Raw genomic sequence first — 135690 nt, 5'->3', positions numbered from 1 at the left:
CGCTTTGGGTCTCGGAACGGCAAGACCAGCAAGAAAATCACCATTGCTGACTGTGGACAAATCTAATAAATTTGACTCGTGTTTTATCTTAACTACCAGACCATTCCTTCTGTAGCTCGGGAGAGCGCCCTTCTGCCCCCATCTGCTCGAAATCTAGAGTCCCTGTGTTCCTGCTGCAGTTCCACGGGTCCTGTGTCCTCCTTACTCCCCTCCAAGTTTAGCTGGATTGCAGAGTGAAGTTTATGATCATGAAATAAAAGCTAAACAACACTTGTCTGTCCTTGTGTGGCGTGGGGGTCCTGCAGCTCGCATTTTTGGCAACACTGCAGTTTGCTGGATTCCACAGCTGCCATTTCTGCTTCCCTGGCCCAAAGGTCCTGGGGTGGGGGGTGTTGAAGATGTGGGTGGGGGCAAGGAAGGAAAGAGCCAGGATTTTGGGAGAGAGGTGGTGACCACGGGCAGGCGGGACAGGTGCTCCTTTAAGGGGAGCGGGGACAAATTTGCACTTGGCACGTGGACTGGCACCACAGTAAGTGGAGAATCCCTCTAACACTGGAGAATGAGTGTGCCACTCGCTCTTCTAAGACCCCATTATTTCTTGGTTTTGATGAAGTTTGAAAAGGGTGTTAGAAGATGCTAATTGTGCTGTTTATCAGCAGGGAAAACTGTTGGGCCTCAGGCTCTGGGGAAGGGTCTTCGGATCGGGTTTAGTCTGGGGGTATAGAATCGGGGCAAAAGGTGTGCAGTAAAGTCCAATTCTGGAATTGTTGACAAAGTCTGGTAGACCCTGGCCTGTGGGGGTGCCTGGTACTGTGACCCACGGTCCTTGCTCTCCCTGAACAGTGATCCCCTCCTGGCCTCCTCAAGGTCCCACAGTCAGTCACACAGATCTAACGGTCACAAGCTGTAAGATTTGGCAAAGGAGAGGCCCTTCCCCCTTTAACTGGGCTGCAAACTGGTGACCTGTCTGCCCTAGAGCCCGGGACACCCTCCTCTCCCTGCAGGGCCCCTCCCCACCGGGGCTCTTGACCCAGAGCCATTTCTGTCCTGATGGTGTGAGAATGTTTGCAATTTGTTATTTGTCGGGCTGCTGGCTGCTTCCTTCACCAAATGCTTGTGCCTCTGGGTGTGTCCCGTTTCCCCTGCTCCCTGGGTGACTGCAGTGACCTTTAATGTCCATGGATGGCTTGTGTCCAGGTGGTGATAGGCTTTCATCAACCCAACCTCACTTAGAGTTGTCCTCGAGCACGCGATCACACCTGCCTAGTCACTGATTGTGTGTATTCCGCCGCCGAGTGTCTGACACCGATGCGCTGCGCTGGGTACTGGAAAAAAAGGTAACCAAAGTAGAGTGGTGCCCGACTTAGCTTTCCAAGGGGCAGGCAGGCCAGCTGCCAAGAGTTGGTAACGTGGTGTTAGCATGTGTAATGAGACCTCATCGGTCCCAAGTGGCTTTCCTGGAGAGTTTACCAAGTGAGGGAAAGAAAGGCCCAAGCCAAGAACTTGCAAGTGCAAAGGCTGCGCTTCCCCTGCTCTGTGCATCGGTTTCCGGCTGTTTCAGGCTGTCGCCAGGCAGGAGAGAGCCATCAGGCGACCTTCGCACTGTCACTTCTATTATTAACATAACTATGGAGGGGCACCTGGGTGGCTCAGATAAGCATCCAACTCTTGATCTTGGCTCAGGTCATGATCTCACTGTTCCTGAGGTCGAGCCCCATGTGGAGCTCTGTGCTGGCAGCATGGAGCCTGCTTGGCATTCTGTCTCTGTCTCTCTCTGCCCCTCCCCTGCTCTCAGGAGCATGCATGCACCCACTCTTTTTCAATAAGTAAACATTAAAAAAATAATTGTATGGAGATTATAATTATACACCATAAATGTACTTTTTTTTTTTTTTTTTAAACTCTTTAGGGACACCTGGGCGGCTCAGTAAGTTGAACGTTTGACTTCGCCTCAGGGCATGATCTTGTGGTTCATGGGTTCAAGCCCGGCATTGGGCTCGCTGCTGTCAGCACAGAGCCTGCTTTGGATCCTCTGTCCCCCTCTCTCTGCCCCTCCCCTGCTTGTGCTCTCTCAAAAATAAATACTAAAAATATGTAAGATCTTTGGCCTCCACTTTTTTCTATGTCATTGGCTCCTCAAGTGGTTCAGGACGTTGACTTCAAGGAACGTGCTTGATTCTGGAGCTGCCCACTGCCACCCGTTCCTGTCCCCTGCTTGTTTAGCTCCTGGATTCTCTGTAAACTGGAAGCTAGGCCGAGAATCTCAATTTAGACACAAGCTCCACGTTTGTAGCAGGAAGACTTTGTGGGTGACTGTGTACGCGATCCTGCCTCCTGGGGGGTGCACGCGACCTCAGGCCGACTCACCAGACAGCCCCCTGGGAGGCATTTTGTCCTCTTCCCAGCGAGGAGGCAATCTGTGGGCGATACTTTGCCTCGGTCTGAACCCCGTTCCCAGACCTTTCGCCTGATGGCTCTGCCTTCACACCCGTGAACGATCTTTGCCTCGATCAATGATTATTCTGTAGTTGTAAAAACAATTTCAAATCTCTCCCTCTTCCAGTTACTAAGGGCTCACGAATTTTTACTGAACCTGTTACAAACAATACAATTTTTGACACTCAAACCACCCCCTGTCTGACCAGCAGGAGCCCCTCTGAGCTGCCCTGTGTTGCTTGGACCTGGTGGTCCCAGGGGTCTGTGAGCCCTTCCTTGTGAGCTGCAGTTATAAGAGGGTCTGGGGACAGCAGAGGTCGACACGTCCATGCAATTGGCCACCTAACTCGGGGGGAACAGTCTTCGTTTTCACAACCGTACAGTTCACCTGTGAACCTGTGAGCTCCCAGCTTGTACTCGTTTATTAACTATTTGACTTGGCGCATGTCACATGCAGGCACTTGAGGACACCTGTGTCTGCATGTATATTTTTGCTGCCTGAGACCCAACCTTGTTTCGTGTCCTCCCCTCCTCCTCCCTGTTCTCTGACTGGATTGTTTCGAAGCAAATTCCAGACGTATCATAGGCACAAATATTCTAGTAAATAGTTTGTCTCTAAAAGATACGAATTTGCATTTTTAACATAACCAAAATACCACTATTTGCATCTAAAATAATGATTCCTGGGCGCCTGGGTAGTACAGTCGGTTGAGCATCCAACTCTTGATTTTGGCTCAGGTCATGATCCCAGGGTTTATGAGATCGAGCCCTGTGTCTGGCTCTACATTGACAGCTCAGACCCTGCTTCATGCCCCCCCACATCTCCCCCACTCACGTTCTCTCTCTCTCTCTCTAATAGATAAAGAGCATAAAACATCAGGCAAATAAGGGCCATTGATGAATACTTATGTGATAAAATATGGTGTGATAAAATAATTATGTGATAAATATGGTAAAATATTTTTTTAAATTTATTTATTTGGAGACAAAAAGTGTGAGCAGGAGAGAGGCAAGAGAAAGAGAGAGAGAATCCTAAGCAGGCTCTGTGATGTCAGCTCAGCACCTGGAGCCTGCTTCAGATTCTGTCTCCTCTGCCCCTCCCCTGCTCCCAAGGGCACGTGCGCGCACACACACTCTTTCTCTCTCAAAAAAAAAAAAAAAAAAAAACAAAAAAACTTTTCTGTTGGAGACACCTGTTAAGGCACCACAGAGGGAACACAAAGTCTGGGAGGGGACGGACTTCAACACAGGCCCAGGCCCGTGAGCGGGGTGGGGGACAGGTACATGCAGGGCAACAAGGACCACCCATGGGGGTGGAGGGCGGGGCCCAGCTGTTTGACTTCGTCTCCATTAGAAAACAAAACAAGGGGCACCTGGGTGGCCAGCTCAGGTCATGATCTTCGGGCTTGTGAGTTTGAGCCCACGTTGGGCTCTGTGCTGACAGCGCGGAGCCTGCTTAGAATTCTCCCTCTCTCTGTCCCTTCCCTACTCACTCTCTCTCAAAATAATCTTAAAAAAAAAATTCCTCTTTAAAAAACTGAAAACAATTCTAGGAACACCACAAGCAACTGCCAAAGGGAGGCCGGTATCTGAAGCAATTACCTAGAAAACTCTAGTAAAAGTCACTCTTCTCTATTTTGCCTTCTTTGCTATTGTTACTTTGGCTTCCGGAAACTACTAAAATTTCACAGGATAATCGCGGGCCCACTCAACACAGAAACCTCAAAATACGTGCTAACTGAATCCAAAATTGAAATGTTCTTTCTTATTCCTTCCTTGTAAATCAAAGAGCAGTTCGGCAGGAATTCTGGATGCATAAGGATGGCAAGCGTGTCCCCCATCGGCGCCCCCCGTGGAATGCTGGGACAGGCCCCTTCCAGGAGAGTGGCTGGCACAGCCCAACCGGCAGTTTTCACATGGCAGGTGCCAGGTGCCCCCCGACGAGGTACCGCAGGGAGTACAGTGTCACCTGGGAATTATTTTTGTGAAAAAGCAAAACGCAACAAAAGCCAACCCCTCAAGATCTGTCGGCTTACGGGAAATTTAGGGGAAAGACATCTCAAATACCAGCAGGATGCATTCAGTAAAACTGAGAAAATTCCACAAACAACCCCGTTTCTTTAAAAATTGTAAGGAAAAGGGAGGAGAAACCCATGGATTAAAAAGAAACAAGGTGGGGGGAGGTGCCTGCAGGACTCGGTTGAGCGTCCGACTTCGGCTCAGGTCATGATCTCGCAGTTTGTGGGTTCGAGCCCCGCATTGGGCTCTGCACTGACAGCTCGGAGCCTGGAGCCTGCTTCGGATTCTGTGTCTCCCTCTCTCTCTGCCCTCCCCCACTCATGCTCTGTCTCTGTCTCAAAAATGAATATAAACATTTAAAAAAATTAAAAAAAAAAAAGAAAAGAAACAAGAGGGATCAACAAAATCTAGGATATAGAACAAGCTAGGGCACCTGGCCGGCTCAGTCGGTAGAGCATGCAACTCGTTCTTGGGGTTGTGAGTTCGAGCCCCATGCTGGCTGCAGAGATTATTAAACAAACTTAAAGAAAAAAAAAAGGGGCGCCCGGGTGGCTCACTTGGTTCAGTGTCCAACTTTGGCTCAGGTCACGATCTCACAGTTTGTGAGTTCGAGCCCCATGTTGGCTCTGTGCTGCTGACAGCTTGGAGCCTGTTTCGGATCCTGTCTCCCTCTCTCAAAAACAAAAAAAAGATCCAGAACACGTCTGGATCTTGATTCAAACCAACCATAAACAAATTGATAGGAAAGTGTGAACACCAAATAGGTCAGATACTATAAAATGCTGTCAGGGCACCTGGGTGGCTCAGTTGGTTAAGTGTCTGACTTCAGCTCAGGTCGTGATCTCACAGTTTGTAAGTTTGCGCCCCACATCAGGCTCTTCACGGACAGCTTGTAACCTGCTTGGGTTCTATCTCCCTCTTTCTCTGTGTCCCTCCCCTGCCAAATAAAGTTTAAAAAAAATCTTAAAAAATAAAACATTAAATGCTGTTTTAAGATTGCGATTATGCCCCATCTTTAGAGACTCACACTTAAGTATAGATATAAGGCAGGAAGTCATGCCTGAAACAGGATTCAAACCAACCCACCAGGGAGCCAACAGGTGAAACAACACTGACCGCAGGAGGGTTGTTGGAAGGTGGAGGGTAAGTACACGGGGGTTCATTATACTCTTCTCTTTATTGTTCTGTATTTTTGAAAATTTCCATAATAAAATAATTTTTTTTTTAAATGAGAGCTTTGTTTTGATAGAGCTAGATTATAAAACATTGAAAGATCTTTTTTTAATGAAGACTTCCAAGCGGAAAAAGAGAGTTTGTGACGGACTATTAGTTGGTACATTAAACCTTACAAGTTACTTAAAAGCTGACAAAGTAAAATATTTTTTTAAATAGGGCACCAACTGCTGGATGTTACTATGTCAACAGAAGACCACTAAAAGCTGGAGGTTTAAGTAAAAGCAGAAAACTTATAGACTGAACTTTGATCCAGGTAAGAGTGTGGGCTCCGGAGTTCGCCGAATCGAGGCCTGTCTCCCAGCCCTGCGAGTCCTACCTACTAGATAAATATCTTCCAGCAAGTAACTTCTGGGCACCTCGGTTTCTGCATCTTTAAAAGCGGGGGGGAGGAAAGTCTGGATCACTAAGGCACTCAGTTCAGGGCCTGCCATGGTAAGTACTCAGTGGACGAGTCCACTACCCTAGGTCATCAATCCTAAACGCATGCGTTTTCCTATTCCGGCATCTCTGGATCGGGGAGTGTCCCACAGCTGATGGTGCCCCACGGTTTACTTGGCCGTTTTTCCTTCTTTTGGGGTATGTAACACGATGGTTTGTACCGCAAATGGATGGCACCTACTATATGGTAGCACACGGTGATATGGTATCAATCCTGGTAAATCTAGATTCCCAATTTGTTCTCAGATTATCCTGAATATAGAATAACCGATTTGAAATCTAAAAAATTTCAAAGTATGAGCAAAATACTTCCAACACGTCACGAAAAGAACAGTTTTGAGACCAATTCTTTTTGTAAAAAATGGTTTATCAATTCCGTTTTTGTATAAAACACAACGGGAGAAACCTAGCCAATCACCACACAAGCGCTGCTGCGTGGAAAGGTACTTTATCAAACTTTGAGCCTAAGAACGTACAAATGTCTCTTATGTGTCTACAGTAATTGTCTAAGCTTTTCCATCTGCCTCTTTTAAAAACCCCCCATGTCCCCATTATTTCTTCTGTCCCGGTTACAGTACAATGACGGGAGGAAGGGGCTGGTTAAAACAATGCTCTACGCGGTTTTCTGCTGTCCCTTCTTTCCGATCAGAGACTTGTGGATGTGCGGGATCACACCTGGAAGGGAACGGAAACATATGAACAACTCTCCACGGGCGCTCTCTCCACTTCGGGGCCTCCCTGGAGAGCAACTCCCCAGACATGAAGTCTGCCGATGGCCCTCTTCACACACCCACCCACGCCAAGGCCTCCCTCTCTTGAGGTCTGGGAACCCCCCTAAAACTACATAAAACACTGCTTTTATGGACTTTGGGGAAGAGGAAGCATAACTTTCAAGAGCTTCTCCGAAGGTGACCCGGAAGGGATTCAGGTGTTCATCTCACCTTCACTGACCCTGACTCACTCAATCACCTCAGCCCTGACTTTCAAGGGCATCACACAGAGCAGGTTCTCAGGATCATCTTTAAGACACCGCTACAAGGGTATGGGAAATATTTAAAACCCCAGGTTTTAAGAATCATTTATGAGATTTAGACAAGGAATGTGCCAAACTAAAGCAGTGCTGTATCTGGCCATAGCATTTATTGGGATCAGAATATAAAGGAGCCTTTACTGTAACGTAACAGACTCAACACTCCTGGAGTCCTGGAATCCTGGAGTCGAGGTCTGTATGAGTTCTAGGGTCACTGATCGAATGATGTCAGAATGGCCAACAGCCACGTGGGCGGGAGTGGGGATCCTACGTACCACCCCCGGCGATGGTTGCCTTGATGAGGGAGTCCAACTCTTCATCGCCGCGGATTGCGAGCTGCAGGTGGCGCGGGGTGATCCGCTTTACCTTGAGGTCCTTGGAGGCGTTACCCGCCAGCTCCAGCACCTGCAAAGCACCGTGAGACGGTGCATCAGAGGCTCAAGCGCGTGAGGCTCAGCACAGACCTGCAGTTATAGCTACACAGACCTGTACGGTATCTGCACAGAACACACGCAATGCATATGAGCCGGTAATGCGGGTTTCTTTTTCACATTTCTGATGCTTTCATAGGAATCTTGTTACTTTGCTAGGGTCTCTTATATTCATTTTCTGCAGGAGAGCTAGACCCCTGAGGAAGAACCCACTTCTCCAGAAAGAAGGGCAAGGGATAACACTATTTCCCTAGCCAAGATTCCAAATGCGAACATCGAGGAAAATCGTGATTTCAGTATGGCCCCGTAGTCTATTTTTGTCCAGCCCTTAATGGACGGAACTTATTTCTTAGTACTTGTAGAAAAGTTTAAAAAATAATTTCTTATTCAGAGTTTTTAACATCACTGGGTCCTCTAATCTAGAGGCAATATACTAGAAGCCCTTTATTCTAGAATGGGAATTTTCAACTAAAACAATTCCAAAGTCCCAGCTGGCCATAAAAACTGCATTTCTAATTTGTTTTGTTTTGCCTCTACAGACTATACTGGCATTATAAAACCTTTGATGGAAGTCCTACAAAAAAAAAACTCCACAGAGCCTCACTTAAACAGAGCGGTGGGAAGTCCCCGTGTATGTCAGAAGCAGCGGGGACCCCTGCTTCTTCCTCCCAAGACTCTGACCCATCTGGGCACCAGTATCTTTTGGAAGCTCCAAGTGCTAGTGTGAAGCTACTGACTTTAGATTTCAGTATTTTCTTTGCATCCTACTATGACTAACACCCCAAACACAAATACCTGAAAATATGTTGACTGCTTACATAAATGCTCATGGTCTAATCTTAACCTAAAAACTTGTACTCAAAGTTCCCGGGAATAAAGAAAATGGGAGTCTGGATGAGACCTGGAACATTCTGAGTCAGAAGAATATGCCTCCACGTGATGAATGAAACGTGTACCTTCCTGAAAAGTCTGCCGCTCACCAAACACACTGGTGTAAGGCTGAAGGAGAAGGTGGGGTGGGGGGAGGCCCCGTGTCCCTGTCTCAGGACCTAACACCGTAGAAACCGCCTGGAGTGCAGGACCAGATGAAGTTAATGAGATGACGGCATTAACAATTCACACACACCCCAAACTCCCACCTTTCAGTCCGGGTCCCCACCACACGATTGCGGGGAAGAACTTCCCTCTGTTTCTAACCGCCTGACCTGCTTGCTACTCATCCTGCCCTGACTGGGGCGGATAGTGCAGGGATGGGGGGCGGTCGCAGTCTTCAGGGGGTTCTCCTTTCAAGGGGCTGGTCCATCACCCAGGTGTTAAGAATTTCACCCAATCAGCCCATCTTCCTGCAATGTCACACTGGCCAAGACTACGCAGTCTTGGCAGGCAGTCTACGCAGGCAACCACGCAGAGAAGAGGGTTCGTCTGCTCTTCCACCAGATTCCACCATCAGAATGGACGTGTAATGTACATCACCCTGGCAAACTCTGCCCCCCCCACACCATCTTCACGAAGAGATCATGATTTCAGTTCACAAACCTCCCGATGAGGGTTCGTTTCCTTAGTAGCGGAGTACCGCAGGCACCTGACACCCATCACCTCCCACAGACGTGGGGCTACGGACCCTGCCTTAACTCAGCATGAGCGCATCAAGGTCCTTCCCACACGGGGCTGGGTGCCACCGGGCTGGGTGCCGAGGAGGCGCCCCCTCCCCCGTGGGCTCTGCCACTCCGCACCCGGCGCACCTGCCGGGACCGCGCACGACTGACCTCGGCCGTGAGGTACTCCAGGATCGCGGCGCTGTACACCGCGGCCGTGGCGCCGACCCTCCCGTGGCTCGTGGTGCGGGTCTTCAAGTGTCTGTGGATGCGGCCCACGGGAAACTGAAAGACAGGGCATCCAGGTGGGAGGCACCGCGGCCTTACCAGCGCGCTACCGAGCGAGACCAAAGGCGGAGCGGACCGTGAACTCGCACGGATCAGAGAAGTCAGACCCACTTAACAAGGAACGGTTGCTAGCACCTGTGTGTCGCAGTAAGGGCCTAGAGGTCCCACCTCTGCCCTCCTGAGGAGAGACCCGGTGGGGGGGGGGGCGGGGTCTGAGGAACTAGCTTCTGAAGACGGGCAGCCGGCACAGCACAGCCCAAGGAGGGGCCAGGTGTGTGCTGGTGCCAGACTTGACCCTTGACCCCTCCGCTGCAGCCTGGCAGCCTGGGGGTGGGGTGGGGGTGGGAGTGGGGGGGGTGGGGTGGCCAGCTCCCGGCTCCCTCCCTGCGGCTGACAGTTATGCTAACTCTCCTGGGGACTCTCCAAGGACAGAACTTTCTCCAATGTGTCCTCAGGCATGTCGCCCCCATGGCCCCCTTCTCACGCACTTTCTGTGACCCTTCGCCACGCCAGCACCACAACAGCTCAACCCCCACCCCCAAGCCTTCCCCCCTGCACCTGTCCTCTGAGCCTCACAGCAAACAACCCCACTCCAGCCCGTTCCCCGCTCTCCTTTCCAAAGGCAAAACTTAAAAGCAAATCCCGGACACCTAACTGTCCTGTCACCTGTTTCTTTTTTTTTCAATTTTTTTGTAATGTTTATTTTTGAGAGAGAGAGAGAGAGACAGAGCACGAGTGGGGGAGGGGCAGAGAGAGAGGGAGACACAGAATCCCAAGCAGGCTCCAGGCTGTCAGCACAGAGCCTCATGCGGGGGCTCAAACTCGCAAACTGTGAGATCATGACCTGAGCTGAAATCAGATGCTCAACCGATTGAGCCACCCAGGCACCCCAAGTCCTGTCACCTGTTCTATTCTAACCCAACCTTGGCTTTTGCCATTGCTCTTAAAGGTAGGTGGTGGCACTTTAACTGCCAAATCCAGTAGCCATTTCTAGATCCAATTCTCAAGGACTCGAGCCTCTCTGTGCCCTCGGGCCGGTCCCCAGCCTTCCCGGGACTCCCAGGCTGCATGTGGGGTCCGCCCAAGGCCCCCCGTTCCCCTCTCGTCCTCTGTGACCAGACTCACTGCGGCACGAGCTCCCTAATTTACACATGTGATCTCAACTTTGTAATTCTTTTCATCACTCCTCTTGGAAAGGGGACTCAAATCTACAACTTGGAGACATCTTCCTGAGAATGTTTTGGTGGAACTTCAAATGACTCACCTTCAACTTCTCTCCTGACACGTTCTTGCTACAACATAAACTCCTCTGATGCTGTGCTTCTAAGCCTTATAGAACCCCCATGCCTCCCTGTCCATTCTCGGGAGGCACATGTGCCTTCTATTCCTTCTGCTGCATGGGGTTTAGGTGTGCCTACCTCACTCCTAAAGCGCGGCACAGCCTCCGTCACCTGCCCTCATCACCTGCCCTCTCTCAGACAAGGGTCACTGTCGGTCACTGACGCCCCTGCCCCTGGCAATGCTCAGGAAGAGCCCAGCTAGTCACCCTCTAGGGTGAGTTCCCTCCCCCTCCCCTCGGTGCCCCTGGCTCACGTCACTCTCCCGCTCCACAAAGTTCAGTGGCTCCCCCCCACCGCCAAGAAGAAAACCCAAACCTTACAGTCTGGCCTGCAAACCGTCCTGTTTCAAAGTCTCCTCCTCTAGGTAGGAGCGGTTCTCACTCATTCAGAAACACTGGAGTTTGTGGATCAAAGTTGCAACAACTCAAATGCGTGAAGTTTGAAAGTAGTGTTTCAAGCGTATCACTCTGGCTCAAACTGAAGGAAGCTCAAGGGGAGACATCCAGGGGACGGGTGCACTGCCCGGTCCTCCCCCAAGCTCTGTGTCTGCCTCAGGGTGAACACACATGGCGCGGACCGTCCCCGGAAGACAAATCACGGCATACTTACTTTCATGGGGGCCAATTTATAACAAAAACAGGAACATAATTATAATCTAGAAATAACAGATTTTAAGAGCTCATTTAACACCGCTTCATAACTTGTTCTCATTTGGAAGAATCCAAATTAAAAGACTGTTGCATTGGGATTTTAATTTTTGACCACTCACTCTCATTAAAAGGTCAGTGGTACAAGTATAATTTTGCAAGTAATGAAACATTTATGGGTCCTAAATTACAACAATGAAGAAAATAACCCAGTCGTGAATTATGACAGCATCAATTACCTGGAGCCCAGCTCTCTGCGAGCGAGACACTGCCTTAGCCTTGGCTTTCCCGCTGTCCTTTCCGGCTTTCCCTCCAGCCTAAATGAAAGAGAAAAGAAAAAAAAAAAACAACCTCCAGATGAAGACTCGAAAATGCTATTTCAAAAACATTTGGGAAACAATTTTCTCCACTTTTACTTCAGGTAGTTAAAAAATATACATTTGTAAGTGATCCCTTTCTTCAATTTCAGGTATACATGTGTTATATCATTATTTACTAACTTATATAAATATGATGTCAAACCTTAAATTCTTATTTAAATTGAGTTTTCTATAAGTTTGCCTATTTTTCTTGAATTTCACACCGAAGAATCTTCATCAAGTAAACATAACTTTCATGCTGGAAATATTTCATAACGTAGTGATTTTTAAAAATGTTAACATATCGGGGAGCCCGGGTAAGCTCAGTCGATTAAGCTTCTGACTTCAGTTCAGGTCCTGATCTCATGGTTCGTGAGTTCGAGCCCCATGGAGGGCTCTCTGCTGTCAGTGTGGAGCCTGCTTGGGATCCTGTCCCTCTTTCCTTCCCTCTCCCACCACACTTTCTCTCTCTCAAAAATAAATAAGCATTAAAAAAACTGTAGAAACTTAAGAAAAAAAAAGAAGTTAGCTCTTTTGGGAGAGAAAAAAGCACCTTAGAAGAAACCCAAAAATTAAACGCAGAATTAACATCCGGCCCACCAACTGCACTTTGGGGTCTCTACCCAAAGAACTGAAACCGGCAGAGGACTCAATGCAGCAACACACAGGCAAGTCCACAACAGCCTCAGGACAGAAAGGGCTCCAGGGCCTAGTGAGGAACTAATGATCAACAAAAGGGGGTGTACACACAGCATGGAACAGCATTCGGCTATATAAAGGAAATTGTGGTACGCCCTATGCCAGATAAACTGAAGATGTGATGCTAAGTGAAATAAACCAGTCCCAAAAGGACACATGTTGTAGGATTCCTCTTATATGAGGTACCTAGTCAAAAATCAGAAGTGGGGGGGCAGCTGGGGGGCTCAGTCGTTAAGCGGCGACTTCGGCCCAGGTCATGATCTCCCAGCTGGGGAGTTGCAGCCCCACATTGGGCTCTGTCTGTGCTGACAACTCAGAGCCTGGAACCTGCTTTGAATTCTGTGTCCCTCTCTCACTTTGCCCTTTTCCCGCTCACGCTCTGTCTCACTCTCTCAAGAATAGACAAACATTAAAAAATTAAAAAAAAAAAATCAGAGGGGGAGAAAGTACAATGGTAGTTGCAGGAGACTGGAGACAGGGCTGGAATGGAGAGTTACTCACTTTGGGAAGAAGTTTTGGAGGTGACTGGCAGTGACGGCTGCATAACAGTGTTAAATGTCCTTAACATCAGTAATTGCACATTAAAGATGGCTAAAATGGCAAGTTTTAGTATGTATATTTTAAAAAAAGAACCACTTACACTAAAAGGGTTAAACAAATCCTACTATCAATAGATAGTAAAAAAAAAAACAAAAACAAACCTCAGGCACCTGAGTGGGTCAGTCAGTTGAGGGAGCAACTTTTTTTTCTCTTAATTTTTAAAAATGTTTATTTTTGAGAGGGAGTACGTAAGCAAGGGATGGGCAGGGGGAAGGGGCCAACTCTTGATTTCAGCTCCCAGGGTCATGGGATCAAGCCCCAAGTGGGGGGCTCTGCTCTGAGCATGAAGCTTACTTGGGTCTCTATCTCTCTCTCTCTCTCCCCCTCCCTCAACTGTACTCACTCTGTCTCAAATAACTAATTAAATAGGAGCACCTGGGTGACTCAGTCAATTAAACGTCCTGCTCTTGATTTTTGGCTCAGGTCATGATCTCAGTTTGTGAGACTGAGCCTCATGCTGGGCTCTGCACTGACCGTGCAGAGCCCGCTTAGGATTCTCTCTGCCCTTCCCCCACCCCACCCCCTCGTGTGTGTGTGTGTGTGTGTGTGTGTGTGTGTGTGTGTGTGTGTGTGTGTGTGTGTTAGTATTCTCTCATATTGATTGATAGATAGATAAATACTTGGCTGGTTGAGGTTTAAAACAAGAAAAACAAAAAGTAATCCTGCCAGGACTTGCCTATGGTTTTGCTCACAGCTTGTTTTTCCCACATTGCAATTCTCTTTTATTCCTGAATAAAATCATTTTTTGTTGGTAAGGTCAATCAATGAATGAAAAGTAAACCAAACCTGCTGGATGCCTGGGTGGTTCCGCTGGACATCCAACTTTTGATTTTGGCTCATGGTTCATGGGTTCAAGCCCCATGAACCTGTGCTGAGCACGGAGCATGCCTGGGATTCTCTCTCTTTCAAAATAAATAAATAAACATTAAAAAAAAAAAATACTCAACGGGCGCCTGGGTGGCTTAGTCAGTTAAGCGTCTGACTTCCGCTCAGGTCATGATCTCGGGGTTTGTGGGTTCAAGCCCCGCGTTGGACACTGTGCTGACAGCTCAGAGCCTGGAGCCTGCTTTGGATTCTGTGTCTCCCTCTCTCTCTGCCCCTCCTCCACACACACTGTCTCTCAAAAATAAAAATAAAATGTTAAAAAAAATAAAAAATTAAAAAAATAAACATTAAAAATTCTTTCACATAAAAAAAGGAAAATATTATGCAGCCATTTCAACAAATGAGACAAAGATATGTGTCATAAACACCCACAAAACTCTTAAGTGGAAAAGGCAAAGTATGTACCAGTGCAGGGAGCTTTTCCTTACATAAACATGGGGTCTTCTATGTAGAGTATGTGTGCACACAGATTTCCAGAAGAACACACAATACGTTAGAAAAGCTATTTGCCTCTGGCGGGGGAGCGGGGGAATACCAAGAATCTGACTTGAGAGAGAAACTACTGTTTTCTTTGGACTGTTTAATTTTACCATTTAAGTCTATTATGGCTTCCCTGTTTAAAAAAAAAAAAAAAACTGGTTTACAAGACAGGCAAGCTGCTCAAGGATCTACATTTTTGAAACAGAGGATAAGCAATGAAATGGCATATCCCCTTTATAATGTTTTTCTTAAAATTTTTAAGCTAAAAAAAAATCAACTGCACATAGTCCCCCCCAACTGCACGCCTCAGGTGATTTAATGTTTATTTCCCGGAACGACATTAAAAAAAAAAAAAAATACAGGTCTTGGCACGTATTAGAAGCAGGAAAAAAGTTTAAGAACAAATTCCTATGTTTTTCACATTTAGCACTTTAGCAGGAGACAGTGATTTAAGTTTAACAGAGGGGACTGAGAAGCTCTAGGTTTCTACAGGATGCCTTGTATGTTTTAATAATTTCTGATCACACTGATATACGATAAAAAGGTTTTTGTAGAATTTTTTGATTTCTGAATTTGGCTTACATAACACATTCCCACTTCTTCCTCAAGTACAGAAATTGTTTCAGCTCTATCTGTCCCGGAATAAAATGTAAAAACCTTTCAACAGGCGCAGGAATCTAAAATCACAATCACCGTGCCTCCAGGGCCGAATCAGGAAATAAGAACTAGTTACCAATCCAAAGCCACCAAACCGCAAAAGCCCGAATTGACTCTTCATAGGCAACTTCAGCCTGTGTCCAATCCATCCTGTTTACTGTCTGATTTGCTTTTTAAGGAGGCAGGCGTGAAATCACGGTTTTAAGAACAACAGACATCATGACTCTGCCAGGTGTGGGGGCCGCGGTCATCTTCCGGACGCCAGCCACCAAGTTGCCCCGCGCTCCGCCCGGGTCAGCTCGCACTCGAGAAGCCAGCGGACGATTCGGCCCCGAATTGGGCATGTCCACCCCCCGCAGCTGCCGCGGGTCCGCATCCCGGGGGCGGAGGGGTCACCGGCCGGGGTCCGCATCCCGGGAAGGGAGGGGGCACATGTCGGGGGTCCGCGTCCCGGGGGCATAAGGGACACCTGTCGGGGGTCCGCGTCTCGGGGAGGAAGGGGCCCGGCCGGTGGTCCGCGTCCCGGGGGCCGAGGGAGCATCGGCTTGGGGTCCGCGCCCCGGAGAACGAGGGAGCGCCGGACGGGGGTCCCTCCCTGCCGGACACCGGGTCTCCTTCCAGCAGGGCACCTGCTCCCGGAGCCCCGACGTCAGCATCCCAACAACTAGCTGACAAGTCTCCGCCGCCGCTATTTTTAGATCCCGCGGCCAACCCGTAATTTTAGCGGCTTGGTGGAGGGACGCAAGTCTGAGGCACCGCGCCGGGGGACACGGGGAGCGCCCACCCGCCCGGGACGCAGGCCGGCCGCAGGGCCCTCTCCCCGCGCTCCACGCCGGCGCCACAGCGGGCGAGGCGGCACCGCGCAGCCTCAACAGGTAGCGCCACTCGCCGCCGCCCGGCCGGTCGCTGCCCTCACCATGGTCTCGGCCGCTCCCGCCCTCGCTCCCGCCGAGCCGCCGCCGAGCCGCCGCCCCGCAGCACCGACCGCCGCCGCCGCCGCCGCCGCCGCCGCCGCCGCCGCCGGAGCCCGGACAATAACGGGGACCCGCTTCGCACCGCCCCGACCAATCCCCGCTCTCCTTGCTAATTTGAACCCCGGCGGCCGCCCAATCGCACGCCCCCTTCTAGTCCGGCCCCGCCCCCAGCACCACCTCCCTAACGGCTGTTTGTTTTTGCACACGGCCCACGGGGGCGGGGCCTCCAGCCCCGACAAGGACCGCCCTTCGTGCGAGCGAGGGCGGGGCCACGCGCTGCTCTCCGCCTGTCTCCAAGGCTCGGACCGGATGAATGGAGGGGCGGACCAATGAGGACGGGCGGCTGGCAGAACTCAGCCAATGAGAACCTTGCCCGCGAGCAGGGGAGGCGGGTTGCCGGGAACGACAGCGGGGTTAGCCAATGTGTGGGGTGACTGGAGGTGGTGGCCGCTTTCCCGCGCGTTCTCTGCGGGGAGTAGTCTCTGAGTTGCGTTCTGGGAGGAAGTGGCGGTGGGCGTCGCCCGCGCGCGCGCCTTCTCGCGATCCTGTGGCTCTCAGGGGCGTCCAAGCGCCGAGACTAGGGGAAGCGGTCGACCTTCTCAGGACGGGTCCCGCAGGGATGTTCCTGTCTTTTCCTTCTCCCGCGTCCGGCATCAGCCTTTGTCCCCTCGCCGCCCTCTCCGAAGCCGCAGGCGCCCTCTTCCCGGCGCTCCCGCCCGGGGTTCGTGCGTGCGCGCAGGGCAGGGACGTGGGGCAAGCGGAGGGGAGGGGGAGCGCCCGCACCGCCGGTCGGGACCCCACAGATTCCCGTGGGGGCTTCCTCATGAAGTCCGGGTGGTCCCGGTGCGGGCGGGGGTGGCGGAGAGGAGGGCACCCTGCAACCCCGAGTCCGGCTCCAGAGCAGGTTCCCGCCGCGCCCGGGCGCCCTCCCCGCGCCCCCGGCCCACCCCCAGCGCTCACCTGCAGACCCCGGTTCTCCCTGCGCCCTCGGTGACTCCCTTGCTCTCCGAGCTCAACTGAGATCTTGGCCGTTCCCCACCCCCACCCCCAGCGCTCACCTGCAGACCCTGGCCTTCCAACACGCCGGGGGGAACGGGGGGAACGCAAACTCGCGCAGCTCTGAGCGCTGGCTCGGGCGGTGCGGCCCGTGGGGACGCCTGACCCCGAGCCCTCGCTCCCTGGCTGCGTGGTCCTCACAGGGCACCGCGTATGCCCACGCCTGTGTGGTCATTAAATCTGCCCGCAAGAGTGCCCACCGCGCAGCGTTGGGGTGAGCGCTCATTCAGCAACCTAGGAGGAGGCGTCCTGTTCCTAGCACGGGGTCATGTCCGATACACGGTCACTTGGGTCACTTCTTTCCTTAACCGCCAGTTCATTCCGTCGCCCCTCGGCTCTCAAGTCCTTGATTCAGAGTGGAGGACAGTGCAGTTAGGGTGACAGACACTGGCGCTCATCACAAACAGTAGTGTTCCGCCTCCCCATCTCTGCATCCTGTTTAGAGCTGGGAGAACTAGATGGAGATTGAGGCCCACAGACAGAAGAAAATCAGGTGGGAACTTTACCGCATTTGTAAAAAGAAAACCTGCCTATTACCAATTTTATAAAGGACGTGTGTCAGCGAATCAAGTCTGGTTTCCAGTGAACCAGGGCTGCAGAGTGGGTGGCATGGGCTCACAAAGACCAGCCTAACCAGGGAACTGTAGGAATTAGCATCTACAAGTGATAAACTACCACACATGTCGGGTTATTCAACCTGCAGGATTTAACCTGGTCAGATAACAGTATATGGTTCTCAAAGTGTGGTCCCTACACAGCAGCATTGGGGTCCCCTGGAATTGTTGCAAGTGCAGGTTCTGATGCCCAACCCACACCCACTGAGTGGGAAACTGTGGGTGGGCCCATCAGGCCCCCCAGGGGATCTGTGTGCCCTACAATTTGAGAATAAGCTTCACGCATAGTCACAGAGGCACCTTTGCATCAGCAGCTGAGTGTTGACTGGTCGCTGCTCAGCAGTCTTCTAGGGAATTGTGCTTGGCCAGAGGGAACAGCATGGCCCAGGGATCAGTGCTGTCAGGGCAGCCAATCACCAGCCACCAGTGGGTGTGGGGTAATGGTGCCCGGCTCTTTTGCCTTACTCTGACTCGACTCTGAAGAGCCTTTCCATTTCAGAGTCTGCTGTGTGATTGACACCGACCCGCTTGAACTGCGTTGCTGTTCAACATCGCCATTCTATTTAATGCTGCTTTCTTCATTTTCTCATACTAATGTCACCAGGAGCCACCCACAGTGAACCCCATGAAGGCAAATCCTCACGTCCCAGTCTGTTTCCTGGGACACCTGACTCCACACAATGGCTCTTCTTCGCAAAATTGTAATTTTTTGAGTCAACAATACATTTACACGGACAGGGTCCTCCTATACCAGACATCCATTTCCCCAATGTTGCCAGGGAAATGACCGTGTTTTAGCCTCTCGAGTAGAAAGCCTTCATGATTACATGATTACTACACAGATTCTAGGAGTTTTACCCATGTGTTCAATCTTAAATTCACTTTAACATGGAGATACTCTCCAAAATATTATCAAGAAATCTTCTTTTGGCCACTCTTGGAAAGGACAGCCAAATTCTCCTGGGAAGGCCTGGGGTGTGGCCTTGGCGGGTGCTTGGCAAGGTCCACTGTGGGCTTAATGACCGTAAGAATGACTGTGCCCACAGCCCTGCTCTAGAATGTGCCCTCGATTCGATGTCAGGCCCTGGCCCTTGGCGGGTGGGTAAGAACAGCTTTTACGGGAAGCAAGAGCTGGCTCCCGCCAAGTGTAGCCTCCAAAGGCTCACTGGCAGTTGCAGTGCAGAAACACAGCAGTGAGTTCCCCACAGACTTGTTTCATCCTGGGTTCCATCCACAAGAGAACACCTGAGCTGCCAGAGGGTTTGGCAGAGTGAAGCACGTACATCCAAAGCAAATTTGTAGCACCCCCACCCCCAAAAGGTGTGGTGTCAGCTGGGCAGACAAATGAGACCCCTCCTGCCCTGATGAGTCACTAGCCTGAGTGATATCCCCAGCTGGGTTTTCATAGCCAGGGAATAGCAGCTGCCGCACTAGAACATTCCACATTGCTGACAGCAGCTCTCCTGGCCTTGGAGGACTGCCGTCTGCCTGTCTTCCTGAGAACCTAACAGTGCGTTCTTCTTGCATTATTTATTCTTGAGGGTGGGGAGCCTGCCTTTGTATTCTGAACTGTGTGTGCATTCTAGGGACACAATGTATATATTCATCAAGGCTGGCTCTGAGCTCCAAGCCAAAGCTTAAAGGTAGGAAGCAACTACCTTTGCTTCCTGTTGTTACGGTCGGGGAAACACTGTATGTCACAGAATCAAACACACACACAAACAAACAAACACACACACAAACAAACAAAAAAAAACAACAAAAAATTTTCATGTTCCTAAACTGTACAAGAGTCTCATAACACGAAATCAAAATCGAAGGGCAACTAGATCCCCCAGGGTGAGCATTCCTTCATTTAATGACTTACTTGGAAAGGCAAGTTGTTTGCCTGAAAGGAAATATGAAATGGATCAGAAATGCAGCAAACAATCTCTCCATTTATCAGAGTTCACGAAATAGAGACACTTTTCTCTCAACTTCAGAGGCTCAAAAGGTTTTGTTTTACCACCAGGGAGGATGCATTTGCCTGAGTCTGAATCAAGCCTAAAGTAATGAAACATTAGTTTTCAATTCCATTTCTGATGGGGGCTGTTGGCTTGGTGGCACAACGTAATAATAACGTGTTAATTTAAATCCCAGTTAGTTGACATGTAGTGTAATAACGATTGCAGGAATAGAATGCAGTGATTCATCACTTACACAACACCCAGTGCTCATCCCAACAGGTGCACCTCACCCATCTAGCCTATCCCCCCGACCTCCCCCCAGCAACAGTTCTCTGTATTTAAGAGTCTCTTACTGTTTGTCTCCCTATCTGTTTTTATCTTATTTTTCCTTCCCTTCCCCTATGTTCATCTGTTTTGTATCTCAAATTCCACATACCTAACATGGATTTTTTTTTATCATTGAACACTTTTTTCAATATATACATAAATGTGTAGGCACTTAACTGCTGAGATTTAAAAAAAATTAGGGCGCCTGGGAGGCTCAGTTGAGTGTCCAACGTCAGCTCAGGTCATGATCTCATGGTTCAGGAGTTGGAGCCCCGCATTGGGCTCTGTGCTGACAGTGCAAAGCCTGCTTGGGATTCTCTCCCTTGCTCTCTGCCCCTCCCCTGCTTGCATGTGCTCTCTCTCCCCCTCTCTCTTTCTCTCTTTCAAAATAAATAAACTTTCAAAAAAGTTTTTAAATTATCAAGTTTTTTCAAAAGGTACTATATTCTTTAACAGTAGTGACCTTTAAGAAGTGGGTTTGGAGAAAGAGAGAACATTTCATTTCTGTTTCTTTACAGTGATTCTCCACTGTTCACATGTGTCAAACAGTATGAATTAATGTTTATAATAAAACAAAGTGTAAGAAAGTGTAGAGGTTATAACCGCTAAAAAGATGCCCACAGATTAAGAGGCGCTTAGTAAATGGGCAAATGGCAGGGCAATTTTGAGGGTGGGACCGTCCAGGGGGCTTCCTGGCAGTCTGGGGAGTAGGAAGGTAGGGAAGCCGGGAAAAGGCCCCAGTGGGGGCCAAGCCCTCTCCTACAACTTCAGTCCATCCTCCCCAGCTTCTGGCTTGTGGAGCAGCCCCGGGAATCCTGATGGACACCCAAGTAACAGACCACTGCCCTTTCTTACTTAACTTGGCTATTTCTTAGTTTGACACCTAGGATGCAAAAACCATAAAATAGCATAAACGGGCTATTTTCAAGTCCACTAGCTCGTCTCACTGGGTTGGTAGGAAGTACCTGTCTGGCCCCAGTCCACTCCTGCAGTGTGACTCTGGGCCCATTTGTGTCCCCGCCAGGGAAACCCGATTTTCACACAGGGTGCTGCGGATGCTCCTGGTTGAGTGGGGCTCAGCCTGATCCAAGACCACAGCATTTTATTTCTTGGCCACTGATACAAATGAACCAAATCGGCACCTTTCTCTTTTTAACTTTAGGGAAATATTTTAATTTTGTTCTGAGATACCATACCCTGAAGGCATTGGTGAGTGTGACCCGGCCCTTCTACGTCCGCCTGCCTTTCTGCAGGAGCCCTACGAAGTTGTGGAAGGCTCAGTGGAGCACGCGCGGGCTCCTGGCATGGGAGTGGGGCCGCAGCGAAGAGAACCGGTGTAGATGTGGACTCATTCCCGCCGCGGACTAGCCTAGAGGTACCTGGGCCCGCTGAGGTGTACACCGATCACCGGCGAGGTCTACGCGAACTTTCCTCCTGCGTGGGGAATACGGCCTCCTGCGAGGAGTGAAGGCTGCTTTGGCTGATGTCTGGTTCCTAGCTGCGGAGACTGGGGCGCTCGGCCCCCAGGGGCGCCCCTCCATAGCCTCCGAAGCGGGAAGCGCGGGCGAGGAGCCTCGGCACCCGGTCCACCTGCCGGAGGCCCGGAGCAGGTGCGCTCGCGCCCTCCCGGAACCCAGGGCGCGAAGAGCGGCGCGGGAGGACGGGCGGAGTGGGTTCCCAGCGGCTCCCCGCCTCTGCCGCCCCCGCTGGGCTCTGGGGACGGGCGCCTGGGGATCTGAGGTAGAGCGGTTGGTCCCCGAGGAGGGAGGTGCTCCTGCGCCCCCGCGCGGCCTCGCGGCCTGGCCTCCGGAGAGCGGGGCGCGGGACTTGGCTCCCCCACGTCTCCCGAAGCCCCCCAGTCTTCTGGCTGCCCGTCCGGGGGCGCCGCGGACCTTGTGCTCCGCAGCCGGTGCGCTAGCTTAGCGCGTGGGGCTCGCTGTCGGTCGAGCGCTAAGATTCCGGCTGCGGCCGCCAGGGGGCTTCTCTGGACACCAGACTGTCGCGGGGCCTCGAGTTTGTGTCCGATACTTGCCCAGGGCCACACTGTTAGTGTGTGACACAGGCAGGGACAGAAGCCAGCTCAGGGTTCCCGAAAAGCAGCTCGCGGGGCGGCGGCGGCACCTGCGCGCCCGCGGAGGCGCCCCCGAGGGGTCAGAGTGCGGCCTTGCACCTGCGGCAGCTCCTGGGAAGTGGCCTGGGACCCTGGGCAAAGGCGGGGGACCCGGCCTCCCCGGGAAGGGCTGCCGACGCTGCGAGCGGGTGTGGGTGGAGCTGCGGGCAGTCGAGGCACAGGGTCACAGGGTAAAGCCAGTCTGGGACCTCCTCCGCCATCCTGGGTGTCTTTTGTTTTCCTGCAGCGGACATTCCCGGCCCTTCACCCACCTTCTCTCTGTGCCCCGCGATACCGCAGGCCACTGGTTCCCATCCCCGACTCAGGAGGGTCCCTTGGGGCACTTACAGAGGTAGAGCAAAGCTCACAGAACACCACGTGCGTGTCCCCGAGACTCTGATGCAGGGGTCCCGGTTGGTGCCTGGGCATTAGTGCTCTGCTCCCCCAGCGGTTCTGTGGCTCGCGGGGCACGGCCAGGGACTCCAGTCCCAGGGACACTGTGTGGGTGGGTGCAGGGGCCATCTCGTGGCCGGGGCCTCTAACTCATCCGGACGAACCCGGGGCGCTGGGGGATGACACACCCTGCTAGTCCCTTGACCCCATCCCTCACATCCAACAAGACGGCCATCCGGGTCAAGACCACTTCCCTGCCACACTGGTGCTCACCCGCCTCACCTTGTCACCCGCTGGCCTTTTCTCGAGGCGCCGCTGCTGGCAGCCGGTGGGATGTGTACTTTTACTTTTGCTTGGACAAGAATCCAACTTCTAATACCATGGGTATCAGCTGACCCAGGCCTTCCAGATAAAAGCTCCTGGGGGGGCCTCTGGTAAGTGTACAGGGGCTTCCTCAGACCAAAGGTTTAGGAAGCATGACTGGGATCTAGGGACTGAGCATTGGTCTTTTTCCTTTAAGGTGGGGTAAGGCTGCTCCCCGCCCCCCCTACCTTCAGCTACGATGGACAGTGAGGTACACCTGGGAGCGGCTTCTGGCCACCACTGGAAGGGACAGGGCCCAGCAGCCGGTGGACTGGGAATCTGGTGGGGAAGCAAGTAGTAGCCTGTCTGGAATACGAACCAAAGCGGAAACTAATCTGCAGCCTTGGCTTGCCACAGACTGCTGACCGAGGAGGGGGCCCCGCCGCCAACCCAGGGGCTCGGGCCTCCCCAGCCGCCTCCGGGATGCAAGCTGCACTGGCTTTTAGGTCATTTCGGGTGGCAACGCACCCGGTTCCAGACCCACTTACGAGCCCAAGGACGGTCAGTGGTCTTTCCCTCCCGGTCCCCACCTGATTCCTTAAATCAGACACCAGCACAAGACTGTCATTCACTTTTCTGCATACTTTATTTGTTACAAACATACAATTTTTAAATATAGACTGTAAAACTCCATTTGCAAAATCCGCTATTGTAAGGAGTGCACACCAGCAGTAAGGATTCTTACACTTTTTTTTCCTCTCTGCTTTTCTGTCAGTTTTGCTAGTTAGTGGTAAATACGGGACCCGCCTGTCACAGGCCTGCCGGAAGCTTCTGGCTGTGCTCTCGCTGCGCCTTTGTAGCAGCCCTGCTTGTCTGGAGACCGACTGGCACCGGAGTCGCCCGTCTCCAGGCAGTGAGCTCAGCAGCCCGTCTACTCTCTGCTTTTGAACGGTTTCCAGGAAGTGTGATTTCTGAACCGCACTGCGCTCCACGGGTTTGTCAGAATCGCCCGTGCAGCTGTTTGTTAAAGTGCATTCTTCTTTTGAAAAATAAGAGGAATAATCTTTACTCTTTAACCAAGGTACTTAAAAAAATGAACTTTTTGGTCTCTCAGCAGATATTCCCAAATTGATCCTAACGCTACAGATTTTAGTGTTCTATTTACAAATATTTATAGGGTTACAGGTGGAGGGGACCTTATAAAATTAAAGGTGCGGCTTCTCTTGAAGCAGAAATCAGTTCTACAAATCCATACACAGGAACACACACTTGGTGCACAACGCACAAGCATGTGGGTATTTACTCAGAGACCGGAGCCATCCCCCCAATAAAATACCTAGATGTCCGTCTAGATCAGGGAAGCTCCGTCTCTTGCTGTCAAGATTTGGTTTTAACTCATTTCAACAACTTCTGCAGATTCTCTACCGGTAGGACATCAGTCCCAACTTTGGAGTGGAGACTCGGGTCTAAGGAAGCCCCTGGTGATCATGACTGGCAGTGAAGGTGCCTACAGAACGGACAGTGTGTTACCTGGAGACCTATCAGAAGACAAATGGACTTATAGAAGTGATCCTAGAAAAACACTTGCATGAAGGAGCAAAAGGAAGAGTAAATCCCCACTAACTGTTCAAATGCACCGATATTCTTAGTTATTATTCAAATATTGATAATCACTGAAAAACAACCAAATAGACTCACCTGCGACCACAACGTGTAAAATACAGACTCTACAAGTAAGCTCTGTACTGACTTAACTTCAGTTTTTGGACTTTTGCTGCACCTATTAATTTCTAGAAATCCAGAGAGTTTTGGGATGTGAAGACAGGTGGGCTGGGAGGAAAGGGTGCGTGCCCCACATCTGAGCTGTTTACAATGAAATTGTAACCAATCCCTACAACACAAGTGTGCTTAATGATACAGTCCTCTTTTTCAATTCTCTTGGGACCCTCCCTGCTGCTGTTATGTCCACTACTTGCCATTCTGTTTCCAAACAGAGTTCTCTTGACCTCGCCTGATGTTACAACACACTGTGAGGCTGGGGATGGACAGCTGCCTATAGGAGAGGTCTAGTCTAACTCACTTTTCTTGAGTTAGCTGTTGAAGTTACTGAAGGCAGGAAAAAAAAGACAGGCTCGTGTCGCCTACAGTATACTTATGCACAAGGAGCACGGATAGATCTACCACTCTCTCGGGATACGGTGGCCCCACAATTCATCACCCCTAAACACAGAACCAACCCTCCCCCTCATCCACATCAGCGGACATGTTACATGTAGGGAATGACATCTGCTCCTAGACTCAAACCTTCATGCTAATCACAAGTACAGTCAGACCGTTTCAAAAAACCATTTGTCAGAATCACCTCGGGGGGGGGGGGAGAAAAAAAATTTTTTTTTTTGCTTCAAATAAAGCTCTGCCCTCCTGTTATCAGAAGCCCCACCGAGCAGTGAAACTACCAATATGGTGTCTGCTGCCGTCTGAACCCAGCTTTCCCAGTCCCAGTCGGAATGTCTAATCTGAGGAAGGAGGAGGCAGATTTTCAAATGAAACCTAAGAGATGGGGGTTGAGCAAGGGTGATCACACTGATGGCACATTCCCTGTTTCATCAGGAAATACAGAATACATTCATAAAAGTCTTACTTGGATCAGAGAAACAAGTGTTAACTGGAAACCTCCAGAGTAGTAAGTCTTCACGGTACAAGTGGATTGTTTTTTTTGTTTTCCCCAAGTCCAATTTCCATACTGACAACTGGACCACAGTTAGCAAAATAACAGTAATGAAATCGTTTTAAGCCCAAGAGCTGGGAACAGTGACTTGAGTGAACTGAGATACAGGAAGGGAGCCCACCGTTCCCCGTTCCCGAGCTTGAGTTCTGGAAACTTCTGGGCACAGACTTGAAAATCAAGGAGTTTGCTTTTCTGGATTAACAACCGGGGACATGACGCATGTCTGGAATTTCACACAGGGCCCTGACATGCACGATTTTAACTTTGTGTCTGTATTTTTCTTAAGGTAAACATGGTTCTTTTTTTCTTTTCTTTTTTCTACAAACGATCTCCCTAGCCCACCCACACGCCCACCATCCAGTTTACTGAAGGGGGATGGTAACTGTTTAGGAAGATAACTAGCTGATTTACAGTACTCTAAAAGCAACCCTGGAAACTGATCATCTCATTCACTTACTAGAACTTCAGTGCTGTTGTTGACAGGAAAAAAAACAAAAAGTTACCTTAAGGCTTAAGGGAAAGTAACGTATTACCTCGTGAACGCAGCATTGTCTACTCTCCCGCGCATTGGAAGCTAGCAAACTAGCAAAACGCATTCTGGATCAAGAATACAAACTTTCTAACATCAGCTAAGATTTTCACTCTTCTTACACAGAACAATATTCATAAGCAGATTATCTAAGGGAGCCTGAGAAACCGTGACCCACATCACACAAAGATCCCATGTATCTCATTATCAAAAAGTGCTTTAGCTTTGAGAAATATGTCGGGGTTCCAATGGAAATATACAATGTAAATCATCGACACTTTCTCAAGTGAAGTACAAAGTGGAAAAGGAGCGAAACGGGTGAGGTCTTACTCTCTGAGCAGGCCTCGTGCGTGGGACTCTTAGGGTGTATTAAATTAAAATTGTTTTAAGAGTTAACAGTGGGGTTTTCACACCACTATATATATTCTAAAACCTGAGATTGGACACCAAAGCAGTCAACTTTGTTACTTATCAGCGCAATTCTGATACTTCCTAAAAATAGAAGACAACTCAATTGAATTCATACCTCCAGGGTCAAAACCATGAACTTTCCCCAGTCAGAAAGGAGACGAACCGCAAGCGCATTCGCCACTAAGCGTGTTGCAGGCGGCCCCCTGGTAAAGGGACCACCTGCCCGCACGCAGAGTCACTTCTCCCCTTCCCTCTCACTGATCAAGGCCACGCTATTTGCAAATGAATATCTACTGAGAGATCAGTTGTGCATTGGACAAAGTACCGTCAACTGGGTTAAAAATGAAAACACAATTTACAGTGAAGAATACTCATGTGCACGGCTTACACACTCAAGCTTCTCCTCCAGCTCATCCACCTCAGAGCAAGGCAGACGCCAACGATTGGTTACCTTGCCACACCTTGCGTGGGTCACTACCCTCCAGTAGAGCCAGTCAAGGTCATGCGTAACAAAGCGTCCTCGGCAACCACGGTGCCTGCAGTGTGCAGCCGTTTTCACACCACTCAATATGAGGGCATTATTATAACCAGCCTCTTTTGCCCACAACCCTGCATTTTCGGATAAGACAGGATAATTGTTTTGTTTTGAGAAAACTGAAGCTCGCATCTCTTAAAAGACCTGCGACTACCACAGAACGATGGAGGGAACAGAGGCGGCGGGAGGCGACGGGCTGCCCGCACCCGAAGCTTCTCCATCGTTTTGCAGTAAAGTTATGGAAAGTGACTTGACAGGTGGCCGCGTGTGCGCCGCGGCCACAGTCCCTTATACCATCTACATGCCTCCCGCAGCAACATAGGGTGTCTGGGTTTTCCGTTTGGTTTCCACTTGGATTTGGGGTGCTGTGCCGATGGACATTGCACCCTGGGCAGAGCGTGTGCACGGGGCCCTTTCTGTGCTGCCGAGGATGGCCGTCCTGCTTGAACGACAGCAGGGACGATAGAAATCAAAAGGGAGTCGTAGGATCTCATCATAGACTTTTGCTCTTTTGATCCTGTGCCTAAAATTTGACTTCTCGCGTTTCTAACAGCAGTAGTTTGAGAAACGATTTAGCAATTGTCTGAAAGGGGATTTTAGTTCCCTGCTTCTCAGAAACAGGACTATTTGGAACATGTGATTCGCTGGGATGTTTGCCAAAGTTAAAAAAAATGAGCCCTAAAAATCACTGTTCGTAGGAGACGACGAAACACAAGATAAAAAAAAGTGGGTGTCTCCCCATCTGTAAGGCCATGTGGTGGCCAGAATCAACCAAGATTTTCCTTAATGAGCACGGTTTATGAACGAGTTCCAAAACAGCCTTTTCGGACCCACCGCACATCAAAGGAACGGCCTCCGTGCTTCTAGGCTTTCTACTGCCCCAGATCAGTGAGCGGAATGAGGGTCGGTGAAACGCCACAGCTAATCAACGCCCTCCCTCCCGTAACCTTCCTGCAGGGAGGAGGGAGGCCCCGAGCCACCCCTGCAGGAGGAACCAACCTCTGAGATCGGCTAAGACTTAAAAACCCACCACTATGACATTTACCACTTAATCTTACATAGGCAGGTCAAAATTTTAATATAAATTACTTTTTCCAACACATAGCTTATGCATTCTTTGCTCCTGTTTTTGGAGGATTCTCAAATTGATATCTAAAGATTTACATATGATATATTACTGTTACATGGTCTAATGACTAAGAAAATTTCTCTGGTAACCAAAGCTGATGCCGTATATGGTAGTGCTCCTGGCATATAGTCTATATGCCTCAGACCACTTCCACATTCTTTCTATTCAGCTAATTATAGCTTAGTAGCCACTGGTGAAGGACCGCGAAGACCCTGTCGTTTCTACAGAATAGAAAGGCAAGGCTAGGACTGCAATTCAGCCGAACGAAAAGAAAAGAAAAGACAACCCGCCCCTTAGAAAGGAGAGGCGCTGCACCCTTGCAGAACTGAACTGGCTCACTGCAGCTGGGCGACGGGAACCCTCGCGGAAGTGAGCAGACGCGTTGGTCTGCATGGGAATCGTACATGGTTTGAAAAGGAAAAAGTCACAGCAATGAACTGAGAGCTGCAACCTTACTTTCCATCGCTGCCTTGAAGTCTGAAACCAAAACAGTTTCTGCAAACCTCATGCCAGCTTCTCGGCGCCCTTACCAAAACTATGCAGGGATTTGTTCTCCGCAGCAAAGAAATAAACACTCAAAACACATAGGTAAATACAGCAGGACATTATTGAAAACAGCTGCCTTATAGTACAAAATACAGTACAAGTATACGGATGTCATTAAAACATCAAAAATACTATTGCTCCCATACAATTTAGGAAACATTCTTTGCAACGGAGAAAGTTTTTTTTAAAAAAAGGAAAAGCTTTAAAAAAAAATCTGTTTAAAAAGTCTACTGTGGATGATAAGAGTAGAGAAATAGTCTGAAAAGGGCACCATTGTTTGTGGCTCTTCCACTTTAAAAAAAAAAATCTAAGATCGACAGTATTCTGAATCAGTCTCATTTTTAAAAAAGCCTAATTTTATGTACAGTTCTTGCTCTCCCTCTCGGCCACAATGCGTGAAAACGACCTTTCTGTAGATCACTTATTTCCCAATAAATACAAAAAGATTGTATAGATTGAATAATACCAAAATAAGATAATAAAAAGGGTACGCAATAAATTAAAAGGCAGCTCAAATAAAGGGCAGGCATGCAGTTAAAAAAAAATACTAAGATCGTGGAGGTGGGGGTTACCTGCCTCCCGGTTGAGAAGGTGTCGCACAGGAAGACCTACAAACTTTGGAAAGAACGTTAGCTCCCGTTCAATTCAAAGTCACCTAGATCTGTGACACTTCTAGAAATACCTTTTGATGGGGTGGGATTAACTTGATTAGTAAAAATCATTTTTACTGAAAATCCATTTAAAATATAGAAGAGGCGATCCTTGAAAACCCCAACTTTTATTCTTGGAAAACAGCTGGGTCAACTGGCCAAGGGCCAGTTTGTGGAAATTTCAAGATGGTATAAAAATGCTTCCAGGACATAGCGTTTTCACGTTCTTCATCCCCATGCAGATGGATTTCAGCTTCCGAAGGGCACACGGCTCGAATCACTCATCCATCATTTGCCAACTTCGATTGTGAGGTACTGAAACAATGGATCAAGTTCTTACAAATCTACTTTAAAAGAATAGATGATGCTGGAATTCTGGACCTGAGGATCTTTAGTGTTTGAGCAAATCCACAGATTCAACTGAAGGTAGATGAAGACTTCAGTTTTGGTTATCCCCAACTTTCCCGGGAGGACGTACATTCCATTAAAGCTCAGGCTCGTAGCCACACGGTTCCTTTTGCAGGGATCTTCAAGTTTTACGGTTTAAAATCCAGCCAACCAGTGGCCCAAACAGCCGAAGTAGCCATAATTCGCTGGCCTCGCACGGTGCAGCCACGGGCACCTGGCTCTCATTCACCCCTAAACCATCTCTGGGTAAGGACCTCGGTGTCTGCAGACCTGGAGTGGACTAAAGTGAGCGGCAGCCCATCCACTCCGTCCTCCTTGTGCTTGATGCCAGATTTCTTCCTGCGTCTGCCTCAGCAATCCCCAGTGTAAAACTGCTCTGATCTTCGGAGAAATTCTGCCAACTTTTAAAATCCTTTAGTAACAGATTCTAGTTGAAGGACTGACGTCTGACTCCATCTGCATCCAGAAAAACAATTCCGCAAAGAGACAGCCACTGGTCCAGGTTCCACGCAAAGCCATTTTAGACAGAACCCAATGGGTTTCTACGTTCCCTGGTGGCTTCCTGATTTGCTCTTTTGCCCTGTCCATGATTATTTGGAGCCACATTCCTTTGCGTGAAACCTGTACTCTCAGAATCGGATAAAGATAAAGGCCTCTCCCTTCTCAAGAATTCCATGAAGACCCAGATCCAATATGCTGATTTCAGTGAATGTGAAGGGATCGACACCATGACAGTGAGGTCTGGAGAGATGGTCAGGCCAGGACACCCAGGCGTGACACCAATTCAGCTGTCATCAACAGCCTGGGCATGTGAAGCTCTGACCCCTCCAGGGCTACCCTGGTAAGTTCAGAAACCTCAGCTGGAAACAACAGAAGCCGAAACGATTTTGCTCAGGTCGTCCTCTTTTTGCAGATTGCTGTCAGCTCCTTGGAACTTTGCTGCTTTTAATTGTTCGCGACTGTTCTTTTGTGGTTATTTCTCTTAATTAACTGTATTATTTTTCATTGTGTGTTCTCCCAATGGGGCCCCCCCTGGCTCCGCCTCCACTGGCTCCCTGGGGATGAGCGGGAAAGGGGCTCTCCGGCCAAGGGGACGGTGGTGGGGCGGGGGGCCCATCGGGGAGGAAGTGCGCTTCGCGTCAGTCCTCGTCCACCTCCTCGCCCTCGGACTCGTCCCCGCCGCGTCGCTCATACAGCTTGTCCCGCTGCCGCTCCTGGATCTCCTTCATCTCGTCCGCATACCGGCAAAAGGCGCCCCCGAACTTGCCCCAAGCCTTGAAGGGGACGGTGATGGCGTTGCGGTAGGACGGCTTCACCTCGCTCACACGCAGGAACACGCCGTACTTGTTGCAGCCCACGTCGAAGAAGAAGCGCTTGGAGTCCACCGTGATGGAGGTGCCCTCCGGGAGCTCGCCGTACAGGCCGCCGCCCGGACCCCCCGCGCCGCCGCCCGCGCCGCCCGCCAGCTCGTCGTCGTCGCCGCCGTAGTCGTCGATGAGCTTGGCCAGCGCGTCCCGGAACTCGATGAGGCCCTGCGCGGGCAGCGCTATGGTCTGGCCGCTCTGCAGGCCGCCAGGCCCGGGGCCGCCGCCGCCGCGGTTGACCGTCTGGCGGATGCGCAGGAAGCGGCCGCGCTGGTTCTCCTTGAGGTCCAGGTAGTACTTGCGGTTCTCGCGCACCAGGAACTCGCTCTTGAGCGCGCGCCGCGGTCCGCCGCCCTCCTCGGCGCCCGCCGCCGCCGCCGCCACCTGCTCGGGGCTGCTGGGGCCCAGCTGCGCGTAGTGCTCGATGAAGTCGCCCAGGTAGTCGCGGAACTCGGCGGCCACCGCCATAGACAGCGTGAGGCGGCTCTTGGAGCCTCCCGCGCCCACCTCGGCGATCTTGAGGAAGCGGCCCTTGGCGTTCTGCTTCACGTCCAAGTAGAAGCGCTTGTTCTGGATGTCCAGCCGCTTTGAGGCCAGCTCCTGCGTCTCCTGCTCGCCGCCGCGGGCCGCAGGCTGGAAGCCGCCGGGCCCGCCGCCGCGTTCGCTGCCGCTGTCGCCGTCCGCCATCTTCTCGGCCGCCGCCGCCGCCGCGCCTCGGCCGCCGCCGCCGCCCGCCGCGCTCGCGCCCGCCCTCCGCCCTGCGGCTCGCTCTCCCGGGCCCCCAGCCTCGCCCGCCGGCCGCTCACGCGCTCCCGCCGCTCATCGCCGGCCGCCGCCGCCGCCCCCCATCGCCCCGCGCTCCGCCCAGCCACTTCCGCCCGGCTCCCGCCAGCTTCCGGCGCGCGCCCCCTGACGCCACCCGCCCCCGCCCACACGTCCTCGCGGCCGGAAGCGTCGCGCCCGCAGCGGCGGGGCGCGAGGCAGTGACGTAGCGGCGCACGGCGCACTGGGAAGGGGAGGGCATCCTGGGTTGGGGAGGGCGCGGGAGGCCGCGGGCGGAGGTGTTGTGCACCCCTTTTGCGGTCGCGTGTCTCAGGGGTGCTTCAGTGCCGCGGTTTTGATTGTTATTACTTTTAAAGGTAGAGGAAGTAAAGAACATGGCGGGGGGGCGGGGTGCGGGAATGCCCGGGCCATCCGTACTCAGAACAAAGCCCACCTGGTGGTGTTGCTGGGCAACGGCCAGGGAGTGGCAGGCGCTCGCATCACGTGGGCGCGCGGTGTTGTCATCCCGCCGCTGCGAGGGCGGAAGGGGAGCGGAATTGAGGATCGGTCCCTGCCGGCCCCCGGGCTCGTTGCCTGGGGCGCGGGTGTCCCCGGGCTGCGGCGGGCCGGGCGCGGGAGCTCCTTGGGGAAATGAGCGTCGCCACGGTGATGGGTTCCTCCGCGTGCTAAGCGGGAGCGATAAGCACGTGATATAACGCGTGCAAAGCACCAAACCGCGCGCTGCGTAGTAATCAGCCCTTCTCCGTTCGTGAAAAAGACCCAATCAAAAATAAAATCAGGGTGATCGCTATCAAACAAACACGGGAGAGCCCAAAAACATCAGGTTTGGGGCTCGGAAAGGTTCAGGCTTGGAGAGGACACGACGCCCAAGAGCTAGGGAAGGAATGAAAGGCCAGACCTCACCCGGCCCTCGTGCAAGACCCTTGTCGAAGACGTGCGCGTGGTTCCTTGTCTGAGTTCCTGCTGACCGAGCCACCGAGTTCCCGCGCTGCCTGGGCCCATTCGGTTGGCGGCGCGGAGGGCGCGCTGCTCTCTGCCCACTTACGTCAGCTTGCCGCTGATGACTGAGGTTCTGTCCCCGGAATTACATCTATTTCCTGTTTACTCTGGAATTTCATTAAGCTTATGCTGTTCCCTTTCATGTGTTTGATAACCTCATGTTTTTCAGACGTTTTACAGTTTGGTTGTGTAATACATGTGATTACATTCTATATATTTTATGTTTAATTCTAGTTTGTAATAAATGTTGGCGTATACTCTGAAGCAGAGAATCTAAAAAATGTCCTTTCAATGGCCAATTGTCCCAGTGCTATTTATTGAACAAGAACAGATCTTGACAGGTGGAGATGGATGGAGATTATTTGGGGCAGAGGGAACATATGTTCCCAGATGGCGAGAAGTCTGGTTTGACTGAAGCCCGGCCCGGTCTGTGAGGAGGGGGTGGTGCACACCGCAGTGGGAGCGCCTTGACCTGTAGGCAAAGGCTTGGGCTTCGGTTAAAGGGGAGCCCCAGAGCTGTGTGAACAGGAGTGTGACATGTCTGCTCTGTATGTCTAGGAGGTGACCCATGGCACAGGACAGCAAGACGGCTCGAATGGGAGGCAACGACTGTTGCAGACCCAAGGGAGCAGAGATGGGACGTGCCTTTGGGGCAAGAGAAGAGTCAGGATTAAAAACCAGATATGGGGACATGTAACAAGAGTAAAGTTGAGTTTAGAGTGCCCAGGGCTGCTGGGAAGGGCCAGCTCGGGGGCTGATGGGGAGAACCGAACAGAGACCTCGGGGTCCTGCCCCATGCAAGTCACAGTGACTGGTACACTAGATGGGCCACTTTGATGCATCTTTGGAATGTCAAATTCTTTCCCCAGAAGTTTGTTTCTTCTTAGTGGCCTTAAGCACCTGCTGCGACTGCCTTTTGGCAAATCCGGCACAAATGAGAGTGGGCCCAAGTGTCGGTCGGCATGTTAAATTTGAGGAGCTGGCTGGCTGCCCGAAGGGAGACCTCTAGGCAGCTGTGGGACCCAGACGAGCTAAGTCGAGCAGAGGGGCACAGGTTGGGGAGCCACAGGCAGACAGGGTGGGTCTGACTTGAGCCCCCAGGAGGCTGTGGGGGGGGGGCAGGGCAGGCAGACCAGATGGGGGTTGAAAGGCTGAGGAGTCAATGTCACATTTCATACTTGAGCCTGTATGTTGGCTTCCCAAGAGCCCTGGCCGAGGGCGGCGAGAGTGCTATGGCTTTAAGAGGTGGAGCAGAGATGGCTCGTGGCAGTTCTAAATCCTGTCTCTCATGCCCCATCTGGGGGGAGTGGAAGCCAGACGTCACTGAGCTAAGGAGGAGTGCAGGTGGAGAAGGAGGCAAGTCAAGGGAGGCATCAGGCTGCTTCCAGAGGCCCGAGCCGGCTCTGAGGCTGGGGGGCGTGGGGCGGTTATGAAGTGAGGGCCTGCAGCTGCCAGGAGCTGGGCATAGAGGGAATGGCTCAGCCCTGGTGGGTGAGGACGCGTCCTTTTTCTTCTGCGACCAGGGAGAGCGGGTGAGAGACACAGGAGCTTCTGGGAGAGGAGATGGGGCATTGGGCCAAAGGTTGCACCTGCTCCAGGGCTCGAGTGGGGGCCGCCTGCTGGGCGGGAGGCTTGGGCTCGACTAGAGTCCCCCCTGAGCAGCTGGTCTGGCTGAGGCTGGGGCCAAAGCACGCTGCTTCCTGCAGCCACTGTGAGCAGCTGGCGCTGGGTGGGAGGCGCAGATGGCAGTGGGCCTTGCCAGGGCTGAGGACACACGCGAGGAACTGGGGACCAGCGTCTGTGGCCTCAGATGGCCGGCCCTTCTCCTGGTTCCTTCCCCGCCCACCCCCACTCCCCGTTGTTTTTCCTATTAAGCTTAAAGTTGGAACAGAACCACTCAGGAATAATACTTTTGATGCAGATCCCCCAAATGTCAATATTTTCCCACTTTTCCTTCATCTCTCTCTGTTCTTTCTCACCCCCGAACCATTTGAGAGTAAGGTGCAGGCACGATGCCCCGGCGTTGGGGGTGCCATTCCTGTGGGCGCCAAGATTTCGGCCGGCACCTCATGTGCACCTGCATCTCGGCTTGATGCTCTGGTCACGGCATCCAGCCGGCTTGCGTCGTAGCCTCCAGTGACATCTTCCTGCACCAGCCATGGAGATTGCCTCATGCTGCTGGGCAGAGGCCCGCACCTGCTGTCATTCTGGGGACACCTGTCTTCTGTGATTCCCCGCCCTGGTGTTGAGTTCCAGGCACAGTTTCTAGCCTTGGGGTGTATCAGTCAATACAGTAGCTCTCCAGGGTTTGTAGCTCCTCTTGGCCTGGAAAATGCAGCTCTCAGGGCGCTCCTGGAGGCCGGCACAGCTTGGAGCGCACTCGCCAAGCCCTGCTGATCCCGTGCTCACCGGGCCCTGCCATGCAGCCTGGGGAGCCTAGGCTCCTCCTCAGAGCACCCCAGCCTCCACTGCCTGGCACTCGGAGGAGCTGGAGGGATGAGCGGCCTCACTCCTGCTTCCTGGACCTGAGTGCGCCACCCTGGGCAGGGAGGAGGCCTCGTGCACCGGCCCGTGAGCTCCAGAATGGCCTTGCCCCTGCTGGTGCTCTTCCTGGTTGTGCGCAGACCCGTTCTGTAGGCTCCCCGTTCTGTTGGGGCCAGTGTTGAGGCGAGAGCATGCGCGCATCAACCCCAGAAGTACTTTTGCCTGTGGGGGGGAACTATGTTTGTGGGACAAGACAGATGAAACCCCCAACAGAAGAAACTTGAGAGGAACAGGACCCCGCAGCACCCGAGTGGCTCAGTCGGTAGGGCATGTGACTCTTCATCTCAGGGTGGTGAGTTGTAGCCCCACATTGAGCCTGGAGCCTACTTAAACAAAATAAAATTAAATAAATCCTTAAAAAAAAAAGGAAAAGGAGCAAGATCCCCAGAAATAGGACACCTGGAGATTGTAATCGCTGGTTATGAATAAGCAGGTGGGGGGGGGGCATAAGCAGGGTCACTCGTGTTTGAACCCAGTCACTCATGCCCTCAAGGGAGGGTGGCCTCTCCTGGGGGACAGCAGGGTGTGAGGAGCCCCGTCCCAGCTGCTTGGGGACCCATCTGCCCTTTCCCAGCGACCCTTCGCCCCCTGTGGTCTTTCCACAGAGCTGGACAGCAGCCGTCTGTTCTGGTTTCTCATCTCATCCAGAAAATCCTAGGGTTTTGCCCTCGCCCCAGAGCTTCCTGGGGATTTTGCTTCTGCCTCCCTGGCACCTTCCAGAAGGCCGTCTGGCTCAGCACCAGGCCCCTGCCTGGTGACTCCATCTGTCCTTTGTTCAGCCAGATGAGGGCCTCCTGCAGGCTGGTGATGCCGAAGCCTGAGCACCACGCAAGGTGGCCCGATCAGGAGAGGATGGTTTCTGGCCCCGCGGTAACGCTGACAGCCCGAAGCAAGCTACAAACATGGGCAGGAGGAGATTCAGATCTGAGGTAGCAGTATGAGCTCGTGCTTTCATCACACAAGTGTGTGCACGTGCACACACATACAAGCACACACAGATGCAGACACAGACGGATGCGGAAATCTACGCACGCAGACACGTAGGTGTGGGCAAATGTACTTACACGTGTTTCCTAAAATCAAGGACATCCCAGCGGCAGTGAGCACACCCAGCACACAGATCTTGGTTTCTTTCTTCCTTCCTTCCTTCCTTCCTTCCTTCCTTCCTTCCTTCCTTCCTTCCTTCCTTCCTTTCTTTCTTTCTTTCTTTCTTTCTTTCTTTTGATGTTTATTTATTTTGAGAGAGTGTGAGCAGGGGAGGGGCAGAGAGAGAGGGGGAGAGAGAGAATCCCAAGCAGGCTCCATGCTCAGCACAGAGCTGGACGCCGGGCTCAAACTCATGAACCGTGAGACCTGAGCTGAGATCAAGAGTCAGATGCTTAACCGACTGAGCCGCCCAGGTGCCCCCTGATCTTGGTTTCTTAATTCCATTCTCTACTGAGAGGAACCAGAGCTGTTCAGAGAGATGTCTGGCCCCAGGGCTAGAGGAGAGAAAGCGCAGGCTGAGCCTGGAGTATCTTGTGCCAGGCAGCACTTGTTCAGAGTACGAGGGGTGGGGGTGGGGGGAACATGTCAAAAGGACACTCCTGCCGGCTCCATCTGGGGCAACGTAAGCACCACCTAAGTAATGACAGCTACAGATGATAAGCTGCTGGGTGAGACAAGAATGTGTGTATACCTCCTGAGACAAACACACAAGAGAAAGGAAAGCCCAGTGATAAAGCAGAGAAGACGGACTCTGAAAAGTGCCATTAAGCCACCAGCATCGTGATGATTGAGTCACACATCGCCAGTGGAGGAAGGCTCACTGAGTGAAGTGAATGCATGCCTGGTCCCAGAGTAGCGTGACAAGGGGCCACGGGTAGCATCCCGGGGAACAGGGCCCCTCGACTTCGGGGCCAACTGTTGTGGTCACTGAGAGGACGTGTCCCTGTGGGGTCCCCACCAAGAATGCAGACCCTGTGTCTGGGCTTGAGGGAACAGCAGATGAGCCCACACTGCAGGAGGAGCCGCGAGGTTCAAGTGAACCCCACAACGTGCTGCAAGCTAACCACATGGACACAGGGTGTGCATGGCTGACACAGAGCTGCTTCAGAGAAAAGGAGACGGGATGTGAAAACCTGTGGTTTGGGTGCTTCTTCACTGTAAATTACTGGGGGGTCTGAATAGGCCCGTAGATCAGATAACAGTATTGTGTTAATTTCCTGACTTTGATCGCTGTGCCATAGCTATATAAGGGAATATCCTTGTGTTTAGAAAATACACCTGCAACATTTATACGTAAAAGGGGCATTGTGGATGCAGTTTATGCTCAGACGATTCAGAAAGAGACACGTACATGCACAGTGACAGAGCCGACGTAGGACGATGGTAGCAGGCAGTTAGATGATGAGTGGGACACATGCTTGCCTGCCAGCTTTCCTACAGGTCTAAAATTATATCAAGATAAAAAGTAAAAAAAAAAAAAATTCTAGTTGTCAAAATTTTAAGTGATCAAAAATTTTAAGTGATCCAAAATGGGGGCGCCTGGGTGGCTCAGTCAGTTAAGCATCTGCCTTTTGATTTTGGCTCAGGTCATGATCCCAGAGTCTTGGGATCGAGTCTGGCGTCGGGCTCTGCACTGAGCGTGAAGCTTGCTTAGGATTCTCTCTTCCTCTCTCTCTGCCCCTCATTTGCATGTGTACATGCTCTCTCTCAAAAATAAACATTCGAAAATTTATGTTTGTACTGGACTGCAGTCTGTTAAGTGTGCAGTAGCGTTATGCATGAGAAGGACATACACGGCCTAATTAAAACATACTTTATTATTATTACTTTTACTGTTTATTTAAATTTGAGAGAGAAGAGCATGCATGTGCAAGCAGGGGAGAGGCTGAGAGAGAGGGAGACACAGAATCTGAAGCAGGCTCCAGGCTCTGAGCTGTCAGCACAGAGCCTGACACGGGGCTTGAACTCACAAACGGTGAGATCATGACCTGAATTGAAGTCAGATGCTTAACTGACTGAGCCACCCAGGCACCCCTATAACATACTTTATTACTAAAGTATGCTGATTGTTATTTGAGTTTTCAGTGAGTTACAGTCACTGATCACATTTCACCATAATAGATAAAAATAGTAAATAAAAAAGCTTGAAATCTTATGAAAATTATCAAAATGCAATGTAGACATGAAATGAGCAGATGCTGTAATGGTGCTGATAGACTTCTTCAGTGCAGGCTTGCTCTAGACCTAAGATTTGTAAAAACAAAACAAAAAAAACACAACATCTGTGAAATGCAACAAAGCAAAGTGCATTTAAATGAGGTGTGCCTGTGTTGCGAGAGAGGGAGAGAGTAGGACAGATTATTTTAAGGAATCGCTCATACTATTGTGGGTGTTGATAAGTCCAGTCTGCAGGACAGGGGGCAGCTGGAGACCCAGGTTGCATCCCAAGTCTAGAGGCTCCCTGAAGGCAGAATTCCCTTCCTCCTTGGGTGATCTCAGTCCTTTTCTCTTAAGGCCTTCCACTGATTGGATGAGGCCCACCCATGTTATGGAGGGTGATCTGCTTTACTCAAAGTCCTCTGATGTAAATGTTAATCTCATCTAAACGACACTTTCACCATGACATCTAGACTGGCATTTGACCAAATATCTTGGCACCGTGGCCTGGCCAAGATGACACATAAAATTAGCCATCACATAAGTGGTCTCCTGGACTTGAATTTTTTCACTCCCCATTATGGTGTGAAGATTCACACACCATCTTTCATCTAGTTAGAGTCAACTCACATTCACTGCTGTATAATACTCCATTGTAGGAAAATGCCACCATGACGTGGCATCAGGGCCATGGTTGCTGTCACAAACAGGCTGGGTGCTCCGGGGTTTGTTTTTCTGGAGTACATGCTGGGGCTGGGGCTTAGGTAAACACCCAGGAGTGGTTTCCTGAGCTGTTGGGCCCATGAGAGGCTGAGTGATCTTCTCAGCCTCTGATCTGATTTTGCCCCTCGCCATGTCTGCACCCCTGGCCCTCAGCCTCTCCAGCCCTTGGTGTTGCCAGATGCTTCAGGTCTGCCCTGGAATGGATGAAACACACTTCCTCTTTGCTGCCTTGGTTGGCGTTTCCCTGATGTACAAGGGGCAGATGTCTGTCTTCATGTGTGCCGGCCCTAGGTATCTCCTTGCAGGGAAACTGCCTGTTCATGGCTCTTGCCCATGTTTCTGTCAGGCAGGGAACTCTGTGCGTGTCCTCAGTGCAACTGTGCTCTCTTTTCCTGTTTGTGGTTCATCTTTCCTTTTCCTTGGGTGCTCTTAGCGATGGCCTGTGTGCTGATGTACGAGTGTGTGGCAAATGCTGTAGTGTCCCTTGGCCCATGGCCATCAGCCTGGCTGCACACTGGAGTCCAGGATCCATGTGTCCTGATGGAATTAGTCTGGGATGAGACCCACCCCAATTCTAACTGAGTGGGGCAGAGAACCTCCTGTCACTCCCCAGTATCTAGAGGCTGCTGGATCTGAATGGGGAATAAAGAGAGTGAGTTTATGAAGACAGCACAGGGCCATCCCAGCAGGAAGGAGCAGGAGTAGAGGATGGGCTGGGGGAGCTTCTGGGCTTCCACACACACTACGTTTGGATCTGAGGGTCACTGGTGAGGGAAGTGGGCCCTGGGCCCCCTCTGTGTGCTCAGTGCCTCAGGGTCTAGGTGGAGGTCGGCCAGCTCCTTGGCAGCAGTCACCGCACACCTGTGTTTGCCCACACGTCCCCCAGACGCCGAGGGGCAATGAGTGTCTTTTCAGTTAAGTGAGCAGTAAATGGATCCCTTCTCACTGGGGAGGTCACTCTCGGAGGGCGCCCAATGCTGCCTGCACCCCACTCACACTGCCACCCCTGCCCTGGGCCTCAGGGGCAGCTTGTGGACCTTGTGGTGGACGGTGGCCTGGGCTTTCGCTGCCTGGATTCCCACAAAGCTGTCCCCACACCCCAGCCCTGCATCTCTTCTCCACCCTGGGCACCTCTCCCTGCCTCCCCCCTGGGATCCCAAGAGCCCAGCCATCAGCCATCACCCCCCCCCCCGGCCTCCCGCCCCACTCCCTGCTGCCCCCTGGGGATCCTGGAACCTGGTCACCTCCCCTTGCCCCACCCCCCCGGGGATCCTTACAGCCCCTCACATCTTCCTTGGGGGCAACGATGGCTCTCTGAGCTCTAACCGCTTTGCCCCAGGCTGACCCTTCCGGTCGCTGTCAGGTGCCTTCAAGTGCTGTGTGGCTCTAGCTGGCCGTCCTGCCTCCACCTCAGACTCCATGTGACTGAGACCCACCCCCCAGGTCCCCTCAGGCCTGGCCCTGCTGTCCCCACTGCTGGAGGCTCGGCTACGCCATCTGCTCCTGAGGCATGTGCTGTGGCTGAACTTACCCCAAAATGGAGCCCGACACCGCGGGTCAGAGTCACAGCCCAGAGCCTTGAAAATGCCTTCATTTCCAAAGCCCGGACACTCTCCTGTCTTCACAGGACAAAAGGGCAAACTCCTCCGGGTCCAGGGGATCACACTTTCCCTCTCTTTCCAATCACTTTAGTGTTTTCCTGCCTGCCCGCTGGGGTACCAGCCAGATGCCACCCCATGTCCTCCAGATGACTGCTTCCAGGCTTAAGTCAACTTACAATCCAGGAGATAGAAATGAAGTCTTTTTAAAGTAGCATTTATTAAAGCCTCACTAAAATATTACAGGAAATTTAAAAATGAAAAAAATTGGGGCACCTGGGTGGTTCAGTCTGTTAAGTGTCTGACCTCCTGGTTCGTGGGGTTGGGCCCCTAGTTGGGCTCCATGCTGTGAGTGGAGTGTGGAGCCTGATTGGGATTCTCTCTTCTTCTCCCTCCCCCACCCCCTTTCTCGCTTGTGTGTGTGCTTTCTCTCTAAAATAAAAAAAAATAGGGGGCCTGGGTGGCTGAGTCTGTTAAGTGTCTGACTCTTGATTTCAACTCAGGTCATGATCTCGTGTCACAGCTCATGAGATAGAGCCCCGCGTCAGGCTCTGTGCTGAAAGTTCGGAGCCTGGAGCCTGCTTGAGATTCTCTCTCTCTCTCTGCCCCCACCCCGCTCATGTTCTCCCCCACCCCCTCCCAAAATAAATAAAAAAAAAAAGGAAAATGTATAATTTTATTTCACTGGATTCAGGCATGGTAAAATTGTGGGTGATTTTTCCTTTTATTTTAAATTCTCAGGGGCTCCTGGTTAGCTCAGTCAGTGGAATATATGCCTCTTGATTTTGGGGTTGTGAGTTCGAGTCCAACATTGGGTTTAGAGGTTATTTTTAAAAAATCTCGGGGCACCTGGGTGGCTCAGTTGGTTGGGCATCCGGCCTCAGCTCAGGTCATGATCTCATGGTTCGTGGGTTTGAGCCCCGTGTCGAGCTCGGTGCTGACAGCTTGGAGCATGGAGCCTGCTTCGGATTCTGTGTCTCCCTCTCTCTGCCCCTCCCCTGTTCACAGTGTGTCTCTTTCTCTAGAAAATAAACACTAAAAAATTGTAACAAAAAGAGGACACGCAAATGGCCGTTATGCACCTGGAAAGATGATCAGCATCACTGATCATCTGGGAAATGCAAATCAAACCTGTCACACCCGGCAGGATGGCTGTTACAAAAAGAAGGAAACGGGGTGCGGGCTGCTGGGGACGGGAAGAGCGTGGCACTTCCTCAAAGAAGCAAACATAGAGTGACCATGTGGCGCAGCAAGTCCACTCTGAGCTACATGCCCCAAAGCACTGAAAGCACGAAGAGGCATTTGCACACCCACTGTGTTCACAATAGCATTATGCTAGCCTGCAGGCGGGAGCACCATGGTGCCGTGCTGGGCCAGGGATGCGTGGCTCGTCACTGGTCGTCCACACAACGGACGTGATCTGGCCTTTACAAGGGGAGCCTGCCATTCGCTAAGGAGGGCACTATGCCAGCTGAAATAAGCCAGTTGTGAAAGAACAGAGATTGAAACGGTGAGTCCCGGAGGCTGGAGAGGGGCGGGGAGTTAGCGCTTCAAGGGCACAGTATCACTGCAAGAGGATGAGAAGGTTCAGTGGCTGGACGGCGGTGGCTGCACCACAGTTGAATGTGGTCGGTGCCACAAGGCTGCACGCTTCACAGTTACGATGGTGATTTTATATTATGTGTATTTTACCATAATTTAAAAAAGAGAAGAAGCAGGGGCGCCTGTGGGGCTCAGTTGGTTGTGTGTCTGACTCTGGGTTTTGGCTCAGGTTGTGATCTTATGGTTCGTGGGATTGAACCCCACGTCAGGCTCCAAGCTCAGCATGTAGCTTGCTCGAGATTCGCTTGCTCTCTCTCTCTGCCCCTCTCCTGCTCTCTTTCTTTCTCTCTCTCTCTCTAAAATATTTTTAAAAATTTACAAAAAAGAAAGAAGAAAGGCAAAGCCCAAGTGCCGTGCTGCTCAGAACGCAGGGACACGTTGGGTGACCAGAGCCCTGAGGCCATGTTCGAGGCCACGTTCGAGGAGTTTGATGAGGCTGGAAGAGGGCCTGGAACTTTAAAGGAACTCAGGCATTTTTGCCAGAATTTGGGGCTGGGTGGGGTGGGAGGCTGGGGAAGGATGGCAGACCGAGGTAGTCCCAGACACGGAAGGACGCTCATGTGGAAGGGGCTTCCGTGGTGGGTGACGTGTGGGCCTTAGCTGCCACAAAGTCTGATTTCAGCTCAGCAAGAAAGAAAACTTTCTATGCATTTGGGCTCTGACCCATGTGGCACAGCAGGTCTCCTGACGTGGCCTGAGTAGGACCGGGTGCCCCACTGCAGGGCCCACCCACCACACTGGGAGAAGCCCCTGCCCGCCACCAGAACCTTCCCCCAGATGAGAAGGCCTGTGGCCCCTTCCAGGTCTGGCGTCAGCTGTGCCGGATTCCTTTGGTGACCACAGGGCCTTGGCATCTCCCTGTGGGGAACTACAATCTGAGAGTGGCCTCAGGGAAGAGGCTCATCGCCCTTCCTGTCTCCCTAGGGTCTTTGGCGGAAAGAGGCTGTTTCCCCCAGATGAGAAATGAGAGTCACCTTGGGGTGTGTTGAAGACAGCAGGCCCCCGACAGAGCCACCTGTGCTGAGGCCCACGCCAGCACTCTTGGACCCAATACCTTGACCTGCCCACACTCCCAGCCCCCCCAGAAATGTGACCTCTCACTAGCCGACCTGGGATTTCTTGTCAGCACCAGGCGCTAATCTGCCGATACACCCCTTCCCTTCCCCTGAGGAGTGCCACCTTGCCGGAAGTGACGCCTTCCTTGCTAATAATTTCCTTCTTTCTGACCCCGCTCTGCCTTTAGATACCGATGTCCTGTGCAGCTCCCTCCTTGGGACTCCTTTGTATTTGCTGGATGGGTTGCTGCCTGATTCATGAATCATTGAATAAAGCCAATTAGGTCTTCAAATGTCCTTGAAGGAATTTTTGTTAATTTAATATCTGAAATAATGTCCTTTTTTTTAGTTTTTAAAGTTTATTAACTTTGAGAGAGAGTGAGAACCAGCAGGGGAGGGCAGAGAGAGAGGGAGACAGAGCACCTGGAGTGGGCTCTGCACTGACAGCGGACAGCCTGATGTGGGGCTTGAACTCGGAAACAGTGAGATGACCTGAGCCAAGGTCAAGGGTTGGATGCTTAACCGACTGAGCCACTCAGGTGCCTCTGAAATAACTTGTAAACCTACACTTGGGGTCAAATACTCAGATTGGGCCTGATGTGTCAGATGTGGAAGGAGTGGGCACAGGATCCTTCATTCCTCCCAGGGGGCCTGTGGCCTCCCCGCAAGTGTGGCATTATTAGGTCACACCGTCTACTGACAACCTGCTAAGGGGGGTCCAGGAGAGGCCTGTGACCTTTAGGAGGGCCAGGGCTGTAGGTGAGTCCAGCAGCTGGGTACAGGTTGAGGAGGAGACCGAGAAACCGGGCGCTTCAGCAGGGCCTCCTGCCCGCCCCCTGGCGGCCTCGCGCCGTCCCAGAGGGGATCCAGCCCCCCCACCCAGCCCCACCTCTCCCCCTCCCACCCCTGCTGCTCTGGTTCTCCTGAATGATCTGCTGGGTGTCTGTGGCCCAGAGCTCTGCGGCCATGCTCTCCTCCACCAGCCATGCGGCTCTGGGAGTCCAAACTGAGATGCGCATCCAGTGGAAACACACGGTGGGTGTTGGATAGTACCAAAAAGGGTAAAAACTTTAATCATGTTTATACTGGTTACCTGTTGAAATTATAATGTTTTCGATAGATTGTGTTAAATAAAACATGATTAAAATCCACTTCACCTGCTCATTTTCTCTCTCTCTCTTTTTAAATATTTATTTTTGAGAGAGAGACAGAGCACGAACAGGGGAGAGGCAGAGAGAGAAGGAGACACAGAATCCGAAGCAGGCTCCAGGCTCTGAGCTGTCAGCACAGAGCCCGATGGGGGGCTTGAACTCATGAACCGTGAGATCATGACCTGAGCCGAAGTCGGACACTTAACGGACTGAGCCCCCCAGGCGCCTCTCATTTTCTCTCCTCTAAAGTGGCTACTGGAAGACTGAACATGCCATCTGTGTCTTGACCCCTCTTGCCGTTGGACTGTGCTGTTCTGCACTGTTAGCTCCCAGGCTTTGGGGTTTCCAGGGCAAGCCAAGTCCCCCGGGTCTGACCACTGGCTTTCTGCTTTGCTATGTAAGCACTGCTGGCAGAAGACAGGCATCCTGCCTGCCGAGAGGCGTAAGCGTGGTCAGAGTAGAAAATGCGAGGGGCGCCTGGGGAGCTCAGTCAGCTGTGTTAGACTTCGGTTCAGGTCATGATCTCATGGTTCACGAGTTCAAGCTCAGCATCAGGCTCTCAGCTGTCGGTGTAGAGCATGCTTTGGATCCTCTGTCCCCCTCCCCCCCGCCCCCACTGGGTCTCTCTCTCTCTTTCAAAATAAATAAATAAACAAACAAAAAGAGTAGAGAACAGTGAGCCACTCTCCACTGCCACTGATGCACTTTCTTGCTTCCCTGTGGACGCTGGTCTCTCTTCTCGGTGCCCACAGAGTGTGCAGGTGCCCTGCGAGCAGCCGTGGCCCCAGGTGGCGATCGTTGGGCTGTGGGTGTCCAGTACCCGTTAGAGCCGTGTGAGGCAGGTGTGGACACAGTGGATGCCCAGGTGGCTGGAATCCATGCCCGGCAGGACAGGCTCAGTCGGGAGACCTGGGTCCTGAGCGGCGCAGTCCCGGCATTGACCGTGACCCCCACAGCCCATGTGTTTCCAGACCCACAGCACAGGCTGCCGCCGAGCATAGTCAGGGCTGTGGTTTGGGCTCACAAGATTCGCCCTAAGACGCACAGCCCACGCTCAGACATGAGCTCCGGGGCAGGGGTGAGTAACAGGAAATGGACACAGTGCACCACGGGGAGGTCCCCCTCCTGGCTCCCCAAAACTGTAAGGAAGCTACAACTGCTCTGTATGACTCCTCTCGTTTGTGCAGGTGACCCTCCTTCCTTAGCATTACGTTTCTGAGGGTGGCCTGGTGCTCCCTGCGTGGTGGCCTGCCGCATGCAGCTCACATCCCTGCGCCTGCGCATTGCCCGGCTCTGGGCCATCTGTGCTGGCCAGTTGTGGGGCGCGTGTGGCTCCCCGAGGTGCTGTCAGAGCCGCTGGCCCGCAGCCGGTCTGCCCCCGCCGCCGTCCTCCCGCACTTCACTCCCCTCTGGGAGCCTGCGTGGACTGCTTCAGCACCTCAGAGCCTGCCTGCCTGCCTGCCACCATGAGGACGCGGCTGCCAAAGCACCACGTGTGACACAGGTACGCCGCCCTCCCCCGGCTGGCTCAGCGGAAGGAGCCTGCGACTCGATTTCAGGGTCGCGAGTTCGAGCCCCATGTAGAGCTTGTTTGAAAAATAAATTAAAAAAAAAAAACACCAAAAAACCCTTCCCCTGTATGCTACGATTTCCCATTCATCAGTTGCCATGTTATTTCACGTATGGGTTTTTTTTTCTTTTTTATGAGAGCATTTTGCTTTTCACATAGCTCGGTAGAGACATACGACACACATATATGCATACATGTACATTTTTCTGTCACATTCTATGCCTTGCTCTCATGCTTACAAAGATTTCCCGTTGGGGGACCTGGGGGGCTCAGTCGGTTAAGTGTCGGACTCCAGCTCAGGTTGTGATCTCACAGTTCGTGAGTTTGAGACCCAGGTTGGGATATGTGCTGGCAGCTCAGAGCCCGCTTCAGATCCTCTACTCTACCTTCTCTGCCCCTCCTGAGAGCTCTCTCTTTCAAAAACAAACAAACATTAAAAAACAAAGATTTCCCATCGCTAAGGTAATATAACTATTTAGATGTATATTAATCAAGTTTTCTTCTACATTTGATACTTTTATCAACCTAGATTAATTTTAGTAACATCTCCCAGATACCTAGTAATTTACCCCAAGAACACTTATTGGGAGGGCAGCAGTTTTTGTTGCTGTTCTTACCATATTTCATAACCTTAGAATAGAATTGTGCTGTGGGCTCCCTGTCTTGCATTGGTCTGTTCTTCCTGTCTGTGGGTATCAAGGGGCCTCGAAGGTAGGAGGGCGTGTCCTCCTGATTGTGTGGTAACTGTGCGCCTCTCTGGCTATTTCCATGTGTTATTTGTTCTGGATGATTTTAAAACATGATAATATAATGCTTGTATTTAATGTAATTTATATGCTATGTGACAAGCCTCTTCATGACCCTAGAGAGAGAGCTGATAAAAGTCAAGTGCATTTACAATTAAAAACTCAATAAGAAATGTGTCTAGGGGCGCCTGGGTGGCTCAGTTGGTTAAGCACCCAACTTCGGCTCAGGTCATGATCTCACAGTTCATGGGTTCGAGCCCCGCCTCGGGCTCTGTGCGGACAGCTCGGAGCCTGGAGCCTGCTTCAGATTCTGTGCCTCCCTCTCTCTCTACTCCCTCCCCTGCTCCTGCTCTATGTCTCTGCCTCTCAAAAATACATATTAAAAAAAAAGCATAAAAAAAGAAATGCATCTATTTCCTGAATAATCTCAGGTTGAAAGCCAAAATCCCCCACGTGGGAGCACGATCCAGGCATCCCCTCAATCAAGAAGGCGATAGTGACTTTCACTACCCTGCGTATTATTTAAGTTTTTTTTTTTTTCCCTGCAGGAACTATTCTAGAAGTCTTGAGAATAAAAATGCAGGAGATAAATGAAATCCAGGTATTAAAATCACAAAGAAGAGGACGAAGAGAGTTCCGTTCTCACAAGATAAGGCTTTGCAGTAGGAAAACACAGGAGGGTGGGGATCACAGGAACGTGGCACGTCAATGCAGGGGGCCTGTGACGGGTCACATAGGCACACGGTAATACTCAGAGCCACCTCTAAACACACAGACACACGGAGAGGTGGACTCAAAAACACCATTGGTAAATGAAAGTAGGACTCAGGTCTACGGGAGGGAAGATACTGTCACCGAATGGTGCTGGATACTGAATGTCCATGTGGGAAAACGAATGAACATGTACATTTACTTTACACCAGACGCAAAAACTAATTCCAGACAGATCACAGACCCAGACATATAAGTGAAAATCGTAGCGCTGGGGCACCTGGGAGGCTCAGTCGGTTAAGCATCTGACTTCGGCTCAGGTCATGATCTCATGGTTCAGGAGTTTGAGCCCCGCATTGGGCTCTGTGCTGACAGCTCAGGCACAGCACCAGGTCTGGCCTTGGCTGGGGGTGTCTGGGGGAGGTCTTCTCCCATAAAAGGCTCCTGCCTCCTTTTGGTGACCCTCCCTTGGGCTGGCCGCGCCCTGGGGGGCCCTTTCCTCCTGCCGCAAGTGCATCCTGAGGGCCCACCTGGTGTGGCCCCATGAGGAGGTCCGACGACTCCCCTCAGCCAGGAGGTTTGTGCCCATCCGATGGGCAGCTGGTGAGCCAGGAGCTCTCGTTGTTTCAGGTCTTTCCAAGACCATGGGCAGACCACCCTCTCCTGTGAACACCCTTTCCAGACAAGCCCCAAGCTGCTTGGCCTCCCCAGGCCCCCACACCACTCCCCTCTTTTCCCCTCAGGAGCCAGCAGGGGCATTCCGTGGGCACATTTTGGGGCCCTTCTGCAGGAGTGTGTATGCTTTAGGCACGGACACCCTCTACGTGAGCAATTCCCACCCTCAGTGGGACGGCTCGGTGGGTCAGGACCCAAGACTGCACAGCTGGCCCCTTCTGTGGGAGGAGGGGTCTTCACCCAGCTCCTGGGCCCCTCCTGACAACCCCTCTCCATGGCCAAGCCCCTCGTCTATAAACTTGGGGTCCACAATGCTGAGCACACAAGTGGATTCTGAGAACTTCACAGGACAAAGAGGCTTACCATGTGGGACCTTTGCTTGGATAAGGATTGAGACAAATATGTGGATTTTATTTTGATAACAGTTCTTACAAACCAACTGTAAAAGGACATTTGGCGAAAACAGCGTTGACCAAGTGTTCAGCGACATAAGGGAATTACTACACGTTTTGTTAGTTTTGATCCCAGCTTTTGGTCATGTAAGATAACATGCTTTATTTTGAGAGGTGCGTATTGATATATTTAGGGATGAAATGGTGTGGTACCTACAATTAACCTGAAAATATTTCAGGAAAAATTGAACCAAATGTGGCAAAATGTTCACGGTTCACTCTTAGTATTGGATATATAGTTATTGTATTATTCTTTTATTTTTTATTATATTTTTCTAATTTTATTTTTGAGAGAGACAGAGCACGAGTGGGGGGGTGGGGAGGGGGGGCAGAGAGAAAGGGAGACAGAATCTGAAGCAGCTCCAGGCTCTGAGCTGTCCGCACAGAGCTGGACATAGACCTTGAACTCATGAACCGTGAGATCACAACCTAAGCCGAAGTTGGACGCTTAAACGACTGAGCCACCCAGGTGCCCCTATTATTCTTTATAAATAACATTTTTTAAAAAGTTAACAAAAAAAAATAAAAATAAAAAGTTATCATTTACGACAGCACCCAAATCCAGTGGTCCCACGAATTCATGTGATAAAGATGTGCAAGACTATTGCAGAGAAGCTCAGACAACTTATGACAGCTCATTGGCTAGACTTGGGGACACGGAAAGATATGCAGACATGGGTCAGAAAGCTTAATCTTTGTTTCCATTACCTATCACAGTGCAAAAAACATCACCACTGGATGTAGTGGCTTAAAACCACCACTGCTCAAAACTGCTGGTCTGGCCGCCTCCGCCCCACCTCTGTCTCTCTCTGTGTCTCGTGCTCTTCCCGACGTGGCCCCTTGTGACGTGGCCCCTTGCCACGTGTCTCTGGCTTCTCAAGGCCTGGGCCCGGAGACGCCCCCACCTCTTCTCAGGGCCAGCCTGGAGTCTGGGGGATCCTGCTTGGGCGCGAACATCCACCCGAGGCCAGAGGGCACCGAGGCCCTGCCCCGTGAGGGGCAGCAAAGGCTGAGTCTCGTGACTCAGCAAAGCCAGTGCCTCGGCTGGTGTGCTGTGGGGCGTGTGTGCCTGGATCTGCCCCACTCAGCACATGATGGCTGGTCACAGAACCTGTCCCCTCCCCCCGTCACAGAGCAAGATAAAGCTCACACTGACCTCTGACCTCGGCAGGTACGGGGCTGAGTGTCATTTGCAAAGCACTCCTTATGTGACAAATTGGAGGATTTGTAGACTGATGTGAGGTTGAATACAGGGGTCCAGACCTTCCTCTTCCTGGCCTGTCTCCTGACCCCTCTGCTGGTATCCAGACCCTGCAGCCCGGGGAACCTGCCCGGCAGCCATGACGCTCCTGTCTGGAGGCTGGAGAAACCACTTTTGGCTCTGGGCCTGCAGCATGGAGCACCCCCGGCAGGGCTGGACCCCCAAATGTGGCCAGGAAGTGTTTTCTCCCTCACAAAGCCGCAGAGAACCCGGAAAGGAAGCAGGCTGTCCTGCTGGCCTTGGCCAGGACCACCCGCTGTGCAGAGCAGCTGACTCTCTGGATCCCAGGGTATCTGAGCACCCTTCACCGTCAGCTTGCTCTTCAGAGAAGGGCTGGCTTGTCCCAAGGCCACCAGAGCTGGGGACAGACGTGGGAGCGGGCTATGTGGGACTCTCCATGGGCCTCCCGGCTGGGCTCCCAGGGCAGGAACAGCCTAACACAGCCACCCACCCAGCAGGTGGCGACCTGCCGCACCCCCTGGGGAGGCCTCAGAAGTTGTGAGCCCTTCCAGGTGGCTGTGGTGGACACATGCCACGTCCTTCCATATCAACTGGGAACAACAACGCAAGGATGCTACCCAAATTTAGTGAGTCCCAGGAGGAAGGGGCCACCTACGGACAGAGATTTCTGGGGGTGGGGATGGCAGGGCTGGGACACTGAGGGACAGAGGGGCTGGGGACCCACCCACTCTACTGGCCAGAGAGAGGGAGGCGTATCCATCTTCCTCTGGGTGGTTTCTGAACAGCCCCGGACTCAAGGTCCTTTGTGTCCCAGAGGGAGGGTTCCTGGGGCCTGGAATGCCCGCACTCAGCAGAGACACAGCAGCTGGGACAGTGTCTGCTGCGCTTAGCCACAGCCCTGCCCTGAGGTGGCCCTGGGAGCCCCGAGCTTCCCCATGGCTCAGTAGGGATAAGGCGAGGAGCCTTATGGGAGGGGAACAGGAAAAGAGACCCTGGCCCTGGAACATAAAGGGCACTTTTCCTCCTGGACTGTGGGCAGCACATCCAGCGGGTCCAGTCTGGGGTCCCTGGAAGAACCGGGTCTTGCTGCCCCACCGAACTGGGCCCCCAGGCCTCTTCCTCCCCTTCCCATGACCTCACGGGGTCAGCGGAGGATGCTGGGGTGACGTTTCCCAAGTTGTTGGCAGTTGTGCGGACGTCCACCCACAGATGCAAGTCTGGAAGGGCAGAGACACGCTTCCTTTATTGTGCGTTGCAGGGCTGGCGTTGGGGGGGGGGGGGGTGCGGGGCACGGCCGGCGGGTCAGCGGCTCGGCCAGAGGAGGGTGTAGGCCCCGCGGCTGCAGCGGAAATCTGGCTCCGGCTGCTCGGGCTTCGGCTCCACTGACACGAGGCGCCGGGCCCCGCGCTGGCTCAGCGGGATGCAGTCGGAGACACGGACCTCCAGGGCGCACCCCTCCCTGAATCCGGGCAGGAGGGCCGTCAGGGGCGGGGCGGGATCCGAGGCGCAGCACCCTCCCTTGTGCGCTCCGAGACTCACCCCTGGCAGTGCGCCCCCTGTCCCCGTGCCCCAGGACTCACCCCTGGCAGTGCCCAGCCCCCCGCGCCCCAGGACTCACCCCTGGCAGTGCCCCCCACCCCCGCGCGCCCCGGATTCATACCTGCCAGTGCACCCCCCCCACCCCCGCGCCCTGGACTCACCCCTGGAAGAGCCCCCCCCCACCCCCGCGCGCCCCTGACTCACCCCTGGCAGTGCGCCGCCAGCACCCCCACCAGCTCCCCGACGCGGTTGTCCAGCGGCGGCTGGGAGCGGTGCAGACACACGACTAGGTCGTCCTGGCCCCGCGCGTGCAGCACCACCAGCTGGTCCCGCCCACTGGTCACGCTCAGCCCGGTCACCTGCTCAGCGAGGGCTAGCTAGGTTCAGCCGCCCACCCCCTCCCCACCCGGCTGTCCCTGCGGCCCCCTGCGAGCTCCCCCCCCCACCCCCCCCCCCCCCCCCGGGCTCCCGCCCCGGGTCCGCCCCAAAGGGGAGGACTGGCCCAAGCGCTGCTCCCGAGAACTTGCTCCAGGACAGGGTGGAATGTTCTCGAAGGGCGCCTCTAACCCGGTGCCACCACTGCCCTGCGGCTCTCACCCTGAGTGTGCTGGCGTGGCGGGACGCTGAACCTTCTGCCCTCCACCCATTAATGTCTAACCGGCGCCAGCGGCATGGCCAACGCACCAGGTGGGCCCCCACGCGGTTACAGCACCCCCTCCCCCACAGGGGCAAGAGCATGGTGGGGCAGGAGACAGGGGTGTGGGGAAGAGGGCCCCGCGGCTCGGTCCCTGCCTTTCCCGCCACACCGAGCTGATGCTGAGTTCTAGAAAGCTCAAGTCTTCCCAGGTAGGCTCGAGGGGCAGGGCCCCGCAGAAGCCACCACCTCACCCCCACGGGGCTCACCAAAGCCAGGGGCACAGTCCGCATCACCCGGTACTGACGGCCCGGGTCCAGCTTGTAAAGGTGCCGGTCAGTGAGCAGGAGAGCCCGGTCCTGTCTCTTGTTGAAGCGATTCACCTGCGGGACAGGTGCTTTGGGGGTCCTGTCGCGCCCCAGGGCCTCCTCTCCCTGGGCCCAGGTTTTCACGGACCGGGGTGGAGCTGACAGCTCCCGAAACCTCCACCCTGGGCTGGGCTGGGCTGCGGCTCTCCGGCCCCACTTCTCACCTTACGGACGTGGCTGGAGAAGAGCACAGTCCCAAAGCCGTCCTTCTCGCGGAGAGCGTTCAGTCGCTGGGCGAACAGGCCAGAGGCTGTGGGGTTGTCGGTGGCCTGAGGACAGATGGGGCCTGCCTGAGGGAGGTCCTTGCTTGACCAGCAGCAAGTCTGGTGAATCCACATGGCTACCCTTCGCTTTGGAAGCCAAGCTGAGTGAGGCCTTGTGCAGCCTCCCCTGGGTTCTCTGGGGGCCCCCCTGCACGGACCGGTGCAGCCCCAGGTTCTACAGGCCTGTGCCCTCCACTGCTGCCCACCAGCCCAGAAGCTGGGATGGCAGGGGCCAGACAGGACCAGGGAAAACTTTGAGCCCCTGGCCTTCATCCCCTGTAGAATGGGGCCAGGGGCACAGCTCCCGGTGCCTGTGTGAGGGCCAAGGGGAGCCATGGCATAGGGGTGCATGAGCCCAAGAAGGGGGTGGGTGGGGGACAGAGGGTGGAGGAGACCATGTTCAGTAAAGCCCAGGCCAGCTGGTTCTGGGTGGAAAGCTGAAACTTCAGAGGCAAGGGGCTGGCAGAGGGGCATGGCCTCCAAGCCGGCTGGACAGCCAAGCCCTGGGAGAGGACACTGGGGGTGGACACCGGCAAGGTCTAGCCTTGAGCCTTTCCTTGGTGCCCAGCCTTCACTGCCCCAGCACTCACAGAGGACAAGTAGTCCCGGGCCCAGGCCCGCCGGCAGCCCCAGTCCTGCCGCAGCTCTTGCAGGATCCCCATGGCAGCCACCTTGGCCTTGATCTGGGCCATGTCTGAAGGTGGGATGTTCTTCACCAGCTGCCGGGCCCGCCACCTGAAGGGAACCTGGTGGTCAGATGGACCCCATCCCAGGTTCTGCCCCCCAGAACTCACATGCATGGCCTCTACTCCCTTCCCCCATGGGACAAGGCCCAGCCTCTCAGCCTGGCCCTGGCCGCCGTGTGTTTCAGCCTCCCTGGTCTGAGCACAGCAGTTGCTGGGGCTCCCTCCCGGAGAACTCCTGCCCAACCTTCAGAGCTCTACTCAGATGCTGTTTCCCCCACTGCCTGGCCCCAGCCAGCCACCGTCCTCTGCAGGCTTCCAGCAAGGAGACCTCGGGGCTCTGCTGATGACCGTGGGGGTGTGGGGACCCAGCTAATGTGCACGGCCTCCTGTTTTCCCGCTTATGAAACGGGGCTTGCGAGGTGCAGGTGACTGGCACCGGGGGTTCAGTGGGCGCTAGCTGCGTGGGGGAGAGCGCAGGGGTGGGGCTGAGGGCTCGCACCTGCAGAACAGCAACCGGCAGGTGTCCTGGAAGGGCTGCAGCACAGCAGGGGGCGTCGGCCAGACCAGGTCCCGGCCGTACAAGGGGGGCTGCCTCGCGGCCTGGAAGCGCCTGTGCAGCTCCGCCAGGTGAGTGCGCACTTTGTGCTTCCGGAACCAGCGCATGATGGTGTAGACGGCCCGGAGACGCCGGCAGCGCCACCTGGCCAACGTGCCGCGCCATGCCTGGGGGGCCAGCCAGGCTCTCATCAGGCCCGGCCAGGCCCCCACCCCCTCCACCCACAGCCTGCTGCTGGGCAAGGCTGACCTGTCTGTGTCGCCCAGGGGCCACCTCCACCTGGCGGCAGGCTGCTTCCCAGGTGGGCACACGGCCCTGACCCCTGGGAGAGCTCCCGCTGCACACCCTTAGACGGAAGATCCGACACCCGCAGGTGTGGGTGCTTCCCCCCCACGAGGGGCTGAGCTGAGCTGGCCCAGGTCTGACCTCCAACCCCAGGAGGCCCCAAGATGGGGGGCACCCCAAGAATACAACCATGAAAACCCAGACTAGAGCCCCACAGCAGGCAGCCCAGACTCAAACAGATGGAGGACAGGATGGATGGCACTGTGGACAGCCCTGGAAACATGGGGCCACAAGGACCCAGTGTGAGCCTCCTGAGTCCTGTTTCTGTGACAGAGGTATTGTGTCCTGTTCCTAAAAACCTCCTATGTGTTAGGAGAGAGAGCAAAGCTAACAATTATTAAATGCAGTGTGTTGTCACTGGCTGGGTTTGTAAAGATGTGAGAAGTAATAGTGGGACATTTGTGGAAACCTGAACACAGGCTGCGTGTGATTCAGATATACGGATGATGTTTTATCAGCATTAGGTTTCTTGTCTGCTAAGGTCAGCATGGTTTGACATCCTTGTTCTTAGGATATGTGTGCTGAGATATTTGGGGGTGTCATTACTTTATAGAATTCAGGAAAACAGAAATACACGTGTATGAGTGTCTGAATGTGGGTGTGGGGACAGACGCACAGAGGTGGGGTAGGGGGCACAGGATGTAGCAGTCCAGGTGGACAGTAAGTAATCAGAGAAATCTGTTGACTTTTCAGTAGGTTTAAAATGTTAAACAGGGAGAGACACGGCGGCATCCCCATCCTTTAGAAACACATCCTGAAACGACTCTAAACAAAATGATTTGCTTGAACAGAACTGAGGTGGGGTGCAGGTGTCTGCAGAAAACCACACTGGTCACAGGGTGACACAACTGATTGCGGGGAGTAGGTGGGGGAGTTTGGAGCACCAGCATGCATGGTTTTGTCCAGGTCCCAAGACTTTTAGAAAAAAGAAAAAAAAAGTAAAAAAAAAAAAAAAAAAAAAAAAAAAGGAAGGTAAAAAGATGGCAGCCAGATTCCTAAAAATCTTGTTCTGAGCACGTGGATCCACCCCAGCCTGGAACCGACAGCCTCAAGGACTGAGGTGAACTGAACCACAGCCATACTTTTTGATTAAGTCAGTTTTAGTCCTGGTCTGTCTCTGGCTAAAGGGGATTCCTGTGGTGCCTGGAGGTGTGCCTGTGGGCCCGTCGGTGCACGCACACCCCCAACTCCAGGTGGTGCACACCCACCCCTCCCCCCTCCAGGTGCACACCCCTCCCCCCTCCCCCCAAGGTGCACACCCATTCCCGCCTCCCCCCAAGGTGAACACCCTTCTCCCCACACTCTCCATGGTGGGCACCCAGCCGGGCACACCTTCTGCAGCAGCAGCACGATGATGGGAATGAGGCGCGCGCGGCTCTGCTCCAGTGTGACCAAAGTCTGGGGTGAGCGGATGAAGAGCTTGGTGTGGCCAAAGGCCACATCGCCCTGCAGCCCGTGCTGCTCCAGGAGGGCACTCGTGGCTGCCCTGTCGGAGCCCAGGAGGTGGTTGGGCCACGTATACTCACAGGTCATCTTGTACCTGTGATGCAGGACGGGGCGGTGGGCGCCATGCTCTAGGGACAGGTGTGGAGCCGCCCCACGCTGGCCTGTCACACCTGGCCCATGCCACCGCCCCACATGCCACTCACTCCAGCCCACGGCCACCCTGTCCTGTCCTGCAAGGGTCCTTGCTGCCAGTGTCCTGCGTGTCTGCGTCTGAGGGGCCCTGGCTGCGTCTGGGACCCTCTGCCTACCCCTCAGACTCCTCACTGGAGCCCGTGGGGGACAGACACTGGGGGGATGGGGCTCCTAGTCACAGGGAGTGGTACCTGAGCAGGAACCGAGGGTAGGGCTGGCGGGAAGCAAAGCCGGCCCTCCGGACACGCACATTCTCCAGCAACCCCAGGTACTCGACCTGGTGGCGACAGTGGCCCTCGTCCAGCTTTGCGGCCACCTTGTCCTCATTGGGCTTGATGCAGCGGACGTAGAAAGGCTCCTGCCACGACAGAGGACACTCAGGGAGACCAGCGTCAGCCCCCCCACCCGGCCACCTGGCAGGTGTGCCCCTTGCCCCACTCCCTCACTGTGTGTATGGGAAGGGGCTCTTGCAGGGGAAAGGGGAGGCTGAGGGGCTGTGCCGGCCTCCCTCTTGCCTCCGCAGAGGCCAGGCTGAATGTCCACATGTTCTGTGGCTAAGCGGGCTCTGGGGTCTTCCTGAGGTCCCTTTTGACTTTGAGCTCCCCAAGAAGCTGCTTTCCTGTCCCTGTGAGTCCCGCCCATGCACTAGGCGGTGGGGACAGGAAAGAGGCTTCAAACCATGAATTTACTCAGGCTTCAGCCCAGCCCAGGACATGTCATTGGCACTGTGGCGGGTTCCTGCTGGCTGGTGGAGGTGGGCGTGGGGGTGGGGTGCAGCTCACTGCAGGAGGTGAACACCACCTTTCCCAAGATGTGCAGAAGTTGGCGCGGGGGGGGGGGGGGTGCAGTTTGATGCACAGGCACAGACAGAAGGACCTGGAAAGATCCAAGGCGGGGGCAGGGGCAGGAGGCAGTACCTTGGAGGCCAGGTTTTCCACCAGGGCCACCATGGAGTTCTTGAAGAGGGTGCCGGCTGTCAGGGGGCGCTTGGTCACCTCTGTGATGTCCTGCTGCCCGTCTGGCCACATGGCCCGCAGGGTGGGGTCTGAGCTGCAAACACAGGCCACATCCCCAGCCGCCCTCTGGAGGGCAGCCCCGCCCCAGCTCTGCCACTGGTAAGCTTTGTGGCCTCCGTGTTAAACCTCAGGCTGTCAGCCCATGAGGCGGGTGTCAGACCTGGGCGTCTGAAAGCATGTCGTGCTTGAAGCCCTGGGGCTCGGCCTGCACCTCTGGCCCACACACCTGTTGTACAGCAGCCGCTTGAAGTCCTGGAACAGGTGGTCCCTGTTCTTGTCGATGAAGCCCTCCACTGAGTACCTGCAGAGGCAGGGCTGGTGAGGGGCCTCTGACAGCCCCAGAAGTCCCCACCAGCCTCCCCCCTTCCCCCCTCCAACACCCACATAAGACTCCCCTCTCTGAGAGCCTCCCTCCAAGAATATGAGTCGGTGGTTGTGCCCACGGCACTGAACCCTGGCTCTAGTGCATACGTGCTGTGTGGCCTGGGACCAGTGACAACCCGTCTGTGCCCTGATACACATCACATGCTCAGAACAGCGCCTACTGAGTTTCTATAAGTATCAGTGGCAGCAATTAAATGAGGAACTCCTGACTCATTGGTCTGTTTTGACTGTGGCACCAAGAACCTCAGATTCCTTGTCTTGCCCTTTGATGACAAAGGCTAGAAATCGCTCAGGGCCAAACTCTTGGCTCCACCTGGGGCTCCGGCAAAGGCTGCGGGCATGGGGTCTGACCTCTGGCTGCACTGTCTTCTCCGCTTCTTGTCCTTGTGAGGGACAAGTAGACACTTGTGCCTCTCCCTGTGGGCCACCTCAAGTCCCAGTCAGGATGAGGTGAGCAACAGGTAAATTTGTAAAAATAGCACGGAGATTTCTGAAGGACTCCGCGGGCATTGGTACTGAGCTTGTTGGAAACACTGACTTTGGCCCCTTTGCGCCCCACCCCCAGCTCCCAACCTGCACCTCCAGGGAGGACGCCTCCATAATAGAGTGTCCCTCCCCCAGCACCAGCATGGGGTGGGGCCTAGATGAGAGCATCTTTTAAAGCTTCCAGAGGATTCTATAGTGCAGGCAGGACTGAGAGCTCTGATCTTAAAACCTCCATTTCATGCGTTTCACTTGTGTACCTGCTGACAGGCACGTCTCAAGCGTGCAAGAAGGGGAGATGGGGTGCCTGGGTGGCTCAGTCGGTTAGGTGTCCGACTCTCAATCTCAGCTCAGGCCATGATCTCAAGGTTCATGAGTTCAAGCTCCACACTTGGCTCTGTGCTGACAGCCTGCTTGGGAATGTGTCTCTCCTTCTCTCTGCCCCTCCCCTGCTGTACTCTCTCTCGCAAACTAAATAAATAAACTAAGAAAAAGTAAAAAAAAAAAAAAAAATGGTGAGAGGGCCTTACGTGACATCCCCTGCATAGTGCTTGATCCGGAAGTCTCGGCCAAACTCCATGGTCTTGTCTGTGGGGCAGAGCTGGGGAGGGGGTGGGCCAGGGTCAAGGCACAGGGCAGGGGTTGGCACAGAAGACCGTCCTTGAGGGGAGGCCTGGCCACCAAGGTCCCACCAAGACAGGCAGCACGGTGCCTGTGGGGCTCAGACAGGGACCAGCTGGGGACAAGTGGGGCGGGGGCGGCCGCAGGGGGCAGAGGAGCACCTGGCGGCTGGTGTAGTGTGCATGGTGGCGGTGGTGCGTGTCCAGGCTCTGCAGGAAGATCCGGTCAGTGATGGTGCCCGCGGCACTGCAGGCCTCATCCAGCATGGCCAGCACGCCACGGTGGGGCCGCTCCACCAGGTCCACGATGGTGGCGTTGTTGAAGTAGTCCACCTGCAGAGCGGCTGGCGTCTCCAAGTGTGCCCGTGAGCCCGGGCCACTCCGTGCCCCAGGGCCCCCGTGCGCACCGCCCCCCGTGGCCCCGCACACCCTTGCCGGCACTCACGCTCTGCCAGGCAATGCCCTCCCGCTCATACTCTTCCTGCTCCTGCTTCAGGATAAGCTGGATGAACAGTTGCTGCAGCTTCTCGTTGCAATAGTTGATGCAGAACTGCTCGAAGCTGCGGGCAGCGGAGGGGCCTGCGGTTACACCCTGCACTCGCCCTGCCGGCCCGTCTGGGGCTGTTTGCTCTGTGTAGAGCCCATGCACCCACAGCGGCCCCTCCCGGAATAGCTCCCCTGAAGTTCCCCCGAGGCGCCCCACTGTGGGGGAGCATCTCCCGCTCCAGACCACCCCCCCCACCCCCGCCAATACTCCAGAGTGGATTTGGGAGTCATGGCCAGGGGAAGTGAGCCCCAAATCTTGCCTTCTTGGGCACCACTGGATGGGAAGCACAGTTGAGGCACACTCGGGGGCATGAGCCTGGGGCTAGGGACCAGCTGAGACAGACAGACGCTGCACATCCTGCTCCCTAGCCCTGCGGAGCTCCATGGGACTAAGGCGGCCCTAGAGGTTGGGGTCAGAGTGTGGGATGCGGTGGTTGGGCCGCCCACCTGTTCACAGGGAACACTTCGAAGCCATAGATGTCCAGCACGCCGATAACTGTGTCCTTGCCGTCACGCCGGGGGTCCCGGCCGCGGGGTTCCATGACACAGTTGATCCGGTTCACCACCCACTCAAACAGCCGCTGGTACACTGCCTGGGGGGAGGCCAGGAGCCAGCTGCTTTGAGCTGCGTCTGTCCTTGCCTCCTCTGGGAAGGCCTCCTGGGTGTCCCCGCCTCCCTCCCCACAGCCTGCCCCCAGAGTACCTTGGCACAAGCGTCCCGGGCATAGCTGGCCTCTGCAGCCGTGTGCCCCTTCTCAATGAGCTCCCTGCCTCCTGAGGCCACAGTGCGAGACAAGAGGCAGCGCATCACCGACTCCCGGGGCGTTGCCGTCAGCTCGGCCACGTGGTCCACCAACACCTCCTCAGCCACGGCCACATGCCCCTGCTCCAGCCCGCCCTCCTCCATCTCCACAAACTCGATGTTTCCCTGGTGATAGCGAGCCATGACAGTCAGGCTCCCCGTCTCAGATCCCAGAGGAGCCTGCCTGCACACCTCTACCCAGGGAGAAGAAAGGATAGGCAGGGATAGGGGTGTGGGGGGGGGGCCTGGCTTCTGCCAGGGGAGTGGCCCCAGATGAGGGAGTGGCCCACAGCGCACGGTAGAGCCTTCTCCAAGGCTTCCCACCCAGAACATTACATCCGTGGTCCTGCTGCATCCTCCTGCACCCTCTATGTGCCTCCTGCTCTTCAAGCCACCTCACAGAGAGGCTCAGAGGGGTGGAGCAACTGCCTAAAGCCACACAGACCTCAAATGACAGGTGCAAGAGGCATCCACAGGATGCTCAGCTTTGTTGAGCCTGCTGAGTGCAGGCTCACCTGCCAGACACGGACGTGGCATGTTGCAGGCCTGACCCGTACGTGGGCACACAAAACCCCCAGCTCGGGGCGGCCTCCAGGAGAGGGCTGGCTATGGGGCTGGACTGCCAGAGGCCAGTCTCCTCCTCCAGGGGTGGCCCTAGGACACCACGGCCCCTCAGCCCCTAGCCGGGCTCACCAGGTGCAGAATGGCGGCCAGGATCCGGCACACGGAGTCCACCTCCTCGGGACTGAAGCCGATCACCCGCATGGCTTCCATCACTGCCTGGTGGTGGCTCCTCTCGTCACTGTCCAAGGGCTGCAGACGGAGGGGCTCAGCCTCCCGGTGCCACGCTGAGCCCGTGATGCCTCTGACCTGTCCTGCCTGCTCACCTGCTGCACCCCTCCCCACGCAAAGCCCCCAATTCCTCCCCGTGGATCCCCGTCAAATCGGGGCCTCTGTGGTCCTGCCGCCTGCCTATACCCAGTGCCCTGGCACCTGGCGCCATGGAGCCTGGGCACCCTGGTGCTCCTGCGGAGCCCCACCCCCACTCACATTGAGCCCTGCTCCCTGCCGGGTGAAGCTGTACAGGGCGGGGTTCCTCTGCAGGTGCAAGTCTTCCAGCTGTGAGTCCTCACAGCCCCGCAGGACCTGGAGGTCAGGCACACCCCTTCGTCAGGCCCTCCGAACTCCAAGGACTCCCCCCGCAAACGTGCAGGAGGACAAAACCGAGGGAGTTCATTGACAGTGTGGACACTGCCTGAGTCCAGCGGTCAGACATGCTGTAGACACCACGGGAGTACAGAAATATCCCGCTTCAGCAGTCAGGCATGATATAAACACCACCAGAGTCCAGGAAGATCCTATCCAGGGGGCCTCACCCAGTGTAGACACCGTCCCGATGGTGTCCAGGGAGCTCCCCAGCCGCAGGGTGGGTAGGGAACTGGCGGTATCACAGCAGAGGGGAGACCGGGAGGGAAATGGGCTGTGGGTGGGGCAGTCGGAAGGCCTTCCTGGGCGCCACCACACCCCTGCTTTGGCTCACCTGGTAGAAGGCATGGAAGTTCCGTTCGCCCACGTGCTGCTTGAGGACCCGAGACTGAGGAGAGAAGGGCAGCTGGGCCCTGGCCCCACGCAGGGGACCCCTCCCAGAGCCCCCAGGGTGGTGCGGGCAGAGTGGGTGAGGCAGGCCTGGTGCAGAGGGGGCCCCCTCAGAGCCTGGCACCTCCCAGAAAGTGCATCCTGCCCCCGGACCCCAGGCAGCAGGGCCCACCTTCTCCAGCAGGTAGCTGTGGATGTGCCCCCCGACAGGATCTCCTTTGAAGTCGAAGTTGATGTCCATGTACTTGCCAAAGCGGCTGGAGTTGTTGTTTCGGTTGGTGCGTGCGTTCCCGAAGGCCTCCAGCACGCACGTGGACTTGAGCAGCACATCCTTGACCCTGGCGGGACAGGGGGGCCAGGCTGGAGGCCGCAGACCCGGCACCCCTGTCTGCCGCCTCCCATCTTGCGGGCTGGGAAGGCCACCTGCCAGGTGCTCTTGGAAGTGCACCTCCTTGCCTCCCAGGCACCTGCAGCCTGCAGGGAGGACAGCACACCCTGCCCTGCACCTCCATGCACCTCCAGTCCCGGGGTGGCCCAGAATTTCCAGCACTGGGCCCCAGCCCCCGGAACTCCACCTTGGCCCTCTCGACAGGAAGGGCCCAGGAAGAACTGGGGCTCTCACACAGGAAGCTGCTCCCACGTGGCCCCACCAGTCACAGCCGGTAAGCAGCGGGCAAGGAGGTGGACAGGCGGGCCCTCATCTGGGCCAGGACCTTCCTGACTGTCCAGGCAACTACTCCCTTCTGTGGGGTCAGCCTGAGGGCCCAGCGCCTGTCTGTCGGCCCTGTGCACCTTGCCTCTTCATGTTCCTGGCGGTGGATCCCCCTGGCACTGGGCCTGCCTCCCCCGGGGTTGAGAGGGCCTGCAAGGGTCACCTGGAGCCCTCCTGACAGATGAGCCCACTGAACTCTTATGGGTCTTCCCCTCTAGGCATTATACCCAGAGCCACCCCTTGGCCAGCTCTCCCTGCTCTCACCTCTCCACTTCTGCCCTCTGGCTGGGGTTGGTGACGGCAGCGATGTACTGCATGATATGCTTGCTGGCCTCTGTCTTCCCTGCCCCACTCTCCCCTGCCGGGCAGACGGACAGTCAGACAGAATTAGCGGCTGCTCCCCTTGACCGGTTCCCTGTGCACCCCCCTCCACCGGGTCCGGGGACGCTGGGCTACCTGGGCCCTGGCGACGGGGCACGTACCTGAGATAACAATGCAGGTGTCCCTGGACCGCCGCTTCATTGCCCTGTAGGCGGCGTTGGCCACAGCGTAGAGGTGGGGCGGCCGCTCATAGAGCTCACGGCCCTGGTACTTGGCGATGGCCTCAGGCCCGTACAGGGGCAGCTCCTGGTAGGGGTTCACGGACACCAGCACCTCGCCGATGTAGGTGTAGATGCGGCCCTTCTCGAACCTGGCACAGGAGGGGCCGGGCCTCAGCGCTCAGGACTGGGGTTGTACACCCAGGTGTTGGGGCCGTGGGCCGCTGTGGGGAGCCTTGGAGGGGCCCTAGACCACCCAGGGCTGAGAGTGGGAAGCGGGTGCGGGGTGATCTGAGACTTCCCGGTGCCATCCTGCTGGAACCCCACCCCTGCTGCAGGGTCACGTTGGGGTCCACGCTGCTCTCCACGGGGGTACCAGGAATCAGGACCACCCACTTCACGAAAGGCCGATTTGCCAAGGCCACACTGGGAAAGGTGGAGCCAGGTGGTCGAGGTCGGAGAGGAGAAAGAGGCTGGGAGGCAGTGGGAGGAGACTCGGGCTGCTTCCGTCCTGAGGCCCCCACCCAGCCCCACCCAGATGGCTGGGACTGGGGAGGAGTGCAGGGAGGGGGCCTAGGGCTGCGGCCCCTCCCCCTGCACGTCCTCAGACCTCTCAGCCCTTCCTTTCGGGACCCCCCACCAAGACCTACATCCCTCCCCCTCTTGACCTTTCTGCCCTGGGAGGCACCCGGGGCTGCCTGCTCCCCAGCGGTCTGGGACCCGCCCTGCCCCAGCAGCTTGTGGCCCTTCCCTGTCAGGGGTTCCTCTTCCTCTGCTGCCGCCTCAGTAGAGGGAGTCCCCCAGCTCAGCTCCCTCCACACACCCTCTTGTCGCCCGATCTGCCCCCTGCGAACCATGTGGCCGGGTTCAGTGCTCCATCGTGAAAATGGAGCTGGGGATGCCCTCCCGTCTCATGGGCTAGGTTGTCAGAATGAAGTGAGGTTATGCTTAGCCCTGGACAAAATAGCTCTTCTCCTGTCCTCCTCCTTCAACAACGTGTGCCGGGCGGGTGGTGCCCCCCAGCTCCACAGCCGCCTTCTGTTCCCCCTGGCCGTCCAGCTGTCCAGGTCCTGGCGGCCACCCCATCTCCCTATCCCCTGGCTCCTGCAGGGCAAATCAGACCCCATGTCACTTCTAGCAGCCACGCCCTGCAGCACCCCATGCGCCCCTCTGAGCATCATCTCAGCTACACCCCGGGACAGGGCCTGCTCGCTTCCCTCGGCAGTGGGGCGGCAGGGCAGGGCCCAGCACGAGACTGTGTGCCCTGTCGGGGCTGGCACCTGCCGGTCCCTCCCGGTCCCTGCCGGGCAGGAGGGGGCAGAAGGCAGCCAGACTGTGTGGAAGGCAGGGGTCTGGGAAGCCGGCCCATCACTGGCTGGCCACCCTTGCCCTGGGAGGACTGTCCTTCGTGCCCGGCCAGGTCCCCCTGTAGTCACCCAGACAGTGGTCCGTGTGTGTGTGTGTGTGTGTGTGTGTGTGTGTGTGTAAGCACCACCCCCCCAACCTGGGCTGACAGGGACCAGGGAGCTTGGGGGTGGGGGAGGGGGCCCGGTGCCCTGCGTTCACCTGAGCTTTAGGTTTTCCATGAAGTCCTCCATGGTCACTTGGTCCAAAAGCACAAAGTCGGCTTTGCCGCAGTCAGGGCCTTCCTCATCCATCCTGCTGGCGGGAGGCACCCGGGCCAGGTGGCCCCGACCTTCCTGTGCAGAGGGACAGAGGGGAGGGTGCTGGGAGCAGGCCCAGCCCTCTGGGCCTGTCTCCCTGGGCGCGTGTGGTAAAGGAGGAAGTGGGTTCTGGCCCTGGGGAGGGGCTGCCCTCTCCCCTTGCCACTCCCTCCCGAGAGGGGCTTTCACCCTTGCTTCCTGGTTCCCCCACCCAGAGGGCGGTCTCCCGACGGTGGAGGCACTGGGGGCTCTGGAAGGTTTCTGCTGACTGCCTCAGTAAGCTTGGACCCTCTGTGGTCTCTATGCCCACGCCTTGGCCCAAGCAGGGGGTAGGGTCACTCGTGTGGCTTGACGTGGTCATGGCTGCCAACCCCATGTGTGTGAACTCTCAGAGCTCAACACTAGGTGCGTTTTAGGGTGGGTACCTTGTATCTTGATTAAGAGTGGGGAATGCTGAGGCCCAGAGCTTGGGGCCGGGGTCTAGAATAACATTCTTGTAATTGTGCAAGGCCACACCAGGATGTAATTGTGCAAGGCCACACCTGCTCCAGGTCAGACTGCACCACACCACAGGGCTGGTGGCCTGGGATCCTCACGCTGAGGCTGAGGCGCCACAGGAAGCCTGTCCCCCCCTCCCCCGGCCTATCCCTTCAGTAGTAAGTATCAGGAATAGTAGAGAGCTCTCTACAATGGGCAGACCGGCTGGCTCAGATTTGTCTCCAGCCTCCTTGACCCCATGGCATCCGCCAGGCGGACAGTTCTGTCTCCACCCGCTGGGTCATGCGGAGGCCAGAGTTTCGGCCAAAATTGAGTCATCCGTGGGATGCTTTCGGGGGCCTGTACTCAAAAACTAGTCTGTTTAATAACTGCCTTTCAATGAACCCACTTTTTGAACTTTGCAGTAACCGACATGCCAGTTAAGGGATTTTTTTTTGCCCCTCAAATTCATTAAGATGAATACAACCTAGTAAGACTGGGAAATGCTTATTCAAATCCTGATTAAACTGGGCGGGCACCCTTGCACACCCTCTTCTCTTGGGAGCTGTTGGCCTGGCCCTTCCATCAAGACAGGCCTGGTGCTTTTGAAGGGCTTTTCCACACCAGTGCTCAGGAGAATCTTGACCCAGGATGTCACTTCCCCAATCTCCAACCCATGGGGTCCCCCGTCCCCCGAGGAACTCAGGTGAGGTCTGAAATTCCAGGGACACAAAAACCTGAACGGAATCAATTTTCACATCACTGGATAGTTCTCTTTGGATTTTTCCTGGTAGAAATGTCAAGACCATCCTGAGCTTGGGGATTTGGCCCCTGGGCGGAGCTTGCTATGGGCTTTATGGGCTGTCAGTGTGACCTCGGGCCTAACCAGTCTTATCTGGAGATGGGGATGACATCACACCAAGTCCTTTCCCTTCCTGGTTGCCTCCCCATCTTGGGGGGCACGACAAACCCCTTGTGGGATTTCAGCTGGGGCACTGAGCAGGAGCACAGGGGGTGCTTCACTCTTCTGACCTCATGGGGTCAGCGGAAGTTCCAAGATGCCTCCCTCAGCCAGGTCCCTCTCCTTCCCGGCCCCACCCTGGCCCCTGCTGATGCCCTTGATCTTTTTGGTTTCTCCCTGGCAGGTTCCCGGATCACTCAAGATTTACGTCCATCTGGGGTGTCTGGGTGGCTCAGTCAGTTAGGTGTCCGACTTCTGGCTCAGGTCATGATCTCGTGGTTTGCGAGCTTGAGCCCCGTGTCAGGCTCTGTGCTGACAGCTCGGAGCCTGAAGCCTGCTTCAGATTCCCAGTTTCCTCTCTGTGACCCTCCCATACTCATGCTCTGTCTCTCAATAATGAATAAACGTTAAAAAAAAAAAAAAAAAAGATTTACACCCACCTGACTGGGGAGGGCGTACCGAACCGCAGGCTGCTGCAGGGAAGGCCCCACCAGGGAGGGCACCTTGTCAGCCACCGCCCACTCTTCCCCCTCCACCCCGGGGGTTTCCTCCCAGAAAGTACGCTTCTGGTGTGGCCTGGAGTTACACCTGTGGGCACTGTGCATTCACACTATCAGTTAACAGACTGACCGCATGCATGACCGCACATGTTTTCTGATGCAAGCCGGGCCTGCTGACATTCCTTGCCAATAGCCTCACCAACGTGAGCTAAATAAACCCCTAAACCTGGGAGTGGGCAGGTGTAGTCCACCAGAGGGCCGGCGTCAGTTTTCCAACAAGTCAACTGCGTGTGCATTGCTCACACTGAGTGTCAGCCCACACATGGGCCTGGCCACCTGCATGTGTGTGCAGGTGTGAAGATGTGCCCCACACCCAGGTCTCACCGCGCTGGTGAGGACTAGAGGGAAGGAAGTCCATCAAGGCAGCAGAGGCTGCTCTGAGGCTCCAGGTAAAGCTCCTGATGGTAGGGGGCTGGCGCCCCATCACCTACACAGCCATTTGCAAAGACAGGAGTGACAAGAAAGGAGACCCCTCCGGGCTGAACCACACACTGAAAAGATTTTATTAACTATCCCCATCTCCCCACACAGGAGCTGTTAGAGGGGCCGGGGTCACAATGACAGCGACGAGCCTTGTTTTGGAAGCAGACAGCGCAGCGGCATCCAAACCTGAGATCAGAGAACGCCAGTTAGAGTCGCACACCAGGCCCCAGGCCACCCTGACCCCAGCCTGGGCAGAAAACAAAAAATTCCAGCTGCCTCCATGAAGGGGAGCATGCCAGGATTCGCACCTGCTTTGAGAATGGGAGCAGCACAAGGGCATGTCTGTGGTGAGGCCACACCTTCAGGCAGGAGGAGGAGGGACTTGGAGGCCTGCTGTGAAAAATTAACTTGAGCACAGCCAGGGACTCCCAAATGTCAGTTGCCATAGAGGCAGGGAGAGAACTGGACCAGGATCCACACCCCTGGCCACACCGTGAGCTAACCAGCCCTGTGACGGGACTCAGCAGCAGCCTGGCCTTCCCAGGCCAGCACACCACCAACCCCGGAGGTTCCTGGGGAAAAGGCTGCAGGTCGAATCCAAAACCACCAAGGCAATCAACACCGTGCCAAAGAATCAGGGCCTGAGGAGTCCAGGTATTAGACCACTATTGTCCAAAAATAGTCTCGTGAGCTTGAAAGCAATTAATCTTTCTGGGACTCCATCATCTGATTTTCAATATGGGAAGATCAGAATAAGTTGATGGTTTTGAACTTCTCGGGCAGGGGACTCAGGGAAATTAGTAGAGGTGAAGTGAAGACAGACCTCTCCAGCACACTCACCACTGCAGATGCCAGGAATGGCTTGGCAGCCACCGAGGCCATCTCTCAGGGCTCTTGCGTCTTGGGATTGCGGTGGCTGACACACTGGGGGACCGCAGACAGTACTGTCATGTGCTGGGCAGGGTGACAAAGTGGCCCGCCAGTTTCAAGCATGCTGATAGGACACACAAGGCCCTTTGATTACAGAGCTGACCCTTCTCAGCAGCAGCAGTCAGGGCGTCGGCATCTTCCCCCAGTCCCAATTCCCACCAGGGGAGCCGGAAGACACCCACACACAGGGAGGGCTGCGTGTTACAGGAAAGCCAAGCCTTTTACCTGCTCTCTGCCCCAGAGGGAGGCACTCCCTTGTATGTCCCAAAGCTGGCTGCTATTTGAACATCTGAAGATGGGCCAGAGTTCAGTCAACGCCTTGCTCACAGGACCGCAGAAACATGAGACTGAGTGTGTCCTCGAGGCCGGTGTGGTCAGCGTCTGCACGTGGACTGAAGAGGCAGATCCCAAGTCTGCTGAAAGCCTCAACCTTCAGAGGAGACGTGGTGTGACCCGGCCACCCAGAGGAGCTATGCTGCCCTGCCATGACCACACTGGCCCATCCCTGACAGCACCCAACAGCCCTCCACCAAGGCCAGGACACCCCGGGCATTCCCTTCCCACCTAAGCTTCCCACCCGCTTCCAGATTCCACTCCTCCCTCTGGGTCTGGCATCTGGAAAAGGGCAGACAGTAAGTAGGGTGGGAGAGGCCTGCTGTGCAATCGCGATCTGCCAGTTTCTGGCTGGGCAACCCTGGACGTGGGCCCCTGTTCCATATTGGACCCAAGACCACCTCTCGGGGGTCCCCAAGGATTTGAACTGGGGGAAGAACAAAGACCAACAGGGGTGCCCTCCTTTAAGATGAGCACACGCTGGCTTCACCCTCCAGCAGCCCCACTGCAGAATTTCACCGTTTTTTTCCTACAACTTGTGATATCCCATCCATCCATCCATCCCACCGGACTCGTCTGGCACTGTTTTCCACTCATCATTCCCGGAGGCTCCCCCTTTACCACTCCCCCTAAACTTCATTTCCAACTTTTGCAAGGCTTTTAAGGACAATAAAATAAAATCTGCAGTGAGCGTGAACACAGCAAACAACCCCCAAATCCACAATAACTTCTGTAGATGTGAACGTTCTGTGAGCTGCATGGTCTCCAACGGTAGCCACTTGCCAAAGGTGTGTCTCCTGAGCACCTGCCAGGTGAGCAGTGAATAAAAACCCGGATTTGAAACTTTACTTCCTCTAAACTCACGTGGCAACTGCAGATGTTTACAACGTGCAGCACATCAGAAATGGAAAAAACGCGGTCATCTGTTCGAAATGTCTATAACCTTGCTCTGGATGGAGCAGGGCAAGGCCTCAAACCGTTTCCCAATGTTCTTGCAAGCACTGAAGGAATGCACGGGGCCACCCCAGACCCAGGCACGCTGGAGGCTTGCCACTCACCTGCCCGAAAGCCCCTAGGCCTGGGGCACCGGCCCGGCCTGCACACCAGACGGGAGGGGCTACCTTCAACGCTGTCCCCCACGACCCTGGAGCTCCTGAGCGGAACTCCCTCAACTTCCAAGAACAGAGAAACAGCCGTACGATCGGTCATTACCCAGAGCTGCCCTCCTGCCAGTCTTCCCGGCAAGTACTCCCCAGCTGCGATCAGTCTCCGGAACGGCGGGCCGAGACCCCCGGGCACACTCGACGGATTCCGCAAGGGCTTCCGGTGAAAGCGGGGTGGCGGGCGCCGTCGGCCGGGGAGCAGCGGCGTGAGCGGCGTCACTTCCCCGAGGCAGCGCCGCGAGGAGGACACGCGGTCAGCCGGCGCCGGGACGCCGCCCCCGGCCGCGACCCCATCCCCGCGGCGCTGCCCCCACGGCCGATCCTCCTCTGGCCTTAGCAGGGCGCGAGCGCCGCCGGGTACCCGCGATGGACTCGGATGCCCAGGGCCCCCGGCAGCCTCCTGTCGCCAGCGACACATGGCAGCGCCGAACACAAGTCAGCGCGCCGGAAGCCGGCCGCAATGACGTCACGCAGCGCGCCGGAAGTCGGCCACCGGGAGGACGCGTGCGGAAGTCGGGTAACGGCTGTCCGGGGCCGCGGGGGCGTGGAGTGGGGGGCCCGCGTCCGGTCCGCTCCCATCGGGGTGCGCACCCCTTTTCCGCCTCACGGCCCTCTCCGCTCGAGTGGTGTCCCTGACGGCTCAGGGATCCGGGGTCCCGGCGCGGGGAGGGCGCACGGCCGGCGCACAGGGCCGGTCCCGCTGAGCTGAGCGCGAGAGCGCTTTCTTTGTCGTCGCCTCCCATGAGCGGTTTGCCCGTGGTGCGCAGCCCGTCCCGGTCTATTCTTTCGCTGAAATAAAAGTATTTCCTTCTCTTCTGCTTTTGTGGAGCGCTTGACTGGGTTGGGAGGGCCGCGCCGGGGAAGGTACTGAAGCCGGAAAGGGTGCGGCTGGTCGGAGATTGTAGGGCCTTCTCCGAGGGGACCGGGGGCACGAACTGCACGTTCGGGGGTCTGGGATCAGGGATCAGGCTCGCAAGGCGAGAACGGAGTTCTGTAAGTAAAGAATTTTACATTTTACTTACGGCACCTGCTAATTCCATTCAAGCACTTCAGCGTATACGAATCCCATTATGTATTTTATTAAATCTCATGAGACGGGGCAGGAGTTTTACTTCCAGATTGCTCACATGGAAAATAACATTTACCGAAAGAGGTTAGGAGGCTTGCTCATGATCTCCTGGAAGGCTAGGTTTTTCTAGCTCAAGAGTTTGGTGCTGTTTGCCTTCCGTGAGTCTGCCACGAGATAGAGAAACGGTGTAAGGGTGTGGGTGTATATGTGTGACCAAAAAAGGTGGGCTCTCCCCAGGACGGAAAGAGAAGAGCTTCTTTCTAAAATCATAACAAAATTCACTAGAGAGGAGACGATGCTCTATGGAAACTGTTTTCCAAAGAATAAGAAAGTGCCAGTGGCTTCTGGGTGGCTCAGTCAGTTAAGCATCTGACTTCGGTTCAGGTCATGACCTCCCAGTTAGTGAGTTTGAGACCCATATTGGGCTCTGCACGGATGGCTCTAAGCCTACTTGGGATTCTTTCTATCTCTGCCCCCCGCCAAATAAATAAATACACCTAAAACAAAAAGGGTGCCGAAACATTAAATACCATAGAACCAAAGCTCACTTGAGTTGTACAGGGAGGGTCATGAGACAGGCACAAAGGGAGACAGACCTCTCAGCATCATTTTAACGACTTAACAGACTATCGAAAAGAACTTTCTTCAAATCCACATCTCCAAAGAATAACTCCACTATTCTTCCAAGCCAACTGGGATATATGCCTGGAAAAGAATATTACCAATTTGGCTTTGGAAGAATACATAAGGAGTTACAGCCAAGGAAATGTCAACGGGGAGCTGGCGGGGTCTCTTCCACAGGAGGCCACGCAGGGTAGCTGTACTCCACAGGGACTGTCACAATCTAGAGTTGGTTTGGTCCTTTATCATTTACAGGCCTGGAAACTTGAAATTACAAAGAGAATTCACTCGAAGTGAGTTGAAATTCTTTTCTTTGCTGAGTAAATCAACCCACTGGATTTGTCATGGGCACAGCATGGTATGAGGTGCATGTGTCCAAGGACAACTTGGAGACCTCTCGTTAGTTATGTGCTCTTTAGTCTCATGAGGGAGATCCTGGATGGGGGAGAGGGACAAGAAAGAAAACACTGAAGTCAGCCTTCGGAACAGTGAAAAGATTCACTTAAAAAAAGGGGGGGGCACCTGGGTGGCTCTCTCTGTTGAGCATCTGACTCTCGGTTTTGGCTCAGGTCACAATCTCCCAGTTCGTGAGTTTGAGCCCCCAGTCGGGCTCTGCACTGACAGTGCAGAGCCTGCTTGGGATTATCGCTCTCCCTCTCTCTCTCTGCTTCTCCCCTGCTCAAGTGCCGTGTGTGCATGTGTGTGCATGTGTGTGCGTGTGTGTGTGTGCACACGCTCTTTCTCTTTGTCAAAATAAATAAACTTCAAACAAACAAAACCCACACCAATTAGCTGGAATCTAGCCAAGACATGAGTCCATAGAAAACTGTCTTTGAGAGGGTCAGTTGAAGATAAATCTTCACTTGTTCAGGGCTTTCTTGAACACTCGAGAGCTTAGCCAGGGGAGACTGTGTCCATCTTTGTCTGGCCAGGTGCACATCATTTGTCTCATTAGAACTCGGACACAAAGAGGAATCCCACACAGTCTCTAAAGGGCCTTACAGTCTAGTAGAGGAAATGTCCTAACATTAACTCTAGCTAATTAACTGTAGCACCAGGGCACACAAAGTATTCTGGGGCTGGAGGAGGGAAAAACTGCATCCAAAGATTGAGTGGAGGAGAAGATACTTGAGATGGGTGAAAATGCCCAACAGTCAAGTCCACTAGGGATAAACCTAATAGACCAGGTCTGGTTTATTAACCTGTTGCAAAGAGAGAACCCTAGAGATTTCTCCATTGTGTCTCATGAGGAGACTGGAGAGGGAATTTTGTAAGGTTTGGGGTTGCACTGAATAATTCTGAGGAGGGGAGAGGGGAAGTGAGGGCCATCTTCAGATGGTTGCTGTCACAAAGTGTGGACCACTTAGTAACTGGGTCTTAGGTATTTTTGTTCATGAGGTGGGGCCACAGAGCAGGCTATGGAGGTTACTGGTAAGAAGGAAGAGGCTGTCAGGACACTTCACAGCTGAGTTGTGACCTTGGGAGAAATGTTTTCTGTTAACACTGCACTGGCTCATCAGTGCCTATTATGAGAAACTGAATATACAAGTGGCCAGTGGCCAGACCATTTGTGAAAATAGGCCCACGGCCTGCAGCAGCCCGCCCAAAACCAATGCCTCCTCTGCAGAAGCCCGCCCAGGAAGCCGGCTGCTCGAAGTCAGACTTGGGGCAATTCGGACTGCTGGCTCTGGTGACAACCCAGAAAGCCATACAATACCCTCTGACAGTCCAAATAAGCCAGATGGCCAGGACTCGGTCAATAACTGACATCTTACCTAATTTTTGTTTCCGGGTCTAACTCAGGACCAACCAGAGAAAATCGAACACAGGAGATGCCCCACTTCTCTAGAGTTCATCTCTGGCTCCCTCAGGCCCACAGCCCCCATCAGGGCACCCCTGAGTCCCCCTTTTCCACCATGAAGCTCTCCCCCTCCCTTGCTGCCTCTGGGCCTCTACCAGGCCAGGTGATGGAGTGACTCCCTCACTATCGCAGGCTCTGAACAAATAGCCTTTTCTTGCTCTCATTTGGTGGGTCCTCATTATTTCCCTGGGTTCAAAGAGCTCCTGGGTTGGTGAGCACATGGTGGTGCTGGTGGATTGGTGACCTGGAGAGACATGGAACCCCCGTGTGTCCGTCCCTATACCTTGGTCCAGACATCTCTTTCATCTGGAGGCTTACCTGTAGCTTTTGTCATATCCTTTTATAATAAGTTGGTAAACAGTCTTTGAACTCTTTCTCTGAGTTCTGTGAGCCGCTCTAACAAGTTAATTGCACCTGAGGGAGGGTCATGGGAACCCCAATTCATATTCATAGCCAATTGGTCAGAAGCACAGATACCACTTTGGACTCGCGGTTGGCGTCTGAAGTGTAGGGGGTCTTGCAGGATGAAGCCCTCCACCTGTGGATCTGATGCCGTCTCCAGGTGGATAGTGCCAGAGTGAGTTACAGTGGGATACCCAGCCGATGTCACAGAATTGCTGGGTGTCAGGATCTGGTGTCACACAGCTGGTGTCAGAATCGCTGCAGGAGCAGTAGCTGTTAAGAGTAAAGGAAACACAGGAGGAGAGTGGTTTTTCCTAAAACATGGGCTACCGCAAGCTGTAGTAGTGTTATGGGCTGCACCACCCACTGAGAGTATAGAAAAAGGTACGTTAGTGGGAGACCCAGAAGACCAGACCTCCGTGCTGGGGTGGGAGCCCTGGGCTGCACTGCTCATGTTTGCGGGGGTGGGTGCCAAACGACGCAGATGAAGACTGAAAGATCATTTCCCCCACCTCTGCTCTATATGCCAAAAGGCCTGGAATACCTTTGGGAGTGCTAGGGACCAGCTATTTATTTGGTATCTGTCTCAAATAGGGTCCAAGGGATAGGCCAGTAAAAGTAAAGAGAGCTCTGAAGAATGGGAGAATAGTAGAGGTAAGAAGGAGCCGCTATTCTGAGGGCTGGGATAAAGCCCCCGGGGGAAGGGACCTCCTTACCCCCAGGGCTGAGGTCCAACTTGCTTGGAGATAGCCTAGCTACAGCTCACCAAATGGCGGAGAAGCGCTGGCAGGACGTCTGGCAGTCCCTCCGGAGTGCCAGGAAAGCTGTTCAGGGGCGCGCCTTTGCGGCTATAGGGCAGGAGCTGGAGCAGCGTGCTGGCAGCCTGTACCGCGGAGTCGGGTGCTCGCGGAACCTGGAGCTAGAAGAAGCCGTCCTTGGTGCGGGGAGGTGGGCTCCGGGGAGGCCTCTCGTTCTGCAGCTGTCAAGGGAACTCACTGGAGCCGGGCAGCAAAGCCCCTTCCTCCCGCACTGCCTCCCAGGGGGTTTCTTCCCCTGCACACCTCTGCAATGGCCCACCTGGCAGGGGAAGAGCGCTCGGAGGGCCCAGCTCCATCCTGCAGTGCATGGAATGAGAGTGAACGCGGAGCTAGAGATAACACACTGACAACCGGCGCAGCAAACAACATTGTAAAACATCAGTGGAGACAAGTAATGGTTTGTTTGGTATCAGTTTACATTCTAGCTGTGCTGCAAGGTTCTGAAAACATTTTTTTAACTTTTTTTTTTTTTTTTAATTTTTGAGCGAGGGCGTGAGCTCGGAGGGACAGAGAGGATCCAAAGAGGCTCTACGCTGGCAGCACACAGCCAGATCCGGAGCTGTAACCCACGAGCCACCCACGAGCTGTGAGATCATGACCTGAGCCTAAGCTGGGCGCTTTACTGACAGAGCCACCCAGAAACCCCTGTGCTGCAAGGCTCTTTCTTGCTAGCAGCTTGGCTTAGTGGCAAAATAGTGTCCTCCTGTTGCTGGCTCCCACTTGCAGTGTGGCGGGCAAACCACCAGACTCTCCAGACTCGTCTATAAAAGGCGGCAGTTACCCTGGTGACCCTTAAGGTCATTGACTGTTACGGTGACTGTTCTGATAGGACCCAGGCGTTGCTAGTTACTGCATCCCCACCTTCCTGAGGGCTTGTCTGAGCAACACAGGCACTGCAGCAGAGGAAGTCGCGGAAAAGGGCATGGCTGAAGCAGACGGAATTTAGGCGCAGATTGACAAAGATAAAGGAAGCGGCTTCGCCCCGCTGGCCCCGCCCAAGCCTTCCGATGGCCCCGCCCCCAGCCCCCAATCTCCCTTCCCGCCAGCCACGCCTTCCTATTCCCGTTGGCCCCGCCCACCCATCCGGCAGGCCCAGTCCTGGGTATCCTACCAGCCCTGCCCCCTTCCCCTTCCTGTCCTCACCTTCCGGCCGGCCTCGCCCCTTCCTGCCAGCCACGCCCTCCCTCCCTGCTAGCCCCGCCCCACCCGGCGGCTTGCACTCAACTCACTTGGCTCGCCCCCGCCTTCCTGCCAGCCACGCCCACCCTTCCCGCTAGCCCCACACCACCCCTCCGGCCTCGCTGCCATCTCATAGGCCCCACCCTTCTCTTCGTGCCAGCCCCGCCTCCTTCCCATTCCCCCCTCTCCACTTTCTTGCCTCGTCCCTTCCCTACAGGTCCCGCTCTCACCTTCCTGCAAGCCACGCCCCTTCCAGCTAGCCCCTCCTATCCCCGGCTGTCTCGCCTTCATCTCACAGGCCACGCCCTCCCCGTCCTGCTAGCTCCACCTCCTTTGCCTTCTCGTCCCGACTTTCCTACCGGCTACGCACCTTCCCTACAGCCCCGCTCCTCCCACCAGGCCAGCCTCTTCTCCACACCTGGCCTTTACGTTGCTACCGGCCCGCCCTCCTCCTGGTAGCCCGCCCCTTCTCGCAGGCCCGACCCCTCCCCCAGCCTCGCCCTGCCCTTATGGCTAGCCCCTCCCCTTTCCCCGGCCCCGCCCCCTGTTTCCATTGGGCCGGAGCGCGGCTTTCCCGAGCGCGAGGCAGGCCGGGAAATTGGCTGCCCTAAAGATGGCGGCAGAATTGAAAAGTTGGAACCACTCCTGCGGCCCTGAGGGGCGGGGCCCGGGCTGGGGGCGGGGTAGGCGCGCTCTCAGCCCCCCCGAAGGGCAATGGGGCGGGAGAGGGGCGCGGCAGGCGCGCTCCCGCGGCCGCGAAGGGGCGGGGCGCGCCGGGAGCGTCCCCGGCAGCCCCGAGGGGTGGGGGCGGGGCGGGGCGCGGGGCGGGGCCGCGCCTCGGCCCGGAAGTGCGGGGTGCGGGGTGCGGGGCGCGGACGTCCCCTGGCGGCCGCGGCCGGAAACTGCGGCCGCGCGGGCGGGAGGCGCAGGAGCGGCGGCGGCGGCCGCGGGGCCGGGCGAGCATGTAGCGGCCACGGGCGGCGCGGGGCTCCCGGGGCGGGCCGGGCCGCGGGGGCCGCTCGCGGCGACATGGACGAGGAGAGCAAGAAGGGCAAAAAGGTGAGCGTGCGCGGGCGCGCGCCCTCCGGGGGCCGGGCGGGGGGCGAGCTGGACCCCGGGGCCGGGCGGAAGGGCCGGCGCCGGGGGTGGACCGGGAAAGTCCCCCGGGGTCGCGCTTCGGCCGGCCGGCGCGGGGTTCGGGAGGTCTGGTTGGAGGTCAGGCGTGGAGAGGTCGGGGGGAGCGCGGTCGGCGGGCGGGCAGGCGGGAGCTGGAGCGCGCGCGGCCGGGCCCGGGACAGGGCCGCGGGGGTCGGTGCGCGCGGCCGGGGGTGGGCGGCGCGCCCCCGGACAATGCGGTTAGGTGGTCCTGGGCCCGGCCCGCGCGGCGGGGGAGGAAGGAGCCACGCCTTTCCTCCCCTTCCGGGCAGTGCACCCCCCCGCCTCGCCCCCAAACCGGGCTCTGCACATGGCCATCCCCGCGGGTCAGCGACCGGGGGCTGCCGCGGAGCCGGTCCCAAAGTTTTCCGGGGCCGCAGCCCTGGGGACAATGGGGGTTCGGCCAGCCCCAACAAGGGCTGCTCAGCGGACCCGGGTGGGAGCAGAGGCTGCACCCCACGGGGCAGCCGCTCGCCGGCCGAGGTTTGCTCTGCCCGAGTGTAGCCGAACGATTTCAGTGACGCTACATTTGGCAGTTGTGTCTCGGACATAGTTCAGGAGGCGCCGTACTTAGTTCCTGCAGTTTTAAAAGTGTGGCTTTAATTATAGGCTGGAGTCGTTGGTACGCTCAGCGGGGTAAGCTGGAAAATGGGTCTTAGTGCTAAAGGATTTGTCTTCTGCAGAGTTTCGCTAGTGTGCACTCCGTGCGCGAGCTTAACACAGACCTTGGTGGGTCTTCCGAGCTTCGCAGCGGGAGCTGGCCCCGGCCATGACCTTCCATGACCCCTCTGCAGCACTGTGCTTTACCAGGCGCCCCGTTTTAAAAAGGCTGTATTTGAGGTCCAGTAGCGGGGGTCTTCGGGGGGTCGTGCCCAGCTTGTCCTCACTTTCTCTCCGGCTGTGTTGTGAGCACTCTCGCTTCTAGTTTTGCAGTTCCCTACAGAGATGGTTAAGTCTGGAAAACAGCCCAAGAAAGTGATTCAGCCTGCGAGCGCCAGACTGCAGAGGGAGGTTGCCCACCTGGGGGGAAAGCTCCAGAAGAGTCAGTGCACTCCATTCTGCTGTGCTGCAGGCAGGCAGCAGGTGGGCCGGGATGCCCAGGACAGGGCCTGTCCCCAGTGCATGGCTGCCAGAGGAGCTGTGTCCCAGCACAGCACCAGTCTTGGCCTCCAGGTATATTTCACACCCAGGCCAGATGGTGCTGGCTAAGGAGAGTCACTCCCTTTGAATGGATGCTAACCTGTCTGTGATGGGGAAGCATAGGGTAGGCTGAATTCTTTCTAGAGCCTTCCTTCTAGCAGGTTTGGTAGAAACAGAATATTCAGCAGTGTTGAGAGACACGGGAAATCAGTGAGGCATTCCTGAGCTTTTGAAATAGAAGTGACAAGGCAGCAAAACTCAAGAGTTTTGGAGTTGGGGCGGTGTTGAGATTCAGGCTAGAGAGAAGGTTAAAGATGAATTTCATTGTCTCTGTTAGAGAAGATAATCTCTTGTTACATAGTTGTCCAAGTCAGGCTTCAGTGTTTCTCTGTATCCTGCCACTGCCCTACCTCTTTTTCCCACGGGGGGGGGGGTGGGGAGGGGGGTGGGGAGGGGGGGGGCGTGGTGCCGGTCCCAGTCCCAGCCGGCGTCGGCTCTGGGACGCGAGTTCCCATCCAGGCCACCACTTAGCACACATTCTCTGTTGCTGTCTGCCAGGCATAACTGCTCTGCTCCTCCATTCAGTGTGAGGTCACTTCCAACTCATGAGATTTGGTGCTTATGTTGTTCTCGTTGGGGTAAACTAACCAGATTAATATATTTTAAAACTGATACACAAAGTGGGGCACCTGGGTGGCTCAGCCGGTTAAGAGTCTGACTTCAGCTCAGGTCCTGATCTCACGGTTTGTGAGTTCAAGCCCCGCATCGGGTTCTGTACTGACAGCTCGGAGCCAGGAGCCTGCTTTGAATTCTGTGTCTGCCTCGGTTAAGAGTCTGACTTCAGCTCAGGTCCTGATCTCACGGTTTGTGAGTTCAAGCCCCGCATCGGGTTCTGTGCTGACAGCTCGGAGCCAGGAGCCTGCTTTGAATTCTGTGTCTGCCTCTCTGTCCCTCCCCCACTCGCACTCTGTCTCTCTTTCTCTCTTAAAAATAAATAAACATTAAATTAAAACCTGATACACAGAACTCAATAGCTAAAATAGCAGAAGTAATGACTTCATAATTTTATGAAAGTACAATTTGGGCATGTAAATTCTCTCTTCAGGGGCGCCTGGGTGGCTCTGTCGGCTAAGCATCCAACTTCGGCTCAGATCATGATCACACGGTTTGTGAGTTCGAGCCCTGCATCGGGCTCTGTGCTGACAGCTCAGAGCCTGGAGCCTGCTTCCGATTCTGTGACTCCCTCTCTCTCTGCCCCTCCCCTGCTCATGCTCTGTCTCTCTCTCTGTCTCAAAAATAAGTAAAACATTAAAAAAAAAATTAAAAAAAAAAGAAAAAAAGTAAATGTTTAAGAAATTTAACATAAATTCTATCTTCAAGTTAGCTCCCTCAAAAAATGCAGATTTGACCTTTATTTTTAATTTTTATTTAAAGGTTTTTCAGGTAACCCTTAGGCCCATCGTGGGGCTTGAACTCATGACCCTGAGATCACGAGATGCATGCTCTACTGGCCAAGCCAGCCAGGCACCCCCGATTTAACCTTTAAAAACATGGATTGATAGGCTTTTTCAGGTCTTCAGACCCCAGTCAAGCAGTTATTCAGGCTTGTTCTAACGTGGCCTATTTATTTCCTCGGGATGGGAATCTGTGAGCTGCCAGAGAATAAATAGAACAGAGTGGGTTTCATACAGAGTGGCCCCAGGTACAGCCCTGTCCTTTCTTTTTTTTTAATTAAAAAAAATTTTTTTTTATGTTTACTCTTTTGGGAGAGAGAGAGAGAGAGAGACAGAGAATCTGAAACAGGCTCCAGGCTCTGAGCTGTCAGCACAGAGCCCGACGCAGGGCTCAAACTTGTGAACTGTGAGATCGTGACCTGAGCTGAAATCAAGAGTTGGACACTTAACTGACTGAGCTGCCCACGTGCCCCTGGACCAATGCCTTTATATGTTCGTCTCTCCAGCCGTCAGAGAGCCTTCTCCACGGGCGTGTGTGTGTGTGTGCAAATATTTGTATACCTGAAATGAAACTTTAAAGAAATGGTGCTTAATATAAGCAATACACTCTGATTTTTTTATTCTGTTCTCCCCTCCTTCCCATTAAAAAACTGCCAGTCACGCCTTGTCGCAGCCGGAACTGCTGAGGTGAATTAGCCAAAGGCACTTGGGGTGAATGCCTTGTTTCATCTTTCCTCTCGGGTGGTTTTCACGGTGATTCTTGTGTGACCATGTGGCGCCCTGAGCAAGGAGGCGGGAAGAGCAGTGCACGACGTGCCTGGCAGAGACTGTAGGTCAAGCAGCCAGTAGGTGAGTCCAGGGAGACCAGCAACTGTGAGGCTCATTCCTCTCTGAATCGGAGAGTGTTACAAACGCTCCGCGCCCAGCGCGGAGCCTGTCGCGGGGCTTGAACTCACAACCGACCATGAGATCAGGACCTGAGCTGAGGGTCAAGAGTCCAGCCCTCAACCCACCGAGCTACCCAGGTGCCCTGAGATAGTATCCTGTATTTATTAATTTTCAACATGAGGAACGTGGAATCCCTGCCACCTTCAGTCAGATTCCGTGATCCACTGGCCACCGTGCTTTAGAGTCCGAAGGTGCCAGAACCTTGCAGGGCTTGGCTGTTACTGCTCTGAGCGTCATTCGGGAGGAATGTCGTGTGGAGGAAAACATCTCTTTCAGCAACGGTACCGTGATGGGCGCGGCTCTGAGGTGAGAATGCCGTCAGCCCTCTGCCCGTGAGGTCAGGGACGAGTGCCTTTTGTTCCAGTGCGCTTGGTCACTGCAGTGACTGCTGGTCTCACGTTTCTTCATTTCTGTCGGCAGCCCGGCTCTGTGGTGGGAGTCAGACTGTAGGTTTAACACACAGCATCTTCCAGTTTATTCATTCCAGCGCCTTTGACCTGCCACGTGGTGAGGAGAAGGGCTAAGGACACTGCACTTGTTGGGGCCATCACCTCTCACATGTCATTGGAGAAGGAGGGGGCCAGTGCCACTGCGTCGGGAGAGACACGGTGGGCAGCAGCCTGTCTCACGTGGGCACCAGTTCATGACGCTCAGCAGCGGGGGAGGTGCAGGGACAGCCTGGGCCCAGTGGGGCAGGGGGATTTGGGTCCCAGCTGCAGCAGAAGACCCCGGAGGTTTTTGTACGCCTTTAAGAACTGTTTGTTGGCACTGACCATGTGCTGGACTGGACGCTAGGGGACACATGAGCTCTGTGGCCACTGAGCTGGAGATGCGGCTCAGAGGGCAGATGAGAGTGAAGTCGGAGGAAGCTTTGATGAGTGTGCGCAAGACCCCTGTTGTTATGAAGACATCAGGTGCAGGCATGGAGACAATCTTGTACTAGAGTTCCTGTGCCCTGAGTGCAAACATCATTGGTCTTCTCCTCACCCAGCCTGTTCCCCAGCTGTGATGGGCTGGACCAGGGCCCCCCAGTCCTCATGGGGAAGCCTGGACCCCCGGCACCCCAGAGCTGGTGTGTAGGTGCAGACGGGTCTTTGAGGAGGTGATGGAGGTAAAACAAGGTCACGAATGTGGGTTCTACTCCAATGTGACTGATGTCCCTATAGAAAGACAGCTGGGACACAGACATGCACGGAGGGACAACCACGTGAGGATACGGAGATGACACGGCCATCTGCACCCCCTGGAGAGGCCTCGGGAGGGACCAGCCCAGCTGCGCCTGGATCTGGGACGAGCAGGATTGGGAAAGAATAACTGTGCTGTCTGAGCCACCTGGTCTGGTGCTTTGTCAAGGCCATTCGAGACGTCAGGGTGATGTGGCCAGAGTCTGTGCTCGAACTCTCTTGGGGGGAGTGGTCTCAGTGTAGCCCAGGGGTTCTGATTGTCCCCACTGACCCCTCAGACACGGATGAGCCACTCAGTGGTAGGATGATGCATCGCACACTCGGGATGTGTAGCCCATGACAGGCTCGGTGCCTGGAGGTCTGCAGCGGGGGGCAGGCTGAGGGTGTTCGTCCTGCCCCATGGTCTGCACAGGTACATGTCTCTGCCCTTCCCCATCTCTCAGCCCAGGAACGGCAGCTTGGTTTTAATGGTTCCGCAGGGAGCTCCGCTTTGGATTTGTCAGTGGACAAATAAAAAGGAAATCTCCCCCCTCCCGCCCCAGCCAGTGCCAGAAATGTTACACTGTTTCCTCTTGGCACTGTAAAAGTAGCAGTTTCTGGCCAGGCTGCCAAGAACTGGGGCACCTGATTGTGGGCATTGGATCCGAGCAGTGGAAACCATCCCCTTCGCCAGGTGCAGCAGGCAGTCGGAACTGGGGCTTTTGTCTGAGGCTTAGGGTGCTGGGTGTCCTGTAACTCGGGAGGCGGGAAGAACAGTGGACTTCTCAAAGAGTGGCTGGTGTGGACGGGTGTGGCGCCATGCACTCGTGCGTGGTGGACTGCTCGACCTGCTGTCCCATGTGACTCTGAGAAGGAGACTTCTGTCTTTGAGTCTTTACGGTCCGTCCTACGGTTAGAGTTGCACGCGGTGTCTTTCCCCAAATCCACTCTGCCTCCTGGGTATTGTTACAGCCTCCCTGCGCTCAGGCGTGGTTCAGATCCCTCGCTGTAGACCTGGCGGGGACACAGTTCACTGATTTCATGCCTATGTGTCAGGTCTGTCATCCTGTGTGTCACAGGTCATGAAACGTCCCAGGTCTAAGTGCCAGTAGACACGTCACCATACGTGGCTCTAACCAGTTCACGTTTGGCGGGGGAGCAGTGGCCGGAGCCGACCTGCCCTTGTGTGCCCTGATGTCAGACCCATTTCTGGCCCTGTTACGAGGCTCCTTTCCCCCAGCACTGAATCTTCAGCCCCCTCCGTGGAGGGAGAGTGTACAGTCCGCCCCCCAGTATTTTATTATGAACGTTTTTGAATACACTGAAGTTGAAAGATTTTACAGTAAATACCTGTCCGCCCACCCCTAGATTCTACCGTGAACGTTTGCTGTGCTTGTCTTGTCCCGTACCTACTCCTCTGCTTCTGTCTGGACCCCCATCAACTCACTTTGTCCTCCTGATGCACTTGAGACATCATTCGCTTCGATCTGAGTATGGCAACGTGCACATCATTAGCTAGAGTTCAGTGCTGTTTACAGTTTTTTTTTTGCAGTTCTCTGTGCAACCGATATAGAGCGAAGTGTGCGTGTCAGCTAAATTTTGACAGTTGTGCATACATACAGCCCAAACCCCTGCCAAGATGTAGGCCGTTTCCCTCACTCAGAAAGGTCCCTTGTGCCATCCCTGAGGCGGGTACCGTGCCAATCATGTCCACTCTGGAAGAGTTCTGTGGGGTTACTTTCTGTTCTCAAACCTCACGCGTGGGTTTACGCAGAACACGTTCTTGTGTGCTTGGACCCTGTTACTCAGCATCACGCGGCTCTGAGACTCATCCATTGTGTCGAGTGGCTCTCTGTTGTGCGCAGAGAGCACAGCATGTTGATGCGTTCGTCTGCCGCCGGCCCTTCGGGTCCGTTCCAGCTTCAGGCTCTTAGGAGGAGCTCAGAACGTTTGCGAGCAAGTCAGTGCGTGGATGTATCTTGTCGTTTCTTTTGGGCAAATACCAAATGCTGGCATTGCCAAGTATATGGTAACCACGTTTTAACTTTGAGACACCGCCCCACGGCTTCCCAGTATCTTTGTCACCTAATTGTGGCAGCTACTGCGAGACTGGGCGCTCAGATCTCGGGCGATCATCCTGGGTTTGTTTTCTGTAGTTCCGTTCATTTTGGCTTCAATCTTTTTTCTAAAGGACGTACACATTCAGGATCATTGTGTCATGGAAATGACTCTTTTTCATTGTGAAACAACCATCTTTATTTCTGGTATTATTTCTCGTTTCAAAATCTACTTTGCCTGATGTTAATATAGGCACACCAGCTTGTTTTTTTTTTTTTTTTTTTGCGTTTCTGAAAATCTCTTTATTGTCTAGGTAAATAGAAGGGTGCTAGATTCTCATATCTGCTTCTGCATTCAGTTGTTGCTATATGTGGTTTTGGTTGAAAAGTATGAAGAAAATCTGGCCTCACACGGATATGTAGCTGGAAAAGGAAGAAATATTTTAATAGCCTTTTCAGATAATGGTGGATTCTTTTTTTTTAAATTTTTTTGATTGTTTTTTAAAAAATCATTGCTTTATTAGTTTTTTAAAGGGCTCCACACCCAGGGTTGGGCTCGAACTCCAGCTCCTAGGATCAAGAGTCATATGCTCTACTGAGTGAGCCAGCCAGGTGCCCCAGTGGTGGTTTTTCCTTTTTTTTTTTTTTTTTTTTAATAAATATGTTTACTTATTTTTGAGAGACAGCAAGTGGGAGAGGGGCAGAGAGAGGGAGAGAGAGAATTCCAAGCAGACTCTGAGCTGTCAGCACAGAGCCCCAGGTGGGGCTCAAACTCATGAACTGTGAGATCATGACCTGAGCTGAAATCAAGAGTCGGACACATAACCGACTGAGCCCCCCAGGTGCCCCGGCTTGTTATCGATACTATACCAAAACTCAACAAATGGTGGTCTCCTAATGGCTAGTCACAATGTGCAGTTGGAAAGCACTGTCATAAACTTTTCATGTTCTGTGCTGTTGAACCACACCAGCTTTCTTCGACTGCACGTGGGCATACTGTGTCCCCCAGCGTGTCTATAGCTTTGTATCTAAACTGCATCTGTTATAATCCACGTACTGCTTGTGTGGTTGTTACGCCTTTTTAATCTAGTCTAACAACTTGTGCCTTTTAATTTTGCCTTCACAGGTAATGTAATTATTGATAGCCATTTCACTGTTCATTTCCTGTTTCTCTTCTGTGCTTTGATCCTCCCTTCTAGTCTTTTTTGGGATCGAGTATTTTTAGGGTTCTGTTGTATTGCTAACCACTCTAGTTTGGCCTGCTGTGGGGGCTGTAGGGTGCACAGACAGCCACAAATCACTGCCATGCCCCCCCCCCCCCTTTTTAAGTGGGCTTCTTGCCTGGCGTGAAGCCCAACACAGGACTTGAACTCATGACTCTGAGGTTGAGACCTGAGCTGAGATCAAGCAGCAGATGCTTGACCGACCAAGCCCCCAGGCGCCCTGCCATGTTCTTTCTTGTCCTGCTGCGGGAGACTGTCAACAGTCTAGCTCCTGATTTATTCCTGTACGTGTTGTAAAGCCAGCATTATCATTTTTGCTTTAAACAATTGATTTTTTCAGGGTGCCTGGGTGGCTCAGTCGGTTGAGCATCCAACTCTTGATTTTGGCTCAGGTCATGGTGTCGCGATTTGTGGGATAGAGCCCCGCGTCGGGCTCTGCGCTGACAGCTCGGAGCCTGGAGCCTACTTTGGATTCTGTGTCTCCCTCTTTCTCTGCCCCTCCTCCATTCATGCTCTGTCTCTCTTTGTCGCTCAAAAATAAATAAATGTTAAAAAAATTAAAAACAAAACAATTGATTTTTGCTTTTTTATATTGAAATAATTTTAATTGTGTGTGAAATTGCATAACTAGCACACAGAGTCCCTGTATACCTTCCCCCCAAACTCCCCGGCTGTTAACATTTCTAAATCGTTTAAGAATTGATTGCCGACGTGATGCTCCATGACCCTGTTGCCCTCAATGTGTGTTTTCCAGGTGCAAGGACCCTCCAACGTCAGTCAGACTGTTGTGATCAGGAAAATTAGCATCAGTCCAGTATTGCTGCCTGGTTCTCAGACCCATCCACACTTGCTAACTGACGCTGATTTGCTCTCTGGTGACACTGACCCATCACTTGCCAGGTTTCTGCATCTTAAAGTCTGTTCTTATTTTACTCACAAGGCTATAATCTTTTATTATCATTATTTACTTTTAAGTTTAAATTGTCCCAAACTCAGCCAAAGGGAGCCACTTTAGGCTGGCTCTGGTGTCTATTTATTTATCAAAGTTTGTGGATTTGAGAGCGAGAGCGAGCATGAGGGACAGAGAGAGAGAGGGAGAGAGAGAGAGAGAGAGAGAGGGAGAGAGAGAGAGAGAGAGAGAGAATCCAAAGGAACTCCGCATTGTCAGTGCAGAGTCTGATGCGGGGCTTGAGCCCACACACCATGAGATCATGACCTGAACTGAAATCAAGAGTCCGGATACTAAACTGACTGAGCCGCCCATGTGCCCCTGGTGTCATTTTAGTTTTAATTGTGGTAAAAAACCCATCACCTACCTTTTACCGTTTTAACTTTATTTGTTTATTTATTTACTTATTGTTAAATTTTTTTAAGATCTTTATTTAATTTTGAGAGAGACACAATGTGAGAGCAGGAGAGGGACAGAGAGAGAGGGAGACACAGAATCTGAAGCAGGCTCCAGGCTCCGAGCTGTCAGCACAGAGCCTGACACGGGACTCGAACCCACTGTTCATTAGATCATGACCCGAGCTGAAGTCGGACGCTCAACTGACTGAGCCACCCAGGCGCCCCTTAACCATTTTTTTAAATCTTTATTTATTTTTGAGAGAGAAAGAGAGAGCATGAGCAGGGGAGGGGCAGAGAGAGATGAGACAGAGAATCCCAAACAGACTCCGTGCTGACAGCTCAGAGCCTGACACAGGGCTCAAACCCAAGAACCGTGAGATCATGATCTGAGCTGAAGGCAGACACTTAACCGCCCATGCCATCCACGTGCCCCGCCAGTCTGGTCATGTTAAGTGTGTTCACATTGTTGCATGGCTGGTGGCTTTTGACCAGTCCCCAGTATTCTATGAGCTCTCGCTTACATTTGCTACAAGATGTTCTGGGCTAATCTGCAGCTTTCCTGCCCCAGCCCAGAACCAGACATTTGTCCAGGGGCCTGGTTGTTCTCAGTGGAGGTGGTTTCTAGAAACCAAGATCTGGTCAGTGGATGTGTTCACTGCTGTGGGGGTGTTACTTCTATGAGGGGACTAGTAACCTCTTGTGGATTATTTTTCTTGACAGTGTATTTTTGGAGAGCTTTCATTATGCATTTGTTACTCCTCTTTGGGGCTCGGTGGCATTTTCCCTTGGATTAATAGGATTCATAATTGAACAGTAGCCTATTTATAGAATTTTACGTTGTCATTTTGCTCCAACAGAAAATGCAGAGATTGGCTGTCTACTAACCTTTCACATGTGTGTACTGTCTCCATGGATTAGTTCCCCAAAATGCAATCGTCAGGAAGGCTTACGTACATTTGTAATTTTAGTAGGTACCTGTAAGTTGTTCCCTACAGCAGTACAGGTTTTGATTCTGGATCAGACTGTTGAATGCTTGTCAAGCCAATAGGTGGAAATGGTATTTGCTAATAATTTGGGGATTTATTTTCCAAAATGAACTTAAATGAAAAATGCACAGCTGAGAAAAAGTAGCAAAATATATTTAAGAAATAAATGGAAAAAAAATCCCATCTTCTAGAAACAACCATTAGAGCTTTTCAGGTGGCTTTCTTACATGTGCGTTCTTTTCTGTGTTTGTGCACAGTTGTATTTCTTTGGTTTCATTCATTGCAAACACTGGTTTAGTGCTCACTGAGTGCAGGGCTTTCTGGGGAACTGTCACTGCCTTCCCAGAACTCCTTCACCATCTGCTGGGGGAGCTTTTAGTGCCATGAAATAGAGAGAGTGAGTGCTGTTAGAAGGAGCACAGGGCGGTGGGTCAGGATGTGCACTTTGCAAAATGAGTGGATTCTCTGAGGGGCCCTTCTTCCATCTCCTTGCTATCTTCACCTTGTCATGTGGTCCTCTTGTTGCTGGACAAGTAGGGCCCACCCTGCCTGCCCCTGCTGGGCTGCTCCTTGGTGACCAGCACAGATTTCTGTGGCTACATCTGGCCTGTGTAGAGACAAGCAGGAGGTGGAGCTCACCTGTGAGGAGTTACTTGTCCTGGAAGAAGGTGGAGGCGTCAGGGTAACTGGTTGTGGGCATCCCTTGAAGATTCTGTTGTGTTTTAATGTCTGTTACAAAGAGACATCCGCGGACCCTATTTCTGGGGTGACCCTTCTGCGTCTGTGTGAAGTGTTATCATAAATTTGCTGCTATTGCTGAAGTTTTGCTGTAATTACCAGAGGGAGAAAACCCGGTTGCAGCACACCCTGTCAGCGGTGTTTTATCACCTGGGGCATGCAGAGAAGGCACCATGCGACAGCCATGGATCTCCCGGAGCATCCTGCTTGGGAACCCTCATTTCCAGAGCTCTTCCTGAGTGTCTGGATCCTACACATCATAAGAAACTCGTGCTTATCTCCTCAGTGCCACAGCATTTTGGAAGGGGCATGATTTGACTTTTGTAGGGAGGTCCTGGACACCTGGCCCGCCTCGTGTCCCCAGTGCCTGCCTTCAGCTGTGGGACATGGTTGTCTGACCCCCTGTTTTGCTTCATCCATTGTTGGGGTTTGGCCATGGAAGGAGTGGCACCCCTTATTGGTCCCTTGTCCTGGACAGAACGAGCCCTGTGCCCACCACCAGGGGATTGCGGGGAGGGCCTCACCCAGATCCCAGACGTACTGAGTGGCCACCGCGAAGCTGCCCCTGCTGGGGCTCCCCAGCAGCCCCCGCAGGGTGTCCCGCAGTTCCTTCTGCAGGGGTGTGGCCTTCCCATCACAGGCCAAGAGCCCGGTCGCCCAGTCTGAGGCCGGCAGGAGGGGGCCCGTGTACTCAGGGTGCTCCAGCTGGGCGGTGGCGCTGATGTGCAGCAGCTTCTGGAAGGTGCTCTGGTCCTTTGGGGACTCGCTGCCTGAGGCAGAACGAGAAGGGAGGGTGAGCCGAGGCCGACGCTGGGCCAGAGAAAGAGGGGGATCAGGCAGGGGACAGTGACACCCTCGCCTCCAAGTGACCCTGAACTTGGCATCATCAGGGGCAGAGACAAGAGGTCGTGAGGGCCACGCATAGGGAGGGAACGAGGGGGGTGGAAACGGGGGGACTGGTCCCTGGTGGGTGGTGGGGAACTGCTCGCCTCCAGCCACACTGGGAGGAAGCTGTGGAAAACCCACACGTGGACGAAGCCTCCTGTGTCTCCCGAGAGGCTGTGCGATGTTGGGTGTCCCCTCTGCTGTTGGTGGCCGTGGGGCCCGCCTGTGTGGGGCTGTCCGTGGTCCTGTCCAGGTGGCTCGGGGTGACCTGGGGAAGCTGGGCCATTGCCTTCGCCTTTGTCACGACCTGCCCTTTAGGCAGAAGTGCAGAAACACCTGGTACCCTTGCAGGTGGTGCTCTCTGGAGGCCATCAATCAGCCAGGACTCCCCCCAGAATGAGGCCCACCGTCACTTGGCACGTGCAGGTGTCGTGCAGTCAATGGAGAGGTCAGACGGCGACGGGCTACTCCTTGTCTCCTCCTCAGAGGGCGCACGAGGGGCCAGCAGTGGTGGCGGCACGTTCAGGCCCAGTTACTTAGCCGGGTGGCGTGGGGGCAACAGCCCTGCCGTTTGGGGGCTCCATGCACTGTGGCTTCTGCCCGACTTGGGCTCTGTCGTGTGTCTTGGCCCCTCTAGGGGTGACGGCCTTACTGCGTGGCAGCATCGGTGCCCTGAGCCTTGTCTGCCAAGCACCCCAGCACCAGCGCTCACGTCAGCACGGGCACTTGTGGGTGGTGGGGGGCCTGTGTCGCTGGCTCTGCTCGGCCCGCTGGCCTGTAATAGAGAGGGCCCCGCCCATGGGTGCTCTGGGCTGAGAGCAGACCTGGCCGAAATTGTCCGCGAGACAGACTCCTGAAACAGACCAGCGCTGGCGGAAACAGGACCCGTCTCGTGATTGGATGGGATGGCGGCCCCGTGAGTGTGTTGGTCCCCCCGGGACCCCGCGAAGATGCCACTCGTCTCTTCTCTGGAGCCCAATGACTCAACTTCACGCTCCCGCGAGGAGTTGCCGCAGGCGCGGGGCCGCACACAGAAGGGTAAAACGCGTGCGTCCTTTGTACTCTGTGCTGACGAACAGCAGATGGACAGAGACTGAAGTGAGAAACAAACTAGTTGAGCCGTAACATACACATAAGCAGAGTAAAAAGTCAAACAGGTGGAGAGGACAAGACCTGCGACTTCTAACAGGGAAGGTGAACATCTCGTAAATAACACATGGAAGGCAGAGCAGAGGCCCGGGAATGAGAGGAGAAATAGGCAAGACGTGGGAACAGACAGCTCATGGAAAGAGAAACGCAAAAGGGCTTTGATGTGTGAAGACACAGCTCAGACTCCTTAGAACAGAAATGCAAACCGAGAGCACCTCTGGCCATCAGTCCCTCCCCCCCAGGTCCGCGGAAACCCCCCAGCTGACAGGGTGCCGTGGCATTGACTGAGCCAGCATCCCACTTCCGAGGACCGCCCAGGGACCTGCTGGCAGCAGTGGAGAGTAGTTTGTGCCCTGAGCTGTGCATCGTGGCCACGTGCCACGTGTAGGTGTGCGTTCCCCAAACCGCGCTGCGCCCACACGCCGGCTGTCAGGGCGGCATGACCAGAGAGCCCTGTGAGCGGGCCCCAGGACGTGCGTGTGGGTGTACTCACTCTGATAGTTTGTAAGTGGTCACCTGGAGGCAAGGAGAGTGGGACTGCTTAGCATAAGCCTCATGACCGCAACCATCCAATGTTCTGTAATACTACAAATTGAATAAAAGCTTCTTAAAATGTCACTTGGAAATGAAAAGCAAAATGTGTATCAAAAATGATGTAGGGGCACCTGGGTGGCTCAGTCGGTTAAGCGTCTGACTCTTGGTTTTGGCTCAGGTCGTGGTCTCACGGTTCGTGGGATGGAGCCCTGTGTGCTCTGGGCTGGCAGTGCAGAGCCTGCTTGGGACGTCTCTCTCTCTGTCTCTCTCTGTCTCTGTGCCCCTCCCTGTCTTTCTGCCCCCACCTTCTCTCAAAATAAATAAATAAATAAACTTAAAAAAACGGGTGTAAACTAACAAAAAGGATAACCCCTCAGGGAAGAGTTATTTGAGGTAATTAAACCGTGGACATTTGACGCATGCCCCCAGTGGGCTCTGCACCAAGGACGAGACCTACAAAAAAAGCCCTAAACAAGTTGGTTTCTATGATCGTCTTATTGGTAATAACCCTGGTGTCATTTTGCACCTGCTGTGTGTGTTTGAGGATAAAGTGGCAGTGTGCTTGCATTCTCATTGTTACGTGTGGACTCTCGTCATGGAGGCTGGGGCACAGCCTGCCCAGGAAGCTGATCCGTGACCCTGTCATCCCAGATGGATTTGGAACTGTCACTCTGAACTCCTAAGGTCTTTAAATGCAAAAAGCTCATCTCCTCGCTCTCTGTCACCAAGTCCCCAGAACGAGCGCCAGCAAACACCTCAGTGCTTTCCTGCAGGGGCAGTAGTGCTCCCGGTGGCTCCTCCCCGGTCTGAGCTGTCCCTGAACTGTGCTCCAAACTGTCCTCCAAGCTGTCCCCAAGCTGTCTCCTGAGCTCTCCACCAAGCTGTCCCTGAGCCATCCCCCGAGCTCTCCCCTGAGCTGTCCCCCAAGCTGCTCCCCTGAGCTGTCCCCTGAGTTCTCCCCCGAGCTCTCCCCCAAGCCATCCCCCGAGCTGTCCCCCAAGCTCTCCCCCGAGCTGTCCCCCGAGCTGTCCCCTGAGCTGTCCCCCAAGCTCTCCCCTGATCTCTCCCCCCAAGCTGTCCCCTGAGCTCTCCCCTAAGCTCTCCCCTGAGCCATCCCCCAAGCTGTCCCCTGAGCTGTCCCCAGGGTCTTCCCCAAGCTGTCCCCTGCCACTGGCCAGAGGGTGGGCTACATGAGCATCCGCAAGGCGATGGCCATGGATTGTCCTCAGTTACGTTGGGTGATGGTAAAGGACCAGCATTGCTGTGGCTGCTGTGACCAGAAAGAAGGGAGGATGACCAGAGCAAACTCCGGAGCAGCCTGTTTCCTTTAGCTTTGTGCTCAGCTTCTGTCATGGGGGCGGGGGGGGGGGGGGTACGCCAGGTGCTCTGTGGTCGCTGTGATGAGCCCCAAAGTGCTAGGACCTGGTCAGACATTGGTGTCCACCTTCCTCCTCTCACATGTCCTCCTCCTCCTCCTCCCCCTTCCCCTCCCCTCCCTTCCCCTCCTCTCCTCATCCCCTTCTCTCCTCATCCCCTCCTCTCCTCCTTTCCCCTCCCCTCCTCCTCCTCCCCCCTCCCCTCGTCCTCTCCTGCCCCTCCCCTCCTTTTCCCTCCCCTCCTCCTCTTCCTCCCCCTTCCCCTCCCCTCCCCCTCCCTTCCCCTTCTCTCCTCATCCCCTCCTTTCCTCATCCCCCTCCCCTCCTCTCCCCAAGAGTTTTTGGGGTATAAACATTCCCCAGCACTGCACATATGAACTTGACCTTGCTCTGCCTGAACTTGATGGACAGTTTGACCTCGTATGAACTTCTAGGTTCAAAATAATTGCTCTACAGAGCTTGACAGGGATGCTTCTGAGCTCCTTCCAGAATGGGAAGCCCTTCCACGTTTTCTTGTCAGAACGCTTTAAGTCCCCTGTTGGAGCCCTGCAGTTTTATGACGCTGGGTCTGCGTGTCTGGGGTCCATCTGTCCCAGTCGGCCTTCGTACAAGGTCTTTTCCAAGTCTGTAGAGCCAGTGTCTTAGCACTGTCTTCAGAATTTGAGTCCCTTCCAGTCTGCCCCCCCTTGACCCCTCCTGGGTTGTCATGCCCCTCCCGACCCCTCCTGGGTCGCCATACCCGCCCTTGACCCTATGCTCGCCCTTGTCCCCTCCTGGATCACCTACAGGCTATGGGTCTGGCGTCCGTGGCCTGTAGTGTTTCTTTCTTGTCTTGTTTTTCATGTTTTGCTTTGTGTTCTAGGACAGGGCAAGCAAACTTCAGTAAAAAGGGACTGGTAGTGCATATGTTCGGTTTTGTGGCCCAAGAGGGAAAATCAGGGACACGGAGAGGGAACGGATTCCCACAACATCTTCACGGATGAAGTTCAAAGTACGATGATCGTTGAGTACAGTGTTTTTGTGTCACAGCCCTACTGAGAATGGAATTGTTTTGGGGGCTGGTGTGTGTTGTTTAATTGGGGTGCAGCGTTAGCGCCATGGGCACATTGGCCGGACGGTCCACTAGTGGGCTGGTTCCATCCACGCCCTCCCAGACACCTGCAAGGGGCGTGTGTCTGTCCTTGTCTCTCTGCAGCGTCTGCTAGGTGTTCACTGGCCTGTTTCTTTCTCATCCAGCAGGCAACCGTGGTATGTGTGGGAGCAGGCCACCTGGCAGGTAGGCACTTCCCAGGGCTTCCTGGAGTTGTGCCTGGGTCGGGGGGCCAGCCCGCATCTGCTCTCATCAGCCAGGTGGGGACCAGGGCCACGAGGTCCTGCTTCGTGGGGGCGGCTTTGAGGAAGAAGGAGAAATCCGAGGTTAGGCAGCGTGCGGCCGCAAGTTCCTAAGGAGATAAAGGGACACTCCAGCCAGGACCGGGTCTCCTTCCAGCCAGGACCAGGTCTTCTTCCAGCCAGTCTGATCCGGCAGCCTTCCTGTGCTATGGCACCTTCTCCATCCGGGGTGCATGGGTGGTAACTGAGGCACAGAGTGATCGCCTTGGAGCTTTGGTCTTCTCGGAATCAGGAAGTACTGAACTTTGCCACAGTCTAAATGGAATCACAGGAAATGGCCACTTTCATGGGCAAAAGGCTGTTGAAAGTCAGCACGTGGATTGGGTTCATGCTAATAACAAACCTGTTGTAATTGTTGAGTTTGACTGTTGACCAGTGAGCATACATGCTCGCTCTCACCAGACGCTTAGTTGCTAGCCTTCCCTGTCGGCAGGCTGTTCTGGAATGTTCTGTGCAAGGGCCTTCACTGGCAGCTCATGGGCTTCCGCTTTTCCACATGAGCGGCTTTGACCCCGAAGACATTGACGGGAACTTGCTCAGAGACACGCTCTTCAGGGTCACAGTGGGGGCCCCAGCTCAGGAGCCCAGGGGGTGGGGAGGCTGAGGGCCAGGAGGCACCCCCCAGCGGTGGAGAGGGGAGCCCCATGGGGCTCTGGGTTTGCTCACTCACTCTTGTTCGCGCTGGTGCAGGATTGCAGCCATGCGGTTCGGTCGAGCCGCGGCCCCGGCTGGAAGCCTGGGGAGGCTGCCCGTGTGCCCTGCTGGACACGCTGAGGCGGTGAGGGTGTGGCTCCGCTCCCGTCTGTCTGTGCCCGCGGCTGTTCTCAGGCTTTGCGGGCACTTAGATGTGCTGTCCACCTCTCATGCTGTTGACGGAGCTGAACGGCTTCAGTGGGTTTGCAGAAGGAAGCTGTGGTCTCCATCTTCCTGTTTCTCATATGTGTCTTTCGGGGGGAGGGTTGCCATCCGAGCGTGTTTTCATCACGATCAGGAGTGAGTGAGCAGAGGAGGGAGGAGCAAATGGCCAGTGCAGGGAGGAACCAGCGCTCTTCCCAAGTCCCTCCCTAAAGTTCCTCCCCAAAGTCCCTGTTCGGACACACCTGCTGGCCGGTCCGTGTCCCATGGAGAACGAGGTAGGTGTCGGCCCGGTGGGGCTGGAGCCAGCGAGGACGATGGCTTGGGCCTGGGCCGCCCCGGGCCCCCCCACCCCTGCTTCGGGAAGAGGGGAGGAGGGTTCCTGTGGCTTCCGGGTCTGAGAAGTGGTGGCTGGTAGCGGATGGTGAGTGATGAGGAGGGGCCGTCATCATAACTCAAGAGGCAGGAGGCCTCAGGTGTCCTGTGTGCAGGGGACGGTGGTCGGCTGGGACCCAGGATCTGAGCTGGAAAGCGAATCAGGGAAAGGATGAAGAGAAAGCACATGTACATGCGTGGCCAGGATCTTGTGGGTGATGTCCGTGGGTGGCCTGCATGTCTGCAGCCATGGGGACCCAGGCCTGCAGGAGGCCTGAGGGCATGGGCTGTGTCCTATTGGCAGGAACTTAGTACTGAAGATGATTTAGAAAGCTTATCTGTTGGGGTGCCCAGCTGGCTCAGTCGGAAGGGTGGGCGGCTCTTGCTGTCGGGGTCATTAGTTTGAGCCCCACATTGGGGCTGAAAAATAAAATCTTAAAAAAAAAAAAAAGATGAGCAGTGTTGCAGCACAGGTGTGAGATGAAGGTGCTGTGTGTGTGTGTGTCTGGACGCTCACCGCAGGGGGTTTCCACTCAGCCGCGTGCACCTGGGGCAGATGTGAGTCTATCGGGGAGGAGCCGCTGACGTGCCCAGCTGGACGGAAGTGTAGCCTCGGGGCCTTCTGCCTGACTCCCACTCTGGCTCCAGTGCCTCCTCCAGTGTCGACCACAGCCCCGCATGGCCCCTACCACCGTGCACAGCTGCCCCAGTGCCAGGCACGAACGAGGTACTCATTACACATTTGCTCAGTGCTGAACTTAAGGATGCCATGGCCTTGCACTTGGGGCGGGTTCTGTATCATTAGGTAAAGGATTAAATACAATACGTCCTTGAGAATGCCTGCACCTGCATGGAGGCGCCCCCGGTTCTCAGCGTGTCCCCTCCCTTCTGGGGCTGCTGGGGACTTTGTGCAGAGCACACTGAGCTCCAAGTTGTGCACACGCAGCCAGGTGATATGTGTTGCCTTAAGATTAATGTAGGTTCCCAGTAGAGACCACTGTCCCCTGGTTCTGTCAGAGATACACAGCAGGCATACATTTTTTATTGTGGATTTAATGCCTGTTCACCTGCTCTGGGCTGACTCCCATGCCTGACTGCGCCTTCTCGATGTAAGAATTGTGTCATCTACCCATGGGGCCTGCCTGTTGGCTGGTCAGCACAGGCACTGAGTGTTCACCAGCTAGTACTTTCTGCTTCCCCAAGCGCTGAGGTCCTGTGTGGGGTCCCGTGCAGCAGAGGCTGATGGTGTGGGGCTCAGTAGGGGGACGGTGGCCCCTGGGCAGTAGGAGGTGGCTGTCCTGGTTTCCTCTGCCTGCAGGGGCCAGACAGGTGCTGTTTATCGGCCTGCAGAGGGCCTGCCCTGAGAGCGGGCTGCAGGGGGAGGCCCGGGGTCCCTCGCAGCACAGACCGTGTGCGCAGACTAACTCTATGAGCTGTGTCTCAACCTGAAAGTAACACTGCGGGTCACGTGTGATCAGTGCACCTGGTGATCTGGCCTGGGCTTCGTGGCGAGAAGCTGACCTTGGCAAACCTCTCCTCCCAGAGGTCAGTTCCCGTTGCTCCCAGGTGCCGCAGCTGGTTATGATCCAGGAGTGTGAGCTCTGTGGGGCTGCCAAGTGGAGGTGGTATGGGGACAGACGTCAGCATCTGTGCAGATTGTAGGTTTCAAGAAGGTTGAGGATTTTGCTGCCTCAGTTTTTCCGCAGCCCTGGGGCAGTGCACACCTGTCACAGGGCCTGGGAGGTGCTCTGTGTTCAGAAGCCAGTGATCAGGAAGGGCCCTGATGACGAGGGTGCGGGCCAGGGCGGTGGCCACAGTCCAGTGTGGCCCGCCTGGAGTGGGGCTGGTGAGACGTGGTGTTCGCTCTACTAAATTTCCAGGGTCGTTTTCAACTTGAAGTTTACTGTTGGTGTCGGGCCAATTGTGGGTGACTGTTTCCCACCGTTCCCTGTGGGAGTTGCACACAGTGCCCACCTGCTCTGATGCCCCCAGGCTTTCACCCAGAGCACCCCCACTCTTGGCCACTCCCCAAAACTGTGCGGGGCTGGAACCCCCTGTGGTCTGCCCAGACCCCAGGGGCAGGTGGGCTCCTTGGAGATGCTCTGTCTCTTTTCAGTCCGTCATGTGCCTGTGGTGGCCGTGTTCCGGTGACACCAGGCATCTATCTTGTCTCAGCTGAATCACTGGCAGGAGCTGTGCTTGTCCTTACGTAAGACACTTAGTGAGATGGAAGGTTCGAAATATAGATGAGAGTAGAGACAAGTACATGAAGCTCTGCGTGGACATCACCCAGCTTCCATGGTAGCCCTGTGGGCCTCCTTCCTTATTCTACTCACCCCTGGCAAGAGCGCTGAGGCCTTCCATGGAGGGGGCATGGGGAGTGGGAGGAGAGGGGTGCTTCAGGGCAGGGGGGAGATGCTCCAGGGGAGGAGGAGCTGCTCCAGGGCAGGGGGGAGGTGCTCCAGGGTGGGGGATGAGGTGCTCAGGAGAGGAGGAGTTGCTCCCGGGTGTGGGGGAGGTGCTCCCGGGTGTGGGGGAGGTGCTCCAGGGCGGGGAGGGGGTGTTCCAGGGCAGGGGGGTGGTGCTCCAGGGGAGGGGGTGTTCCAGGGGAGGGGGGAGGTGCTCCAGGGCGGGGAGGGGGTGTTCCAGGGCAGGGGGGAGGTGCTCCAGGGGAGGGGGTGTTCCAGGGGAGGGGGGAGGTGCTCCAGGGCGGGGAGGGGGTGTTCCAGGGCAGGGAGCGGGTGCTCCAGGGGAGGGGGAGGTGCTCCAGGGCAGGGGGGAGGTGCTCCTGGGTGTGGGGGAGGTGTTTCAGGGTGGGGAATAGGTGCTCCAGGGCAGGGGGAAGGTGCTCCAGGGCAGGGAGGGGGAGGTACTCCAGGGCAGGGGAGAGGAGCTCCAGGGTAGGAGGAGGTGCTCCAGGGTAGGAGGCGGTGTTCCAGGGCAGGGAGCGGGTGTTCCAGGGCAGGAAGGAGGTGCTCCAGGGGAGGAGGTGCTCCAGGGCATGGAGGGGATGCTCCAAGGGAGGAGGAGGTGCTCCAGGGGAAGGGGAAGTGGTCCAGGGCAGGGGGGAGGTGCTCCAGGGCAGGGAGGGGGTACTTCAGGGGAGGGGGAGGTGCTCCCGGGGAGGAGGAGGTGCTCCGGAGCAGGGAGGGGGTGCTCCGGGGTAGGAGGAGGTGCTCCAGGGCAGGGAGGGAGTGCTCCAGGGCAAGGGGGAGGTGCTCCAGGGAGGGGGTGAGGCTGCATAGCAGAATGTGCTGGTGGGTGCACGCGTGCTGAGAGGCACCGACGCCTTGCCTGCCTTTGCTGGGGGGTGGTCCTTGCCCCTCTTCACCTTTGCCCGTGAGGCTGACAGGCTGGGGAGGAGCCTCACAGCTTCAGAGGTCATGGTGGTGGGATTTGTGTGGGATTTGTCCTACGGCCCTATCCCGTGCACAGGGGACACAGAAGCAAGAGCTTGTGAGGAATGTTCTGTGGCGTCGGCCTCCAGGTGTTTCCGTGAGTGTGGGTCTAGGCTGGGCCTTGGGTCCCGGCTGCATTTGGGCACCAGGCTGCATAGGCTGGCGAGTTGCCCTCTCGGACTGATGGGACGTTGCTTCCCAGTGAGGCTGTGCGTGGGTTTTCTCTGGTTTGTGTTCCTTCGGGCTGGCTGGACACAGTGACTGTGTGAGCATCTGTGCCCAGGCGTTGAGGGGCTTTCCTGCAGAGTCACATGGAGGGAACCCCAGGCCTGTTCCTGGGGCTGCCAGGTCAGGCTGACTTGTTGGCCGCACCCCCCTTGCTCATGCTCTGTGGGTTGACTTTGGTCGTAGGGTTGGGCTCCAGGGGAGACCCCGATCGGCGTGTGGGTCGCCCCGTGCTGGTCAGTACCCGGCGAGGCCCTGGACGAGGGAAGGGAATGCTGAGTGCACTTGTCGAGAAGAGGAGGGCGGGCATGGGGCTGTTGTGCTGCAGACTTTGTGAGGCCATGACACCTGCTCGGGGTCCTGGGGTGAAGTGACCTGCTGGTGTCAGGGGGTTGGGTGGCACTACATTCCTGTCTTCTGGGGTGCCTCCTTCCCGTTCTCTTCTTAGCCATGAGGTCACTTGCCTGGACAATGGGCCCTTGTCCTTCTGGGTGTCTGTGAGCGGGTAAGGGACGGGCCTGCGTGCACCTGCGTGTCTGTGATGGATGAGGGATGGCCCCCCTGTGCACCTGCGTGTCTGTGAGCGGGTGAGGGATGGGCCCCCACCCCGGTGTGCACTGGCCCTCGGCCTGTGCATTCCAGGCCCACGAGGGTGGCCCCTATGCGTGGGGACCATGCTTGGTGGCTTCAGCTTGTTAGCCGTGGGGGCAACGCAAAACCTTCAGGAATAACGAACTCCAATCCTTGCCGTTTCTGCCCGCAGCCCGGGATTGTGTCGCCGTTTAAACGAGTATTCCTAAAAGGTGAAAAGAGTAGAGATAAGAAAGCCCATGAGAAGGTGACAGAGAGGCGCCCTCTGCACACTGTGGCTCTGTCCCTGCCTGAGCGCGTGGAGCCTGACAGACTGCTGAGCGACTACATCGAGAAGGAGGTGAAGGTAAGTCTGGCCACAGGACGTGCTGCCCAGTGCTCACACCACGCTGCTCTGCCTGCTGTCCCGCCTCGGTGGCCTGTGGGGACTGTGCCCACGCTCCAGCCTCCTGCCTTCCAGCCCCATTTCCGGCTCTTTCCACCAGAGCAGCCGCCTCCTTTCTCTTGAGGGCGGGCGGGCATGCGTGTTCTGTGTGTCATGGTCACTGCCTGAACCTTGTCAAATCCCGTGCTCACCGGGTGGACACAAGCCAAAGGGGGGCCGTGGCCTCAAGGTCAGGGAGGTGTGGAGGGGGCTCCTCCAGGATCATGGCCCCCGTGCTCAGAGAGGGAGCACGGTGTGCGGAGGGGATGCATGGCAGTCCAGCCTGACCCCCAGGTCAGAAAGGCCTTGGGCCAACGTGTGTCCCTAGAGGGGGTTCCACTCTGGCCGGGCCGTCAGGTGACCAGGGAGGTGGGCAGTGTCCCCAGCAGACACATGGGACTGGGGAGGCTCAGATGTGGGGACACCTGGCATGGAGGAGGGTTTGGGCGACCCAGAGTGAAGACGGGGAGTCAAGCCGGCCTATGCACAGAGTGGAAGGTGCGTCCCCGCGGCCTGCTGTCTGCGTGCTGACCCGGTTACCGCCCCGCCGCCCATGCACGGCTTCTGTCAGGGGCTCTGAGGTTCGTATACATTCGAGGAAAGGTGACCTCAAGATGGAGCCCGAGACAGGCACAAGCAAACGTGGATGTGACAGCAGCCGTGCAGGACACAGTGGGAAAGCGGAATGTTCTGGAAGAGGTAAGAGGAGATACTGTGAACTGTGAGGCGACAGGATCCACTTTTAAATAAAGGGCTGAAGACCAGAGCCTTTGGGACAAAAGGATGTCCGTGTGTGTCTTGTGGACAAAAATCAGGAGAGGCACCAGGAAAGAATAATGGGAAGATGAAGAGATAGGAAGTTTGTCAACAGCAGACGGAATGGGAGCCAGAGGAGATGAGAGGTCGGTCCAGGAGGCCCATCAGGTGTGGTGGAGGAGAGGTGGCCTCCGGACCATGAGGTGGGACCCGTGCCAGCCACCAGTGTGACCTCGTGGGACATGGGCCCCCGTTGGGAGGGGACACAGTGTGAGGGTGGAGATGTGGGCCCAGAGCCTAGGCTCCAGCCCAGGCAGGAGCCCAGACCCCTGTGAGAGTGTGTGGACTGGTTGCGGCAGCACCGGGACAAGGGACAGGCTGGTTTTGTGTGGTTGCAGGAAGAACTGGGAAGAATCAGAGCCACGTGAGGAGGGCAGAGCAGGTGCTGGGGAAGGTGGCCTGCATTAAACCACAGAGTAAGGTTGGGGATTTCTGCCGCATGTCCTTGTTCCTCTTACCATGACGACTGAAGTCCTGGGCGTCATCCGTGCAGTGACAGTAAGAAAGCTCTGCAAGGTTGGCAGAGAGCAGAGCCCCAGGGGCCTGTGGGCCCGACAGGAGGCCCCTGGTATCTCTCTCTCCACCTGAATCCCAGGCTTGGAGCCGAAGAGGCTGGCAACCCAGAGACACCCACGGGTGCAGACACACCCCAACAGAAGCCGCTCCCTCTGGCCTGAAGACCAGGAAGGCGATGGTCTAGCAGGATAGACAATATCTAAGAACAAACATGGTGGGAAAGCCTGAGGCCCCAGCTCTGCCCCGCCACCGAACAAGGGTGAATGGGGGCCCGCGCCCTCCCTGGGAACAGGGACTTTCGCCCCTGATGAACCCGGGGTACACTAGGGTGTCTGGGGGCCCTGGGGGAGCCGGAGCGTCCTTCATTGCCCAGTGGGAAAGAGGAGCGCCCTGGACGGCCGCTGTGGGACCAGAGCACACTCCCAGTGTGGGTGTCATTAGAGTTATGGAGGGGGCGCCAAGAAGCTGTTTGGGGCAAAAGACAAACCTAGAGATTTGAGAAGCCTAGCACAGCATGAGTGGTTCACACCCACACGTCATCAGGGAACTTCTGATGAGCAGGGACGGGGAGGACCATGTTGTCCACAGGGAGAACAGAGGACAGCAGCCACGGGGCCCAGGGTCAAGGTGGAAAAGATGGCGGCCAGCAGGTGGACCGCCTCCTTGAGCCTCGCCACATGTAGCAGGAGGACAGGGTGGTTTGACTCGCGCTGTAGCTAGTGACCATGCTCAGCGGCCCATCCAGAACCTTCCATCCAGAAGCCTCCAGGCCCCCGTGCTCTCCCTGGAGCGCTCTCTCCGGTGTTTGGAGAATCGACACCAGTTCCACACGGTGTCTCCCGGGAAGAATGAAGGGGACAACTTCCTTTGTGAAGGGACGAGGGGCTGGCTCAGTTTTCCGAGGGAGCCACAGCCCGAGCCCGCACCTGTATGTATGAAATGTCACTTGGAACGGGCAGGGCCGGCTGACACGAACCTGTCCCTGGGCCACATGCCAAGGCTGACTTGGCTCCCTCGCGGGACGGCGCCTTTTGGGACCACAGAGTCTGCTGCCGTGATGAGGACTGCTGTGTGCTGGCATGTTCCCGGATACTCGAGCCAAGCTAGAGCCTCCGCTTTCTGTCAGCTCCATGCGGGCATCGCAAGGCCATAGGGTGAGCTAAGGGGAGCCCCGCGCGTCTATGGGGTCCTGGGGCTCTGCAGTAAGACCGTGATCGTGCTTGGGCATGGGATGTGTTTGCCCAAAGAGCAGCTGCCAGCTGGTGCTGAGCTGGGCTCAGCTCTCACAGAGAGTCTGTCCGGTTCACTTGTGCGGGCCACGGCCATAGCCACGTACCAGGCACCCAGCAGGAGCTGGGCACAAGGCGGGGCCCGGTATCCTGGAGCCATGTAGGGCCTGGAGGGCAGCACTTCTCTGCTTTTGCGAGTGGCAGCGACCTGTTCTTGCTTTGGTACTGTGGCCAGGGACAGCTGTGGGATGAATTCCAGGGGCTTCCGCGCGGCCGTTTGTGTGCCAGCGGCTCCTGCTTGCCCGCGGTACAGGGGATGTGGGTCTGGACCCTGAGGTCGCGCCCTGTGCTCACCTGGGCCCGGCCCCTGCGCGTTATCCCAGACCTGCCTTTCCAAACCTGTGAAGGGTTTCCCGTTCTCCAGGGCGCCCCGGGGTGCCCCGGGGCGCCCTGGGGTGCGGCGAGTCTGCCTGTACTGTGGGTGCCTTCTCCTGGGACTGCGTCTCCTTTGGCCCCACTTCTGGTCTGGAAGCGGCTCACGTCCTCTGTGTGGTCCGTGTCTGTGTGCTATGCATGCGCGCTAGGTGGTGCCCCGGCTTTATATCCCCGGCTGCTCGGTGCCGTCTGACTCTGCTCCCTGAGTCCCGTCGTCCCCTCGCTCCGGGGTGTCTCATGCGGTCACCTGCACCTTCACGGAGCCCCTCGTGGTGCCGCTGCCTCCATTCCAGCGCACCTTCCAAAGCTGGGTGTCCATCTGGCCCTCCCAAGGGGCGGGGATAGCAGCAGCCTGGGGGTCCCTCTTACACGGGGGGCCCTGGCCACCACAGCCACAGTGCAATGTCGCCTTTATTGAGTGTGGCCCTCACTCTTGCTGAGCTGCTGACAGCCGGACCAGTGGCGTTTGTGCCGTGGGGAGAGGCCCATAGCCCGTCAGCGTTCAGTCTCCAGACGTGTTCTGTTGAGATCTGACCGAGGCCAGACCCCGGGGAGGGTGAAGGGTCGTGAAACGTGCCCATCCCATTTGAGGCCTGAGTGTCGTTGCCCAGCAAGGGGTGTGTACATGCCTGTGTGTGCATGTGTGTGGGGGGCGGGGCGGGGGTTGTCTGTCTTCCGACAAGTGGGGATGGGCCACTTCTGCAGGCCTGGGGCATCGAGAAGACATTTAGGTCCCCACGTGCACCTCCCTGTGTCCCCCTCCCCGTGTGAAAGCCCTGCCCTCCTGCCAGGCCGGCCCCGCCTGCCATGGGGTATTGCCGATCGAGTCCCGCACGGGGTGGACGTTGTCAAGAGGCCAGCCTGGGGTCAGCTGCAAATGGACTTGTATTGTGTCCCGTCGGCAGAGAGTTTTGGAAGCACCTTCCGTGTCTGGAGCGTGAGCTTGCCAGCACACACCGCTGTGGTCCCCGTGAGGGCGGTGGGAAGGCAGTGGGGTCAGTGGTGCCTGACACGGCCTGGCTCTATCATCTTGCCCCTCGCTGGTGCCAGGCCACCGGGCACATGACTGCCAGTCAGACGTCCCCTCGGTCTGTCACACTTCATCATCTTGGCCCTGCTGTGGTGGCACCCTGGGCATGCTGTGGGTATGGGCCAGCTGCCGGGCCTGCAGCGGTGGCCAGGGACCTTGCAGGACCTTGGGAAGGGTGTGGTGAGAACTGGCCAGGCCACCCTGTTTCACCAAGACCCACTCGACCGCGAAGAAGATCTTGAATGAGGACTCACCTAGGAAGGAAGTAGACTTCTCTTTGGAGATCCGCTGGCCTGAGTCTGAAGCTTGGTGGCGCTAAGAGGAAGGGAGGATATGGGCAGCGTTGTCCTTCCCCCCCTTCCCCCCCGCGACTGCAGGGAGGCAGGACAGTCCCCTCAATATCCCGCACTCGTGGAACTGGGACACGTTCACTTCAGCCAAGCACTGAAGCTAGGAGTGCTAGTTAACACCCAGTATCATGTTGATGGTGATTTGAGACATTTCTAGCAAATGAAGTGAGTAAAGTTAACGCGGTCATTTCTTATCCTGGTAAAACATACACAACAAAATTTGTCACATTAACCACATTTGAGTGTGTGTTTTGGTGGCACAAAGGACACTCACGTTTATGTGCAGCCCCTGCCACCGTCTGTGTCTGGAACATTCTCATCTCCCCAAACTGAAGCTCCGTCCCCGTGGAACCCCAGCGTCCCGGCCCCCGGCACCCCCCATTCTGCTGTGGGACCTCCGACACGTGGAACCACGCAGTGTGTGTCCCTCCGTGTCTGGCTCGGTCCACCCGGTGCCACGTCCCCCAGTTGTGGCTGTGTTGTTGGAGGTGTCAGAGTCTCTCCTCATGGCTGGGTGCGTGCCGGCATGTATACGCACATTTTACTTATTACCCCTCATCCAGCAGGGCGGTGGGTGGTGTCCGTCTCGTCTGACTTGTGAATAGCGCTGCTGTGAACTTGGGGACAAATGTCTGCTCAAGTCTCTGCTGTGGCTCCGTTGTGTTAAAATGCACATAACGAAGTCTCCCACCTCAGCCGTCTGTGAGCACACAGTTCAGAGGATTGAGTACGTCCACGCTGCTCCGCAGCTGCCGCCACCGTCCGGCTCCGTCACTCTGTCCTCTCGTAAACCTGAAGCTGTCCCCGCACGGCACCTCCCTGCTCCCCTGCCCCAGCCCCAGGGAGCCCCCATTGTGTCTTCTGTCTCTGTGGTTCTGACCGCTCCGAGTGCCTCATCTAAGTGGCATCACACAGCGTTTGTCTTTTTGTGACTGGCTTATGACACCTGGCGTAGTGTCCTCACAGTCCACCCTGCACCTTATGGCAGGATTTCCTTCCTTGTTTTGTTTTCTTTTGTTGTTGTTTATTTATTTTTGAGAGAGAGAGAGAGAGAGAGAGCATGATCAGGGGAGGGGCAGAGAGAGAGGGGGGCAGAGAATCCCAAGCAGGCCCTGCACTGTCAGCACAAAGTCTGACATGGGGCTCGAACTCACGAAACCCTGAGGTGATGACCTGAGCCAAAAACGAGTCGGATGCTAACTGACCGAGCCCCCAGGTGCCCCGGGGTGCACCTTCCTTCTTAGGCTAACTCACTTTCCGTTGCGTGGATAGACCCCGTGTTGCTTCCAGCCTGAAGCTCTATGGTTCGTGCTGCTGTGGACGTGGGTGTGCCTATCTCTTTGAGATCCTGCTCTCCAGTCTTGTGGGTGTAGACCCAGGAGTGGAATACTGTGATTCGATTTTTCATTTCTTGAGGAGCCAACACACAGTTTTCCCCAGCAGCCACACCATTTCCCACCAACAGTGCACAGGGCTCCAGTCCTGCACGTCCTTGCCAGCACAGCATTGTTTTGTTTTGTTTTTAAATTTTTTTAAATGTTTGTTTATTTTTGAGAGACAGAGCACGAGCGGGGGAGGGGCAGAGAGAGGAGGCAGAATCCAAAGCAGGCTCCAGGCTTGGAGCTGTCAGCACAGAGCCCGACGCGGGGCTCGAACTCACGAACCGTGAGATCATGACCTGAGCCGAAGTCGGACCCTTAACCGGCTGAGCCGCCCGGTCTCCCCTAAAACATTTTAGAACGAGTGTGTGTCTCCCTGCAGAGCTGCCCGGCACCCGCGGACAGCTGTTGAAAGCAGCTTTTCTGAAGTTTATTCCGCTCGACTTGTACCTGCTGCTGTGTGCGGTGTGCATTTCCACCAGTTTCCTCCTCGAGGGGAGGTGAGCAGGTGATTGCCTGGCATAGCCCTGGGCAGACCAGCCTGAGCCTCCATGTTTATCTTGCTCGTGCTCAGTGACTCCGTGTTTACCTTGCTCGCGCTTGGTGATCTTCAGAGTAACCTACCTGCTCGGTTCCCCAGTCGGAGAGGGCTCTGCATATAAACACAGTTTGATTTTTTCTTTCCCAGTCTGTACCTCCAATTTCCTTTTCTTGTTTCGTTGCCTTAGCTAGGACTTCCAATACAGCGTTGAAAAGCAGTGGTGAGAGGGGACATTCGTGTCTTTTTCCTGATGTAAGTGATGTTCAAGCACGTCACCATTAGTTACGATGATAGCTGTAGGGTTTTTGTTGATGCTCTGTATCAGGTTGAGGAAGTTTCTTTCTGTTCCTCCTTTGATGAGTGTTTTTGTCACGAATGGGTGTTGGATGTTGCCAAAGGTTTTTTCTGTGTCTGTTGATATGATCATATGATTTTCTGTTTTAGTCTGTTGATGTGTGATGGATTACATTAATTTATTTCTGAATTTGGAATCAGCCTTGCCTACCTTGGATAAATGCCACTTAGTCATTGTGCGTAATTATCTTTATGCCTTGTTGGATTCAATTTGCTAATATTTTATTGAGGATTTTTGCATTTATGTTTATGAGAAATACTGATGTGTAGTTTTTCTTTTCTTGTAGGATCTTTGATTTTTTTTTTTTTTAATTTTTTTTTCCAACGTATTTTATTTATTTTTGGGACAGAGAGAGACAGAGCATGAACGGGGGAGGGGCAGAGAGAGAGGGAGACACAGGCTCCAGGCTCCGAGCCATCAGCCATCAGCCCAGAGCCTGACGCGGGGCTCGAACTCACGGACCGCAAGATTGTGACCTGGCTGAAGTCGGACGCTTAACCGACTGCGCCACCCAGGCGCCCCCCCGTAGGATCTTTGATTTTGATACTAGGGTAATGCCACCTCATAGAATGGGTTAGGAAATGTTTTCTCTGGTTTTATTTTCCAGAAGAGATTATAGAGTGTTGGTATCATTTCTTCCTTCAGCGTGTGCTAGGATTCACTCGTGAACGTGTCTGGGGCTGGTGCTTTCTGTTTTGGAAGGTTTTAAATTGAATCAATTACTGTAATAGATCTATTATGCCTATTCAGATTATCCATTTCTCTTTATGTGAATTTTGATAGTTGGGTCTTGCAAAGAATTTCATTGTGATTTGAGAACATACTGTGTGCGGTTTGTAGTCTTTTAAATTTAAGGTGTATTTGATGGCCCAGAATGTGCTGCCCCTTGGTGAATGTTCACGTGAGCTTAAGAAAAATGTGTGCTCTACAGCTGTCCATTGAAGTCATCTGTAGATACCAGTTATATCCTGTTGATTGAGGGTGTTGAGTTCACCTGTGTCCTCACTGATTTTCTGCCTGCTGAGTCTTTCCATTTTTTGATAGAGAGGGGGTTGAAGCCTCTGGTTACAGTTGTAGATTCATTTATTTCTCCTTGCAGTTCTATTAGTTTTTGCCCTGTGTATTTTGATGCTCTGTTGTTGGGTACGTATATGTTAAGGATTGCCACATCTTCTTAGAGAACTGTTTTCATTATGTAAGGCCCCACTTTAAAAAAATTTTTTTTTTTTAGAGAGAGAGACTGTGTGCGCACAAACCAGGGAGAGGAGTGGTGGGGGGTAGGGGGTGGGCAGGGAGAGGATCTTAAGGCATGGAGCTTGATCCCATGACCTTGGGATCATGACCTGAGCCAAAATCAAGTGTTGGATGCCCAACCAACTGAGCCACCCAAGGCCCCTTTGTGTTTTACTTTTTTTTTTTTTTTGAGAGAGCACAAGCTGGGGTGGGGCAGAGAGAGAGGGAGAGAGAAGGAGTGAAGCAGACTCTGTGCTGTCAGCACAGAACCTGATGTGGGGCTTGAACCCATGTACCGTGAGATCATGACTCAAGCTGAAGTTGGTCACTTAACTGACTGAGCTACCCAGAAGCCCCCCCAAGGCCCCTCTTAAATTTTTTTTTTTAAATGTTTATTTTTGAGACAGAGATAGAGCAGGGGAGGGGCAGAGAGAGAGGGAGACACAGAATCGGAAGCAGGCTCCAGGCTCCGAGCTGTCAGCACAGAGCCCGACACGGGGCCTGAACTCACAGACCAGACCGCGAGATCATGACCCTGAGCTGAAGTCGGACACCCAACTGACTGAGCCACCCAGGCACCCCCTAAGGCCCCTCTTTAAAGGGGGTTTCTTGTAGTCAACTTAGAGTTGGATCTTGAATTAAAATTTTATTTTTAGCAAGCTCTGTGTCCAGTTGGGGCTTGAACTCACGACCCCAAGATCAAGAGTTACATGCTCTACCAACGGAGCCAGCCAGGCATTCCTGGGTCTTGAATTTTGTATTGAGTCTGACAGTCTTTGTCTTTTAATCGGTATATGCAAACTGCCACATTTAAAGTGATGATTCAGATACTTGGATTCGTGTCTATCATATTTGTAGCTGTGTATATTCACTGCCCTTGTTCTTTGCTTCTTTTCTCTGTTTTGGTTTTTGGCCTTCTATTCTTTTTCTGCCTTCTCTGATTTTATTTGAACTCTCTGAATACATTCTTTTAACGTCTCTTGCCAGGTAACCATTAGATCCCTCCAATTTTGTTTGTTGGAGACAGGTTTTTTTTTCCCCTTTGCTTCAAGGGACAGGCTCAGTGGATACAGAGTTGCAGGTTGATGGTATTCTTTCCACACCTGAGTGTTTCATTCCTCTCCTGTGGGCCTGGTGTCTGGAGAAGTCTGATGTCCTTCCTCGGCCTGTTCCTCAGTAGGGATGTACTGTTCTCCCATGGCTTACTTTAAGTTCTTCTCTTTGTCCTTGATTTTTTATGGGGTGAATATGAAATGCCGAGGTGTAGGGTTTTTCCTTTTTCTCGCTCCTCTCTTCTCCTTCTACGTCCTGCTTGGTGTTCCCTGAGCTTTCCGAGTCTGTGGTTTGGTGTGGGGGTCGTTCCAGCGTCAGATATTTCTTCTTCTTTCTCTTCTTCTCCTGGTGGTCCCGCGACACGTATGGTGCACCTCTTGTCATTTTCATACCGTTTTTTGATATCCTGTCCCATCTTCTTCATGCTCCGGCCTCTTTTTCTGCGTTCTGGCTGACATGCCTCCACGCTCACCGATTCTTCCCGTGGCCGTGTCCAGCCTGTTGATGCATCTGTCAAAGGCGCTCTTTGGTCCTCATCTCTGTTGTGGTGTTTTTGATCGTCCGTGTTTCCCATTGATGTATATTTGGAATTTCTGTGTCTCTGCTTCACATCACCCATGATGAGCGACGTCCACTTTTTCTGTCGGAGCCCTTAGCGTACCAGGCACGCTGCTTTGAGCTCTGGGTCTGGCGGTTCCTTAGAACAGCCCTGGCGCGTCTGCATCTGGCTCTGATGCTTGCCCTGTCCGTTCAAACAGTGTTTCTGCCTCTCAGCGTGCCCTGTGACTTTTTGTTGGAAGCTGGACAGGATGTATCAGGTAGAAGGAACGGAGGTAGACACGCCATGCGTGTGAGGTTGCGTGTTGATCTGGCTGCAGGTCGACGTGTGGGGGCGGGGTGCACTCTCATCCCGTGGCTGGTCTGCCTGCACCCTCCCACAAACCTGTGCCCCTGTGCTGCCACGGCCACACATGCCTCTCACTTTGCTTCCTCTTCCGGAGAGAAGGCTGGGGGCCGGAGTCGGGGGTTCCCGTCCCTGGTGGCTCTGGTGCTAGGAAGCGAGTTCTCCTTGTGGGAAGGCCCTTGTCACGGAGAACAGAACGCTCTGCTCAGAGTTCTGAGGCGGGGAGTGTGGGAGCGTCTCCTCCGCCAACAGGGTTTCCCCAGGAGCTCAGAGTGTGCTTCCTCGGGGGCCCTCCGCTCCGAGCCGGGCCAGCAGGCCTGGTGGCGGAAGGCGGAGGCCAGGCTGTGCCTTCTGCATACCCACGCCGGCTGATCTTCCCTTCCTTTCCCTTCCTCACAGCGGCTTCTCTCCTCGCTTTCTCTCAGTACTTAGGTCAGTTAACGTCCATACCAGGATACCTGAATCCCTCCAGTAGGACCGAAATCCTGCATTTCATAGACAATGCAAAGGTAACCCCATCCCCCTGACCCTGACCTCTGACCCTCCCTCTGCTCCAGCTCCTAGCTCTGGCCTCTGACCCTCATACTGTGACACCAGCTCTTGGTCCTCTGACACTGGGCCTCCGTGGCCGTGAGCGATGGTCCTGTCCCGTCATGTTATGGGTGCGCTTGGCTCTTGGCCATAAAGACTGTTTCTGTCCGAACATGAACTTTATTCTTCCTTGTGGCCTGGGGCTATTTGTGGAAATCACGTTTCCAAGATAGGTAAAGCACACGCTGTAGTCTGAACCCAGGCAGCTCCAGAAGCCACAGAGCTCCTGGAGCAAGCGTGGCTATGCCGTAGGGCGAGTCCCGGCCTCTACACGCTGTGGGGCTCCCGGGGCCACGGCCGGGCCTGCGCTTCTGATGCTGTGGTACCTTCCAGAGAGCCCACCAGCTCCCCGGACACCTGACCCAGGAGCACGACGCTGTGATCAGCCTGTCTGCCTACAATGTCAAGCTGGCCTGGCGGGACGGGGAAGACACCATCCTCAGGGTCCCCATCCATGACATCGCCGCCGTGTCCTACGTGCGGGACGACGCCTCGCACCTGGTGGTCCTGAAGACAGGTATGGACCTGGGAGGTGGGGCCAAGGGGTCCTTGTCAGGCGCAGCCTGCGGCCTGGTCCTCGGTAGTGAGTCTGGGAATCCGATGGAGCCCTGGAGACGGTGCCTCCAGCATCAGGTCGCTGCTCCGGCCCGCCCTGCTAGCTCTGAGGTCAGCCTTGGCCGGAGGTCAGTGACCCAAGAGGCCAGGAGAAAGAGGTGCTGAGCCGGCCCCTCTCCCTGGGGGTCCGTGGGCCTGCCCCTGTGCCTGGTGCTGCCCCCTCTGGGACGCTGGAGTGTCCTCTAGGTGTGCGGGCGTGGTACAGCCACGAAGTGCGCCTCAGCTCAGCCCTCCAAATATTTGGGCTCTGCCTTTGGCCATGGCTTCTCAAAGCTGGGTGCAGAGGTGAGATCGCACCGTCACGGAGCTCCTGGTCCTTGAGACGTTCTGCGCGTGTCCTTGTAGGAGTCAGGAGGGCCCTAAGACCCGCCCCCAGGGGGTGGGCCCCCCGCCCCCTGCACCTAGCCCACCCCTCTTCTGGGGATGGGCGCCCAGTGTCGCCTGCTGGGCTCTCCCCATGGGCCGCCCACCAGGGGCCGCAGCCTCTGCCTGGTACCCAGTCCCTGAGACATGAGGAAAAAGTCATGGTCTTGCTTGAGCTGTGCCCCTCGGGGAAATCTGAGGTTGGTGCCGCGGTACCGATGTCCTGGGCTCCTTTGGGTGCTCTGGGGGCCGGTGGGGTCCTGAAGCCATTCATTTCCAGGGGGCCTGGGGGCAGGGCCTGCGGGGGGCCAGGTGGTTCACCCAGAGCACACTTTAGGCAGTGCGGGCGGAACGTTGTTTTTCTGCCCGAGGTTGGCGGTTCGTGGGGCATCTGAGAGATTTTCTTAAGAGACTGGATCCTGGTGAGGGTTCTCACACATGCCCCTGAGCATAGGCGGCTCTCGAGGACAGTCGGGAGGTTACTGCCATGAATCCAGGAGGCCTACTGTGGGGCCACCACACGGTACCTGCAGCGGCTTGTGGGGGGCTGCCCTGGGAGTGACAGACAGGCCCTCTGCTTGTGCGGCTGTGGCTTAGCACTCCTGCACACAGTGCACATCACACACGTTCCCACCACACATTCACACCACACACTCCTACACACGTTCACCCAGACACATTCACACCACATTCACACCATGCACATCCACACCACAGACATTCCTGCAGATACCACACATGTTCATACCACACATACCATGTTCACGTCACACACGTTCACACCAGACATGTTCACACCACACACTCACACACTACATATACTCGCACACACCAGACACGTTCATACGACACACACACACCAAACATATCACAGACACCTTACAGGTTCACACCACACACCCCACACATCAGGCACATTCGTACTCACACTGATCTGACACACTGCATCGAGGTCCCCTCTGTCATCTGCTTATTCTTGCCTTAGCTGAGCGTCTGATGTTTAATGATGGGCATTATTTCAGGTTGAATGATGCAAAACTTACCATACGTAACCATTTAAATTTATAAAAATGGCAGTTTGGTGTGGCTCAAACTAGTAGAAAGTGTGGGCCCCGGATCATCTCATGCACTCTCCACATAAGCTGTGAGGAAGGTCCCGTTCTCCCGCTTCACAGATGAACCACCAGAGCACAGAGGTTGAGGGACTGGTGGAGGGCCAGGGGGGAGATGGGGGGGCTGGCTGGCCTAGGAAATGGCGCTGGAAGTGCTCCCGCCACTGCTGCCCGGTGCCGCTGTGGCCACCCGTTTCCCTGCCTGGGGACAGACAGTCCCGCGGGAGGCCCGAGGTCTGCGGCATCCTGAGGGACAACAAGCGGTGGGAAGACCGGCCTCTGAGCAGCGCCTGCCAGTGTTGAGCCTGCTGGGTGGGCAGCCGGGCCCCCCTGGTTTCTTGTGTTGCGGGACATTCATCTGCGTTCATCATTAGAGCCAATTGCTAGGAAATGGGGAATGGATTTTTCTAAAGGGAGAGAGCGAACTCCATAGGAGACACTTGGCAAAGTGAGATGAAAACTTGACAGCTTTCAAGTTGAAGGAAGAGAATGAGTCTGTGTGTCCCAGGCATCTTCGTCATTTTAGCGGCTGGCCCTGCAGCGAAGGCCCAAGACTGTGAGCCTGCACGTCTGCGAGGCTCCTGTGTGCGCCAGGCGTGCTGTGTATGAGGCAGCTGACATTTGTTAAGTGCCTACCGCGTGTAGCGCCCCTGGATGCCTCTTTGGGTCCAGGGTTCGCAGGTGCTGGGAGGGGTGCGTGGGGGTCACGTCTGGCTGCGGGGGCTTCCGCGTGTGGCAGGCCCGGCTCAGAGGGCAGGGGCCAGACGTCCAGGCTCACCGGGCTGGAGCGGACTGCACAGTCTCGTGGAGGGGTTTCCGTGGATGTGTGAGGGTGGGTGGGGATCAGAGGCAGCAGCTGCGGGACGGCTGGTGGGGATGCTGCTGGCGGCCAGATGTGGGCTTGTCAGAGACCGCACACGCGCACTGGACCTGACTGTGGGGCCGCACACCCTGTGTCCCTGGGAACGGCCATGGAGCTACTTAGACTGTCCTCGTAGTCACAGCAGTGACAGCAAGCAAGGGAAATAGGTGTCCTTTGTGTCCCAGATGTGGTGCTGGCGTGTCACCAGTTCAATCATCGTTAAGACGTCACGTGTTCTTCTCCGTACTTCCCGAGACCCTGTGTGTTGTTCACACTCCATGCGCACCACAGGGTGGACTTGTCACATTGGACATGTGCAGTGCCTGGTGCCGACGTGGGGCTGTGCAGCCCTGGGGTCTCACTGCGGCATTTGTGGGTCTTGGCCCCGCATGGGGTGCTGCCCGCCCTACTGGGCCCCGGTCTCTGTGGGCACACGTGTCCCGACTGTGGCTCCTGCCTGGTTCCCGTGTCAGGCCACGTGTGAGTCTTGGGTGTCCTCCATGGTGAGGTGAGCTTGCCCCCAGACACCCCAGCATCAGGGAGGCTCCACCTCCCATTCCTGCTCCCGGGCCGCCCAACGGGGGCCTCCTCACTGCGTCTGCCCCAGGGCACCTTTGGGGAGGTGCTGTGTGGGGTGTTAGAAATGTGGGTGGGAGCGTGTGCGGGCCGGGCCCCCTCCTGGCCTCTGATCCTCTCATGCCCTTGGGCCCAGCCCTTCCGGCCCCCGTGCCTCAGTTTCCCTGTCTCCTGTCGGAATTGTGTTCATGCCCCTGGTTCAGTGATGCTGTGAATGGAACCCCGAGAATACCTTCTTCTGTGTGGATCCAAAGCAGCCGAATATCGGCAATTTCGTGTCTCAGCCTAAGGTGCTTGCGTCATCGGTAGCAGGGATGCCAGGAGGTCCTGCAGGGTGCTGATTCTCAGTGAGCAGCAGCCGAGCAACGGCCCAGGGTGAAGGCGTGTCTCACCTGTTCCCCGCTTTGTTTAGAGGGGGTGAGGGAGGGGCATACCGGGGCAGGCCTGTCCCTCACCTGAGCCAGGTAGGGGCTGCCCAGAGCCTGCTCTTGAGCTTCCACACCTGCCCTAACCTGCTGCAACGTTGCTTCCCAGCCCAGGACCCTGGCATCTCCCCCAGCCAGAGTCTGTGTGCAGAAAGTTCCAGAGGCCTCACCGCAGTCTCCCTGTCAGAGAGTGGAGTGGGGCCTGTGGAGGCGTGCTGCCTGGTCATCCTGGCGACCGAGAGCAAGGTGGGTAGAGGATGGGCCCTGGCACTCAGACCTGGTCAGTCCCCACCAGGTCCCTGAGCCTCCTAGAGCTGGCCCAGGCCCCGCCCACAACCCAGGCCCCGCCCCAACCCCCAACCCAGACTCTGACCCCTCCCACACCCCAACCAGGCTCCTCCCAGATGCCCCCCACCCAGGCCCTGTCCACACCCTGACCCAGGCTTCTCCTACACTCCTCCGACCCCCCCCCCCCCCCCGGGGGCTCCTCACACACCCTGAGCAGGCTCTGCCCACACCCTGACCTAGACTCTTACCACGCTGCAACCTAGGGTCCGCCCACACCCTGATCCAGATTCCGCTCATACCCCTGTCTAGACCCCGCCCACACCCTGACCCAGGCTCCTCCCACGTGCCGGCCCAGGCCCCTCCCACAACCTGCCCAGGTCCTACCTACCTCCGTGACCCAGGCCCCTCCCACATCCCAATCCAGGCTCCTCCCACATGCCGGCGCACTGCCCTGCTTAGGCTCCTGCCAGCTACACTGAGTCTGGTGCCTTCAGGCTGTGCTGCTTTTTAATTTCAGGGGACTCACCCCTTTTTCTCTAAGACCGATGGGGGCAGTGGTCTCCCGTACCCCAAGCTGTGCCCTGAGAGGGGCGAGTGCGGGCTTGGGGCCCCCCAGCTGCCTCAGGGCTGGCAGCCTAGGAGAGCTCTTTAGTAGTCATCAGTTTAGTTTATGTTTGCAAGACTAATGGGGACCGCGGTGCCGCGGGAGCCTCTGATCAGTGCCCTTCCTCAGCTCTGCCCGCCTTCCAGCCAGGCAGCTCTCAGGGGGCTGTGTCCCTGGCCTGTCCCCACTGCAGGTCTGTCTAGACACCACCCCATGACCGGGGGCAGAACTGCCCCCGACGGGACCCACACGCCTGTGAAGCTGTGTGCTCTCCCCGAGCTCCGGGCAGCAGAGGGGACCTGGGCAGCCCCGGGCAGCAGATGGGGGCTGGCGGCTGACGCACCTGGCCCCTCGGGTCCAGAGAGCCTTCTGGACGTGGGCTGGTCCCCTTGGGGACCCGCTGAGAGGTGGGGGGCCCAGGGCCCGAGAAGCAGGTGCCCGGCAAGCCGCCCAGGAGGGTCCAGCTTTGTTGCAGGTCGCTGCTGAGGAGCTGTGCTCCCTGCTCGGGCAGGTCTTCCAGATTGTGTACACAGAGTCCACCATCGACTTTCTGGACCGAGCCATATTTGACGGGGCCTCGACACCCACCCACCACCTGTCTCTCCACAGCGGTACGTGGGCCTAGGCGAACAGCCATGCCGTTGGGCGTTGATCCGTGGCCTGACAAGGCAGCCAGGTCCCCCGCCTTGGCTAGCCTGGTGGCGTCCTGCATGACTGGGGGCCAGGGAACGCTCTCTCAGCCAGTTGCTTCACTGACCTCTGAACAGAGGGCCAGGAGGGGCTCGGAGCACAGGGGGCTGGAGGGTGGGTATGGGGCAGGACCCCCAGGCCTTGCTGCTCTTGGGGTGAGGGCTTCTTCCAGGACCAAGGCTGCCTGGGTGGTGGGCACTTGGAAGCCGCCACGTCCTCTGGTATCTGTGGAGCATTTTCAGGTGCGCTAGAACACGGGACGGGCTTCACCTGCACACGGCTGGCTCACTATATCTGTGTTTTGCACACCAAGGGTGTCCATTGGTTCCCACTCCCAGGGATGCCCCTTGCTTGTCCCACCCGCCCCTCTCAGAGCTCACCAGCTGCACACAATGGTGTCCGTGTTCCTCATGATCTGCATCACACGGACCTGAGGTCATCTGTCCAGTGTTTCCCGAGGAGCTGCTGTGCACCAGGCTCTGCCGGTGTGAGGGTCTCAGGCCCCCGGGGGCCGCCTCTGTCCTCGGCGAGTAGCTGTCCCCGCATGGAGCTCCCTGGGTCCAGGCTGAGGGTCAGACCCACCTCTGATTGTGGCTTCTGCACCCCCGCCCCCCCCCCCCCCCACCACCACCGCGGTCGTGAGATGTGGGGCAGGTTGTCCGACCTCTGGGATTCAATTCCTCATCCAAAGGGGGCAACACAGCCTCGAGGATGCTGCTGGCGCCCCCAAGTTGCATTTCCCTTATCCTTGGCCACTGGGGAGCACTCTTCAGGCGCCCGCTTGGTGCGTCCTCCGAGGCCAGAGCCTTGCACTCAGGCCCAGACCTGCAGCAGGTGGTGTGGCTCAGGACCCCTCAGGAGGGGCCCGCGTCTTCTGCCAGGTGCTGGGCCGCCGGTCTCCGTGCCCCCTCCCCATGTAACCGGCAGCCTCTTCCGCACTCCCTGCAGACGACTCTTCCACCAAGGTGGACGTGAAGGAGCCGTATGAGACGGAAGTCGGCACGTTGTGAGTACCCTGCCCACTGCCCCTCGCTCCTGTCAGCTGCCCGGACTGCCATGCTGGGCGCCCCCTGGCCGTCATTGGGCCCCCGTGGGGCGCGGTGGGGCAGAGGCGGGGAGCCGCGTGCCCATGGCCCCTGTCCTTGCAGCTCCTTCCCCGAGTGCGCGCACGCAGGCGGCGTGTCGCCCTTGTCCTTCTGTATGCAGACGGCGCCCCACTCCAAGACGGTCAGTGAGAGCGAGCTGAGCGCCACTGCCACCGAGCTGCTGCAGGACTACATGCTCACGGTGCGCCTAAGGGGGCGGGGGGGGATGCGGGGAGCAGGGACAGGGGACCCTGCTGGTGACCTCGTGTGCTTCTCTGTGTGCCCGCACCCTTAGGGCGCACTCATGGTCAGAGGAGGGCTGCCGGGTGGGCTCCTCGTGGGTCTCAGTCAGCGTTCCCCTCCCTGTAGGAGGACGGCAGCTGCGGGGCAGGGGGGAGGATCAGCAGCTGCAGGGGCGGGGGGAGGACAGTGGCTGCGGGGGTGGACATTGGCTGCAGGGGGGGTGAAGGAGAGCAGCTGCAGAGGGGGAGAACCACGGCTGTGTGTGGGGGGGGACAGAGGCTGCAGGGGGGAGGACCATGACTGTGGGGGAGGACAGCGGCTGCAGGGAGGAGGAGCGCAGCTGAGTGTGGGAGGAATGCGGTCATGTGTGTGTGGGACGACCACAGCTGTGTGTGGGGTAGGACCGCGGCTGTGTGGAGGAAGTCAGCCGTGTGTGGGGGGAGGATTGTGGCTGTGGGAGGGAGGACCACGGCTGTAGGGGGGAGGACTGCAGCCGTGCGTGAGAGAGGACAGTGACTGCTGTGGGGAGGAGCACAGCCGAGTGTGGGGTGACAGCGGCTACAGGGGAAGGACCGTGGCCGTGTGCTGGGGAGGATCGCAGCTGTGTGTGTGGATCACAGCCATGTGTGTGGGAGGATGGCGACTGCAGGGGGGAGGACCATGGCCTTGTGTGTGGGAGGATCGCGGCCGAGTGTGGAGGGAAAGGGGCTGCGGGGTTTGTGGCGGTGCCGCTCATCCCCGCCCCCCTCCCCCGGCAGCTGCGCACCAAGCTGTCCTCGCAGGAGATCCAGCAGTTCGCGGCGCTGCTGCACGAGTACCGGGATGGGGCCTCAGTGCATGAGTTCTGCATCAATCTGCGCCAGCTGTATGGGGACAGCCGCAAGTTCCTATTGCTGGGTGAGTCCCGCAGGGGTGCGGCTGGAGTGTGGGAGGCTCCATTGAGGATGGGCTCAGGGTGGGTCGGCCCGGAGGGCTCTTTCCGTTGACTGGCAGGACCTGCCCACGGGAGCCAGACTGAGGAAGCCGGGACTGTGTGCGCGGTCAGAGCAACTGCTGGGGGTGGGGGGGCTTCCTCCAAGAAGGTGGCACTTGAGTGGGTTTTGGCGGGTGACTAGGAGTTCGCTGGGCGGAGAAGCGAAGGCACCACTTCCAGGTAGAAGGACCTGCCTTTGTTGAGACACTGGCCCTGAGCTCAGGCGGTGGGTGGGTGACATGTGGCCCTACACGCCTACTATGCACACCCTGTGGGATGACGGCCTCGGCTGTGTCTTCTGAACCCTGAGCCCGGAGAACGCAGCCGGTGATGTGGGCTCTGCCCCCCACTGTCCAGGGAGGGTGCACTTGTTCAGGCTGCCACCTGGCACATCCAGCCCGAGCTCTCGCCGACCCCCAGCCTCCCCGCCGGGGTCAGTTACCCGTACCCCCCTCCCCCGCCCCCATGTTCCTTTGTGTCTGGTCCTCGCACGGAGGAGTGGGTGGTGCCAGGGGAGGTCCGCCCACCCTCTCTGTTCTGCACTCAGAGGCCTGTGAGCAGCCGCAGCCAGAACCAGGCAGGGATGGGAGGCCAGCCACCTGCTGCAGAGCCAGGACCTGCCGGCGCTCCCCTGCGTCTGTTGGGCCAGGGGGGCAGGGCTGGACGCGGGGCAGGAGCCTCAGGCGAACCCTGTGTCCACAGGTTTGCGGCCCTTTATCCCGGAGAAGGACAGCCAGCACTTCGAGAACTTTCTCGAGACCATCGGGGTGAAGGACGGCCGGGGCATCATCACCGACAGCTTTGGCAGGTACCGGCGGGCACTGAGCTCCACCTCCACCTGCACCTGCCCTGGGAACAGGGCCACGGGCAGCTCGGACGACCAGTCTGCGCCCTCGGAAGGGGACGAGTGGGACCGCATGATTTCGGACATCAGCAACGACATCGAGGCTCTGGGCTGCAGCATGGACCGGGACTCGGCCTGACCCTCTACTGTGAAGGACGTGCCCTGGGGCGCCGGTGCACGGGCCTGTCCCTGGAGGGATCCTGGGGGTCCCTTCGGTTTTGCACACGACGTTCCTGTCGAAACCCTCAGAGACCTTCAAAGAAGTTTACTGCGATGTGAACAATTCATCCGTGGTCTTGGTGTGCTTGTGATCTGGTGGGTGGGGGGCTGGGGGCCTGGGGTGGCTGCCCTTTGGCTCTTGGGGCAGCAGGTGCTGGTGTGACCCCTCACCTGAGTCCCTGGTTCCTTGGTCTCCCTGCTGTCACAGGTGGTCCCACCCCAAACCTGTCCCCCTTTCTCCACCCTGAGAGCCCAGGGTCCTGGTTTTCAGGGGGCCATCAGCACTGTGTCCTAGGTCTTTCTTGGCTGGGCCCCTCCTGTGCCCTTGGCACATGGGGAGGCAGCAGGGGTGACTCACCCTGGGGTCGGGGCCTGGAGATTGTAGTGCAGGAGGGTCAGGTGGAGAGCCCCTCCTCACCCAGGAGATGCCTCTGCCCGGGGAGACCCCTGGCAGCATGTGCAAGAAGCTCCAGGCTGAGCTGGGTGGGTGCTGGGTCCCCAAGGAGGGAGGAGAGGGCCCTCAGCTTCCAGGGAGGCAGGGGTCCCAGCAGCAGGTTGGGATGCGAAGAGGGGTCTCATTCTTGGCTCTGGCCTGGGCTGTCTGGGAGCTGGTCGTGGGCCTGGGCAGGCAGAGCTAAGGGGACATCCAGTCGGGGCCAGCCTCTCCCCAGCCCACTATGGGTCTGAGTGGCCATAGCGGGGGTGGGGGAGGTGGCCACATGACAGGCCCTGGCCTACGTGTCCTGTGTGGATGGCAGGAACGGCTCCCTCCCCTCTGCGGGCCCCGCTCCCATGTGGCCCCACTCAGCGGGTCCCTGGACTTTGGAGAAAATGTGAAGAGGCTGCATGGCCATTCGGGGCGCAGTGAGGGGCCAAGGAATTTGGGGACCCACTGCCCCAGCAAATGCCTTTCCGCAGCTGATCATCCAGAGCCCCTGGGTCTGGGGGTTCCTTCCCGAAACTCCCATCCCCAGGCCCACGCCTTCGTGACTGCCCACATTCTCTGGGCAGGTGAGGTACCCTGGACATAGATGGGCCTCCTCCCTGGGAGACGGGGGAGGACTCCCACCCTCCAGAGACATGTGGGGACAGAGCCCCACTTGGGGGTGGACACAGGACCCCCATTCTGTGGGACATGTGGGAACAGAGCCCTGACCTCTGGGGACACAGGGAGAAGACACCCACCCTCTAGGGACACAAGGAAGCCACCACCTCTGGGACATGAGCAGGTAGGACCATCACCCTTTAGGAACACAGGAGATAGACCTCCATCTCTGGGTCACTGGGGGAGGACCCCCACCCTCCGGGACACAGAAACAAAGCCCCACCTTCTAGGGACACGGCACCCTCATTCTCTGGGGATAAGGGATAGACCCCGTCCTCTGGGATGTGTAGGCAAGGATCCCTGTCCTCTGGGGACATGAGGGGAAGACCCCCACCTTCTGGGGTATATGGGAACAGAGCCCTGCCCTCTGGGGACAGAGGGAGAGGACACCCACCCTCCAGGGGCACGGGGAGGCCACATTTCTGGGACATGAGCGGGTGGGCACACCAGCCTTTACGAACACAGGGGACAGACCTCTACCCTGTAGGACTTGGGAGGGGAGACCCTCCCCTCTCCTGGGGCTCTGCATGGGTCCAGGAAGTGTCTCCCCTTCACAAATGCCATGTGGCCGCAGCCTGCCCGGGACTTTGGAGCAAGAGCAGAGGCTCTGAGGAGACACCCATTTATTGAGCAGCACAGCTGGGGGTGGGGATGGATCCGTGGCGGGCGGGTGGCGGTCGGTGGCTACATGGTGAGCTCCTGTGGGAAATGCAGAAAGACAGGGCAGGCTGGGGAGGTGCCCGGCAGGGCCAGCGACAGGGGTCTGGGAAGGGGCCGGCCGCTCACCATGATGGCGTTGACGATGTCACTCTGGTTGTCCCTCAGGGCCCGCACGGCCCTGGCCCTCGACACGTTGGCCTGCGCCATCACCAGCTCGATGTCCCGGAGCTCCAGCCCTGCCTCGTCCACCTGGGCGGGGTGGGGGGAGGTGAGCAGGCAGGTTCTGGGGCTGCCCCCTCCCCAGGAAGAGCCCCGAGAGCCCCTGGCCCCCCTGTGTCCCTGGGCCTCACTTCCTCTTCCTCTTCCTCCTCCTCCTCCTCCTCACACTCGGGCCTCACTAGCGGCCCCGGCGTGGACTCGGGAACCAGGGTGGAAGGCTCCGTGGGCACTTTGAACTTCTCGGCGGCGGCTCTGTGCACCTGCTGGGACAGGTCCTCGATCTGCAGCAGGGGGCACGGCTGTCAGCCAGGCCCCCGCCCCGAGTCCCCGCCCCCACCCCGGGCCGGCCAGACCTTGGCTTCCCCGAAGACCACATAGGTGTCTGAGGCCGGGCTCTTGAAGACGTCAGGCTTGGCGATGACAAAGAGGATGTTCTTGGACTTCTGGATGGTGATCCTGGTGACCCCCTGGATTTGCCGCAGGCCCAGTTTGGACATCGCCTGGGGGCACAGTGGGCTCAGACCCGGGCATCGGCTGGGGGGGGGTCCCAGGCTGGGGTGGGGGGGCGGCACGCCGACGGGGGAAGGGGGGCTCTGCCGCCGACTCTGGGGGACCCTCTATGGGCTTTGGGCCCACCCTGACCCGGGCGTACATGGGGCCCCAGCTGCGCACCGGTGTCCGGGACTGCGTTTACTCGACGGCTCGTCGGCCATTGGCTCTGAGGGGTCCCCTTAAGTGGCCGGCTCCCCCACCCACCTTTCGGGCCTTCTTCTCACTGCGACTCTGCTTGGCTTTGGCGACGGTCTCCTCACTGCCACCGCTGGCCGGGGCCTGGGGAGGACAGGGTCTGAGCCCCTGAGTGGGGGGTGACCTTCCAGGGGTGCGCCCTCCCCCCTGGCCAGGCACCTGAGCTGGGCACTGTGCGCCCTGCGCTCCCGACAGTTCCTGCTCCTCTGGTTCTGCCGACGACTCCCCATGGCTGTCGGAGTGCTGGGCCGATCCCTGGCCGGATCCCGGGGCCCTGGGTGGCGAGTCTGGGGAGGGGGGAGGTGTGAAGAAGGCCTCTGCCTTCTGACTTGGCCCCATTGCCCACCCACCCACCCACTCTGGTGCCCTGCTCAGGACTGCGCTCCTGCCGTGTCCTCCTCTGCCCCCCACTCACCTTCCTCCAGGCTGTCCTGGTCATCCTGCTGCTCGGCGGCTGGGAGCCCTCGAGGGCCAGGAGGCACTTGGCAGGGGGGCGAGAGCCTCCAGGCCTGGTCTTTGGCATGGGTGTCCCCCACAGGGGCCGTTTTGGGGCTGAGGAGGGGGGAGTGGGGCAGGAGGCCTACACGATGCCCGGCCCCTGGAGGCTTTGTGGTTCCTGAGAAGGCAGCTGCCGCCCGCTGGGCTCCTGCCCGTGGTGGCTGGAGGCCCGGAGAGCCCGAGGGCTCCTTGCCCTCCACTGAGTCTTCCCTGGGGCCCTGGCAAGGGCAGGGAGCAAGGAGTGCCTCTGTGGGGACACGGGGAGCAGAGGGCTCGGGGCCGAGGACCCTGTCCCGGGGCACGCTGGGCGGGCCTCTGGCAGGGCTCTCCAGGGACTGTGCTGGGGACGAGCTGGGGGCTCCTGGTGCCACCTGCGCCCACGTTCCACTTCCCGGCCCCGGCACAGGCTCCCGCTGCAGACAGGGTGCTGGTGCGTGTGGGGTAGGCTCTTTGGGGCAGCCCCTGCCTGGCCTGGGTGCGGACCTCAGTGGGGACTCTGCACGGGAGCCCGGCCCGGCCTCCGAGGTCACAGCAAGGGGAAACCCGAGCCCCTGGTTTGCTCTTTGGCCTACCTCAGGGTGAGCGGCAGGATGTGCCCTCCTAGCCCCCTGGGGTGCTGGCTCAAGGCCCCCAGCCCGGCAATTCTCACCCCCTAGGGCCTCCTTCGGGGCTGAGCAGGGCCCAGCTGTGTGGGCAGTGTGCACACGGGCCCCGGGATGGGTTCCCTGCTCAGGTGCCAACAGGACCGCCACTGCTTCCTCTCCAGCAGAGACAGGAGTGGGAGGGGCCGTGGCCTCCCCGACAGGCTCAGGGCGCTCTAGGGCCTCTCTGGCAGGTTCTGGAGGTTCTGGGGCTGCTACGATAGGCCGAGGGAGTTCCAGGACCTCTGTGGCAGGCTCAGAATGTTCCGGAGCCTCCGTGGCAGGCTCTGGGTGTTCCGGGGCCTCCGTGGCAGGCTCTGGGTGTTCCGGGGCCTCCGTGGCGGGCTCAGGGTATTCCGGGGCCTCCTTGGCAGGCTCTGGGTGTTCCGGGGCCTCCGTGGCAGGCTCAGGGTGTTCCGGGGCCTCCGTGGCAGGCTCAGCGTGTTCCGGGGCCTCCGTGGCAGGCTCAGGGTGTTCCGGGGCCTCCGTGGCAGGCTCTGGATGTTTCGGGGCCTCCGTGGCAGGCTCTTGGTGTTCCGGGGCCTCCGTGGCAGGCTCTTGGTGTTCCGGGGCCTCCGTGGCGGGCTCAGGGTATTCCGGGGCCTCCTTGGCAGGCTCTGGGTGTTCCGGGGCCTCCGTGGCAGGCTCAGGGTGTTCCGGGGCCTCCGTGGCAGGCTCAGCGTGTTCCGGGGCCTCCGTGGCAGGCTCAGGGTGTTCCGGGGCCTCCGTGGCAGGCTCAGGGTGTTCCGGGGCCTCCGTGACAGGCTCTGGGTGTTCCGGGGCCTCCTTGGCAGGCTCAGGGTGTTCTGGGGCCTCCGTGGCAGACTCAGCCTGTTCCGGGGCCTCCGTGGCAGGCTCAGGGTGTTCCGGGGCCTCCGTGACAGGCTCTGGGTGTTCCGGGACCTCCGTGGTAGGCTCAGGGTGTTCCGGGGCCTCTTTGGCAGGCTCTGGGTATTCTGGGGCCTCCTTGGCAGGCTCAGGGTGTTCCGGGGCCTCCGTGGCAGGCTCTGGGTGTTTTGGGGCCTCCTTGGCAGGCTCAGGGTGTTCCGATGCCTCCGTGGCAGGCTCTGGGTGTTTCGGGGCCTCCTTGGCAGGCTCAGGGTGTTCTGGGGCCTCTGTGGCAGGCTCAGTGTGTTCTGGGGCCTCCGTGGCAGGCTCAGGCTGTTCCAGGGCCTCCGTGCCAGGCTCAGGCTGTTCTGGGGCCTCCGTGCCAGACTCAGGTTGTTCCGGGGCCTCCGTGGCAAGCTCAGGCTGTTCCCGGGTCTCAGTTGCAGCCTCAGGGCATTCTGTGGTCTCTGTGGTAGGCTCAGAATGTTCCAGGGCCTCTGTGGTAGGCTCTGGGTATTCTGGGGCCTCCGTGGCAGGCCCAGGATGGTCCGGGGTCTCTGGGATGGACTCAGGGTGTTCTGGGGCCTCTGTGGTAGTCTTGGGGTGCTCCAGAGCCTCCATAGCAGGCTCTGAGTGTTCTGGGGCCTCCCTGGCAGGCTCTGGGTGTTCTGGGGCCTCCCTGGCAGGCTCTGGGTGTTCCAGGGCCTCCGTGGCAGGCTCTGGGTGTTCCGGGGCCTCCGTGGCAGGCTCAGGGTGTTCCTGGGTCTCAGTTGCAGCCTCAGGGCATTCTGTGGTCTCCGTGGCAGGCTCAGAATGTTCTAGGGCCTCTGTGGCAGGCCCAGGATGTTCCGGGGTCTCTGGGATGGACTCAGCGTGTTCTGGGGCCTCTGTGGTAGTCTTGGGGTGCTCCAGGGCCTCCATAGCAGGTTCAGGAAGTTCTAGAGCCTCTGTGGCAGGCTCAGAATGTTCCAGGGCCTCTGTGACAGGCTCAGAGTGTTCTGGGGTCTTGGTGACAGGCCCAGGATGTTCCAGGGCCTCTGTGACAGCCTCAGGGTATTCTGGGGCCTCCATGGCAGGCCCAGGATGTTCCAGGATCTCTGTGACAGGCTCAGAATGTTCCAGGGGATCTGTGACAGGCTCAGAGTGGTCTGGGCTCTCGGTGACAGGCCCAGCATGTTCCGGGGTCTCTGTGACAGGCTCAGGGTGTTCTGGAGCCTCTGTGACAGTCTCAGAGTGTTCTGGGGCTTCTGTGGCAAGCTCAGAGCGTTCTGGGGCCTCTGTGACAGGCTCAGAATGTTCCAGGGGATCTGTGACAGGCTCAGAGTGTTCTGGGGTCTCGGTGACAGGCCCAGCATGTTCCGGGGTCTCTGTGACAGGCTCAGGGTGTTCTGGAGCCTCTGTGACAGTCTCAGAGTGTTCTGGGGCTTCTGTGGCAAGCTCAGAGCATTCTGGGGCCTCTATGACAGGCTCAGAATGTTCCAGAGCCTCTGTGACAGGCTCAGAGTGTTCTGGGGTCTCGGTGACAGGCCCAGCATGTTCCGGGGTCTCTGTGACAGGCTCAGGGTGTTCTGGAGCCTCTGTGACAGGCTCAGAGTGTTCTGGGGCTTCTGTGGCAAGCTCAGAGCGTTCTGGGGCCTCTATGACAGGCTCAGAATGTTCCAGAGCCTCTGTGACAGGCTCAGAGTGTTCTGGGGTCTCGGTGACGGGCCCAGGATGTTCTGGAGCCTCTGTGACAGACTCAGGGTGTCCTGGGGTCTCGGTGACAGGCCCAGGATGTTCTGGAGCCTCTGTGACAGACTCAGGGTGTCCTGGGGTCTCAGTGACAGACTCAGGGTGTTCTGGGGTCTCCGTGACAGACCCAGGATGTTCTGGGGCTTCTGTGGCAGGCCTAGGATGTTCTGGGGCCTCTGTGGCAGGCCCAGGATGTTCTGGGGTCTCCATGGTAGGCTCAGGGTGTTCTGGGGCCTCTGGGACAGATTCAGGGTGTCCTGGGGTCTCAGTGACAGACTCAGGGTGTTCTGGGGTCTCCATGACAGATCCAGGATGTTCTGGGGCCTCTGGGACAGGCTCAGGGTGTTCTGGGGCCTCTGGGACAGGCTCAGGGTGTTCTGGGGTCTCAGTGACAGACTCAGGGTGTTCTGGGGTCTCCATGGCAGACCCAGGATGTTCCGGGGCCTCTGTGGCAGGCTCAGGCTGTTCTGGGGCCTCTGTGACAGCCTCAGGGTGTTCTGGGGTCTCCGTGGCAGAACCAGGATGTTCTGGGGTCTCTGTGGCAGGCTCAGGGTGTTCTGGGGCCTCTGTTACAGGCTCAGGTTGTCCTGGGGTCTCAGTAACAGACTCAGGGTGTCCTGGGGTCTCAGTGACAGACTCAGGGTGTTCTGGGGTCTCCATGACAGACCCAGGATGTTCTGGGGCTTCTGTGGCAAGCCCAGGATGTTCTGGGGTCTCCATGGCAGGCTCAGGGTGTTCTGGGGCCTCTGGGACAGACTCAGGGTGTTCTGAGGCCTCTGGGACAGGCTCAGGGTGTTCTGGGGCCTCTGGGACAGGCTCAGGGTGTTCTGGGGCCTCTGGGACAGGCTCAGGGTGTTCTGGGGCCTCTGTGGTAGTCTTGGGGTGCTCCAGGGCTTCCGTGGCAACCTTGGGGCATTCTGGGGTCTTCGTGGCAGGCTGTGGGGGTTGTGCAGCCTCCGTGGCAGACTTGGGGGTGCCTGCAGTTCCCCTTGAGGCCCAGAGTGTACCAGTGTCTGCAGCTGGCTCCACGCCTTCCAGCTGGGCTTGGTTCCAGGCCGAAGGCTCCGGGCCTCCAGCGTGTCTTGTGTCCCTCTCCTCAGGTGCCGGCCTCGGTTCCAAGGTTGTTTGTCCTTCCTGCTGGGCTGCGGTGACCACAGGCTTGATCTTTGGGGTGTGTACGTGCAGCTTCTGAAGCCTGGCCGCAGCGGCAGGTCCCCGGCCCAAGGGGAGGCCTGTGTCCTGTGGGGGCCGGGCTGGGGCCACAGAGTCAGGGTCCTGGCCTGCTTCTTGCTTCAGGGTCTGCGGAGAGTCTGGGCTTGGTGTGAGGTCCCCCTCTTCCGGGGCAGTGCAAGGGGCCAGGCCTACGGCAGCGCCGTCCTCCAACTGCAGGGGCTGAAGCGTGTCTGTGGCAACAGGCACTGGGCCCAGGACGGAGCCCGCCTCCTCCCCCCAGGCCTGCAAGGTCACCCAGGGGCGGCCTGGGGCTTCCTGCAGGGCAGGAGCAGGGACCGCCCCTGTCTCCTGGGCACCCGGTTCGTGGCCCTCCATGGCCCGGCCAGCCTCTCCCTCAGAGATCCCAGGAGCGGGCGGCCCCCCAGGGCTGTCCTGGAGCAGGGCGGCGGGCTGCGCATGGGGCTCCCCGCTGTACAGCCTCTCGTCGTCTGCCCCCGCGTAGGAGGCAGAGTCGGGGTCGGACGAGGCCGCTGAGGTGTCGTCCCGGAAGGCGAAGGCCTCGTCCATGCCCTCGGTGATGGAGAGGTCGGACAGTGACTGCAGGGAGGAGGCGAACGTGCTGTCGTCCTCGCCCTCCCCGGCTGGGTCCCCTGCAGAGTCCCGGCCGTCCTCCTCCTCCTCCTCCTCTTCCTCCTCCTCTTCCTCCTCCTCAGGGGCCCTCGGCGTCACCTCCACGGCCTCCACCTGGAAGAGGAGGCTGCCCCGGAAAGGCAGGAGGGAGGCGGGGATCATTGGGTCGTTGGCCAGGAAGTCCAGCTCGAAGAAGTGGCCATCCTGGCCCCAGGAAGAGCTGCTGTCTGCCGAGATGCTGGACTCCGGGGATGGGGGCCCTGGGGGCCCGGCAGGGGACGGCTCCTGCTCGTCCGCCACAGACCCCGGCGGGGAGAAGCCCCAGCCTGAGGGGACGTCCAGCCCTTCGGCCGGGACCAGCAGGCTCAGGGAACAGGACGGGGACGAGGCCCAGCTGTCGCCGTCCGCTGTGATGTAAGAGCCCGAGGGCGAGGCTGGCGGCGAGTCCCCCAGCTCAGCCTGGGTGTCACGGGCGTCCCTGCGGGGCCCCGCGCCGAGGAGCAGGGCACAGGTGGTCTCGGTGGGGGTGGAGGGAGGCGTGAAGTAGGAGTCGGGGTCTGGGGCAGGGCAAGGCACAGGAGGGTCACCCTGAGAACACAACTCGGAGGGTGGGTTCAGGCTGGGATGCCCACCTTCCCGGTCCCTGAGCTCTGGCAGGGCTGCCCTGGGTGGCAGGGGCACCCGGCGGGTCTCCTCGCCCATCACGATCCGGGGCTCTAGGGTGGCTGGAGGGGGACCCCCGGCGGGCCGGGCTTCGGGTGGCCCAGGGCTGGGGCTGCCTTCTGCGGGAACCGCCCAGGCCGAGGGTGTGCCGCGCGGCCCCGCATCCCAGCTGGCTCCCTCCGGCGGGGGCCGGGCACCCGGCTTGCTGGGTAGGAACTCGAGGGCCAGGCCGCCAGGACCCGGGCTCAGGGCACAGTGCTCCAGCCGGTCCCCTCTAGGGGTGGAGGCCGAGGCCACATCACAGGATGACTCTGTGGGAAGAGAAGGGCGTGAGGAGGGTACAGGGTGTGGAGTGCAGGGCGGGCGGGAGAGTGACCTGGGGCCGCACCATCTGGCGTGGGGCGTGGGGCACAGTGCAGCAGCGACGGGGGGATGGGGAGTGGCAGGAGGTCAGCCGAACACACTAATGGGCTTCTCTCTGAGGCTCCGCAGGGGTGAGGCTGGTACCCGTCTCCTTGGGTGCTGGCTGGCTGGCCCCCTGCCCTCAGTCTGTGACCTCTCGTGACCTCTAGGGAGAGGCATTCAACTGCCCTGGGACAATGAAGGCCTCACAGCTCCTGTGACGCGGGGGCCTGGGCCCTCTTCCTCATCCCTCTCCTCGCTGCCCCGTGGGCACCTGAGGCCAGCCTGCCTGCTTGTAGCCGGCCCCGCCCCGTACCTGCTCCCAGAGCTGACGGGACAGGCCCTGGGCTGGAGCACACGGTGGAGGCAGCGCTGCAGTGGGGACAGGCCCTGGGGGGTCACGGGGGGCTGGAAGGGCTCCCCCCCTGCCCAGGAACACACGAGTGGGTCCCCTGGCGGTGTTAGGGAGGCTGCCTCTGGGGGTCCTGCTCTGACGCTCACCTGCGATCACCCCCCAAGTACCTCTGTGCCCTGGCTTTCTGTCTGCAAAGTAGAGTATCTGCCAGGACTAGAGAGGAAACTTTCACGAAGGGGCAGCCCCCTCCCGGGCCTACCTGTGGGCCTGCAGCCGTGGCTGAGCCCGGGGCCCTTGGGCCACACCACTGGGATTCTCAGGTGGGGGGGGACCCTGAGAAGTGGGTCCATGAGCTGGCTGCAGTGTGACAGACACCCAGGGCCTGGAGGTGGGTGTGGTGGGTGGGGTCGGGTGGAGTCGGGGCTCTTGGCACCGAGCCAGTGTGGTGCCCTTACCAACCCGCACTGGGGCAGGGAGAGGGCAGAGCTGGGCCAAGGGGGAGGGGAAGGGAAGCCAAAGGTCAAAGGTTTTTGTAACCATCAAGGTCATCAAGCGGCCTGAGCAGAGCCAGCATGAGACCCTGGGTCTGGGGAGTCCTAGCCTCCATCCACTTTACCGGACCCCAGAAGGAGACCGGGCCCCTGGGCCCAGGACTGGTCACATTGCTGGGTGACTTCTATCCACAGCAAGGTGCCCATGGCCCTCCAGGACCCACACATGGCTGACCTCCGGCTGGTCACCCTGGCTGGTCCTCCCAGACGCAGGCAGATCCCCTCAGCCTCCACCAGCAGTGCTGGCCCGGCCTCTCCGAGGATGTGGGCCTGCGCCCCGGCCCTAGTTCCCCAGACTCTGCTCCCCCAGGGCACCCCGGCTCACAGCGGCCCCTCTGCCTTCCCCAGGCTCCAGCTCCAGTCCTGCTCCGCAGACCCAGGCCTGACCAGTCACCGGCGCTGGGGCGGCCTTCAGGCATCTGAGGGTTCAGCTGAGACCTGAGCCGCCCAGGACTGCCTGACCCTGGGCTCCTCGAAGACAATGGGGCGGCGGCCCAGAGGGCGGCGGTGGGCCCGCGAGCCCCAGAGCTGGGGGATGATCCCCACGAGGCCCCTCGAGTCTCTTCTGGCTCCTGGAGGACACCCGGGTTCCCCCCCACCCTTCCCCGCAGTCCTGAGTTGGGACTTGCGGGGCATTGGGTGGCGGGGGGGGGGGGGGTCAGGATTCAGGTGCTCGAAAGGGCAGGACGCCAAAAGGACCCGGGAGGGGACGGGGAAGGGGCTGGCTAGAGAAGGGCGGAGAGGGACAGGCGGGGAGAGGCGGAGGGCGGCCGAGACGCACGCAGGAGAGACCTCACCTGTGCGGGGCCCGGGCCCTTCCGCCTCCGGCAGCAGCAACTCGGCGCGGGCAGCTTCCCCGGGCATGGCCTGACCGCGCGCTCTTCCCTCCGTGCCCGGTCTGTCCGTGTGTCCGTCAGGCCGAGCCTGCGCGGCCACCGCCCCTCGGCCGGGGGGTGGGGGTCAGCGGATGATGTCAGAGGCGCCCCGCCCGCTGGCGCCCCGAGTGAGCGTGCGCGTGCGCTCCGAGCACTGCGGAGGGCCGTGCTGGGGGGAGGCGCCGGGTGGGGGTGCAGCCTCCCTCCCTTCCCCGACCCAGGCTGCGCCCTCCTTCCGCGCCGCGCGGCCCCGCCTTTCCCGCAGCATCTCCGTCTTTAACGGGAGGAGCCCGACCCCATGGAGCATCACCCCTAAGCCGGGAACTGGCGGGGGCGGGGGCGGGGACGGTAGCCAGAACTCGGGCTGCGGGGGCCTGGGCGCTCTGGGGGAAGCGGCGGCGCAGTCCTGGTGCCCGGCCTCCTGCGCCCCCCACCCCTTGCCTCCATCCCGGAGGTGAGCTGGAGCCGCAGCTCCACGCTGATTGGCTGGTCCTCGCCGTCGGTCTCCGTGGCAACCGCCTCCCGGCTCCATGGAAACCGGAGGGCAGGGAAACCGGTGGGAGCGCCGCGGGGCGGGCAGGCGGCCCCGGGGGAGGGGGAGCCGCGGCCAACCCCAGTTCCCGCCCCGGTCTCCGTGCCCCCCGCCGCTGGGCTCTCGGGCGGAGGAAGAGGAGACACGCCTTCCTCGCCCCGGAGGCCGCCCGGGCCACACCCCAGGGGCGACAGCGCTCTCAAGCCTCCCTGATCTGTGCCCTCACTCCCACCCAGGCCCTCCCGCGCTCGCACCCGCCCAGTGCCAGGCTCCGGCCCGGGGACACAGATGACCATTGTCACCACCCCTGAGCTGGGTGCAGGCAGGGAATCAGAGCGGCAGTTGTCGCGGGTGGGGGTGGGGGGAGTGTCCCCCACCTTGTCTGCTGCTGGTGCGACCCCAGACGCAGCGTGGGGCTGGCTCTCTGCGTCCTGCACCCTGTCACCTGCTGGCAATGCCGGCGACCCGTCCCCTCGTCCCCCTCCCTCTCCCCCCCCATGGGCTCCCTTCTCTTCCTCTCCTCCCCCACACCCTTCATCCACACCTCCCAGGCTTTCCTAAGTTGCCTCCTTCTAGGGCCCTTCACCCTTTGCCTTAGCAGACCCCCTCCTAGCTCCCACTGCCCTGCAGACCCCCTACCATCTGGACAACACAGATTTTCCAGAGACCCAAAGTCCTTCAGCAGTCCCGAGGGGCTTCCAGTCTGGACATAGGCTGGTCTCTCCATTCCTCCTGACTAATCTAACAAGAAATGCAGGAAATAAGAGACAACCAAAACAGGGGCGCCTGGGCAGCATGGTCACTTAAGTGACCAACTCTTGATCTCCACTCAGGTCATGATCTCAAGCCCCACGTCGGGCTCTGCACTGATAGTGCGGAGCCTGCTTGAAATTCTCTTTCTCTCTCAAAATAAAAAACATTAAAAAAAGAGGGAGGGGGTCACCTGGGTGGCTCAGTCGGTTGAGTGTCCAGCTTTGGCTCAGATCACGATCTCACGGTCCATGAGTTCTAGCCGTGTGTTGGGCTCTGTGCTGACAGCTCGGAGCCTGGAACCTGCTTTGGATTCTGTGTCTCCCTCTCTCTGCCCCTCCCCTGCCCATGCCCTGTTTCTCTCTCAAAAATAAATAAGGAAAAAATAAAATAAAAACTAAGGAAAAAGAGTATTCAACGAAATGATAGCTGAAGCTTGTAGGCAAAGAATAGAAACATATCTTCAAGCAGCTGAGCAAATCTCAAACCCTAAGGCAACCCACGTCGGGACGCCTGACCTGTGATGTCTAGCACTGAAGACAAAATCAGGGAAGCGGCTGAGAGACCCAAGGGAGCACCGAAGAGAGCCCCCGTTCACTTCTCCCCTCAAGCCAGCCCCTGTCATGCAGCATTTCTGCCTTTCCCAGGCCCCACCCCTCCTCCCTCCAGGTGCTCACTTGTCCTGTCCTTCCTTTGTCAACAGGCATGCTTTTCCAGGCAGGTGGGGTGTGTACCTGTGGCCAAAGCGCCTTCCTTCTCCAGTGACACTTTCTTTCAACCCTTGAGAACCCTCCTGCCTCCGGGGTGGCCCAGTCGGTTAGGCGTCCGTCCAAGACTTCGTTTTGACCCGGTTTCGGCTCAGGTCATGATCTCACCGCGTTAGTGAGACTGAGCCCTGAGTGGGGCTCTGTACCGAGTACTGAGTGTGGAGCCTGCTTGGGATTCTCTTCTCTCCCTCTCACTCTGCCCTTCCCCTCCTCGTGCTCTTTCTCAAATAAATAAATAAATAAATAAATAAATAAAAATTCACAAATCAGGAGGCAAAGATTTGCAGAGTGGATAGAAAAGCAAGACTGGGGGTGCCTGGGGGCTCAGCTGGTTAAGCGGCCAACTCTTGATTTCGGCTCGGGTCATGATCTCAGGGTTGGTGAGACCGAGCCCTGTGTGGGCTCTGTGCTGACAGCGTGGAGCCTGCTGGGGACTGTGTCTACCTCTCTCTGCCCCTCCCCCACTTGTGTGTGCGTTTGTGCGCACGCGCACTCTCTCTCTCTCTCAAGTTAAATAATCATTAAAAAAAAGCCAGACAACTACATGCTGTTTATAATAAACTCACTTCAAGTCCAGTGACAGCTGTGCTGGAAGAAAATAACAGAAAATGACATGAATAGTAACCAAACACACACAGCACACAACCACAAGCAGGGGTGGCTAGGTCAATATGTGAGAAAGTGCACTTTGGGGTAAAGGGGTAGGCGGCGACAGACTGACCCACGTTATGGGTAATGGAGCCACACACGCTGGCTCTCGGAACCTCGGAACACATGAGGCCGAGGCTGACCGAGCTGAGAGGAGGGGGTGGGTCTGCAGGAACGGTGGAGGACTGGACTTGACCGTCAGGACCTCTAGACAGAAAAGCAGCCGGATGTAAGGGAGTCACGTCACCCACCCGCAGCAGTCTGCGGGGTGGTACCCCCAGCAGCGCAGAGTGACCCTGTGTTCACGTGGGAAATGTTCCCCACGACAGATCAAACCCCAGACCGTAAGGCAAACGTCAACATGTCTAAAATACCTGAAATCACAGGGTTTGTACTCAGACTGCAATGGACTCCCACAAAGTCAATCAGCAAGAGGAAAATCTCCAAACACTGGGAAGAAAACCACAATCTTATAAATGATCCTACTCAAACTGCAAGCGCTCCAGGGCATTTTTAAAAACACAGAACTGGTTAAGCATCTGACTTCGGCTCAGGTCATGATCTCGTGGTTCGTGGGTTCGAGCCCAGAGTCAGGCTCTGTGCTGACAGCTCAGAGCCTGGAGTCTGCTTCAGATTCTGCGTGCGTGTGTCTGTCTCAAAAATAAATAAACGTCAAAAAAATTAAAAAAACACAGAACTCAACAGGATAAAAATAAAAATACGGAACATCAAAGTGTGTGGTCTGCGAGTGCCAAGAGTCATCAAGGCCTCAAAGTCATCGTAGGTCCTACCTTGTGAAACTTGGGAAGAAAGAGCAAAATAAAACCAAAACAAGCAGAAAGAAGGAAATAATAAAGTCAGGAGCAGAAATCAGTGAAATGGAAAACAGGAAGAGAGGGCATCAATGACACCAAGAAAAGGTTCTTTGAAGAATTGGTAAGATAGATAAACCTCTAACGAGGCTGCCAACATTAAAAGAGCAGACACAGATGACCAGGGCCAGGAGCACACCGGGGGCTGGATGGTTAGTTCCATGTCAGCCCGAGGGGGCCGCAGGAAGCCCGGGTGGCAGGTGAGATATTCTTCTGGGAGCGCCAGAGTGACGCATGAAATCCCGGAGGCATGAGAAACATTAAAATCCACCAAATTCGAGCAAGCAAGATGAAATGGATAATCTGAACAGTCCTGTAACCATGAAAGAAATTACTTTTTAATTTAAAAGTTCACCCAAAGAAACTTTCAGGCCCAGATGATTTCACTGGGGAATTCTACCAAGTATTAAAAACATTTTTTTTAATGTTTATTTTTGAGAGAGAGAGGGGGGCAGAATGTGAGCAGGGGAGGGGCAGAAAGAGAGGGAGACACAGAATCCGAAGCAGGCTCCAGGATTTGAGCTGTCAGCATAGAGACCAACATGGGACTTGAACTCACAGACCGTGAGATCGTGACCTGAGATGAAGTCAGATGCTTACCCGACTGAGCCCCCCAGGCACCCCTAAAGTAGAATTAACATCAACTTAAAGCAATCTCTGCCCAGGACGCCTCGGTGGCTCAGTCGGGTAAGCATCTGACTCTTCATTCAGCACAGGTCATGATCTCATGGTTTGTGGGTTGGAGCCCCACATCGGGCTCTGTGCTGATGGTGCAGCGCTTGCCTGGGATTCTCTCTCTCCCTCTCTCTCTGCCCCATCCCCTGCTCTCTCTCTTTCTCTCTCTCTCAAAAAATAAACTAAAAATTAAAAAAAATAATAAAGCAATTTCTGCCAGAAAACAGAAGAGGAGGGAATGCCTCTTAACTCGTTTCCTGAGACAAATTTATTTTATTATTATTTTTATTTGTGAGAGAGAAAGAATGAGCTGGGGACAAGGGCAGAGAGGGAGAGAGGCAGGGGGGGAAAGGCAGAGAATATTAAGCAGGCTCCATGCTGAGCATGGAGCCCGACGACGTGGGGCTCGATCACAACCCTGGGGTCATGACCTGAGCCCAAATCAAGAGTCAGACACTTAAAGACTGAGCCACCCAGGGGTACCACGAGACAGAGTCAAATACTGTTACCAAAGCAAGGCAAGGACAGCACCAAATACAAACAAAAAACTACAGCCCAATCTCTCCCATGAACTTAGGCACAAAAATTCTCAATCAAATATTGGCAAATCCAATCCAACAATGTACAGAACAATCACACACCTCTGACCAGGTGTGCACGGGCGGCTCAGCACGTGAGAATCATTCAGCAGAACACGTCAAGCCCGCAAGCTGGAGAAGAGAAATTATGCGATTGTGTCAATTGCATAATCCGACAGCCGTTCCGATTGTAAAAGATTTATCAGCAAGTTAAAATTACCTCCATAAAAATCATACACAAAAATCTTAAGCCGATGCCGGGCCGGGAGCCAGAAGACTGAACGCTAAGGCCGGGCCAGGACAAGGGCCTCCGCTGCTGTGCCCGTTTTCAACACGAGGCTGCAGATCCTAACCCCGCAACAGGGCAAAAGAAGAAGGCAAAGCAGACAGACTTCCAGAACGGAAGCACGAGGGGCTCCACCGGCCAACCTCCCCGTGACACCGGTGGAGATCTTATGGCCAACAGTTAAAGCTCCCAGAAAGGGTCTGATGCGCAAATGAAATAGCTGTTCAAGACAGAGTGCCAAGTCCTCAGTGGGGCGCGAGTGGAGTGGAACCGAGGGGCGTGAGCTCCTGCTCTCCAAGGCAGAGAATGCACCTGACCTGGCCGAGGAGCACAGGGCCCCCGGTCCCCCAGCACTTCCTGGCCAGAGGCGCCACCTGCTGCAGGGGTGGGGGCAGGAGTCCCAGGCCAGTGTGACCGAGGTGGCCCCTCCTCCCTTTAGCCTCCGCGTGTGGGAGGGAGACCCTCACTTGGGCCCAGCAGCCCCTCGAGGCCGTGGTTCCACACCAGAAGAGGCTGCCATCCCCCGTCTGCTGAGGGCTCAGCTCCCACACTGAGGGTGTCTCTCCCAAGCCTGCCTGCCCCGGCTGAGATTTGGCCGGGCTGTGAAGTGGGTTGCTCCCAGTTTCTTCCCACAGGATCTGGCTTCACTTGCAACTGAGCAGGGGGTAGTGTGAAGCTAAGCGCACCCTCAGGACTGTGGAGGTTGTGGTCAAAGGCCTTTGGGAGAAGACACACTGAGCCAGTGAAGACGCGGCCTAGACAGCGGGCCGGGGTGATTGGGGGCGCAGCCACGCACCTCACCGAGAAAAAGCCCCAGGGCCCTGCAGGGGAAGAGGAGCGGGCTTCCCCCAAATCATCTAACCCATCACCAAGCAAACGGGCAAGTAATGACAGTAACAAGCCCCAGAGGAGAGGGGGTGTTGGGCCAGAACCCAGAGTTGTTACAATATTTTATTTAAAATGCCTAGTTGCCAGGGCGCCTGGGTGGCTCAGTCAGTTGAGTGTCCGACTTTGGCTTGGGTGATGATCTCATGGCTTGTGGGTTCCAGCCCCGTGTCGGGCTCTGTGCTGACAGCTCAGAGCCTGGAGCCTGCTTCAGAGTCTGTGTCTCCCTCTCTCTGCTCCTCCCCCACTCACGCTCTGTGTCTCTCACTCTCAAAAATAAATTAACATTAAAAAAAATAAAAAAAATTTTTTTAACGTTTATTTTTGAGACAGAGAGAGACAGAGCATGAACGGGGGAGGGGCAGAGAGAGAGGGAGACACAGAATCGGAAGTAGGCTCCAGGCTCTGAGCCATCAGCCCAGAGCCCAACGCGGGGCTCGAACTCCAGGACCGTGAGATCGTGACCTGAGCTGAAGTCGGACGCTTAACCGACTGAGCCACCCAGGCGCCCCTAAAAAAATTTTTTTTAAATGCCCAGTTGCCAACA

The 135690-nt window shown here is 56.3% G+C and overlaps 7 protein-coding genes and 1 non-coding gene across 30 annotated transcripts in view; 2 read left to right on the top strand and 6 right to left on the bottom strand.

Annotated features, from left to right (window-relative positions):
* The window catches only part of PPIA (peptidylprolyl isomerase A), a 2509-nt gene extending 2417 nt beyond the window's left edge, over positions 1-92 (top strand). Inside the window, exon 5 of the mRNA XM_027046037.2 lies at positions 1-92. This exon is cut by the window's left edge and continues 67 nt beyond it. Coding sequence (XP_026901838.1) covers positions 1-66 — 66 coding nt within the window. The 3' untranslated portion in view covers positions 67-92.
* A 6383-nt stretch (positions 93-6475) lies between these two features.
* LOC106968229 (histone H2A.V) lies at positions 6476-16197 on the bottom strand. 2 transcript variants are annotated; one of them, XM_053218765.1, is made up of 4 exons: positions 16057-16197; positions 9357-9470; positions 7435-7564; positions 6476-6804 (listed from the first exon to the last, which is right to left on the bottom strand). In XM_053218765.1, exons 1-4 carry the CDS (start codon positions 16057-16059, stop codon positions 6743-6745), a joined length of 309 nt encoding a protein of 102 aa, XP_053074740.1. In that variant the 5' UTR covers positions 16060-16197; the 3' UTR covers positions 6476-6742. The 2 variants fall into 2 exon arrangements, with proteins under 2 accessions (XP_053074740.1, XP_026901843.1); XM_027046042.2 differs by lacking the exon at positions 9357-9470 and adding an exon at positions 11700-11777 and having other exon boundaries at positions 16057-16194.
* A 7293-nt stretch (positions 16198-23490) lies between these two features.
* On the bottom strand, positions 23491-32021 carry PURB (purine rich element binding protein B). Its single transcript, XM_027046038.2, has one exon. The coding sequence runs from the start codon at positions 31848-31850 to the stop codon at positions 30939-30941; it is 912 nt and encodes a 303-aa protein (XP_026901839.1). The 5' UTR covers positions 31851-32021; the 3' UTR covers positions 23491-30938.
* A 16852-nt stretch (positions 32022-48873) lies between these two features.
* Positions 48874-65122, bottom strand: MYO1G (myosin IG). Of its 2 annotated transcripts, XM_053218762.1 has the most exons (22): positions 64432-65120; positions 62809-63017; positions 62591-62684; positions 61787-61952; positions 61559-61612; positions 61069-61164; positions 60712-60831; positions 59920-60144; positions 59664-59809; positions 59116-59230; positions 58833-59003; positions 58581-58651; positions 57410-57484; positions 57085-57217; positions 56359-56525; positions 55862-56069; positions 54128-54351; positions 53533-53677; positions 52844-52948; positions 52581-52694; positions 51882-52036; positions 48877-51597 (listed from the first exon to the last, which is right to left on the bottom strand). In XM_053218762.1, exons 1-22 carry the CDS (start codon positions 64521-64523, stop codon positions 51441-51443), a joined length of 3042 nt encoding a protein of 1013 aa, XP_053074737.1. In that variant the 5' UTR covers positions 64524-65120; the 3' UTR covers positions 48877-51440. The 2 variants fall into 2 exon arrangements, with proteins under 2 accessions (XP_053074738.1, XP_053074737.1); XM_053218763.1 differs by lacking the exon at positions 61559-61612 and having other exon boundaries at positions 48874-51597; positions 64432-65122.
* A 1885-nt stretch (positions 65123-67007) lies between these two features.
* Positions 67008-75162, bottom strand: LOC113595561 (uncharacterized). Of its 16 annotated transcripts, XR_008296947.1 has the most exons (9): positions 75009-75023; positions 74407-74444; positions 74046-74308; positions 70522-73602; positions 69426-70367; positions 68458-68495; positions 68106-68310; positions 67791-67944; positions 67008-67136 (listed from the first exon to the last, which is right to left on the bottom strand). XR_008296947.1 is itself a non-coding variant. In XM_027045975.2 (5 exons), exons 1-4 carry the CDS (start codon positions 69792-69794, stop codon positions 67836-67838), a joined length of 651 nt encoding a protein of 216 aa, XP_026901776.1. In that variant the 5' UTR covers positions 69795-70367; the 3' UTR covers positions 67008-67136; positions 67791-67835. The 16 variants fall into 16 exon arrangements, 1 of the variants encoding a protein (XP_026901776.1); XR_003416079.2 differs by adding an exon at positions 67259-67343 and having other exon boundaries at positions 67791-67874; positions 74046-75162; XR_003416080.2 differs by adding an exon at positions 67259-67340 and having other exon boundaries at positions 67791-67874; positions 74046-75162.
* On the bottom strand, positions 69135-69266 carry LOC113595597 (small nucleolar RNA SNORA9). Its single transcript, XR_003416131.1, has one exon. It is a non-coding gene; the product is annotated as a small nucleolar RNA SNORA9 (small nucleolar RNA).
* A 1062-nt stretch (positions 75163-76224) lies between the features above and the next one.
* CCM2 (CCM2 scaffold protein) lies at positions 76225-118140 on the top strand. Of its 5 annotated transcripts, none has more exons than XM_053218758.1 (10): positions 76225-76385; positions 98490-98663; positions 109008-109091; positions 109507-109690; positions 113236-113372; positions 114530-114629; positions 115657-115714; positions 115857-115995; positions 116795-116933; positions 117712-118140. In XM_053218758.1, exons 1-10 carry the CDS (start codon positions 76356-76358, stop codon positions 117990-117992), a joined length of 1326 nt encoding a protein of 441 aa, XP_053074733.1. In that variant the 5' UTR covers positions 76225-76355; the 3' UTR covers positions 117993-118140. The 5 variants fall into 5 exon arrangements, with proteins under 5 accessions (XP_053074733.1, XP_053074731.1, XP_053074734.1 ...); XM_053218756.1 differs by having other exon boundaries at positions 114494-114629; XM_053218757.1 differs by lacking the exon at positions 76225-76385 and adding an exon at positions 93851-94006 and having other exon boundaries at positions 114494-114629.
* Positions 118141-119783: 1643 nt separating this feature from the next.
* Positions 119784-129345, bottom strand: NACAD (NAC alpha domain containing). Of its 2 annotated transcripts, XM_053218755.1 has the most exons (7): positions 129073-129345; positions 121219-127278; positions 120813-121090; positions 120410-120556; positions 120188-120337; positions 119964-120086; positions 119784-119876 (listed from the first exon to the last, which is right to left on the bottom strand). In XM_053218755.1, the coding sequence occupies exons 1-7, from the start codon at positions 129137-129139 to the stop codon at positions 119862-119864; spliced, it is 6840 nt and encodes a 2279-aa protein (XP_053074730.1). In that variant the 5' UTR covers positions 129140-129345; the 3' UTR covers positions 119784-119861. The 2 variants fall into 2 exon arrangements, 1 of the variants encoding a protein (XP_053074730.1); XR_008296943.1 differs by having other exon boundaries at positions 119964-120337.
* Positions 129346-135690: the final 6345 nt, after the last annotated feature.

This window comes from Acinonyx jubatus, chromosome A2, assembly GCF_027475565.1.
Source record: "Acinonyx jubatus isolate Ajub_Pintada_27869175 chromosome A2, VMU_Ajub_asm_v1.0, whole genome shotgun sequence".
Lineage (NCBI taxonomy): Eukaryota > Metazoa > Chordata > Mammalia > Carnivora > Felidae > Acinonyx > Acinonyx jubatus.
The sequence above is the reverse complement of the archived record's forward strand: the minus strand, read 5'-3'. Positions and strand labels throughout refer to the sequence as shown.

Excerpts from the sequence above, each read along its gene's own strand:
- LOC106968229 (XM_053218765.1), bottom strand. Across the intron at positions 7,565-9,356 it reads TGGAGTACCTCACGGCCGAG|GTGCTGGAGCTGGCGGGTAA; the intron begins GTCAGTCGTGCG and ends GGTGCTTTGCAG. Across the intron at positions 6,805-7,434 it reads GGCAACCATCGCCGGGGGTG|GTGTGATCCCGCACATCCAC; the intron begins GTACGTAGGATC and ends GTTCCCTTCCAG.
- PURB (XM_027046038.2), bottom strand. The coding sequence starts at position 31,850 with ATGGCGGACGGCGACAGCGGCAGCGAACGCGGCGGCGGGCCCGGCGGC.
- MYO1G (XM_053218762.1), bottom strand. The coding sequence starts at position 64,523 with ATGGATGAGGAAGGCCCTGACTGCGGCAAAGCCGACTTTGTGCTTTTG. Across the intron at positions 61,165-61,558 it reads ACTTCCATGCCTTCTACCAG|GTCCTGCGGGGCTGTGAGGA; the intron begins GTGAGCCAAAGC and ends CCTGACCTCCAG. Across the intron at positions 56,526-57,084 it reads TGGAAAACCTGGCCTCCAAG|GAGCCTTTCTACGTCCGCTG; the intron begins GTACTGCCTCCT and ends CTGTCGTGGCAG.
- LOC113595561 (XM_027045975.2), bottom strand. The coding sequence starts at position 69,794 with ATGTGTCGCTGGCGACAGGAGGCTGCCGGGGGCCCTGGGCATCCGAGT. Across the intron at positions 68,496-69,425 it reads TGGCAGGAGGGCAGCTCTGG|ATGCCAGACCCAGAGGGAGG; the intron begins GTAATGACCGAT and ends GCCCTTTTCCAG. Across the intron at positions 68,311-68,457 it reads GGAGTGGAATCTGGAAGCGG|GTTGAGGCTTTCAGCAGACT; the intron begins GTGGGAAGCTTA and ends TCTCCTCTGAAG.
- CCM2 (XM_053218756.1), top strand. The coding sequence starts at position 76,356 with ATGGACGAGGAGAGCAAGAAGGGCAAAAAG. Across the intron at positions 113,373-114,493 it reads TCCTGGCGACCGAGAGCAAG|GTCGCTGCTGAGGAGCTGTG; the intron begins GTGGGTAGAGGA and ends GCTTTGTTGCAG. Across the intron at positions 115,715-115,856 it reads GAGACGGAAGTCGGCACGTT|CTCCTTCCCCGAGTGCGCGC; the intron begins GTGAGTACCCTG and ends CTGTCCTTGCAG.
- NACAD (XM_053218755.1), bottom strand. The coding sequence starts at position 129,139 with ATGCCCGGGGAAGCTGCCCGCGCCGAGTTGCTGCTGCCGGAGGCGGAA. Across the intron at positions 121,091-121,218 it reads CCAGGACAGCCTGGAGGAAG|ACTCGCCACCCAGGGCCCCG; the intron begins GTGAGTGGGGGG and ends CCCCCTCCCCAG. Across the intron at positions 120,338-120,409 it reads TGGTCTTCGGGGAAGCCAAG|ATCGAGGACCTGTCCCAGCA; the intron begins GTCTGGCCGGCC and ends CCCCTGCTGCAG.